This window comes from Chenopodium album, chromosome 10 (genome assembly GCF_948465745.1).
Source record: "Chenopodium album chromosome 10, dcCheAlbu1.1, whole genome shotgun sequence".
Lineage (NCBI taxonomy): Eukaryota > Viridiplantae > Streptophyta > Magnoliopsida > Caryophyllales > Amaranthaceae > Chenopodium > Chenopodium album.
In genome coordinates, this window is record NC_137843.1 from 49,803,799 (window position 1) to 49,947,977 (window position 144,179).

A 144,179-nucleotide genomic window follows, 5' to 3' on the forward strand; every position below is an offset into this window, starting at 1 on the left:
TTATACTAATGTTTTATATATTATTTTATTCTATACTATAGTTAAGGTTGAACATTTTATTCTTTATGTCCTACAAATTAGTTAACATTTTTCTACTTGTCTTTCTATATACATTTTATTCTAAAGGTGCTACAAATTAGCTAACATTTCCTCTCGACATTGCCTTCTCTATCTATATCTTGTTCTCCCTCCGATCCCTTCTCTATCTCACTCCTAGCCCTTTTCTTTATTTCCCAAAATTCTCCTTCTCCTTGCTCTTTTTTTGTGGATTCATAGTTGTAAGCTCTCTCTCTCTTGGAAATACTACAAATTTTACAAATTCAAGTTTCGCAAATTTGAGAATATCTAAGTTAAAAAAAATTATCCTTGCAAAATACTTTGATGGTTTTACAAATTTTAGTCAACACCAGCTTTTTAATGTCAAATCCTCTTCTCCATATGTAGAACAATTGTACAATATTAGACTTTTCAAAATTTAGAAAGTTTTCTTTATATATTCCACAATTACATTGAAGATGATTTCTTGTATATCTTCTTGTTATAAGGATGGTTTCCTCCGTCTTTGTCTAGAATCTCCCCTTTTAATATTTTTCTAACCTCTGTATGTAAATATTGTTGATCTTACAGCAACCACAGTTTAATTATCAATAGAAATTGTAATAACACTAATTCATTTAACAATATGCAAAACAATAACTATCAAAATGTTGGGCATGTATTCTAATAATGCAAGAGTACATATATGCGCCAAGTATAGACAAATTGTTGGAAACTAAGAATCTCATGATATATTGATATCTGTACATACAATGATACAAGTAATGTAATGAACAAAATTGTGTGAAAAAAAAATTTAAAAAAAAAAAAAAAAAAAATAAGAGTACCTAGGAGATGAAAACTCAAAGAAATCAAAAGGACAAAAAAAATTACCAGTAAACCAATGAAACAGAGAGTTCTAAGTTTGTGAGCAGAAAGTGATGAAAACTTGAACTCGTACATGTGATTCAGAGCTGAGTAGCATGGTTGTGAACTTTGAATGGGGCTCATCTTTGGCTCTTTGATGATTGTTTCCTCTCAACTCCATTTGTGTTCAGGTAAATCTTTGATGTACCTCTGTCATTCTCTCTTTGATTATAAATGACACATCAAAGCAATCTAGAGGAGTCAATCCTAAACCCAAACTTAAAATCTTCTTATTATTATCCTGTGACTCCTATCACCATCCTCATCCCTCTATTTTCATTCACAGGTTCTGGATTATCCACACAACCAACAAATTACCATTATAGTGAAGCAGGCAAAGATCAAAATTGAATATAAAATTGAATTATACCTTTCCAGTGAGAAATTCTTCGAAAAAAGCTAAAACCCAGAAGAATATGATAAAGAACAAGTTTGTTCTGCAAGAAAATTGAGGAAATTCGAAGACATTGTAGTAAAAGAAGTAAGAATAAGAGGAAAATGAAGATAAAAAGTGTAGAATATAAATGAAAAATTACAGTTTGTTAATTGTTATTATTAAAAGATAATGAAGCTTTAGCTACATGTGTTTCTCTTTTACAAGCTTGACTTGAAAGGTTAGGCATATATTATTATAAATCAAATTCCGCCAAAGAGATAATGCTTTGGGGAAACAGACTCATACAAACAAGTTGCGAAACATTAAATGTATCCCACCGAGCTACAAGATGGGCTACCGAGTTGCCTACCCTTCTCACATGTGACGAAATAATAACATCAAACATACTTGACATACTCCTACTATTATCATAAATTAGGTAAATTGGAGAGTAGCCTATGAAGCTGTTATCAATCTACTGAAATACCTTAGCAATCCAGATGTTCAAGATGCCCAACTTATGTGCAATTTTCATTTTAAAACGCACCGCTTCAGTTGCCTCCACCTCTGATTACGCAGCCACCCTTCGAACAATAGCCCACAGCAGCTGCCCAAGTTCATCCCGAGCAACCGCACCAAGACCTACATATTGAGCCGTGATGTGTGCATCACCAAGACCTACGTACAATAAATCCAAATATTCCTATTAAAACTGCAGAAATCCATAACCATTACTTTTTTGGCTTTCCTTTCAATAAAATGAATCATTCTAAAAAATTTTAAAAAAATTGCTTTGCACATTCTTAGCCATAAGGCCCATAAACAACTCAAAAGAGGAATTTACAGCTGCAAATCATGAAAGAGTATATTTATGATGAGTAGAGAACCGGGTGACATCGATTTTTAACATAGTATAGGCCATAGTTAAAATCTTAACTAATTAGAGAATTGGATACATCTGACATACTTCCAAAATTAGCTACCGTTTTCTGTATATTTTTTACTATAATCCCTGAAGTATGAAGTTTTGGGTTACTATCTTTCCCAGTTTGTCAAGTTCCTAAACTAAATGGATGAAATAGCAAACATGGAAAATTCTCTATATAAAGACAATTCTTACCTGATGCTGTTCTGAGCTGATTCTTTACTCTGATTCAGTGTTGAGACATAATATATGAGTACCATAAATAGATCACGCTGAAGCTCCATCAGTTGCGTTCTGGAAGACACTCTGCTACCAAAATAGTTCAACTATAGCAGGGTACGTGCTCTCCCAGTTATCAAGGGTGTAAATAAAGATTATATGCAACACATCAGGCATGCCTGTAAAGCTATAAGTCTCAAGAATAAAATGATGAAATTATACCGTCATGACGTCATCAATAAACCCTTCCCCTGTCTCTGGAAAATCTATGAAGATGTCTGACTTCTAGACAAGAACTTGTTCTAACATGCTCAGACAAATCAATAAAGAATAAACACCATAATTTTAGACATGAAATAGCATTTGTAGGCCGGGCATTGAAGTGTGATTTTAAAAAAAAATCTTAAACCACTTTAGTAAACAAAATAATAGTTTACGAAGAAACTGATACAGTGTTTCAGACAGTCAGAATACAAGTAGATGTCTCATTGGTACACAAAAATATTATAAAGATGAATTGTTTATAACAATAACAGAAATTTTAAAAATATGCTATGCTAAATTCCTCCTACATATTTCTTATTAAGCTGAACAATTACAATCGCGAGTCTCTTTATTAGAGATGGCACAACATATATAATATACCAGCTAAATGATTAAAGTAAAAGCAGACCTTATTGCATTACATGAAGAATATGTCTATAACTACGAGACAATTTTCTGTTAGAATTTTGGGGATAATGTTCTGCACAACACCAAAACCCAATTTCTTAAGTTCATTGTAACAAGATAAACCCAATAAATGTATAAAACCTCTGTCCTTATCAAGCTTCTACACGACTAACACGAGCAAGTAACATAATGAGACTGGCCACTTGTGTACGCAGACAACACAACACAAATCAAACATTGTGTGAAGACTACTCGCAAATCAACATTAGTAAGCTTTGTAGGATGGATTGCCAATCTTCGAAATCTCTTGCGTCAAGAAACCATTGCATCAATCAAGTAAGCAGTGAAGTCCAACTAAAAAGTAATTTTCTACCAAAGCACACATATAACACTTTGGATACATTCTAGAGGAGCTACAGATCAAAAGGTTGCTTGACATAAATCCATAAATTCAAAATTGTTAGCATAACAATGCAATCACGAAAGATATCAAGGCTCTATACCCAATAAATTTGCAAAAATTTCGTGAAATATGTTAGAAATAAGAAAGCAAAAATAGTAGGGAACACGTTGAATATGAACTGATGCTTTCTAATTCATTCAATAATCGAAAGTTAGGCCATATAAATAACCTTTACAAGATAAACCAAATAACTAAAATAAAGCAACTAACTAGGAAGTGGGTACTCCATGATATAATCCAACTACTTAGTTAGCAAATCCACTAACATCCACTAACAATAGGTAACACATGACTAACGTACTTAATTTGACTAATTCTAATTAACAAATTTAAACTAAGATATTTATCCTAAAACTAAGAAAGCTAATTAACCACAAACTTGAAGTACTAATTTCAACACACCCCCTTGCTTCAAAGTTTGTGATAATCATGAAGCACGTCTCTTCAATGTTGTGATGCCCTTCTCATCACCTACACAATTCGTTGTTGATGCACATTATCACCAACCATCAATGTTTACTTGTTGATGCACCTCTCACCAACACACTCTTCAAATTTTGGAGTACTTCCCTCCATGGTGCACTTCTCACCCGCAACTCTAAAATAGGTTCTCTTCCACGGCCACTTGTACCATGGTCTCTTGCTCTTCATTTTTGGACTTACAATTTCTTGCCATGTGCCCAAATTTTTGACAATTAAAACACTTAGGTTTCCCCTTATGCCAACAATCTTTTTCCTCGTGACCCATTTTGTGGCAAATGTTGTATTGGAGGGACTTGCCTTTCCCCTTTTGATAAGGAGACCTTGCTAGAAATGCTTTTTCATTCTTGTTTTCACCATCTTCATTTCTCATGGACCACCTTTGATCCACCGCATGTAGTGAATTGATCAACTCCGAAACTGTCAACTTTGAAAAATCTTTAGTATCTTCAATTGAAGAGAGTTTAGTTTCATACCTTTCCGGAAGACTAACAAGGAGTTTGTCCACTACTCTTTGATTGTCAAATTCTCCACCAAGTAATTTGATTTGATTTGCGATGGACATTAGCCGACTCCCGTATTCCTTGACACCTTCACTACCTTTCATCTCCATCATTTCAAACTCTCTTTTTAGGTTCAAAATTTGCATGAGTTTGGTTTGATGGTTTCCTTCATACTCCTCCTTAATTTTTTCCCATGCTTCTTTAGGAGTATCACAACCCATAATAGTTGTGAAGATTTCATCCGACACCGCCGAATGTAGACACGAAAGTGCCTTTGCAATTTTTGCCATATCCTCATCATATTTTTTGGTTTGGGCTACGGTTGGATTTTGTGAAAGAGGAATTGGATACACATCACTCTCAATTGCTTCCCATAAACTCATGGCTTTCAAATATGATTTAATTTTTATAGCCCATGTACTATAATTATCCCCTTTGAATGTGGGAATAGAAAGTGAAAAATTGTTTGGGTTAGACATTAGAACTCTCACGATTTTTTAACCTCACAAGACCTAAGGATCAAATGGCTCTTGATACCAATTTGTTGGAAATAAGAAAGAAAAAATAGTAGGGAACACGTTGAATATGAACTGATGCTTTCTAATTCATTCAATAATCGAAAGTTAGGCCATATAAATAACCTTTACAAGATAAACCAAATAACTAAAATAAAGCAACTAACTAGGAAGTGGGTACTCCATGATATACTCCAACTACTTAGTTAGCAAATCCACTAACATCCACTAACAATAGGTAACACATGACTAACGTACTTAATTTGACTAATTCTAATTAACAAATTTAAACTAAGATATTTATCCTAAAACTAAGAAAGCTAATTAACCACAAACTTGAAGTACTAATTTCAACAAAATAGGGTATGAATGGGCACCTATTCATCAACTCTAGAAAGCCTAACTCAGTCAAAAATCCTTTCCCCAGTTGAAAATATCACAAACACCACTGAACTAAAGATACACAGAAAACCAGGAATAACAAATACCAATCTCCAGCTTTCTGGGATAGAGATATCATAATCAGCACCTTTAGCTGCTTCAAGAAGCTGGCGTGTAAGCTCAACACCAACAATACCAGCTAGTGTACCTGCTATGTTAGAAACTCCCATAACAATTCCAGCATATCTTGGAGCTATATCCATGTGATTCACGGCAAACCCAGCTCTTCCAAGAGCCAAGAAGCCGAGTGCCACAGAAGAACAGAACACAGCCCCGCCAGCAGTTCTAAACATGGGCAGTGCCATCAGTGCCAGAGAAGCCACGATAAATCCTAGGGTATTCAAGAACTTCCTAGTCTTAGTTATAGACATAAGCTTCCTGGTGATAAGATGATCAGCCACCACCCCGCCAATATTTGAGAATAAAAACATGTTGAGGTACGGCATCATTTTAGAAGAACCCGTATCTTGGAGACTAAGCTGTAGGCCTTGCTCAAAATATGTTGGTAGCCAATTCATAAGTATTTAAGGGGTCAAATAAAACAATAGACCAGTTGTCATAGTAATCAAATTAAATAGGAAGCCATCAAAGCAAATACAAAGTACGGAGTAATAATTAAGGTAGAAACATTTAATTAGTATCTTGACAAGAGGGAGTTGATTATAAAGTTTGTCTTATCACCCCTCATCCCTCGAGAGGGAGGGGGAACGTAAGCAACATCAGAAAATCAAGAAGGGGTCAATAAACCACAAATGTGACTAAGCTATTACCCCTATTAAAAAGCTAGAATCTTAGTGTACATAAAACTACTCCTGTAAAACTCCAGGAAGTTTCTTAATTATACAAAATACATCAAATATATGCATATTCAAGTATCAAATCTCAGTCATTTGACCAATATACTATGTTCAGTAACTTAACAAACATCATTAAGCACTTGTTTAGCGATTGTTAGCTCGAATCTCTATTATTTTTCCATATCTCAGTATATAGAGCAGAAAAAATCAAAGAATAAATTCAAAATAACAAATACAAATTAAATGAAATCTTTAATTTAGACAGATCTCCGCAAAATAGAACATCTAAACCCTAAAACCCAAAAAAAAAGACACAAAAAACAAAAACAAAAACCAAAAAAAAAAAAAAAAAAAAAAAAAAAAAAAAAAAAAAAACAAAAATTAAAGAAAACACACAAACCTGAGCAGCTTTGTAAGCATTCAAAGTATCTTCAGCAGCAGTTTTCTCCTCTTTTTTCCTTTCTCAAGTCAAAATCAAAAGGGCGAAATCACCACTCCTTCATCAAGAATAGTTCGATTTTTCAATCGAAATTCAGAAAATTAATTAAGAAGAATTACCTTTTTTTTTTAATCGAAATCCAGATTATTAATTAAGAAGAATCACCCAAAAAAACATTTCAATCGAAATTCAGATTATGAATTAAGAAGAATTACCCAAAAAAAAAACATAGCACAAAAAGGATTCATCAACCCCATTAAAAACGAAACGATTTTGCTCAAATACACCCACAAAGATTCAACCCAAAAAATTCGAAAACATATCGAAATCAATAGGAACAAACATGCAAAAAAACCACGACAATCGAACAAGTAAAGCCCAAAAATTTGAAACTAAATCGAGAAAGAGAAACGAGATCGAACCTGATGAATATGACGATCTGAAAAGTGTCTTCCACAACCTTGAACTCGAAGAATTCGAAGCACCATCATCGGTGGTCTTGAGTTGCGTTTTCTCTCTCTAGGTTTCTCTCTCCTTTTTTTCACCTAAGAAATGCTCTGACCTTTCCTTCTGAGATGAAAACAGAGAGGGAAGTCGGTGAGAAGCAAGGGCAATTACAGCTGTGATACATAATGCAATTGGCTAAGAAAGGGCAATTTCGGCAGTCCCTTAAAATTAAGGGCAACTATGTAATAACACCAAAAAATACTATTCATAAGGAATAGTAGCAACTTTTGCATTTTTATAATGGTTATGGATTCATGTTTTTTTTGGGAAGTTAAAAATTTCCTATTTTTCCTTCTAGGAAAATTCAAATATATTTTCCACCTTTCATTTACAGGTCTTTCTTTTGCGGGGGATAAATTGTACCCTCCACTTATAACAAATAATGAAACAAAAATTTTTGTTTTTTGCATTTTTAAGTTTTTTTTTCTTTTCCTGCCCAAGGACAACACATTGCACACAATCACATTCATGAGTCATACACAAGTAAGTTCAAGTCAAGTCCAGTCTCGCCGAGTCAAGTCAATCAACTCTTGAGTCAATCAAAGTTCATATGAGTCCCTTGGCAAACTTTGTTTTTGTAGGTCTTAGCTAGGTGCAACATTCATTGCTTAGTAGTCAAAACACCTGACTTGAAGGCACGATCATCAAAATCGTCACCACCATCAACATTTCCTTGTCTTTGGAGGTAATCGAATATATCTATTGCTTCAATACGGAGCCAATCAAGAAATACATCGCTTTTGTTCAAAAATAATAATTGAGCAATGCATCGCTTCTATTTTGAGACAATCTATCAATATTATCACTTTGTTTGGATAAAATCGACACTACTAAAATTCGGTCAAATTGCGACCGTTTTTCTACGACCGTCATTAAAACGGTCGCAAAATATGAAATTTGCGACCGTTTTAAACGCGGTCGCTGATTTGCGACCGTTTTAAACGCGGTCGCTAATTTGCGACCGTTCTGCGACCGACATTTAACTACAAAACCGTCGCAATAGTGTTTTAACTTTTTAAAAAAATAAAATAAGCGTGTAAAATAATTCAAAATATAAATAACGCAAAAGTCAATAATTGCGACCGATTATGTGCCGGTCGCAAATTTGCGACCGCTAAAAGCGGTCGTAACAAAACTTTTTTTTTTTTAATAAAATAAGGGTATAAAAGGGTGGTCAACTAACTTAACCCTAATTCTCTCTTCTCACGCCGCTTCTCTCTTTTCTCTCTCCTCTTTCTCTTCTCTCTGTTCTCACGCTGTACTATCTCTTCTCATCTTTCCTTTCTCTCTCTTCTCTTTCCTTCTCTTCTGCTCCTCCTCTTTGAACACTGCTAGCCCGTCTATCCTCCTCACCCTAAATTTCTTCTTTGCTTGTGTTGTTCACCGAGCAACAAACGAATTTTGCGTTATTCATCATGCTACAAATAATTTATGGTGTTAATGGTCAAATTCGACCATAAAAATTCCAGATCTGGAGTTTTCATGGTCAAATTTGACCATATAAACCCAAAGAGGAAGAAATATTGTAAAAGGTATGTTGTTTTTTCTTGAAAATTTGTTTGTTTTTATTTATTTTCAATTTTTGTGGGTTTAATTCGTTTTTTGTTCGATTTTTTGGTCGAATTCGGTGTAATTTATGCCCATTTAATTTTCTTTGCGATTTAATTTATGTGGGTTTTATTTCATTCGATTTTATTTATGTGGTTTTGATACTTGTTCGAATTTGAATGTGGGTATAATATTTGTCCGATATTATTTATGTGGGTTTAATTTTTTGTTTGTTTTTGGTTTTTTTCAATTTATGTGGGTTTTAATTCTTTTTTTGTTCGATTTCTTGGCCGAATTTCTTGGATTTGATTTTTGGTCGATTTTTGTTCTTTATTCTGGGTTTGGTGCTTTTTCGTTAATTTTGGTTTTATTTTTGTTAAACGTATGTTGTTTTTTTTTTTTTTTTGAAATGCAAACGTATGTTGATATTTTAGGTCGAATTGTTCTTCATTGTTATCGGTTTGATTTTTGTTAATTTTCATTTTGAATTTGTGTATGATTTTTGGTAATTTTTTTGATTTTTGGTTTGATATTTGCGGTTTTTTGCCTGTAAATTTGATTTTTAATCTGCTGGGTTTCATTTCATTAATAGATTTTTGTGGATCTGCTTGTAATTTAGATTTTGTGGTTTGTTTTGCTTGAATTTGATTTATTTTTATTTTTTGTTTACATTGCTTTCTGGATTTTGGTTTCGTTTGTTTCAGATTTTTTTTTTTATTTTTTTTGCAAATTTTAGCGACCGCTTTAAGCCGTCGCAAATGAACATTTTTGCGACCGTTACTATACCAGTCGCAAATATTATAAATTACGACCGTCAATGTAACGGTCGTTGAAAATAACGGAAACGGTCGCAAATAAATTGCGACCGTCAACCAGTCGCAATTTTGACTTTTTGCGACCGTTTTTGCTATTTTTACGACCGTTAGAGACGGTCGCAATTTAGCCGAATTTTAGTAGTGCGAGCAACACTTCGCTTTTGTTCAAAGACAATCGAGCAACATCATCACTTCAATTCAGAGACAATCAAGCAACACATCGTTTTTAATATAAGACAATCGAGCATTGCACCGCGTCTCGTTAAAGGCAATTTATTGAAGACATTTATCAACATTTTGTTATATCCAGAAGCAATCGGGTACACATCGTGATTGACTTCCCAAGGTATGGGGGTTTGTCTCACAGCATCTTGTAATATTGCGGTTTACGACAATATAGGTTACCAAAGATAAGGTAACTCTAGGAATATCTTGTACTCTATATATTGGTTTTCCTTGATTAATGAGAATTCAGACGATTTTCACAAAGTTTAGCATGGTATTGGAACTTAAAGCTAAAAATTCTCAAATTTTTTCATTTCTGCTTCTCACCGTGAACAATGGGGGGAAGCAGTGAAACACTGCCACCACAACCCAAAATCGAAATTAATTCTCCCTTCAACCTTGGACCACAAGATCGGCCAGGTGATGATTTCATAACCTCTCAACAATTAAAACTCAACAATTTCAATGACTAGGCTCACGCTATTCGTATCGCCCTTTCTTCTCATCGCAAGTTTTGTTTCTTGGATGGCAGTATCCCAAACTATGTCCCTCCTTGTACGAAAGATGATTAGGTTACCATTCATTATATGCTTGTTTCTTGGTTAATGAATACCATCGATCTAGAGGTAAAATAGATCCTTTCTCATTATGATAATGCTAAAAGGTTATGAGATGATTTACGTGAACGATTTTGCCTTATGAATGCCTTGTGCTAGGCTAGGCTGCTGCCCCCATGCCAGCCATGTTGCGGGTGGGCTGCAGCCTTGGCCCGACATCGAGCAGGCTTGCGCGCCAACCCCGCGAGCTTGCTTGCTGCTTGCTGCTGGGCGTAGCGCACTGTGCCGCAACACACACACGCTAGCCTGCGCGCCAGCACGCACACACGCATAGCTAGCTTGCCCTGCGCACCAGCACGCACACACGCACAGCTAGCTGGCCTGCGCGCCAGTACTCACACACGCATAACAAGCCATGCATGCTATGCGGGCTGCTGTACACTTGTGTGCGGCTGGTGCTACAAGCCTAACTATCCACGCTTCAGCTCCCATGCGCACCTAGCACCCTTGGCTTGGTGCAGTGCGCATGCTAGCCACACTTGCCCCTAGCATTCGGTTTGCTCGGGGCATTCGATGCTAGGGGTATTATAGTAATTGTTGATTAATTATTGATTTTAATGTCTCGTCTTTTATCAATTCGACTCGACTTGCGACGCTTGGTCTCGATGCTCCTAGCTCGATTTCCGACATCTAAATTCATATTACTCAAGCGACTCATTCATTCCTTCCGAATTAATTCGTCGTGTCAGATCGTTAGTTGCTTGGGTGTGACCCGAAGGGTTCAGTCAAGATTAAGTTGTAATATTAATTATACATTAATATTACTGATCGGAAGCGGTCTCCACCTAGGCATTTCAATCACTTGAACTTACTGAATAATTAGCTTTCTAATAGCTCCGAACCCTCTGTCGGAATAACGCACTTGTTCGAAGGACACCATTCCTTTCAATCTCCCACTTGTCCTTCCGGACAAGTGTGCTTTTAGTGTACAGCCTTTTTCCTATGTCACTTAATGTCTCTTCATGAACTATAAGGTAAGATTATTCATCATTCTTATTACGTCCAGAAGTGTTTCTCGAAATCCAAGTTTGACTTTCAATAAACAGATGACTTCTAAAATCCATCCGAGCACGGCCATGCATTTTCACAGTCTCGCTCTTCGAGAGGCCTTGTAAACAACAAAGACATGTTCCCTATTGTTAGTAGGGGGACATTCCTAGTCTTGTAATGTTAGTTTCTCTTACTAAGAGGACCTAGCTGCCCGAGTGTTGTCGTTATAATCTCCATGTACGGCAGACGTTTGACTAACGTCAAAACGGACTAGTACTCAAACAAGAGAACTCACAATACTCGTGGTCGAGGAAAGAGGTTCCGATAGCCATAATGAGAAATATACTTATGACGATTTATAAATCTCTTAAAGTATTCTCATAGGTCGATCCAGTATGGTTTTAAACCAATACCTGTGCAAATGATTTATCATAATCATATCCTAGTAGCACAAGAAACGGTGCTATAAATCAAACTACACACTAATTTCAAGCGGTCATTAATCGTCCATCATTTAAATGACCTCAATTAGGGATAATTTTCGATTATAATATTCAATGTTCACTTAATAGGTGTTTCTTTATCCAAGACTGGTCTTGATACCCTATTTTGAATATTTTCATAATCGAATGGACTCAATATTTAATTCTAAACCACAATTAAATAGAAACGGAGTGATAAAATTGCATGAAATTAAATTACTCCAAAACCTGAATGGTTCATCTTAGTATCTTACATTAAAATGTTCAAAAATTAATTAAAATACTAAATAGGGAAATCAAAGCCAATCTCTAACGTGCTTGATTCCCATTGCCTCAACGTGCTTGTTGTGCTTCACTTGAGGCTGAGGTTTAGTAAGTGGATCGGCTACATTGTCATCCGTTCCAACTTTACAAATTCTGATTTCACCCTCTGATTTCCATTCCCTTATCATGTGAAATCGTCGCTTGACATGTTTGACATTCTGATGTTCCCTTGCCTCTCTAGCCTGAGCAATAGCTCCATTGTTGTCACAATAGAGGGCTATTGGACCCTTGATGGAGGGTACAACATCAAGTTCACCAACGAACTTACGAATCCAAACTGCCTCCTTAGTCGCTTCAGCAGCTGCCAAGTATTCGGTTTCAGTTGTAGAATTTGCAGTTGTGCTCTGCTTCGCACTCTTCCAAATAAACATTCCTCTATTTAGATAGAACACATATCCAAACTGTGATTTTAAATCGTCTCTGTCTGTTTGGAAGCTTGCGTCGGTATAATCTTCAACAACTAATTCTACTGAGCCACCATATACCAGGAATTTATCCTTGTTCCTTTTCAGATACTTTAGGATATTCTTGGCCACATTCCAATGCACCTCTCCTGGGTCTGATTGGTATCGGCTCGTAGCACTCAAGGAATACGATACATCTGGCCTAGTATATATCACGGCATACATGATCGATCCAATTAGCGAAGCATATGGAATCTGATTCATCCTTTCTCGCTTATTAGGTGTCTTTGGACACTACTTCTTTCTTAGGGTTATGCCATGTAATATGGGTAGGTGACCTCTTTTGGCCTCCTGCATACTAAATTGTGCTAGTACCTTATCGATGTAAGTACTTTGGCTCAATCCAATCATCCTCTTAGATTTCTCCCTATAGATCTTGATGCCCAATATGTACTAAGCCTCTCCTAAGTGTTTCATTGAAAAACATTTTCCAAGCCAGGCCTTTACAAACTCTAACATCGGAATGCTATTTCCAATGAGCAATATGTCATCGACATATAAGACTAGGAAGGCGATGTCACTCCCACTGACCTTCTTGTAAACACAAGATTCATTAAGATTCTTAATAAAACTAAACTTACTAATGGCTTCATCGAATCGCTGATTCCAACTTCTGCTAGCTTGCTTTAGCCCATAAATGGACTTTTTAAGCTTACACACTTCCCAGCATTGTTTTCGTCGATAAAACCTTCAGGCTGTGTCATGTACACAGTTTCTTCTAAAATTCCATTGAGGAAGGCGGTTCTGACGTCCATCTGTAATATGCAGCAATCGCTAGGATGATCCGAACGGATTTAAGCATTGCGACTGGAGAAAAGGTTTCATCGTAATCAATACCATGAATTTTCCTATAACCTTTTGCTACCACTCTAGCTTTGTAAATGAATACATTTCCATCTTTGTCGGTTTTCAATTTTAAAATCCACTTACATCTGATAGGTGTGTAACCTTCGGGTAAGTCAACCAAGTTCCAGAATTGATTATCAAACATAGAATCCATTTCAGATCTCATGGCCTCTTGCCATTTAGCAGAGTCGGTGCTCGCCATCGCTTGCTTGTAGGTTTCCGGTTCGTCTCCATCCACTACTAGGATGTCCTAATTCTCGGTTAATACAACACCAAGATACCCATCAGGTTGAGACCTCGGCCTCTACGACCTACGTAGGGTAACGTACTGAGCATTTGCATTGTCGGTTAGACTTTGCACATTTTGACCAGCGTCAACAGATATATGCTATTTGAGCACTTTGACTATCAATTTGATTTTTGTTGCTCGTCCTCTCGAACTTTATCGAGTTCAATTTTCCTCCCACTTGTCATTTTGGAAAGGTGTTCCTTCTCCGAAAAGACACCATCGCGAGTAACAAACACTTTGTTCTTGGATTTATTGTAGAAGCAATACCCTTTGCTTTCTTTTGGGTAGCCCATAAAAAAAACCTTGTCAGATTTGGGGTGAAGTTTGTCAGAAATTAATTTCTTGACATATACTGCGCATCCTCACATCTTGAGAAAAGACAACCTTGGAGGTTTCTTCGTCCATAGCTCGTATGGAGTCTTTTCTACAGCTTTTGATGGAGCACGGTTCAATGTTAGTGTCGCGATTAGAAGTGCGTGTCCCCAAAAAGAGATAGGAAGATTACTAAGACCCATTGTTGATCGTACCATGTCCAACAAGGTTCGACTTCTCCTTTCGGATACTCCGTTCCATTGTGGAGTTCCTGGAGGTGTCAATTCTGAAAGTATACCATTTTCTTTCAGATGGTCATCGAATTCTTGGCTCAAGTATTCACCACCTCGATCCAATTAAAAGGCTTTGATTTTCTTGCTAAGCTGATTTTCAACTTCACTCTGAAATTCTTTGAACTTTTCAAACGATTCAGATTTGTGCGACATAAGGTAGACATATCCATATCTACTATAGTCGTCTGTGAAGGTGATAAAATATTGATGGCTGTTTCTTGTGGTTGTGCTCATTGATCCACATACATTGGTGTGTATTAGGCCCAACAAGTCACCTGCCTTTTCTCCTAACTTGGAGAATGGCTGCTTTATCATCTTCCCTAATAAACATCCTTCGCAATTCTCAAACGATCGTAAATCGAATGAGTCAAGATCACCTTCCGGTACAAGTTTCTTGATGCGTTTGATGTTAATGTGGCCAAGACGACAATGCCACAAGTACTTCTCATTTGACTCGATGGTCTTAGCTTTCTTGGTGGTATTATTAACATTATAAACTTGTTTCTCTAACGAAAGCACACATTTTTAGATAAATGTGTCAAGCCATAAACATATAACCAAGACCTTTGAAACAATAGTCTTGTGATCAAAATGACGTCCAATGTCGGAAGTTCAATGTATGGCTGATAACAAAAAAACTTAAACAAGTTCTATGTCAAGACAAACTATGTGATTACAGGCCTTCCGAAAATATTGTCTTCTTCTTCTGCTTGTATATCCACATCCACTTCATAAGCCCTTTTCACTTGGTTCCTGAAATAGGAGCATATAGTGAGTCATTAATGATATCTAATACCTTACCAGATGCTTGTATTCAAGTGTAAGTTTATAAAGAAGATACTTGAGGTAGAGATTTCTCTTCCCTTTGCCTCATCTTCCAGGTATATAATGCATTCTCTCTTGTAGTGGCCCCGCGGACTACAGTAGAATCATCGCATCTTTGCCTTGTTCTTGAACTCCTTCTTCTTTGCCCTAGAGCAAGCTTGAGCCTATCACTTCCGCAAGAGTCGGCCCATTGAAGCTCATGGACAACCTCCATCAAAGAGAGTTTGTTCCGATTGGCAATTAGCCGCACCTTCAATGCGCATAGCCCGAGTGGAGAAAACTCAATAGCATGTGAGCCGCTTTCTCTTCCTCCACCGGCTTGCCAATGAGCGCCAAGTGAGTGAATAGCCTTGTCATTCGGAGCACGTGGGCTTGATGTGGCATTCCGGGTTTTAGTCTAGTATTGTAGACTTGTGCCCATACCTCTTTCCTCTCCTTGGCAAGGCACCCTTCTTGCGGTGGCTTGATCTTCATGTTGGAGAGTGACCTAGTCACTTCCTCCACGAGACTATCATAGTTGCCTTTGATGCTCTTGGTGACCCTCAAATTGACTATATCCTCTAGAGCTTTGAGGAGCATATTCGGAAAATAGTTGGAGAACTTCCACTTCTATTGTTCCGGGATGGAGTTTTCCATAAGTCATGAGACTCAAATCCAATCCAAACTCCATTCCTCATGAGCCTTAACGCTCATAACCCCTTTTTAGTAAAAACTCGGTATGGGTATGTCGAGAATGTTCTTTAGGTAGCAATTTTGGTAGGTCTTTCAGAGTTCTTCTTCCCACTCCTTAAAGTTCACCATGTTCAAGGAAAATGGTAACTTTTCGGAAAGTTTCGAGCACATTAGGTTGTTGTCGTTGTTAGTTGAAGACATGATTCTACAATTGAAAGAATTTGAAATGAAAAACCATTCATAATATTTAAATAAGATTGAAATCATGCATATATATCAAACTTATTTAAACGTCTTATTCACGCGTTAAATTGTCCCCATTTGGTGAGAATAAGTCGATTCCAAGATCCAAAGAATCAATTAGTAGTTAAGCATGCTTTGGCTTGTCTTAACACTCAATATTCTAAGGTAAGCAACTCTTTGTTAATGGCTTCAAGCCACTCTTGGCTAGATAAATCGTCGAATCTAATGCTCTCTCAACAATTTATCCACTTTTCCACGACATGTTAGGACTCCTTGAGTCTCATTGAGTATAACCAAAACCAACATGCATACCCGGTATGCCTTACGTATCCTAGGAGTAGTAGTGATGCCTCGCTTTGGCGTAGCCCATCACTACTCTCAATAGGTCGGTAAGTGTTGTTTTGGAATGGCAAATTTTTACTCAATATTTTAGGGACATAGGGTTTCTATCTTGGTTGATTTAAGTGAACTTAATTAATCATCGCAACATTCGAAATCCTAAACATGCATCTAACATATTATTCACATATATAATCATAAATATGTATAAAAAAACATAAGTAAATGACGCATTTGGTAATTAGCATGACTCCTTGAGTCTTCAAGTCTTCAAGGGTCTTCTTTTGCAACTTCATGGCTTCGTCTTCCAAGAACCTTTGTGTTTAAGACATGACTAAAATAATGCAAATACTAGTATCTACGATTAGGACTAATCTAAATATTAAGGTAAAAAAATACTCAACGGTTCGCAGACCGTATTTAGATTTATAAAAATACATGACGGAACGCAGTCCGTATTTTCTATCCTAATCGGGCCCACTAGTTGCCATTTTATAAAACCTGTGAGAGAATATACATTTCATTCATCCATTCACTATATGTGAATGGCCCATGCATTTTACAACAATAATCAAGTAACAATGCACAAACACTCGTAAACTAGTAACTAATTTAGGTGGTTAATCCAATTAACGCGCCTAATTAAAACTAGTCAAAGTTGTTTAACCGATTATGTAATTAAGCGCAATTAAAATTGAAGCTCCCACTAAATTCGCATCCATCTTAATTAATCCAATAAATTAAGCCGGTAAACCATAAATTTTGCAAGTGCCGCTTAAAACCGAGGCCTAGCCTCCAAAATTTTAATTAAAATTAATAAACATAATTAAAATAAATAAAATGGCTTAAAACACAAAATATAGCCCAACGCTTTCGTGTGTCTAGCACCAAGCAACAAGGCTTGGTTTGCTAGGCACCAAGCCTCAGCAAGGGGGAGTGCGAGGTTGCCAGTGCTGGCACTAGCCTTGCTGCTGTGCTGGGCTTGTGCTGCCTAGCAGTCACGCCCGCACAGCCCTCGCTCACTATCTTCCCTGATGCACCAAGCAGCGCACACACATACTCACGTTTGCCCAGCCGCACATCGCACAGCCACACACACATGCACAGCAGCACGCATGGCGCGTACAGCATGTAAGCTGCTGCTGCTGTGCCATGCTACTGCTGCTTTGCTGGCCGTGGCGCGCCATGCTGCTGGTCAGCAAGTACCAGCCACGGATGCACACACCAAGCAACGACCACCCTTTGGCAACCACATGTGGGCTGCTGTGCAGCCCGGCTAGCCAAGGGTGGTTCTTGCCTTGGTTTGCGTGCTAAAATTTCGGAATTAATTCCGAATTTTGCGTGACTTATTTAATTAATTCTAAATTAATTTTAGAATTATAACAATTATAACAATTCTAACTTAATAAATTCATTCAAGTGCACAAAACCAAAATTATTTCCAAGAACTATTCTTTAATAAAATTGGTTCAACTTAATGCAATAAAATGAGTAGGGCTATTCTCAACATTAATTTAACCAACATAAATTAATTATTAGATTTGACAAAATTAAAGAGAGAGTTGGAGTTATGAACAAAAAATTCAAATAAAGATTCCAACTTTAACTTGTGAATCCTTGAAAATTATATCTTCCAATATGAAGATAAATTAAAACTCTATCACAAGATTAAAACTTTACGATTCCAATTAACTTAATAAATGATTAAATCAAAAAGTTCAACAAAAAATTCATGGAATTTAGTAACTCAAAGTTCCAACCACTTAAAACAATTAAAGATTGGATCTTTAGTACTTAAAAGCCTCCAATAATAAATTTTTCACACTTAATGCAATGGATTTGCAATTATGTGAAAATTTAACCAATCTTTCAAGCACTAATTACTACAAAGTAACCATGCTTAGAAAGGTCTAAAAATGCAGAAAGATTAAGGAAAGAACCAAACACATAATCACCATAAATATGCCATTAAGATTCAAGGTTAAAAGATTTAAAATTTTTTGCCAAAAACGAAAAACCCTCGAAAAAAGGCATTTCTGGTCGGATTTTGGCTTTTTTCACAGTTCTAAAAGGTTTGAAAACTTTCCAAAATGTTGTTTCCACCCAAAATACACTATTTTTGGGTGAAAATCTAGGTTCGGGGCCAAAAAATCTCATAAAACGGGATTAAAATCAATCAAACCCAGCTACTTATCTAATTAAAAACATAAAAGCAGAAAAATAAAGCCATAAAAACACCTTGAAAATTTTTAGTTATAAAAATAAATGAGCAAGACTCCGATACCGCTGTTGGGTTTCGATAAGTCTAACTCACCGCAGAAATAAAACCCGAGCTCAAGGAAAAACTCACAATTAATACAACCAAAAGATATAAATAACAAGATTAGAGAAAAGACTAAATTACCCTTGATGCGTGCTTCGCTTGACCAACAGAGCACTTACTTGAGAAAGCTAAGCCTCACAAGCACAACGACCTCCAACGATATCCACCCACAACTCGACCCCGACAAGTCTCTTACTTGGAGGTTAACCAAGTCAGACCAAAACATTACTCGAGTAATTAATGAGCTCTTACTCAAGTGACTTTCTCCAAATCCCAAGGTGGGTATTTATACAGAATGTCATCAGAGAATTCCACTCTCCAATCAACGTAGGAGAGTTGGTAAAATCAATTTTCCCTTTTTATTTTTAAATCAAAAATAAAAGAAAATAGCAAACAACTAATTAATCAACAAGTGGCAATTACACAAGGAGAGGTTAGGTGAGGACAACAAGGGGGGGACCAAATCCTTGCTCCCCAACGATCCCCAAAATCGGCACTCTCACAAGCTACAACGCGGAACCCCATCCTTGGGCACCAAGGAACGCCCAGTTGGCGGCCTTGTGCTAGGCTGGGTTGCTGCCCCCGTGCCAGCCATTTTGCGGGTGGGCTGCTGCCTTGGCCCATCAGCGAGCACGCTTGCTTGCTAGCCCAGCAAGCTTGCTTGCTACTTGCTGCTAGGCGTGGCGCGTTGTGCTGCAGCACACACACGTTACACACGTTGGCCTGCACGCCAGCACACACACGCACAGCAAGCCACCCATGCTATGCAAGCTGCTGTGCACTTGTGTGCGGCTGGTGCTGCTAGCCTAGCTAGCCACGCACCCGCTCCCATGCGCACCCAACACCCTTGGCTTGGTGCGGTGCGCATGCTAGCCACACTTGCCCCAAGCATTCAGTTTGCTCGGGGCATTCAATGCTAGGGGTATTATAGTAAATTGTTGATTAATTATTGAATTTACCGTCTCGTCTTTTATTAATTCGACTCGACTTGCGACGCTTGGTCTCAACGCTCCTAGCTCGATTTCCGATATCTAAATTCATATTACTCGAGCGACTCATTTATTCCTTCCAAATTAATTCGTCATGTCGGATCGTTAGTTGCTTGGGTATGACCCGAAGGGTTCAATCAAGATTAAGCTGTAATATTAATTATACATTTATATTACTGATCGGAAGCGGTCTCCACCTAAGGATTCCGATTACTTGAACTTACTGAATAATTAGCCTTCTAATGGCTCCGAACCCTCTATCGGAATAATACACTTGTTCGAAGGACACCATTCCTTTCAAAAAGGCTCTAGGGAGTCAATGGGTGTACAAGACAAATTTTTTGTCGAATGGTGATGTTGAACGTCTCAAGTCTCATTTAGTTGTTTTTGGGAATTATCAGCAAGAAGGTATCAATTACAGTAAAACATTTTCTTCAGTTGCGAAGATGACCACAGTTCGAGCATTTCTTGCAATTGCGGCTTGTAAAAATTAGGAATTTCATCGGATGGATATCCACAATATCTTTCTACACGGTTATCTTGAGGAGGAAGTATGAATGAAATTTCCCTCTGGGTTTGAAAGTTCGAATCCGAATTTGGTGTGTTGTCTTAGAAAGTCGTTGTATAGTTTGAAACAAGCTCTGCGTTGTTAATTGCAGAGTTAGTCACAGCTCTGAAAGGGTACGCTTTTTACAATCTTACTCTAATTATTCTCTTTTCACATATACTAAAGGCAATATTCAGATTAATGTCTTAGTGTATGTTGATGATCTTATTCCGCTGCACTTATTGGTTTCAAAGCTTATCTCAATTACTGTTTCAAAATGAAGGATCTCGGTCCTTTGTAGTATTTTTTTAGGTATAGAGAATGCCCGTAGTTCGACGGACTTGTTTTTATGCCAAAGAAAATATACTCTGGATATTATTTTCGATGCCGGTTTGTTAGGGACAAAGCCAAGTGGCTTTCCTATTGAGCAAAATCATAAATAAGGCCTTGCTACAGGTGACATTCTAGCGGATCTCGAGGCCTATCGGCCGCTTGTAGGACGGTTGATTTATGTTGGGGTCACACAATCAACCTTGGCCTACTCTATTCATCTCTTTTCACAGCTTATGCAAGAGTCGCGCATTGAACATTGGGAGGCGACTCTGCAAGTGGTTCGGTACTTGAAAGGAATCCCAGGTCAAGGAATTTTGTTTCGTGTACATTAGTTGAAAAAATGCTAATAGCAACTGGCAAAAAGTGGCTTTTAGCAACTAGCACGTGGGGCTGCTATTGCGGGGCTGCTAATAAGAATATTATTTGCAACTGGCACTTGTTCCTTGCTAATAGTCATTATTCGCAACTGGCGTAGTGTTAGGCTAGTTGCTAATAGTATTTATTTGCAGCTGGCGTAGTACTAGGCCATCTGCTAATAGAGGTTATTTGCAGCTGGCATAGTACTAGGCCAGCTGCTAATAGTCTTTTTTTTAAAAAAAACTATTAGCAGTTGACCTAGTACTATGCCAGTTGCAAATAGTCTTTTCTTTAAATAAATAAAAAATTGCAATTTTTCCAACATGAAATACAAACTATATTAAATACAATTTTAACAAAATTTATGTTAATTATAAAGTATACATTAATAAAAATTAAAAAATAAATTACAAGGCTTTTAATAGGCTTAGATACTCCACCAAAAAATAACTAATAGTTACACTAAGTTGAATGTTAAAAATTTACACAAGCAACAAAGCTGAAATAAATAAACTGAAATAAATAAACTCAAGAGTAGTTGACATCAAGAGCACTCGGGTGTAGAGGTGCACATTATGACAAGATCAATATCATCAAGCTCAACATTGGCCATCTGAAGAGCATTCCTTGCTGGTTCGATGGCCAAGCCCACCAAGGTATCCTCACCTACAATATAGCAACAAAAACCTAAAAATTGGACAGGCATACAAACTAATAATTCAAGAAATAAATCGTAGGCAGACAACCAGAATCCCTATCTCTCTCAGCTAGTACAACTCCTAATGAAATTAATTGAGGGCAAGTGTCTCCTTGAAGTAAAGAGGGAAACAATCAATTTAAAAATAGCAGGACAAGTTACAATATAATAACAACAATCTAATTATAATCATTTAATTATAGTGTCTGGGACTCTGGTTATAGATACTTATATTAAATTGAGAGCCTAAATATAGGGAGTCATGATTGAGGGTCTAATGTAAGAATTATAGATAATTGTATCATGAAGTCATGATATAAAATGATGAAAAACCGTACCTAAGATCATAAGGCATTATTTGCTTAATAATTCGGACTATTAGTATGGGTCCATGTGTCAATCGAATAAGCATAATGAATGGAGCAACTCACTGGATGCTAACTACTAGGGAAAAGAGACCAATATATTATTTTTTTGGATTAAAATTATGATGCTAGCATTATGCTAAGCAGATGAATAAATCTTCCACCAGGAAACAGCTGCTTCCATATGAGACAAAGAATAAGCAAAACAAATCCCAACTCAAACATAAGATTACCTTGACTTGCAACCTCAAGAATTTCACATAATCCACGATTTCATCAAGCATATATAGCTGCTCTTTCTATCTGCAAAAAAAAATGTAATGATGCAAGGATTACAACCTGACATAAATGAACTCTTTTCAACAGTAAAAATGCAACTATATAGGTAGGACATTGAATTAGTAATGCTTGCAGGCATGGTATTTTGCAATGAAATGCAATATAGTGTAATATGCTTCCATTCAAAATGAAGTGTAATATAGTGTAATTGCACCTAAACCCTTCTGTATTGTGATAATGTCCATGAAGCCACATAAAATAACCTTTAGGACTCAAAAGTGGTGTCATAGTAACAGAACTTGATTCCAATATATAACACAAGATGCTTATCACACGAGGAGTGTATTGTATCAAAGATTTGTAATCCCAAGATTATGTTACAGGTTTAATCAAATCAACCACACTATCTGCCATGTCTAAAATAAAAGCTAAGGCATACTTTGTCTGCATATGACAAGGGGGAGACATCTTAGCACCAAACAATCCGTGTTATTCTGAGGGGGAATAAAAAAAGCAAACTGACCTTGTTGACACTTGGAACAAGATCTTGCAATGCCCTGATTCTTTCAGCAATTCGCTCTCTACGCAACTGTTCAGAAAGAAATTGAGAGTATGTCAGGCATAATTTTCATTTAAAGTGGTTCAAACATACAACACTTGATAACATCCCTGAATGATTTCTCTTATCCAAGACATAATTTGAGCCGGAAGCAAGATGAGCATTATATTCACAAAGCCTGTATATAACTAATTCGCTAGAAACATAAACCGACATATGAAAGTCTAAGCAGATTCACATGAAATTCAAAAACTCAACCTCTTCTCTCCTATTGATGATGGAAGGAAGAGTTGCATTTAGACTCTCAAGTACATCAAAAACTATACCAATGAGATAAATTTGACAGATAGTCATGCTTATAACCAATACTTCTTTTCTAACACCAATAAGTTTACAAGAAGATCAAGGGTCTTGATGACCTAGCACAACTTAGTTAGACATACATAATAACAAGTCCTAACTACAAGAAAAATTAATTAATTAGCATATTACTAAACAAATGGGCATACAGAATATTTTAAAATCCAATACTTTGACATGTTCTTCTTTTGTAGAGAGCATATATCATGTCTACTCAATGTCGCATGGGGTTTGCTATATAAAACTCAATTCAAGAAACAAAATTTGGAGGCAGAAATGACTAAAGGATGAAGCCAAGTAACAAGGAAAAGAATGCATACTATGTACAAGACCTTTGGCTGCAGCTCTTGCTTTTTCAAGATTAATGTGTGTTTGATGTTGGAGGCGCAAGTCATTAGCTGTTGATGCTGTAACCGATGACTGGGCTGTCGACAATTGCCACCTGCATCCAAACCATGACATTGACTATGATCATCTCTATATCATTGCCCTTTGCAATATTCTCTCCATGAAAAACATTGATAAGACCCAACTTCTGTGGCAACGCAGGACAGTGTAAGATACTACTCATTTGATTTATATCATACTACACCTTCAAGATAGAATTTGAAGCCGTATTATACTATAAACATACTATAAAATTGCTTCAATTTCCCTACATATTAAAGTAAAAATAAAAGTAAATGGTTTCACAATTATAGTAATCAGTGGCTAATATTTCCAAAGAAAAGAACTTTATCTAATTAACCTATCCCCCGAATTAGTGGCTAATATTTCCAAAGATAAAAATTAATTTGGGGGTTTGATAAACCCTAGTCCTCAATTTGTTGTCTGCAGCAATATCTTAATAATAACTTACAAATCAGTCACCTAAAATAAATAAAAAAATAAAAATAAAAATAAAGAAAATAAAATTAAAGCAATCCCTATATTGTGAAAATGATAGTCGATGAGGATTTGACAGGAAAAAAAACACACAATCTACCTGAGAAGCTGATTCAATGGAGAACAAAAGGCTTAGAAGCCGTTTCAAGGGAGAATTAAGCTTACGGCTTTAATGGATAATTAAGAGTGCGGCTTCAATAGAGAATTCAAAGTACGACCTCAATAGAGAGGAGAGGATTCAGAGTGATAGAAGATGTGCGAAATTGGAGAGCGAAGGTGTGCGAAATTGGAGGAGAGCGAAGCTGTGAGGAAATGGAGGAGAGCGAAAGTGGAGGAGAGTGAGGCTGTGCGAAAATGGAGGAAAGAGAAAATAGAGGGGCGTGAGGATCTGCGAAATGGAGGAGTGAGAAAATGGAGGGAATCAGGCGAGTTAAACCCTTTAATTTCTTTCTTAAAAAAAAACTTTTAATTTCTTTAGTAGCGGGCACTTTAGGGTCAGTTACAATTATTATGGTCAATTATTATTTGACCTAGTATTTGTAGTTGTCATTAAACGGGCCAGCTGCTAATGAAAATACCAATTTTAAATTACTTGTTATTAGCAACAGGCATTTCTACGCCAGTTGCAAGTGGCATAATATTTGCAACTGGCATTAAATAGGCCAGTTGCAATTAGTGTTTTAGTAACTAACGTATTCAACGTCAGTTGCTAATAGGGTGCTGCTAATAACATTTTTTCCATTAGTGGTAGACAGTGAGTTAACTCTGCATGGTTAGTGTGATCCTAATTAGGCGGCTTGTCCCTTAACTCGTCGTTCATTGACAGGTTGGCTTGTGTTTCTAGGTCAGTGCCCCATCTCTTGGAAGACAAAGAAACAACACAATGTATCAAAGTCTTCGGCGGAGGCCAAATATAAGTTTATGGCCTTAATCACTTGTGAGTTAAAATGGCTCAAAGCATTGTTGTTGAGTTTGGGTGTTAATCATCCGAAGGCGACTAAGTTATTTTGTGATAGTGAGTCAGCTTTGCACATTGCAAAGAACCCTGTTTTCTTGGTGAGGCACATTGAGGTTGATTATCACCTTGTTCGGGATGCTATAAATGAAGGCTTAATTTCCCCATTGTATGTTTCTACTTCTTCTCAATTAGCTGATATCTTCACAAAGGCTCTTAGGAAGTCACAATTTGATTACCTTCTGTCCAACTTGGGCATCTTCGACTCTCGTGCTCCAACTTGATGGGGGTATTGCGGATATATTTTTGAGATATTAGAATATATTTGATAGAGTTTGTTTACGGTAAATATGTATATCTTTGTGATTGTTTCCTAATTTCTATGTTACCAAAGATAAGGTAACTTTAGGATTAGCTTGTACTCTATACATTGGTTTTCCTACAGGCATAGTGAACTACTATTCATCATTTAGTAATGTCTTACGGGGACATCGCTAGCAAATTGTAAGTCATTATTGCAAGCTTCTCGATGCATAGAGGTTTGAAATTCTTCAGTACCTTGCAACGTCCTGCGGGTGTACGGGTGTTGTGAATTGTCAAATAATCTACCAAGTGATGTCCTACTAGTGTAGTGAATCGTCAATGTTACGAGCTTTTCGAGGCGTAGAAGGAAAATGTGAGCTTCATTTCCTTTCAAATCTCTCCAAATGCTTATTAAAGAGAGAAGGAAAATTGATCCCTCCCTCTTCTTCCCCTTCTTTACACCAACCCTTAGTCAAGCAAGAGAATTTTTTCATCACCCTTACTCTTTTCTTCTTTTTCTTCTATTTTCTTCTATCCAAACAAAGTATAACATGAAGTCGTTTTGTAGATGATGCACATTGCACAATACTTATTATGCAAATCCTTTCACCATCTAATTTGCATATATTGAGATGCATTTTTTAGATGAATATTTTCAGCATACTTTTTTCTTGTTTGCATTAGTTTGCATGCTTATTACTTGACATAAATTGAAGTTTGTTTAGCTAGTTTAATACATTAGTCTCTTAGATTCGACCCTTACTTTCCCAACTACATAGTTAGGCAGCCTAACTAGATTAGTTTTGATAGGTATGCAACACGATTATTCGAATACATTATTTGCAATACAGTACTCAATATTTTATAGTATATCAATTATAAACACTAACTTCATTCAGAAGTTACAACCATTTTTTTTTAATCATTCAACTAGAATGCACATGATTAGTCTTCTTCAATGATTTCCAGAATTATGAATTACTACCTATAGGTCACTTTGTGACTAATAAATAACTACAAAAAAAAAATAAAAAATAAAAAATAAAACATAAGAAAATATTCTAATCTCATTCTTCCTTAAAAGAATCACATCATTCACAAGTCAATGATGTATTGATTGTTAGATCAGCAAAAAAGACAAAGACATAGAGCTGTCAAAAACCGACCCGAACTGGTGAATTCGAACTATTTCGAAAGGAACCGAACAGCTAAGAACCTGTTATTTTAAAACCGTAAAACGACCTGACCCGATTTTTTAAAACCTGAAACTGAACCGATTCGAATGTTTGAGAACCGTTAATGAACCGTACCCGTCATCAAACCGAACTGATGCAACTCGAAACCGAGAACAACTCAAACCGAGTACTTCTGAACCCGATAACAATCTGACCCACTATAAACTGAAACCGTTTAAATCCTACAAAAAATCGATAAACCCAAATCGTTTACAACCTGTAAGTGGTTAGGGCCGAATCATTTATAACCCGTAATAAGTTATGACTGAACCGTTTACAACCCGTAACCGTTTATAACCGAACCATTTATAATTCGTAAGCCCGTAACCCGTTATGACCGTAGAGTTTTTTTTTTTCCTTTTTTTGGGTATATTTTATTAATAGTAAAACAAAAGGGTATAATTTGAATTACGAAGTATTTATATTGAAAAGGTTTGGAATTTTGATGTCATTGAAAATCTGATGCTAAAATATTATCGTCCTCTTACGAGTAATGGCTTATGGAACTCTATATTGTATTAAACAAAATCTAAATCAAAAGCTAACTCTAGATTTGCTATTATTATTTGATCGTGAAAATCATTATACAAAAAAGAGACATAAAGCTAAACAACTAATTAATACTCCAAATGATCTACTAGAATAACTAATTAAAGAATGTTGAGGATATACTAAAAGATATACATTAACGGAACCCGTTTAAAATTGGCAAAACCAGTTGTCAATCCGACTGAGTTCAACTCGAACCGATTATGACCTGAACCGATTACAACCCGATATGTTTTGACTCAAAACCCGTTTTAAACTGACAAACTCGGTTTTTAAACCGACCGAATTTAACCCGAACTGATTATGACCCTATCCAATTATAACCCGACCCGATTAAAATCCGACCCGAAAAGAAACTGTAATAAAATTAAAGCAAACCGAACCGACCCGAAATTATTTAAAACCGACCCAAACTGATCTGATAATAATTGCAACCCATTAAAAACCGACCCGTTACAAACCGAAAATTGATAAACCGAACCGCAAACCCGATTGACACCCCTACAAAGACACCATATTGTTTATCAACTGTAGTCAGTAGAAGTCAGATTGATCTTATCACTAAGGAAGATAATCCTAAGCTTAGCATTTTAATATTCCCTTAATACTATTTATTAAACTTATTAATTAAAGGACTGCATGTGAATGCACCATTATAATCTAGCTTAGCAGTTGACTTGCATTATTATTGCTTCCTTGAAGCTGTTAATCCGATTATAATGGCTAATTTTCTGCTACAAATAAGATTTTTTTTTTTCACTCTTATCATAGTCTTACTTTGTCTTATTTGTTTTAACTAAGTATATTCTTGTAGACTTTTAGCATATAATCCTACTTTTTAGCATATAATTCTATCTAATGATTAATACTACATAATTTATACTTCTACAACTATCGGTATGTTCATGTTCTTCCACAATTTTAATTCTTTATTATGTTTATTAGTCTAGACCGTTGCAAGTGGCTGTTTCTTTCCTAAGCTCTCGATCGTGTACTAGATCAAAATACTGTAAACTCGCGTTTACTTTGTATCTATACACTCTTCCGATCTTTGCTGATTCAATTTCCTTCGAATTCCCTCGTTTTGAGCCCAATTCTAACGTACTCTACCATGGAGATGCAGTCAATTCAGTGGGTGCAATTGAATTCAACAAAATTAATTATCTTTACCGTGTTGGCCTAATTACTTATGCCGACAAGGTGCATCTTTCGGATAGAAGTTCAGGCATGATGTCGGACTTCTCAACCCATTTCTCCTTTTTCATTGACACAAACAATGTGTCTTTTGCATATTATGGTCATGGCCTCACATTTTTCATTGCTCCTGTTGGTAAAATAACTGTTGAAATCAATAACAAACAAAAGATTAGAACTTTTCTCGATTGAAGATCTCAATCTCACAGTCGCGCCGCGGAACAATAATCCACTGCCTTAGAAGCAAATACGCCACCACCGGTACAAGTTTTCTAATGACGCACGCCCCCCAAGTTTAACGCAACTCTCTCCGTTATCCGTGCACCCGAACCCGAAGAGTGGAATTGCTCAAGAAATGTTCAGATCTCAAAGGGTAGGTTTTGTGTTTGAGGTTTTTTAAAGTGAATGATGAAGATAAGAAAGGCAATGCTCGTATTTATATGTGTCCCGAAATTAGGAGACAAATAAACCAAACCGACCTAAGGAAAAAGGCAGGCCCGATCGGGCAAGAGATGAAATTTCCCAGACCTAGTGTCGCGCCCGGTCGGGCGATCAGGAAATCTCACCCCGGGCGAGCAATCGGGCAAGAGTCCCCCGATCGGGCTCGTCAAAACTTGACTCCGCCGCCCGGTCGGGCGCGAGAGCCCTCTTTTTCCTTAGCCAATTCCGCCCGGTCGGGCGAACCATCGCCCGATCAGGCGCGAGATTCCTCCGATTACATTACCATTTCCAACAATCCCCCACTAATGCAAACGGATCATTGACATGAAATCTGAACAGTAAATGAAAGTCTTAGTAATTAAATGCTAGTGTTCAAAGGTTTGAACTAACACATTAGTGCACAAGGTTTTCAACACTTCCCTAGTGAGTATCCTAAGATTTGAACTCCTAGGAGCGAGGAAGGGACCTTTTGTACACATACCTTGACTTTAGAGTTTAAGCAACTCCGCCAATCTTGGCCAACACTTGGGCTCTCATGAGTACTTCAGGAAAGCTATACTCCAGTCTTCCCTTGAAGGAGGCCACACCTCGTACTCACGTAGGTGTTCAATCTATGTGTTATATACACACATTCCCAGCAAATTCAAAGGTCTTTCCCAGCAGGCTTAAACACATTCAAGCACCTTGCCAACCAGAGAATTACATGCAATAGAATTAGAACATTAAGGACAAAAGTTCAACCCTCAAATTTCGGTGTCATTATCAATCCTGTTTTAAGAGCCACTGAGCTAAAGATCTTAACTCACTTAAGAACCTTCATCAATCCCTGCTCAGAAAATAACTAGACAAATGATATTAAGAGACAGGCTCATCCTAACAGAATCTAACTAGTAAAATTAACCACTCTTAAAGAGTAATAGATTCAAACACATGATACATAACTAACAAATCCACATGATTCACGATAATGAAACAAATAAACCAAAACAGGTTTCAAATTTATTAAAACCAAAGTATCATGTCACATAGCTTATAGCTACAACTTCAAGTCATTACAACATAGGTCCTAGACCCATACCAGTTGATGACTCCACCACCAGTCTACGATTTAATCCCTTAGTAAAGGGATCTGCCAGGTTCTTCTCCGTTTGAACATAGTCCAACGAAATAACCCCATTCACAATAAACTGCCTCACAGACTCGTGTCTGACTCTTATGTGCCTTTTCTTACCATTGTAAACGCTGTTCTTAACAACACATATAGCAACTTGTGAATCACAACGCATTGACACAGGTGGTGTCGGCATCCCCCACAAGGGAATATCAATTAGCAAATTTCTCAACCAATCTGCCTCTTGAGTAGCAAGATCCAATGCAATGAACTCAACTTCCATTGTCGATCGAGCTATACACGTCTGCTTTCCAGACTTCCATGATATTGCACCCCCACTAAGGGTAAAAACATAGCCACTGGTAGAACTTGTTTCATCGCTATTCGTTACCCAATTTGCATCACAATACCCTTCAAGAACCAAAGGATGACCAACAAAATTTAATCCCCAAGTCATGGTTCCACACAGATATCTAAGCACACGCCTCAAAGCAACCCAATGTTGCTCACTAGGACAATGAGTGTAGCGACTAAGTCTACTTACTGCGAAAGCAATATCAGGGCGAGTGCAATTCATTAAAAACATCAGACTACCAAGCACCTTAGCATATTTAGTTTGAGACACACTATCTCCCACATTTTTCACCAAAGTTCCAGAAGGATCAAAGGGAGTCCTCAATAGAGGCAAATCAAAACAATTAAAGTTCTTCAGAATTTTCTCCACATAATGAGACTGAGACAGAAAATAACCTTTCTTGGTCTTAGTAACTTTAAAACCAAGGGTCACATCTGCCTCCCCCAAGTCCTTCATCTCGAACTTTGAACTCAAATATTTCTTAGTTTCATTTATGACATACATATTTGTGCCAAACAAGAGCATGTCGTCAACATATAGGCATAAAATCACACATTGGGCACCAAACAGTTTTGAGTACACACATGCATCACTACTATTGACGACAAAACCAAAACTAAGAACAGTTTTATGAAATTTTTCATACCATTGCTTCGGAGCTTGTTTCAAACCATACAAGGATTTCTTTAGTCTGCATACCTTATTCTCCATGCCAAGAACTACAAAACCCTGAGGTTTCTCCATGTAGATCTCCTCCTCCAAATCGCCATTCAGAAAGGCTGTCTTAACATCCATCTGATGCACAATTAATTTGTAAGATGAAGCTAAGGAAAATAAAACACAAATAGTTGCAATTTTAGTCACAGGAGAATAAGTATAAAAATAATCAAGGCCAAATTTTTGAGTGAACCCTCTTATCACCAATTTAGCTTTGAACCTTTCCACGGTGCCGTCGGTTCTCATTTTCCTCTTGAAAATCCACTTGCACCCAATAGCTCTACTCCCTTTTGGCAAGTCCACGAGCTCCTAGGTCCCGTTAGACATGATTGAATCAAGCTCACTGTTCAGGGCTTCCTTCTAGAAGGTTGCATCTATTGAGCTTATAGCTTCTTCGAACGTTTTCGGATCTTCATCCACAACCTGTAGACACAGCATGATCTCATCTAGATCATCCTCGAATTCACCAAGATTTCCACACTCTGCTATAAAGGCTGTTAGGAAATCTGGCCCAAAGCTTGTCTCCACTCTCTACCTTTTACTCCTCCTAGGTTGAATCTCACTTTCAATCCTAGAGGAAGCATCTTCTGGCTCTGTAAATGAAGAAACTGAAGAAACATCGTTAGTAACTAAGGTTTTCTTCAACGGAAATACCTGTTCAAAGAACTCTGCATCACGAGATTCACTTATAGAGCGATCGTTAAGACTCATAAACCTGTATGCGGCACTATTCTCAGCATAACCAATGAACACTGTATCATAGGTCCGAGAACCTATCGTTGAGCGCTTGAACGATGGATAACCCACCTTTGCTGGACATCCCCACACTTTCATGTGATTCAAGTTTGGAGCATAACCTTTCCATATCTCATATGGCGTCTTGTCTAACTTCTTGTGAGTCACTCTGTTCTGTACATAATTTGCTGATAAAACCGCTTCACCCCACAGATTGTCTAGCAACCCGAAACTCAAGAGCATTGCATTCATCATCTCCTTCAAAGTCCTATTTTTCCTTTCTGCCATACCATTTTGCTGGGGAGTATACGGGGCAGATACTTCATGAATGATTCACTCACTTTCACATAGATCTTTGAGGAAATCAGAGCCATACTCTCTACCACTATCTGAGTGGACTCTCTTTATTTTCCGATCCAACTGATTTTCTACTTCTGCCTTATACACAAGAAACTTGGACTCGGCTTCATCCTTTGTTCTCAAAAGATACACTCTGCCATATCTCGAACAATCATCAACGAAAGTGATGTAGTAGCATTTCCCGCCTCTACTTTCCAAGTTCTTAAAGTTTGCTAAATCTGAGTGAATTAGCTCAAGTGGTGTGGTCTCTCTCTTTGTGACAGTTTTGTAAGGTTTCTTCACAAATTTAGACTCCGCACACACTTCACATTTTTCAAGTCCATCTAATGACATGTTTGGGAGCAAATTTAAACTCTTCATTTGTTTCAATTTCGTTGCACCAACATGATCCAATCTACTATGCCATAATTCGAAGGACTCAACAATATAAGCAGAAGTAGAAATCTTATTCATTGAAGAAACAGTTACAATCTCAAGGACAAATAGGCCCCCACTAAGGTAACCTTTTCCAACATACTCCCCGTGACGGGTTAACACAAGTTTATTAGCATCAAAAACTAACTTAACTCCTACTTTGTTCAACAAAGCACCAGAAATCAAATTTCTACGAAGAGAAGGAACATACAACACATTGTGAAGAGCCAATGTCTTCCCTGAAGTCAGCATCAGAACCACTTTGCCCTTCCTAAGTACCTCAGAGCTGCTTGAATTTCCCATGTAGCACTAGTATAAAAAACAAATTGGGAAGCGGTTCAAACCCCCCAATGGCAAGCGGTTTTGAACCGCTCCCTAATGGGGGGCTTGCCAATGACCATTTAAATGGCAAGCGGTTCAGAACCGCTTGCCTTTTGATGAGAATGGCAAGCGGTTTGGCGCCAAAACCGCTTGCCATTACACATGACATACTCTTATGTCAATTGTAATGGCAAGCGGTTTTGGCACCAAACCGCTTGCCATTCTCTTCAAATGGGAAGCGGTTCTGAACCTAAACCGCTTGCCATTCTTTTTTTTTTTTTCCAAAATTATTATTAATTTGTAATAATATAATTAGTGACCTGTTTTAATATAAATAGTCATGTCTTAATTATAATAGGGACCTGTCACAATAATATTAATATTATTAATAATAGTAATAATAATATTATTATTATTAATAATATTAATATTAATATTATTAATAATAATACAATAATATAACATGAAATAAAAATTACATATATATATATCATATCAAAAGTAACATCATTGTAATATTGAATTAACAATAATATGTAAGTACAACAAAATGTGTAAAGATATATAACACCATCAATAGCTACGTACTAATCATAATTAATGTTAATATAAAAAAAAAACATATACTAACTAAAATAATGTTCATCATACTAATAACTAAACTCAAGCTCACTAATTAATTTGGTGTGTGTGCACCCACTCCGACAATACTAATAGATGCCATCAAATGTCACGAAATAAGCCCACATGTCGCGAATTTCATCGATTTCTTTGCTTGTTAACGGGCCTTCCCTTTGAATCGCGCAAACCTTTAGGAAAAAAAAAACAAACATTATATATATAACACTTGACTATTATAAAAAAAATTAAAATAATTAGCTAGCTAGGACTAATTGATGCCATTTACAAATCACATCAAAAGAGAATTATGCCATTTACAAATCACATCAAAAGAGCATTACGCATTTTACCCATTGATGCCCCACATAAGTCCTATATGACTTATACTTTTCCCATTTTCTACATTTCATATCATATGCACTAATTCTCTATCAAAACAAGTCAATATTACCTAATCTTAGGTGTCTAAGGCTTGAAATCACATCAAAAGAACATTTTACTAAGTTTTAGGACGCAATTTATACAAGATGCCCCAAAAAAGGCCTATATGACTTATACTTTGTCCATTTTCTACATTTTTTATCAAATGCACTAATTCTTTATCATAACATGTCAATATTACCTAGGATTTGGTGTCTAAGACTTGAAATCACATCAAAAGAACATTTTACTAAGTTTTAGGACACATTTTATCCATGGATGCCCCAAATAAGGCCTATATGACTTCTACTTTGCCCATTTTCTACATTTTTTATCAAATGCACTAACTGTTTATCATAACACGTCAATATTACCTAGTACTTGGTGTCTAAGACTTGAAATCACATCAAAAAAACATTTTACTAAGTTTTAGGGCCTATTTTATCCAAGGATGCCCCAAATAAGGCCTATTGTACTTCTACTTTGCCCATTTTCTACTATTCTAGTCAAATGCACTAATTCTTTCTCATAACATGTCAATATTACCTAGTCTTAGGTGTCTCAGATTTGAAATCACATCAAAAGAACATTTTACTAAGTTTTAGGACGCATTTTATACAAGATGCCCCAAATAAGGCCTATATGACTTCTACTTTGCCCATTTTCTACATTTTTTATCAAATGCACTAATTCTTTATCATAAAATGTCAATATTACCTAGTTTTTGGTGTCTAAGACTTGAAATCACATCAAAAGAACATTTTCCTAAGTTTTAGGACACATTTTATACATGGATGCCCCAAATAAGGCCTATATGACTTCCACTTTGCCCATTTTCTACATTTCTTATAAAATGAATTAATTCTTTCTCATAACATGTCAATATTACCTAGTCTTAGGAGTTTAAGGCTTGGAATCCCACAAAATGCATTTTACTAAGTTTTAGGACGGATTTCATCCAAAATGGCCCAAATAAGGCATATGTGACTACTACTTTGCCCAATTTCTAATTTTTTATCAAATGGACTATTTCTTTCTCATAACATGTCACTATTACCTAGTCTTAGGTGTATAAGGTTTGAAATCACATCAAAATAACAATTTACTAAGTTTTAGGACGCAATTTACCCAAAATGGCCCAAATATGACATGTATGACTTCATTACCAAATTCACTATCAATTATGCAACAAGTTCAAAAAATTTTACCACAATGGCCAAATTCACTTTCATTTACGCACCAAGTTCATAAAATACTACCATATTCCCCGGGCTGCTACCAACGCTGCTGCCATATGGCTGCTGCTGCTAGCCGTGGCTGCTGCAGCTAGCCGTGGCTGCTGCAGCTAGCCGTGGCTGCTGCTGCGGCCTGGGCACCTGCCTAGGCTGCTGCAGCTGCCTGGGCACCTGCCTAGGCTGCTGCAGCTGCCTGGGCTGCTGCCGTGGCTGCTGCAGCTGCCTGGGCACCTGCCTGGGCTGCTGCTGCTGCTTCCAAGGCTACTGCCGTGGCTGCTGCAGCGGCCTGGGCACCTGCCTGGGCTGCTGCAGCTGCCTGGGCTGCTGCCATGGCTGCTGCAGCTGCCTGGGCACCTGCCTGGGCTGCTGCTGCTGCTGCCGTGGCTGCTGTAGCTGCCTGGTTTGCTGCCATGGCTGCAGCAGCTGCCTGGGCTGCTGCTGCTGCTGCCGTGGCTGCTGCAGCTGCCATGGAAGCAATTATTGATCTGGAGAATAAAAAAAAAACCCATACCCCCTCAACGTGTTGAGCTTCCGTGCAACAATTGACTATGGCAAACATAAACCTCATCACGTATAGGGCACAATCAACTCTGTTGTCTTGTTGCGCACACTTACATGACACAAAGGTAATCTAGTCATGCATAGCCATAATCGAAGCCAAGTTTACTAAACAAAGCAGTGTTCAAACCATTACCTTTGCATATTTCCACGTTGGACCCGCAACAGAACGACAATTTAGCTTCTTCATAACACTTTAGGAAAATAAGTTCAAAGTAAGAAACATAAATACTCAATAACTTAGGTGAGGGTATTCAACAACAGGAATCAATATTTACCCATTCAGTAGGTTCTGTACTAGCAACTTCCGTGGTGGCCAAGTACTAGCCGAATCAAAGTAGTAGATTGTGTTATTAGCAACACATACCACCATAAGGCTCCAATGAGAACTGCATATATATTTTCACCAAATAACAATCCATCAGTGTTAGACGTCAACATATATACTTAACAAAGAACTAAATTATGACATATTTAAACGTACTCCTCAAAGCATGGGGCTAATATGAACTTGTCTCCCGCATGCGTTGATTCTTTCAAACTTCGCGCAAGGTAATCTACCATCTCACGAGGGTTATGTAAGCATCTGGTTTCGGAGGTCTGCTCGGGGCATAACCACCCAACTGCAGCCTAAGAATTGGGTTTACTAAGAATGAGCACCTGTAGTGACCTTCATAAGAGTAATGTGGGAAAATTATTAGTATTTGCATTGTTTTCATTCAGAAATATCAAGAAAACAATATCATTAGGAATGGTAGCATTGCATTACCTCATGAATGTTTGAATAATGGAAATGTTAAGCTCTGAACCGGTGAGAAATTCCTTCACATCGACTCTTGAAATAAATGCGATCGCATCCTCATCATAGTGGAACAATGCCTTAGGTAAAAACACTTGAATTTGTTTGTCCATGGGTAACTCACTAACACGGTTGTGAAGAAAATAACAAGCTTTTGAGAGCGACTTAAGGACATCGGCTTCTACGAGTGGATTCGAAGGAGCTCTCGAACTCTTATTCGACAAGTGTTCACCCTTTGACCCTTGTCCTTGTTCCATGATCTTTGGAGGTTGGACATCCTTGGATTTTGGCTTCTCCACCTTCTTCCTTTTAGCGGGCTGATTTTCCTTTGTAACCTAGTAACATAAAAACACATGGTCATATTAGAAGTTATTGTTTATGTAGACATGTTTTAATTAAAAACAAGTAGTGTATACTTACCACTCCTAACAACCTCACCCGATCACGTGGCCATTGCACAAAGCTACCTTTCGCATCAATCAGGTTAAAGAAATCATATTCCTCTCTAGGCACCGGTAGTGGTAAGTCCTCAAACCCGACTGCTATAGAATTGATCCCGACCGAGATATAGTGGGTACTAGTATTAGACTTGAAATGGACCTTGTCAAACGGTTGTGCGCTACCATACCCCACCAAAGGCAACTCTCCATCCTTATTTTCCCCGGGGTGAAGAAGCTCACAAGGCGTCTCTTCCTACACAGTTGATAAGGACATTAGTTGTGAACTAACCGACGAAAGTTTAATAGAAGCACATATGATTAGCTACTGAAGTTTACCTCGCTCTCAACAACTAGATCGTCCACGACGTGGTCTGGGTGAGTACTACATGAGTCCACCGGGGTAATTGAGGGTAACGGCAAGTTTGGCAAGTTCATGTGCTTCAAAATGGCATTGAATTGACTTTGCATTTGTTCTTGCATCTCCGCGCGTATCTCCGCCTTAAGTGATTCCTTTTCCTTGTCATCCAAATGATATGGTGAATTAACACTTGATCTACTTCTTCCCGATCTAGTGTATTCTGAACCCATCACCTTTTCCCACCCTAGTTGTTTCCCTCCTGAACCAATAACTCGCCCAGGGTGGTATGGTTTTCCCAAAGCCAAGGTAAAAGGATCATTCTCGATGCTTGGAGTGAGCTTGCCTTCAATTACTTCCGATGTATGATCAAGCTGTAACAAAACAAGAAGTTACAAATTCCAAGTAAGAAGTAGTTTATATGAAAATATTTAATAATAAGGGTGTAATAATAGCAAAAGTAGCTTAGGTTGCTTACAAGTGCATCTGCTACTGCTTTTGTATCCGGATGCATGACATACTTGCCTGTGTTCTTGTCAATCCCATGCATAGCACACCACCAGTCAATTGCACGACATACCAAAGTGGAGACCGTGGAAGAAAGCGGTTTATCAGATTTTGAAAATTTGTCTATGGGGTATAGACCCTCTTTGATCCACTTTGGTCTAGATTCCGCAAATGTCTTACAACCCATATGATGGCTATACAATTTCTTCTGAGCATTGGTTCTAGCTTTTTCACTTTTTTCCTACATATCAAGAAATGTTAGCATCCATATTTGTAGTAAACCAAAATCACATCAAACAACTGCCCAAACTGATATATATATATATATATATATATATATATATATATATAAGTGCAGCCGCGGTAACTGATTTCGCCACAAACTTGTTCCAGTCATCCGGAAGTATTTGTGGATATAGCTCCCACGGTTTGATATCAGGTTTCTCCTCTCCTTCAGTAGCTTGTTTATTTTTCTTCGGTCTTTTCCTTTTTTTCTTATGGATCCATCTAGTTCTCAAGTAACTTTTGAAATTCTTGAATCTCTCTTGTACAAAAGCTTCAAATGATTTTCTCTTGGCTGGCTCATCAGGAATGTTAAACACACTCTGTAAGAATGACAACTATCAACGTTAATAGTTTTTTATAAAAAAAAAAACAAAAAAAAGGAGAAGCAGGCCCAGCAGCCCAGGCAACTACCCAGGCAGCAGCAGCAGCCCAGGCAACTGCCAAGGCAGCAGCAGCAGCCCAGGCAGCAGCAGCAGCCCAGGCAACTGCCAAGGCAGCAGCAGCAGCCCTGGTAGCAGCCAGGCAGCAGCAGCAGCCCTGGCAGCAGCAGCAGCCCAGGTAACTGCCAAGGCAGCAGCAGCAGCCAGGCAGCAGCAGCAGCCCTGGCAGGCCCAGGCAGCTGCAGCAGGCCCAGGCAACTGCCCAGGCAGCTGCAGCAGGCCCAGGCAACTGCCCAGGTAGCTGCAGAAGCCAAGGCAGCTTTTAGGCAGAAGCAACAGGCCATGGAAATTGCCGAGGGGTATTGCGGGTTTTGCCTCTTTCATGTACTACATGATTTGTAAGCCAAAATAAAACAGCAAATTCAAAACACTTACCATTGTATCGTCCCAAGCCGTTTGAAGCAACCCGGGTGGTACCTCGGCCCAATCAAGTGTAATGGGTATTTTACGAGTTAGTATGCCAACGTGTTGGGAATATTTGTCGCGCCATTGGCCAGCAGGTTGACCGAACTCGTCATACTCAAGAACCATGGGTACCCCGGGTTTCTTAAAAGCTTTTGTTGCACCCCTAGCTTTTCTCTTCACCGGTTCCTTTACCCGCCCTCCACCACCGGTGGTTTTCACTTGACTTTGCATGTGACTTTGTCCTTGTGAATCACATACAAACTCGGATACAACATTATCATTAATAGGGGGGCACATTCAGCTGATATCTCATACTCCACAAGCCTACGTTGCAACTCGTCATGAGCTTGGTCTTCCTCTTCACCTAAATCTGTCTCCTTATTAACATCATACTCCGGGTCATCAGAGTGAGAACTTTTACGGTCTTCATCATCCACATCCTCATCCAAATGAAGGTTCTCATCACTACCCATGATGTATACACACCTACGATCACAAGCAAAGCAAATTGTTAGTCATAACTAAAAGTAATCAAAGGTGCTTCACCAAAATATCAAACACTTACCCAACTTCTTTGTTTTCACAACAAATTCACATGTTATCCTCTTTACAATTCATATTTAGTGTATATTACATGTATATAAGTTGAAAATGCTTAAAAGTCGTTGATTTTATGCAAAAACAAGGCGCTAAGAGCGAAAGATATTTGTTATATATAACATGTTCTAACTTTCCCAACTTCTTTCTTATCATTCCACCTTTACATCTAATCTTTCTAACTATATATATTTGGTGTACATAACATGTTTATAAGTAGAAAATGCTTAAAAGTCATTGATTTCATGCAAAAACAAGGTTTTAGGAGCGATATAAGCTCAAAATGACATAAATGAGGTTCTAATTTTCCCAACATCTTTATTTTCATGAATTTATAGTTCACATCTAATCAAGCTAGAGATTTTTATAATCATGCATCAATAAAAGTACCTCATTCGAGTATTCCCTCGTTGTGGTCTGATCGAATATAAGTAGTGTCATTGTCTACATCATTTGCTACATCAACTCTAGGAGCAGTGAAAGGGGGTGAATCATCAAATGCATCATATTCTTCCTCGTCTTCAACATCTCCAACCCCTAAAATTCTTCTTTTCCAGCAAGGACAATGGACCATTTAGGATCGGCTGGGTCAGTTACATAGAACACTTGCTTAGCTTGAGATGCAAGGATGAATGGTTCCAAACTATCCCGCAAGTGGCCAAGGTCTACAAGAGTGAAGTCGTCATGTCTGACGTTGTGCCTGTTATTATCGACCCATTTACACTTGAATAGACCTACCTTGAACTCACGGTAATCTAGTTCCCATATTTCTTGAATTCGTCCATAGTAGGATAATAGTGCCTCAACTGGTGATGTATCCTTTGCACTTGCAAATTCTGTTGATGAAGCCACAAGAGTGACACCACTGTTTTGAGTCGATGAGGATTTCTGATCCCGACGCTCAGTCCAAAATGTGTATCCATTTATGTCATATCCCTCAAATGAATGAACATCTTCCTTTGGACCATAAGCTAGCCATTTTATTGTACTAGAGACACCCTCATCCAATTCCAATTGATGCATCACACGATCATGGAACCACTTCACAAACATCTTATTATGCAACTGCATTAGTGCCCTTTCCCCTTTAGATGGAAATTCGACACGCAAACTATCCATATGCTCTTCTAAATAAGGGTGAACCTCAACAACATGATGAAGCACAAATAGGTGAGCTTGCAAGAACTGATCTCGAGTAGGTGAGATCCGTTTCGACCCGATTGTGCCATGACCATCAAGTCTCCCTTCATGTCGGGAAGTGGGAAGCCCAATAGGTTCGGCAACGGCAACATACTCTGCCACGAAATTACCAATCTCCTCAGCCACTATTCCTTGTACCATACTACCTTTCGGATGGGTTGGATTTCTGACTTTATCTTGCAATGTACCCATGTGTCTTTCAAAAGGATAGCACCACCTCATAAAGACTGGACCGCACAACTTAATCTCACGAACCAAATGAAGAATCAAATGCACCATTATGTCAAAAAGTGACGGTGGAAAATACATCTCAAATTTGCACATAGTTACAACAACATTCGCCTGGAGAGCATCAAGTGTAAAGGGATCAAGCACTTTGCTGCATATAGTATTGAAAAACGAACAAAGGCTTGTAATAACTTCTCTCACGTGCTTCGGTAAAATACCACGAATTGCAATCGGTAGGAATACTTGCATCATCATGTGACAATCATGGGATTTCATACTTGTCAACTTCAATTCTCCATTTAAGGACACAAATCTTTTCATGTTTGACGAGAACCCAGATGGAACTTTAATGTCATACAAACAAGCACAAAACTTTCGTTTTTCTTCCTTTGACAATGTGTAGCAAGCTGGAGGTAAATAAACCTTTTTATTCTTGCCTTTTCCATCAACTTTCTTCTTTGAGCTACCCGTGGCCTTGTCCTTGCGCTTCCCCTTACGTTTTTGTCCACCATCTTCGCTTCCCTTTTCCTTTACCATTGTCATCACTACCTTTGTGTTAACCCACAATTCCGGACGAACCCCCCAAGCTTGCAAATCTAATCGCGCACTCTTTCCATCCTTTGTTTTTCCAGAAATGTTCATAATTGTCCCAACAATTGCATCACAAACATTCTTCTCTATATGCATCACATCGAGACAATGTCTAACATCGTGTTCTTTCCAGTACTCAAGCTTCCAAAAGATTGATTCCTTTTTAAAAAGAGCATGTGGGTCTATTGGTTTCGTTGTTTTACCAAAAACACATGGTATACCCTTCACTCTAGCATAAACCTCTTTTCCACTCAATGCCCTAGGTGCAACCCCCTCTTCCACTTTCCCATTGAAGGCCTTTTTCTGCCTACGATATGGGTGATCGCGCCTAAGCAATCTTCGGGTCCTCACGTACACATCTTTGCCCCAGTTGTGAAGGTACACGCTTGGTGTGTCATCGATACATATGGGACATGCTTTCTTCCCTTTGTTCTTGTACCCGGACAAGTTGCCATATGTGGGAAAATCATTGATGGTCCACATAAGGGCAGCACGCAATATGAACATCTCGTTCTTATGGGCATCAAAAACGGAAACTCCTTCATCCCACATCTTTCTCAAATCATCAACAAGGGGCTCAAGGTAAACATCTATGTCGTTTCCAGGTTGCCTTGGCCCCGTTATCAAAAGTGAAAGCATTATGTACTTCCGTTTCATGCACAACCACGGAGGCAAGTTGTAGATCACTAAAAGTACCGGCCATGTGCTATGTTTGGTACTAAGAGTGCCAAATGGATTCATACCGTCCGTGCACAACCCAAGCCTTAAATTTCTAACTTAATCACCAAATTCCCTAAACTTCATATCCATGTTCTTCCATTGTGGAGAATCAGCCGGATGCTTCAACAAACCATTTTTCTTTCTCCCCTCTGCATGCCATCTCAAGTTCTTAGCATCTTTTGGTATTGAAAATAGACGCTTTAACCTTGGAATAATGGGAAGATACCACAACACCTTGGCAGGAGGTCCATTCATACCAACATTGCAGCTTGTTTGCTTGTAGCGCGACTCACCGCAACGTGGACACTCCTCCAATTCTTCATATTCATTTCGATACAGAACACAATCATTAGGACATGCATGTATCTTCTTATATTCCAAACCAAATGGACACATGAGTTTCTTTGCATAATAGTAGGAACTAGGAAGTTCATTCCCATCAGGCAACATGTCACATGACGCAGTCAACAAAGAAGTAAAACTACTGTCGCTCCAGTTATGCTTCGACTTAATATTAAAAAGTGTTAGCACGGCTGAGAGTTTTGTGTATTTTTTGGACCCAGGATACAAAGGCTTTTTGGCAGCCTCTGATAATGAGTCAAATACATCAGATCGGTCACCAAATTCACCTTCAACATCACGCATCATCTCATCCAAGTGATCATAACCAACATCTTCGATCTCATCCCCATCCTCATCCCCATCTCCATCATCATCACTCCCATATTCCTCTTCCACACGAATCTCGGCACTTTTACAATGCGTCTCATTCCCAACAACATTCTCTCTATACGATCCCTTTTCACCGTGCCAAACCCACACATGATATTGAGGCCTAAACCCATGACATTGTACATGAGCCATGATGGTATCAACACTATCGACCCTTGTGACATTATTACAATTGATACAAGGACAATAAAGGTAATTTTCACCCGTACTGAGCTGATACTCTGAAGCACTCTTGCAAAACTCTTGAAGCCCATTAAAGAATTCGAATGTATCACGTCTACCATACATCCAACCGCGATCCATTGTCGTTTTAAATTGCCTTTAAATATACCGACACATTTCAAATAATGTATAAATGTAACATGAATTATGTTAATCAAAGTACATATATCATATAATTCATCCATATCGCGTAAAAATGAATGCTCCCAAAAGGTCCTTATCACTCCAACCTAACCCATCCTTGAACGTCTAATCTCACTAGTGAAGGTATGTCAACTTTTCAATTTTAAGGAAAATCCGGCAGCATTTCCCCCCAGTTCTCCAAGTACACAATGTAGGTAATTACTTACCTACATATGCACCCAGAGAACATGGTGAGAAAATGATAAGCCGAGATTTCCTTAAAATCGAAAAAGAGACATACATTCACTACCGAACTGAGATTAAACGTCCAAGAACAGTCCCAACCGGGGACTATTCAAGACTTTCTCCTAATGAGAAAGACTCGAACGGGTATCTAGGCAAATGATGATGCAAGCATTCAATAATTTGCTTTTATATGACATTCAACTAACAATACACAAGTTCATTCATTCATATATTGCTAATTAAATTACCTAAAATCAAACTAAGGTTAACATTCCATTCATTCATTCATAGCAATCCATTCAAACATTATAATTTACTAACCAAATTTAACAAACTAACATGTTAACTAATAACTATTCTCTTTAAAAAATTAACTTTAAAGCTACTCATATTCAAACAACATATATATATATAACATTTAAACAATTAAAGTAACAATTAACATTATGGAATAAACAAACAATTAATAAAACAATTAAGATAAATGTGTTCACTAAATTTGAAACCTAATGTTAAAGTTTGGAATAAACAAACAATTAATACATATTTAAGTAAAGTTTAGCAAGAGCTCACCCTAATTTTAGAGTGTGAAAGAGAAGGATTGATATTGTGGGGTGAGAGTTAGACTTGTGGTGGCTTTGAAAGAAGTAGTAGCTTCAATTAGGGCAGGGAGAGAGAGAGGTGTGGTGGTGGGGCGAAAAATCAGAACACACACCACCAGCCACCCATAAATTGGCAGCCGCACCCCCACGAAAACAGCAGCATGTAGCCACGAACACCACCAGCGACCTTGAGCAACAAATCCCCACGAACGCTGCAAATTTTCGCACAGGAGCAGCTACAAACAAACCCACGAAAATTAAAAAAAAAAAAAAAGAGAAAAGGGAGTGAAAGGAGTGATGGTGGCGGCGGCGGCGGTGGTGGAGTATGCTTGAGAGTGGAGTTGGAAGCAAGGAGTGAGAAAGAGAGGGGATGTGAATTAGAGAGTACTGTATGTTCGAATTTTTGGGGAAAATTCAACTAAGTGCCGCTGACGACTGCTGAGTTTCAATTCCCGCAATTTTTTTTTTTGAATTGGCAAGCGGTTCGGGGTTGAACCGCTTACCATTATACCAAATGGCAAGCGGTTCAACCCCGAACCGCTTGCCAATACATGTAATGGGAAGCGGTTCGCGCCAAAACCGCTTGCCATTCTAAAAAAAGAGTTTTTTTTTTTTAAAATAGGGTCTTTCGAAGCGGATTTGAAAAACCGCTTGCCAATTGGGGCTTCCCATTTAGTTTTTTCTACTAGTGTAGATTTGTTCACCTTGCTTTGCCTCTTCCATACTGACAAACAGATCCTTGTTAGCACAGAAGTGTCTAGATGCACTAGTGTCCACAATCCATTCAGAGTTGTTCTCAACCAAGTTGACTTCAGAGACAACTGCAGCGATGACATCTTCATCCTCATTCTCAACCAGATGAGCCTGAACTTTGTTCCCTCCACTCGTCTTCAGATTTTTCTTCTTCTTGTTCTTGCACTGTGAAGCAAAGTGCCCCACTTCACTACATGACCAACACTTGACAGTGTTCTTCTTCTCAATCTTGCCCTTAGCTTGGAGACTTCCCTTCTTCTCAAAATTCCCCTTCTTGGCACGATTGTCACCTGATTTCCTGTCAGAGTCAGCATTAAATTCAACAAGGTTAGCTTTAACTGCTAACACATTATTTGGCTTAGAGAAAACATCCTTAAGCCTATTGGCTTCCTCAATCTTCATGTGGCTCACAAGTTCTTCTAGGGTTAAATCCCTCTTTTTATGCTTGAGGTGATTTCGATAATCAGACCAGGAATCTGGTAATTTCTCAATTAAAACATTAGCCTGAAGGATTTCACACATCTTCATACCTTGAGCAAGAATCTCAGCAACATAATTTTCATACACATGGACTTGGTCCATGATAGGCTTTGAATCAACCAATTTGAAGTTCAACCAATTTCCAGTCACATACTTCTTTTTCCTGGCATCATCAGCACCATATTTCTTTTCTAAAGACTCCCACATCTCCTTAGCAGATTTCATATTGATATACAAATCAAATATGTTATTTTTCATGTGGTTCAAAAGATGACCCTTAACAAACTTATTATCACGATCAAATTTCTTGATTTCAGATTCATTAACAATAACAGTAGTGGTCCTCTGGCTAGGGTCGGATTCTTTATTCCCAGGAACAGGAGTACTAGGAATTTCAATCATAGCATTGGTTTGTTCAATAGGTTTTGGGGCATCCTTAAACAAAACATAATCAACCTCTACTTGTTCAAAAGCAATCAACACCCTTTGTGACCATCTCTTATAATTAATTCCATCAAGAGACTCAACCTTAGACAGATCTAGGTATAAACGAGTTTAAGAATTGCTAGTCATGATATCAACAGAACAAATAAAATATTTCTCTTCTAAATTGTCGGTAAAATAACTATTGCAATCAATAACAAACAAAAGATTAGAACTTTCCTGGATTGAAGATCTCAAACTCACAGTCGCGCCGCGGAACAATAATCCACTGCCTTAGAAGCGAAATACGCCACCACCGGTACAAGTTTCCTAGTGACGCACGCCCCCCAAGTTTAACGCAACTCTCTCCGTAATCCGTGCACCCGAACCCAAATAGTGGAATTGCTCAAGAACTATTCAGATCTCAAAGGGTAGATTTTGTGTTTGAGGTTTTTTAAAGTGAATGATGAAGATAGGATAGGCAATGCTCATATTTATATGTGTCCCGAAATTAGGAGACAAATAAACCAAACCGACCTAAGGAAAAAGGCGGGCCCGATCGGGCAACCAGCCGCCCGATCGGGAGCGAGATGAAATTTCCCAGACCTGGTGTCGCGCTCGGTCAGGCCACACCCGCCCGGTCGGGCGATTTGGAAATCTCACCCCGGGCGAGCAATCGGGCAAGAGTCGCCCGATCGGGCTCGTCAAAACTCGACTCCGCCGCCCGGTCGGGCGAACCACCGCCAAGTCGGGCGCGAGAGCCCTCTTTTTCCTTAGCCAATTCCGCCCGGTCGGGCAAACCATCGCCCGATCGAGCGCGAGATTCCTCCGATTGCATTACCATTTCCAACAGCTCCTCCTGGTTTCGAGATACCACCCAATTCGGATGGTGGATTTCTCGGCCTCCTTAACACCACAACATCATTCCCCTCCAGTAACCAAATTGTCTTTGTTGAATTTGATTCGTTTTCAAATGCAGAAGGGGATCCTCCCTACGAACATGTTGGGATCAACAACGGTAATATAGCATCCGCCAAGTATACTCATTGGAATGCTAATGAACATAGTGGAGAAATTGTTAATGTTTGGGTGACTTATAATGCTACTACTAAGAATCTCACTATTCTTTGGTCATATGGAAATCTCTTAAGTGCTAGTGAGAATTCGAGTCTCTCTTTGCAAATTGATCTAATGACCGCCTTACCCGAGTGGGTTTCTATTGGTTTTTCTGCTGCCACTGGCCAATATGTGGAGCGACATAATCTTCAATCATGGGCATTTAGCTCAAACTTGGAGGAAAAAGTGAAGAGTGGTGGAAATAACAAGGCCAAGTTAATGGCTGGATTGATTACACCATTCGGGTTTATTTTGCTGGGGAGCTTAATTATGTTCTTTATGTACCAGAGAAAAATACACGTATGAGAACGAAACAGGCAAGGGCAGCCTCATTCCATGATGAATTTGAGAGAGGAGCCGGGCCTAGAATGTTCTCTTACTTAGAGCTTGTCTCAGCTACTTATAAATTTTCTAGTGATCGAAAGTTGGGAGAAGGAGGTTTTGGTAGTGTTTACAAAGGATATCTGGTAGACTTGGATATGCCAATTGCTGTGAAAAAGTTCTCCAAGGGGTCAAAACAGGGGAAAAAAGAGTATAGTACCGAGATTAAGATTATTAGCAGGCTAAGACATCGGAACTTAGTTCAACTTATTGGATGGTGCCATGATGAAGATGAGTTTTTGCTTGTATATGAATTCATGCCAAATGGTAGTCTTAACTCTCATCTATTTGGAAAAAAGGCTCCTTTGTCATGGTCATCGAGATACAAAATAGCTCTTGGGCTCGCTTCAGGGCTGGTTTACTTGTACTAGGAGTTGGAGCAATGTGTGTTGCACCGCGACATAAAGTCCAGCAACATAATGCTGGATTCCAATTTTAATGTTAAGCTAGGTGACTTTGGTCTTGCAAGAGTAATGGACCATGAACTTGTTGCACAAACAACAAGTTTAGCAGGAACTCTAGGATACATGGCCCCAGAGTATATGAATACAGGGAAGGCTAGTAAAGAATCGGATGTATATAGCTTTGGTGTTGTCGTACTTGAGATAGCCACCGGACACAAATCAAGGGATCTTGGGGACATTAGTATCGAAAAGGGATTAATTGAGTGGGTGTGGGATCTCTATGGCAAAGGTGACTTATTTTCTGCTGTGGATCAGAGACTAGGGACTGATTATGATGCTAAGCAGGCCGAGTGTTTGATAATGGCCGGTCTATGGTGTGCTCATCCTGATCATACTATGAGGCCGTCTGTAAGACAAGTCATTCAAGTTCTAAATTTTGAGACCACTCTGCCTAGCCTTCCACCCAAAATGCCCATTGCTATGTACCATGTGCCTGTACATTCAGCTAGTTCTAGTGTCCCTTCAATAACTTCTACGAGCATTGAAGTGGGTCGTTAGAGTTCATCTTCTATGCCTTGATCAGTTAGTTAGAAATGGTTATGTTTAATGTCAAATGTATGTACTTTTTCCACAAGACCTTTGTTTTTTCTTTTATTTTTTAATGGCAGGGAATCAAGTTAAAGGGCTCATCCTAAAAGATTACATCAAGGAACCAAAATGAGTCTGATGAGCATCTCGAACTCTCTGAGTGTGACAGAGAAACCAACTTCTTCTCCAACTTACTTTACTATTTTACTTGTAAGGCATTTGAATTTTGAATAATGGGTTTTCTAAAACATGTGTTTTGATCTCGTATGTTTTTGCTATGGCTATTAATGTATTGCAAGTACATTTGTGCTGGAAAAATTGATCCGTGTTAAGTTTTGCATTGTGTTGGTCAGACTAGATTGATTATCATATTATTTAAAAATTTCAATGTTCCTTCATATATTTTTCTTTCGTATACAGATTATTTAAGCTAACTCTATGTATGTTTTACATACAACTAATGTTTACTATATGTTTATTACTCGTATCAAGTACTTACTTGATCTATTGGTAAGGATTGTACTTTTTGACATTCAATCCCCACTAGAAATATTTTGTAGCAGAAATTCCCTTACCTTCTTCGATCCCTTCCCTACCCCCCCCCCCCCCCCACCTCTCCCCAATTAATCTAAAGGGGTCTTGCCTGCTAAGTCGACCTCAGTTGACCTGTGAGAAGTTCCGATTATAAGGATATATGTTCTATGTGACCAACGATATCACCTTCTGAATGGTACTTGTCATTACCCTTAATGTAGAACAATTACTGACAGAGAGTTTTTCCAATTCCGTGTACTTGGAAAGCATTCCAAAAGCTCTAAAGATGTATAAATCTTGACTGGCCACCATAATGGATTTAAATGATTAGCCAATTGATCAGATTTGGTTTCTAGCAATGTACTATGACCATCTAAGATAACTAATTGTAAAATATTGTTACTATAGCTAGTCCTAATTAATTGGCATCTTGATCGACAGATAATTCCTTCATCCACTGCCTCAACATTAATTGTTACTATCTTAGAACAGGGGAGCCAAATTCTTCCTCTCCACAACCTAAATTATAACTTCATGATTTAGTTCAATATTAACAATATTAAAAAAAACACAGACCAAAACACCCTATATTAAAAGTAGCCTTTATTATTCATATCGATAGGGTTATCACACCTCATGGTGCTTACACTTCTCACGGTCTCACCTATTGCGAGGTTCTGGTCAAAAACCTCGTTTGAGAACTTAAGGCAACCAATCTAGCTAGAATAGCCAACATGATGGTTTTGTTGAACACAATAACAAAATGCATGATGCTCCAAAAAAAAAGAAGAGTTTAAGGCATCATTATTCCAAGCAAGCCTAGCTTCGCCTCCTTCCTCTGTAACCGCCTTCTCTTTGACAAGTGAAGTATGTTGCAGCCACAGGCGAGCCAAGATTGTAAACTTCAGCAAATTTCCTAATGAAGAAATTCGGACGCCACCCTGGTGCACCGATTATTTGACTCCCTGAGTGACAAAATACAGCAAATACAAGTCGATGTATGCCCAACGACGGCCTTGGATTTTCGTATGCCACGATTTCTTGCCCTGTTTTACAGTAACATATATAGTATATCAAAGTTGATACATTAACGGTTACTAACTATATTAAGGGCTTGTTCTCTTTAACTTATTTTCAATTCATTTCAATTCAGCTCTAATAATTTAAGTTCAGTTTAGTTCTTATCTTAATTTTCTTCTCTCATAAAATATGTTGAATTATTTAGAGAATTGTAGACTATTTTCATGTTATTTAATTAATTTACTTAGGTTAAGGTGTTGTATTATTAATTAAATAAATAGGTAGTTAAAGCAAATGACTATAATTAACTGTTGTCTTTGGATTTATTCGTATGATTTGGCTATATAATGCTTTGTATCATTTGGCACAAATGGCCAAATAATACTAAGTGACGGTTGAAACCAAGTAATACCAAGTGACAGTTGTGGACTTGTGATACTAAATTATATTGCATCATTTGGCTTAAATGGAAGTTAAGATTCTTGAGAATGGTTGTCATTATCCACTCATACAAGACATCACAAAGTATCTGACATTTACCAAACGGTGCTAGCAGATTATTTGCTTTGCTATATATATGTTCTAGTAACATATGATGAAAAAGACAGTAACTTTATTTTTATTCTTTTGTATTGCATTCGTTTTTCTTGTATTATCATCATCATAAATTATTAAAAGTTTTGTTTACATTAGACCACAAATAAACTACACACTATTGTGGTTGTCTTCGTTGTATCTCCAAGTAAATTTTGTGATACCCGGTGTGTTTAATTAGGGTCGAAATATTACTTTGGGAAAGTGATATCGTTCACGCCTCGAAGGTTTTAGATTGTTGTTAATTTCCTTCATCTTTGTGACCCTTGTTTTAGTGAAATCCTCAACAATCCAAAGTAATATTCTTACAAAGATGGCCACCATTAAGGAATTGACATCAAATTTCCAAAAATTGGATAAGTTCGAGGGCGTGGGTTTTCGAAGATGGCAAAAGAAAATGCACTTCCTATTGACATCTCTTGGTGTGGCCTATGTCCTCACTACCCCGAAGCCTTTAGAGGAAGAAAATGAGGCAATAGAAAACACTAGAAAGAGGAACAAATGGGAAAACGATGATTACATATGCCGAGGACACATTCTCAATGGTATGTCTGATGACTTGTTTGATGTCTATCAATTTTATGAGTCTGCTAAAATTCTTTGGGATGATTTAGAATCAAAATATATGGCCGAAGATGCTTCGAGTAAGAAATTTCTTGTTAGTAATTTTAATAATTATAAGATGGTTGATAGTAGGCCAATCATGGAACAATTTCATGAATTACAAAGAATTTTAGGAAGTTTTAAACAACATGACATTAGTATGGATGAGACTTTTGTTGTGTCTTCTATCATTGATAAATTACCACCTTCATGGAAAGACTTTAGAAACACTTTAAAGCATAAGAAGGATGAAATAAATGTTGATGAATTGGCTTCCCATATTCGGATTGAAGAGGGAATTCGATTTCATGATGGTCAAAAGGATGCAAATCCGACTTCTACCATTAATGTGGTGGAGGACTCAAAGTCAAATGACAAAAAGAGGGGTAAAGACTCAAACAAAGGCAAAGGTAAGAAGCCTAAGGTTGATGGTGATGCACCAAAGCCTCGTGCTTGTTGGGTGTGTGGAAAGCCCAGTCATTTCAAAAAAGATTGCACAATTTGGAAGAAAAAGATGAGCAAAAGGAAAGCTCAAGGTGGGAAAGGTGAGTCAAGCCAACCCCATGACAAGCAAGGTAATTCTTGTACACAAGTTTCATTTAATTCTTTAGTGAGTTATTTGTATGTGATTTCTGAAATTCTTTGTGTACAGGGTGATACATCATGGTACATCGATTCAGGAGCATCGAGACATGTTTGCAAGGATCGTTCTTTGTTCAAATCTTTCGTTGAAGTTACCACTGAGGAGATTCTTTACATGGGGAATGATTCAACCGCAAAGGTCTTAGGCAAGGGACAAGTAGAATTAATATTTAGCTCGGGCAAATCTCTAATTCTTAGGGATGTGTTGTATGCTCCCGAACTTAGGAGAAATCTTGTATCCGGTGCTACCTTGAATCGTTTAGGTTTTAAGATGGTATTTGAGTCGGACAAATTTATTTTATCTAAAGGTGGTATGTTTGTAGGACTTGGTTATTTGTATGATGGAATGTTTAAATTAAGTATTTGTAATAATGTTAGGGACAATGTGTATGTTGTAAATGATAATTCTTCTCTATGGCATGTTAGACTTGAACATGTTAATTATAAGAAACTTTACTTTATGTCTAAGCATGATTTAATTCCATTGTTTGATCCAAGGATAGAGAAGTGTAGAACATGCATGCTAACAAAAATTACAAGGAAACCATTTCCTAACAATGTAGAAAAGAATACTTCATTGCTTGAATTAGTGCATAGTGATTTATGTGATTTTCATAACACTCCTTCCTTAGGAAATAAAAAATATTTAGCAACTTTTATTGATGATTTTTCAAGATTTTGCTATGTTTACTTATTGTTTTCTAAGGATGAAGCCCTTGACAAATTTAAAATCTACAAGAATGAAGTAGAATTGCAAACAAATGAAAAGATTAAAAGGTTAAGAACTGATAAAGGTGGCGAATACTATAATCCAAGTTATTTTCAATCTATAGGATTAGTACATGAAACAACCGCGGCATATACACCACAACAAAATGGTGTAGCGGAAAGGAAGAATAGGACTTTAGAAGAAATGGTTAATTCCATGTTATCCTATTCGGGTTTGAGTGATGGATTTTGGGGAGAAGCAGTATTAATCGCTTGTTACATTTTAAACCGAGTTCCAATGAAAAGGAATGAGGTAACCCCATATGAGCTATGGTATAAAAGGAAACCAAATTTGAGTCATCTCAAAGTTTGGGGTTGTAGGGCAATAGTAAAAGTGCCAGAACCTAAACGTAAAAAATTAGGTGAAAGAGGAGTGGAATGCATTTTTATAGGATATGCGGAACATAGCAAATCCTATAGGTTCTATGTGATAGAACAAAATGACTATTGGTCGGTTCATACCACCATTGAGTCTAGAGATGCATTGTTTGATGAAAATAGATATTCATCAATTCCTAGACCAAAGGATGTAACTCCAAATAACGTTGCTCAAAATTTTGACCAAATTGAATTTGATCAAGTAATAGATGACCAAGATCATTTTGATGAGGCATCTACATCATCATCTCAACCTAGGAGAAATAAGAGGGCTAGGAAAGAAAAATCTTTTGGCCCGGACTTTCATGTGTACTTAGTTGAGGGATCAAGGAATTTTGTTACAACACAATTTCCATACATTTTTATTGTGGAAGATGATCCTTTGACCTATGATGAGGCTATGAGGTCTCGTGATGCTCCATTTTGGAAAGAAGCTATTCATGATGAGATGGAATCCATCATGGGAAATAATACTTAGGTGTTAGCTAATTTACCACCAAAATGTAAACCAATAGGGTGCAAATGGATCTTCAAAAAGAAATTGAGGATTGATGGAGCGGTTGAAAAGTTCAAAGCTCGATTAGTGGCACAAGGTTTTACGCAAAAGCCTGGTATCGATTATTTTGATACATATGCACCGGTTGCTAGAATTTCAACTATTAGATTGTTGATAGCACTTGCGGCTATCAATAATCTTGTGATCCATCAAATGGATGTCAAGACAGCATTCTTGAATGGAGATCTAGAAGAAGAGGTTTACATGCGACAACCGGAAGGGTTTGTTGTAGAAGGTCAAGAAGGAAAAGTTTGCAAGTTGATTAAATCTTTGTATGGGCTTAATCAAGCACCTAAGCAATGGCATCAAAAATTTGATGAGGTTGTGTTGTCTAATGGATTCAAGCTAAACAATTCAGACAAGTGTATGTATAGCAAATTTGATGACAACGGTCAAGGTGTCATAATTTGTCTATATGTAGATGACATGTTGATCTTTGGAACGGATTTGTCACAAGTTGAAATGACAAAATCCTTCCTTAGTTCACAGTTTTCCATGAAAGACATGGGAGAAGCAGATGTCATCTTGGGCATAAGAATAAAGAGAGAAAAAGGAAAGTTAATCTTATCACAATCTCATTACATTGAGAAAGTGCTTAAGAAATTCAATGTTAATGATGTTTCGACTTCTCTTTATTCAACACCTATGGATCCTAGCATAAAGTTGATACCTAATGAAGGTAATGCAGTTTCACAACAAGAATATGCAAGAGTAATAGGTTGTTTGATGTATGCCATGACAAGTACTAGACCGGATATTGCTTATGCAGTTGGTCAACTAAGTCGATATACTAGTAATCCTAGTATGCTACATTGGCAAGCAATTCGACGTTTGTTGAAGTACTTGAAGAAAACCATGGATTATGGTTTGTCTTATAGTGGATATCCCTCGGTCATAGAAGGATATTCGGATGCAAGTTGGATCTCTAATAAAGATCACTCCTCCACAAGTGGATGGGTTTTCCTATATGGTGGAGGTGCTATTTCATGGGCTTCTAAGAAACAAACTTGCATTGCGGACTCCACAATGGCATCGGAGTTCATTGCATTACATTCGGATGGTAAAGAAGCTGAATGGTTGAAGGATCTCATGTATGAGATACCTTTGTTGCCAAAACCAATATCACCAATAGTGATACATTGTGATAACAATGCAACTTTGGCTAAGGCATATAGCCAAGTGTATAATGGTAAGTCACGGCACATTGGTGTAAGGCATAGTTACATCCAAGGACTTATCAAAGATAGTGTGATCACTATTGACTATGTTCGAACGAGGTTTAATCTAGCCGATTGTTTCACAAAAGCATTGGCACGAGATGTTAATAAAAGGATGGCAATCAATTTGGGATTGGAGCCTTATAATAATCACGAATAAGGAAATCTTAACTTAACGCCCGATAAGACGTTGGGTCTTAAGTTCAATAAGATTAATTTCCTTATTTGATGATTGGGAACTTGATATTCATCCTAGGTAAGTTCCAGTTTTACTGTGATGAAAAGAGGTTGTTTATCTTAATAGATTTTTTGACATTGTGCTTTGTCACAGGAGCATGTTAATGAAAGATCTACCTATATAAGTACGAGGTTTGGCCGCTTCAAGAAGTTATTTGGGCATAGCTTTGATGTACTTATGAATAGATATGGACATATGGCTACAAAGTGTCAAGTATAAAATATATTCAAGTTATTTGATCTAGTGTGTGTAATATCTTCAAGTTTCTAATATGTATTGCTATTGGTTCAAACGTTTAACGATACCAATTGGATACCGATTCTTGAATTGTATATTATACTAAGTGGAAGTTCAAGTCTTTGTACACTTTCATTTATGCAAAAGATTGTTAATTATGATGATGATGTTTATGCAATGAGTCTAGATTAATTCTCTAAATGGGGGAGGATTGTTGAATTATTTAGAGAATTGTAGACTACTTTCATGTTATTTAATTAATTTACTTAGGTTAAGGTGTTGTATTATTAATTAAATAAATAGGTAGTTAAAGCAAATGACTATAATTAACTGTTGTCTTTGGATTTAATCGTATGATTTGGCTATATAATGCTTTGTATCATTTGGCACAAATGGCCAAATAATGCTAAGTGACGGTTGAAACCAAGTAATACCAAGTGACAGTTATGGACTTGTGATACTAAATTATATTGCATCATTTGGCTTAAATGGAAGTTAAGATTCTTGAGAATGGTTGTCATTATCCACTCATACAAGACATCACAAAGTATCTGACATTTACCAAACGGTGCTAGCAGATTATTTGCTTTGCTATATATATGTTCTAGTAACATATGATGAAAAAGACAGTAACTTTATTTTTATTCTTTTGTATTGCATTCGTTTTTCTTGTATTATCATCATCATAAATTATTAAAAGTTTTGTTTACATTAGACCACAAATAAACTACACACTATTGTGGTTGTCTTCGTTGTATCTCCAAGTAAATTTTGTGATACCCGGTGTGTTTAATTAGGGTCGAAATATTACTTTGGGAAAGTGATATCGTTCACGCCTCGAAGGTTTTAGATTGTTGTTAATTTCCTTCATCTTTGTGACCCTTGTTTTAGTGTAATCCTCAACAAAATATTCGGTTCAGATCAGTTTAGTTCTTATCTTAATTTCCTTCTCTCATAAAATAATCGGTTCAGGTCAGTTTAGTTCAGCTCCAATAAAGTCTATTCAGTTCATTTCAGCTCAATTCAGTTCATTTCAACTCAGTTCAGTCAATCAGAACATGCCCTAAATTACTCATCTACTCTTAAGTTTAAGCAAAAATTGGAAATTGAGACCTTTTTATTTGATGCATAATACACTTTTCGGTATAAAGAGAGCACATCAATAGCAACAGTGAAAATTCTACAGTAGATGTAGAATAGATATACCTGTTGAGACATCATCTTCTAATACTATCATAGATTCATAGACACATAAGGCTAAATTCAAAAAAAAAAAAAAAAAAAAAAAAAAAAAGGGTTTTTTATTCACACTTTACTTATTTACGGTTTAAATTATTTTTATTAATTCAAATAATATAAATAGTTTGAATAATATTAGACTCTATCTATTAATCATTATACTTCCTCTTTTAGTTGACAAGTTTCTTTTACCACCCCTGTCAAGTTATCAATATACCATATGTAATTATCAATAAATACAAATTATTAAAAAAAAAAATGATATTTTGAAAATATACATTAAAATCAATCAATATATCATCATCTCGCGTTCATGCTTATAATTTACTACCTCCGTTTCATAATTTTTTGCACTTTGGATATTATTTGTGAAATATAAAATATTGCAAAATTGCAAAAAATATAAAATGGAGGTAGTACTACTTATCAAAATAGTCAATAGTAATAAATTATTAATTATCAAAATAAAGTTTGTAAATAAAGTCAAAAGTCAAAATTAAAACTGAATAAATTAAGTGTAAACTTATTAAATTTAACTTGAACTGTACTTACTAGTAGGGAATAATATTTTCCTTTAGAATTCGACCTAGTCTTGAATAAGGTGAATGGGACATGACTAAATTTTTAAGTATTTCATGAAATTTCTTAAAGGAACATCTCTTTCAAAAAAACGGACCAACACACTTTAAAAAATAAAATAAAAAAATAAAAAATAAAACTAGCTAGTTGCATGCATGCGTTTCAAATATGTCCGATGAGAAGGTTTTGCGTAGAACGGACTCACGTGAGTCCAGTTTATAACCTTTAAGCACACCACCTCCATTTTCTCTCTCCTCCATTTTTACAATCTTTCATTCATCACCATTTTTTCACATTTTCTCTCTTCTCCTTATTCGGATCCTTACCTCATCAATTGAAGAAACCTCTTCTCTAATCGAAACCAGGACCCTCCAGGAGGCCCACCAATGAGAGGATGATGAAAACCTCAGTTATCGCCAGCAGGGGGTAATTGCCGAGGAGGGCTTTTGAACCCACGGCGAGTACAGCGAAGCTGCCGCCGCGGTAATTCTCAGGACTACGGTTGTGGTCCACTGGAGAACCATCGAAAAATCGAGAAGGCCAGCATTGTTGGTGACTTGGTGGTGCAAATTGTGGTCTCACCATTTTTATGGAGGAGAGAGAAAATATGAGTTGCAGAAAAAGAGGAAAGAGAAAGAGAGGAAGAAATGAGGGGTTTTAATACCTGACCATTATAATGTAATTTCTGATATATTTAACCTATTTTCTGATATTTATAACTATTTTCTGACAATTATAATATAGTATCTGATATTTATAATCTAATATCTAACTAGTATAATCTAATTTCTGACCATTATAATCTAATATTTGACTATTATTATCCTATTTCTTACCATTAAGATTTTTTTTCCTCAATTTTTTTTCTTCTGTTTGTATGACCGGACTCACGTGAGTTCGTTCTACACAAAACTTTTACATGTCGGATTTATTTGACACATTCAAAATCGGTATCAAATTGACTTACCCAAACTTATGCCTCCAGTAGCCGGTATGTTAGTTACTAACCTGAATATTAAAAAAAAAAAAAAAAAAAAAAAAAAAAAAAAAAAAAAAAAAAAAAAATTAACTACATTAGTATATTGCATTATATATCAGTGACCAAAAGAGCAAATTACAGTTAGGTGGTAGTGAAAAAAAAAAAAATACGGAGTATAAATATATGAAACCTAAAATGTAATGTGTAACAATGAAGTTTTATTAACGTTCCTTCCAAAAAAAAAACAAAAAAAAAAAGTTTTATTAATGTATGCCAAAGCTACAGTACTACCCTAAAAAACTTATAAACTATATTTCCTCCGGTTCTTTTTATTGCAATATATTAAGAGCATAATGCTCCTGTTGTTCTTCTCTGGCTAGGAAGTCACTTATATATATGGCCATCTTTCTTAATGGTTGGGGTGTTTTTTGATTGGAAACGGATTCAAATAAATTATTATCATTACCAAGTGTTTGATTAGAAGGTTTGGGTAACGATACTCAATTACCATTACTAAAGGATAATGGTTTCCACCCATTTGTTACCTCTCTAAAATCTAAGGTGACAATTACACTTAGGGATGTATAAACAAAAACCCGGACTGTAAACCGGACCGGTTTTGACCGAATCGAACAAGGACCATAAAATTCAGGTCTGTTGCCGGTCCGTGCAAACCGGTCCAATCCGGTGACCGGTGTACACCCCTAATTGCACTTACTCTCCTCAAACAAAAATAAAGGAAGATAGGTTTAAGTGATTATTTCTTTTCATGATTAAATCAAACAAATAGAAATGTAAGAGTTAAATAATTTCTTTCCTCCCATTTAGGTGTTTCCTTTCCGCTCCATTTTCATTAGTCATACCAAACGCCCCTTAAGATCATATGAAGTTTTAAAAAGCTCTTTGTTAATGTGTGATACATTGGGAGGAATTTTTTTGTATAGAAAAGTACTACAGTATTTGTTTATTAGAATTAGAGATAATTCATAAACAAAATTTTGAAAAATATTAGCGTTGAGATGAAAATTTATGCTAGTAATCATATACTTTACTGTAGAAAATATTTTTGTATTAAAAGAAGTTTTTTTTTTTTTTTTTGAAAGAATTTAAAGAAGTAATTAATGCAAGCATGTTGAGTAATGCATGATCTGTGCACCATGTGCATGATGCACCCGGTTAAATAAAAAAGGCGGAAAGAATATACAGTAGTTTGAAAAAAAACATTAAGGTTTTTGAAAAATAACATGCATTACAAAAGAACAGGAAGACATTACAAAAATAATATGATAAAAACTTTATTAAAATTTCATGAAAAATTACACATTAACGGAAAAATCTTTACCAAAGATAAAATTTCACCAAAAATAGTTTTATTTTCTCCAAAAATTCAACTTTCCATAATAATTTTAGTTTTCTCTCTCTAAAATTATTTTCAACTAAAAATAATTTAAGATTTCATTTTCAAATTAAATTTCAAAATTCAAAATAACTAGCACTGTCAAACGGTTTGACAGTTCGGGTTCGGTTCAGTTTGAAATCAGTTCGGTATTAAATCGGGTCGGTTTGAAATCGGTTTAAGTGTCTCGCAGGTCGGTTTCAGTTCGGTTTAAATAGTTATCAGTTCAATTCGGTTTCGGTTATTTCTTGAGCGGTTTTAATTCGGTTCGGCTTGTAAATAGTCCGGGTTGTAAACGGTTCAGTGTAGACGGGTTGTGGTTTGTTAATGGTTCGGTGTAAACGGTTTCTATCCCGGTTCAAACAGTTTTGGGTTGGAAACGGTTTTAGGTTAGAAACAGTTCGGTTTTTTTTCGGTTCAGTTTATAACTAGTTCGGTTCTTTTTCGGTTTAGTTTATAACTGGTTCGGTTCTTTTTCGGTTCAATTTATAACTAGTTTGGTTCTTTTTCGGTTCAGTTTATAACTAGTTTGATTCTTTTTCGGTTCAGTTTATAATAATGCTCGATCGGTAGTATACATGTGTGCATAATTAAATTTCATTTAAAACACATTTTAACTTGATTTTGATATTCTCTTTATAGTAAGCAGTTTGTAGCCGATTCGTTTATAAGCGATCCGGTTCATAAACGATTCGGTTTGCGGGCGGTACGGTTTATAAACGTTTCGGTTTATATACAATTTGGTGCAAATGGGTCGCGGGTTGTTAACGGTTCGGTGTAAACGGTTTTTATCTCGGTTTAAACGATTTCGGGTTGAAAGCGGTTTCGGGTTAGAAACAGTTCGGTTCTTTTCGGTTCGGTTTGATTTCAGTTCGGTTTAGAATTGGTTCGGTTCATTAACGGGTTCGGTTCTTATACGGTGTAACGTTATTCGGATCGGTTTGGTTTCGGGTTCATTCACATATGGTTCTGGTCGTTTTACGGTTTCAAAAAAACGGTTTTTAATCGGTTCGGTTCTCATTTGGGTCGGTTTGTTTCGGGCAGTTAAACGGTTTCGGTTTGAAATTTGACAGCACTAAAAATAACATATGTTAAAAGAACATAAGTTATAATGTAAAGAACATATCAAACATATATATATAGGTATGTTTTTTGTCAAACATAAGTATGCGCTTTGTCAAACATTAGTATGTTCTTTCTGCCTTTCGGGTGCACCCTGATGTACTATCCTATTTTCACATGTTGAGTATGAAATATCAATATTTTTGGGTTTATTGATCTATTTATTTTTGAGATTTTTCTTACATGATTTCATAATAATTTTTTTTAATTTGGCATGGCGCTTTTTTTTGTTTTTTTTGAAGGACTAGCATGGTGTTAAATAATTATTATTTGTATTATGTTCCCATTTATATTTATTTAGAAAGGAAGCCTTCCAATCAATATTGATAACCTCTTGCAAAAACTCTAGCTTCCTCTCTCTCCTAAACTCTAGCCTTCATTGTCTATTTTGAAGGGGCTTTCATCGGATTTCACTAGTAGATAGCCCCAATCTTTATTTTCTTTTAAACTTTTTGTTTCTTAGGTTACAATAATGTCTCTCTCGAAAGAAAGGGTTTATCTCCTTTGAGAGACAAGGTTTTTTCGATCTAGTTCAAAAGACAAGGTTTTTCGCACTCCTTCGAAAGACAAGGTTTTATTTGGTCTCCGGTTGTGCGGGGCTACGATTGATTATGACTTAGATTCGGGTTACGAAATCAGCACAAAAATTAACTTTCTCACAAAATTGGAAAGCGGCGACGGATCCACTCAAAAAGTTGTATAAGACAACAAATCGAGAATGTGCCGAATTATTATATTTATGTATTTGGATTCTTAGCCTTTCCCCGATTAATTCTTATTTGCTTTTGTTAAATTCGTTTTCATTATAATTAATTGTCAATTGTAGATGCCGTATGACTTTAATTATTGAAATTTAATGTCATTTAGGACTTGTTAAAAAAAAAAAAAAAAAAAAAAAAAAAAAAAAAAAAAAAAAAAAAAAAAAAAAAAAAATTGGAAAATATTCTTTGAAATTTGTTGAATTAAAAATCTCAAGAAAACGGGGTACAGGATACTACGTAACTTCACTTGATTGAGTGAGAGTGGGTGGATCGGATCGGAATTGCTTAACGCATGTTGGATTGGGAAGTTGATGGCATCAGGTACAAGTTCTTCGGTTTTTTTTTTTTTTTTTTAACTAACTTTTTTAGTTGCTTTTTCACTTTAAATTTCCCCTTTTTCAACTTTCATTTCAACTATTTGCATATCACTTTTTCCAAATCTATTACTCGCAGGATACATTGTTATCCTTTTAATTTGCCCAATTTATTTACAACTAGATGTAAGCCCGTACGGTTCTATTAAATCATTTTATTTAATTTAAAATTTTATAAATTTATGAAGATTATTCATTAAATATATGGATAAAATTCCTAATATCATAAGATAATTTTTTAATTTTAACCATAAAGTTATCTTTCGTTGTTTTATTTATTTTATGTGATGCTTGAATTTAAAATCCCAAACCTTATTCACTAATTTTGCTTATGTGACAATTTAAATTTTTAATTTAAAAAAGAAGACAAATCTTTTTTTTTTTTTTATCAAAATAAGTCTTTTGCCTATGCGTTTATTTAATATACTCGTTCTGTTTAAAGTATTAGTCTCATTTGTAATCGTTTAACTATTAAAAATTATGGAGAATTAGTCATATGAGATATAGTTTTATTCATCTCGATGAATACATTATTAAAATTAAACTTTTACAATATTTTTTAGGGAGAGATAAAAGATATTTGCGATCAAAAATTTGCATCCATATATGTAAAAAAGATAATTATTACTTTTTTTTTTTGAGAAGATAATTATTGGTTTTTAAAAATAATTTAAATTTTAATTATTCTCTATTCGTTGTTTTTACCTATGTGTCAAAATTCTTAAATCTTATTCATCACTTTTGCTTAGGTGGCGAGTAAATTTTTTAATTCTAAAATAAATTATTAATCTAATTTTTCATTGGACAAAATAATATATTTTCTTATGTGGCGCGCCAAATGCTCCCGAAAAATGTCTACTTTATTTATATATATATATATATATATATATATATATATATATATATATATATATATATATATATATATATATATATATATATATTAGGGTATGGATTAAAGGTGAATGAAATCAGTTTTTGTAATAGCCACTCCATGAATTTTGTTTCAGCAACATGCTTAGATTTTAGAACATAAATTCAAATCCCCCTTAAATACACAAGTATAATAAATTCGAACACTTCAAATTTTGTTGAAGAATTTGGTTAAATTATTTGTAAAAAAAATAAAAAAAAATAAAAAAATAAAAGTATCATTGAATTTAAAGAATTCTATTTCATTTATGCTTTAACCTTCAGCGGGGTTTCTTTTACTGGAAAGAAAGACTATCTTTTAGCAGTATAATTGGTCTCCTAAAAAAGTTAGAAACAGCTTTGAACTTTAATTTTGGAATTTAACTCGGTCAAAATAATTTATTACTCCGTATTTTTTATTGATGAAGTAAAGAACTTGGTTGAATTTGAGATCCACTCATTAATAAGGAGCTTTCAAAAGAATATTTTTTTAATTTAATGCACACGCGCACGATATATATATATATATATATATATATATATATATATATATATATATATATATATATATATATATATATATATATATATATATATATATATATATATATATATTTATTTATTGAGGAGTATGTTTTATAAAATAAATCATGTAGGAGTTGTTATATAAAATAAATCATGTAAGAGTCGTTATATAACACATATATTTATTGAGGGGTATGTTTTACATAAATATAATATGATTTCCTAACAAGACCTTCTTACATGTATTGGTTTTAAAAACATATGTTTCATTCAACAAATTAATTGATACAAGTTGTTAAAAAAATTTAATTCATACAGATTAAATATTTTTTTTATCTTTATTATATATTTCATTTCTATAAAGTTAGTATTTTTTTTTAACTAACCACAACTTTGGTCTAATGACCGTATGTAATAGCCCCAACTACAAAATAACTAAATTAATTTAATAAATTAGCTACACGATGAATTTAATGTGACAACGTTTCACTCCACAACTTCTTATACATGATTTGTGACTACATGTAGGTAAAATTGTCGTCTTTTAACGAAATATACTATATATGCATGTCCAAGTTTACATATATGGTGCTACCAAAATTAAGCATATAGAATAGTAAGTACTTCAACACTAGACAAGCCACCATAACACATACCTCTTGTTACGGTTCATGAAGTGGGTACATAGCATGCATTCACTTACCAATGCAAGTATTCTCTTTCGGATGGATTTCCGGGGCTTGGAGCATCAGGATCCACCATAACCTTCATATATTTTGATAAAATTCAATGAGATATGGTAGTAGATGACATAAACCTAAGGTATGTCGCATGTTATACCAACTACCAAGGTACAAAAAATAGCAATTATTTTTTTATATATAAATATATATGAATTGGGAGTTGAACTTACCAAAGTATAGAATGACATAGGATCATTACCCTGAATTTCAATCATTGGTGGATTGACAACTTGAGAAGGCCTAAATTCACTAGCATTTATGACTTCTCTATTGTCATAGACAACTCTGAGATCTACCGACCTTGTAAAGGGATCCAAAACATCCCCAATCACTTGTCCTACAACAAGTGAATCTCTTCCACTAGGCATAGAGTTGTATTACATATGTACGTTTATAGGCAATTTAACAAAATTTGAACCTACACTTTTTTTTTTCTCTCTCTCTCTTTTTTGGTTCACTTATGTTCTACAGTGAGTATGGTAATGAGTTCTATTTATAGGGTTTATAAAGATATCAAACTTATTCCCTCTGTTCCTAAATAAATGATATTTCAGTATATGTGAGAAAACGAACAAGTGAATATGTTACATATATCTCTATTATAAAAAGCCAAGTGGAGGAGGGGCTGATATCCACTATAAATATCCAATATGTTTTATATAACATAAAATGCTATAAATAATTATATAACAAATTAAAGTTTGGGCATAAGTTAATGATTAGTTACACAAATTTAGTGGAAAATACTCCCGTAATTATTCTCTCTTATTTCGGTGCACTAACCCTTTCTTACCCTAAAAAAATTTTAAAAATTAGTTTCACATAAAAAGTTGCGACATCATTTTCCTATTGAGCTAGGTATGTGATATATCTTGTGCATTAGCACATATGGATGCATCCTAGTATAGAAAGAAAAAAAATTAGGAAAAGAAAGTAGGAAAATCGTCATCGAAACAAAAAGAGATTGTAGATTTGTAACCTTTTTATTTCATACTTCTTTTTCTTCTATTTTTGGCGTAATATCTTTACCATCATACCCCATAACATTACATGCAGCTTTCCACAATAGATCTTTCTTCTATCTTACACTACTCAATCACCCTTATTTCTTAATTAACTAAAGTCTCGTGCAATGCACGAATTTTAATAAATTATAAAGCAAACTACTGCGTTAATTTAGCAATTATATACTAAAAAAGAATCGTATTTATAAACTAAATTAAAATTTAAAATTTAAAATTGAATATCTTTATTTCTTAATTAGCTAAAGACATCAAGGTTTATTTATTTATTTATTTATTTATTTATTTACTTCTTACAATGATGTATAGGTTGTTGATGCGTTACAATTCATTAATGTAAAGAAAATAAGTGACTGTTGATTATTTAGAACCAATGCTATGTACACTATCATGTCCCTATTTGGTCGACACAATTTGATATACACCACACATTGGTTTATGAAAACTTAATTAACTTTTATTCAATTTCTATACATAGAATCAAATTTGTAAATATGAGTGAATAGTAGGTTTTAATAATAATAATTTAGAAGTAAGGGGAGTATAATAATAATAATAATAATAATAATAATAATAACTTTGAATAATTTGTAAGTCCAAACAACCTTGGTACTTACTCTGCGGAACCATAGTCGAACACATTAGCGGATGTACTTGGCTCCCAAGGGGAGCACTTGCATCCCCATTTTGCAAATATTTAATGAAATTCATGGGTAAGATATAATCAGTAACTAGTGTGTGGCCCGAGCGATGCCCCGGGTTGCTAGTTTGTACTTGATTAATCTGCTAATCAAATTCGATTGTATAGATAGTAAGACTTGTTGGTTTTGAGTTTAAGTCTTGCTATAAATATTTTTTAGTTGTTGAACTAAATCATTACATAATTGAAACAAATAGTATAATAAGACACAAATTAACTTATCTAAGTTAACTATAATTTTGTTGGATAAAAAAATACAATTAATAAATGGCTAAGATGGTAAGACTCTTAACTTAAGACTTGTTGGTCTTGAGTTCAAATCTTGTTATAAGCATTTTTTAGATGCAAACCTAATACATGTGAAAGTGACATGTCATATTTATAATCACACGTGGCGCATATTGCTGACATGTCGAACTTGAAAAAGGTGACACGTGGAACATATTCTATTTTAGGAACACTTTTTAATATATAAGTATAGATTTTGTTCTAATAGTTTTTGCTCTCCCATTTTCATAATTTGATCTTCTAAAAGACAAAACCAAACAATAAAAATACATTCTTAATATTTAGGCCCTATTATTTTCAATTTTTATCTTATTTTTGCTGAGCTTAAATTATTCTTATTGAACTAAAAGTAACATGACCTTTGCAATTTTTACAAAAATCAACATTTTATAAATATTTTATCTATATTAAATTAATTACTCAATATATTATCTCTATTTTATAAATATTACAATGTTTAAACTTTTGACACTATTTACATCGCCTTTTGTAACCACAAATTGTGATTTATAAGTAAAGGAAAATGTAGTCATTTGTTTTTTTTTTTAATTTTAGATTCGTATTAACACAAAAGGAACGGAAGATGTATGTAGATGAAATGAAGAACTAACAAGTAAAAACATTTCACATTATTCCCTTTTTTTTTGCGTTATAAAGTTAAAAAATTTTGCACTCTCAGCCTATTTTGAAATTTCTAGATCCGCCACTGGTCGAACAGATGGCTTGCCTATGCTTCTTCCTAGCACAAGCAACGCAACCCTTAGAAGGCTCAAATATATAGACCACTTCAACAAATAGTGTAAAAGCCACCTTGTCTTCCTGACCATGCCTTTGGGGAGAGTTCCCAAAACTTACATGCAAACTAAGAGACAAATTATGTGACTCGAATTCGACGACAAAGACTACGATGCTTCAGATTCTGACTCAAATTGTGAGCGTTGACTGATCTTTCCCGGACAGGGACCACCACCCCTACCTAGAGTGACTCTATGCTCCACCTGTTTCTCAACACTACCATAAATTAGTGATGCGACAACACCAGACTCGAAACCAAATAACGTAGACCTTTGCAACACATACAATGTCTCTCATTTTACATCCACTACAAGAAAACAGTTAATTTCTGACAGACAGGTTCCTACGGACATGTAATTCCGTCGAAAAAATAAAAATTTCCAATGAATTTACATTCCATCGGATATTTCCGACAAATTCAAACAATCCATCAGAAATCCGACGGAAAATAAATCTGTCGGAATGTATACTGAATATTCCATCGTAAATAAAAATTTTTGGCGTATTTAATTTATGTCGGAAATTTCCGTCAGAATACACATTAAAAAAAACCTCTATAAACTACTCCAGAACCTTAATCATGTTCCGCCTCTTTCTCTCCCTATTCTTCTTTTTCCTCTTTCTCTCTCCTCGTGTTCTCCTTCTCGTTCTTTCTCCTCCTCTTCTCTTTCTCCTCCTTTTCTCCTTCTCATTCTCTCTCCTTCTCATCTTCTTCCTCTCTCTTTCTTCTCTATTCTCTTCTCGATCTTTTCTTAACTCTTTCTTCTCTCCTCTTCAACAACAACCACCACCAACATCAACTGCAACAACACCGCTGTAACAACAATCACCACCAACATCAACCACCACCAACATCAACCGCAACAACAACAACAACAACAACGCAACTATCTCAATATCAACAGCCACCGTCGCGAGCCACCCATTGTCAAGGTTTTTTATTTTATAGATCTTAATTTAATTTAGGTTAGATTGTAGATCTAGTTAATTTTTTATGTAATTGTAATGTTAGTTTATAAATTTTATTAGATAATTGTATATTTCTCATAATTGTTTTTGGTTGATTATCGTTTTATGTGTTTTTTTAATGAAAATCTGATTAAACATGTAGATCTAATTTTTGATTTTTTTTTTTTTTTTTGTGTTTTTTTCAATCTTAATGTTTGTTAATTTTTGTTTTATTTTTTGGTTTTATCGGTTAATTTTTGAGTTTTTTTTTGTTTATTTTTGGGTTTTTTGGGTGAACTTTCGTTTTTTGTTTTGGCTAATTTCTGGAATTTTGGTGCTGTGAGGTGGTGTCGGTGATGGTGTCTGGTGGTGGGGTAAGGGCTGATGTGAGTGTGGTGGTGGGTGGTTTGGTGGTCGGGGTCGGTGTGTAATGGGGTTTGGCTGGGTGGGTTGGTGGTTTTGAGGTCTGTGTATGGGCTGGTAATGTGTGGTGTGGGGTTGTGGTGGTGCCAAGTTTTTTTTTTTTTGGATTTTCCGACGAAAATTTCAAAAATTTTCGGCGAAAAACACTCCTTCAGAATGTTCTGACAGACTTTCCGAGCCCGAGAATCTTGTCTAGTGACTGAAAATCCGTCGATAATTCCATTAGAAAACTTGTTCCGACAAAAATTTCGTCAGAAAAGGTCGTTTTCCAACAAATACGTTTCCGATGACCATTTTTCAACGGAATTCCTTCGAAAACGCGTTTTCGACAGAATAATTATGTCGAAAATGGCCTGTTTTCTAGTAGTGACCCTTTAAAACTACCTTTGAATCCTGTATACATACAATCCTCCACCTTCACCTTTGAAATTGAACCTTATTATGTCAAGAATACTATGTGAAATCAGATTCCTTATGATTAGTGGAACATGCCTGACATTGTTTAACAAGAGAATTTACCATCATGTGTTCTAACTCTACAGGACCCTATACTAAATGTTTTGCACACATCATTGTCGGCCATAGCTATACCTCCATCAACCTGCTTGTAGTTAGTAAACCACTCCCTAAATGAACACATATGATAAAAGGCCCCCGAAGCTAGATTCCGCACATCAGAGTGATGCGCATGTTCATCAGTAATCAGGGCATAATCTTCTTCTAAATTAGTGTCTCCATCTACAATATCTATAGACTCAAAAATTTTCGATTGTCTTATCTTCTCGGGACATTCAGATTTCCAATGTCCCTTCTCCTTACAGTGCTTACAAATATCATTAAATTTAGGACCCCTAAAAGACGATTTCCTGGATTTTCTCCCCGAATTTCCTTGTCCAATACCTTCACTGACTGCTAATATGACATCCTGATCATCTTTAACTGTACCAAATGCCTTTTGACACAACTCTCTAGTATGAAAAGCATATCTAACCTCCTCTAAAGACAGTATCTCTTTACCAATAATACAAGAATGCACAAAATTCTCATATGACAATGGCAAAGACAATAATAGAATTAAGGTAACATCCTCATCCTCAACTCTAACATCAATTTTACGCAATTCTAACAAAATAGCATTCAATCGATCTCGGTGTTCTCTAAGGGATATACTTTCAAACATTCGCTGACCGACACTACTAGAAAATAGGCCATTTCCGATAGAAATATTCCGTCGGAAACACCCTGTTTTCCGTCGAAAATCGTGTTTCTGACAGAATTCCGTTAGAAAGGGGCGTTGTAACAGTGTTTGTAGGAAAATCGACCTTTTCCGACTGAATTTCCGTCGAAAACACTTTTCCAACGAATTTCATGCGAATAGACGTTGCTTCAATAACAACTTGTTGGTTAAAGACTTCGTCATGTACAGACTCTCCAACTTCAACTACACACCCGATGCAGTTTGCTCCTCCACGAACTTGGTGATAATATCGTCTGCTAGACACAGCATGATTGTCGAGCGCGCTTTCTCCTCCAAGACAACTATCTCAGCGGTATTCGAACCCGGTGACTTCTTCATCAATGGCGCCCATAACCCTTGTTGCCTCAACAGCGCCCGCATCTTGATCTACCACGGACTAAAACTATTCCTTCCATTAAATTTGTCGATTTTCACATCAAAGCAGCTATCTTTCTCACCAGAATTAAAACCCTAGGCTCTGAACCAAAGCTCTGATACCAATTTTTTTATGTAAGAAAGAATAAATATTTAATGTAAAATTAACAAAAAAATAGACACATATTTACATGGTTCACCAACAACGCGTTGGATAAGTCTACGAGCAGGAGAGAGTAATAGTTTTATTAATGCTTGGGGAAAAACAAATTCTGAATTGATTTAAGACTAATCACTTAAAATAGATTCTGAAGAGATTTGAGACGAATCACTGAAAACAAATTGATTGTCTCTCGGATTTGTAATGTTATCTCTCTCAAATTTTACAGATAAGAAATGCACAAACGACTATTAGATTTCTAAAAAATCACTCTATGACTCGATCACTATTATTATACATGGCTAAGAAATAACCTAGGGGTATTTATAATAACCCGTAAACTAAAAAGATAGACTTTATTTAAGGAAATAAAGTTCATGAACGAAATCTTAAAAATCAGCCAAAACTGCTGAGGCACGGATGTGGCTCCCTTGGGCACAAATGTCTTGGTCAAATGTCTGGTGAAGCACAGACGTGCCTTACCGAATACCTTTGAAGCCTCAATGAGGCACCGACGTGCTGTCTAGTCAATCTTCAATACTCCTTCGTCGAGGCACGTCCATGCCTCCCCAAGGCATGGATGTGTCTTCCCCCAATTCTTCATTCCTAGTTCACGACTCCTAGCTTAGCTCACGAGTCAAGGCTATAGATTCTAGGAATATTCCTTACAAACTTTTTATAACTTTTTCTTTAATAATTAGAGTTATTAATTGTTGAATTTGTGTGTTTTCAAACGTGATAAAAGAAGTGCGCCAACTAGATATAAAAAAATTTTAAAAATAAATAAATAAATAAATAAATGAAGAAAGTAAAATGAAAGGGATTGTTATTAAAAGGTATAAGCTTAAGAAACTCAATCAAGTTAGGATCAATCTCGAGTTTAAATTTTGCCAGACCACTTTTTTAATCACATTACCTAGACATCTTATACTCTTTTTGTCCAATAATATAGTGCTTATATATGTATATACTACCTCCGTCTTTTTTTAATTGACATATTTTAACTTTAGCACTATTCACACACTCCCTTTTGACCGTGTTTTGTGCTTTATACATAATGAAAAATATAATCATGTGCGATCTTGTTAGATTCGTCACGATAAATATTTTCAAAATATCAGTCTTTTATAATTTTTGCTTATCGGTGATTAAAGATATGAATGATAAAATTTTTATATTGGCAAACGTGACTAAAGAAACATGTCAACTAAAAAGAAATAGAGGAAGCATATATATGTCTTTGATGGTTAGACGCATTTTGAAGGTCAAAGCCGCATTTGTACTGTAAAAGACACATTTTGGAGAACATATATCCATGTGAGATATATGTAGTTAAAACTATTGGTTGTTAAAAACTTATCTTGAAGACCATGTAAATTATAATAAGCACGATATTATTAGAGGGAGAGTATATTCTTTTCTTCTTTAAGGAATCTTTTAAAGAATTCGTAAATCGAAGTGAAATGGGTGCAAGGTGCATAGTTAATTCAATACAAAGTAGAGTGATGAACCTTTTTTTTTTTTTTCATTTAAGTATCCAAATTATTATATTTTAAAAAAAAACTTCTTATATAATTGCAATATTTTAAAAGTTAAAATGATTGAAAATAACCGAATTAACAAGAGTGTATCCAACGGGGGTTCAAGGGGATCCGGAAATAAATAGGAATTATATAATTGCAATATTTTAAAAGTTAAAATGATTGAAAATAACCGAATTAACAGGAGCGTATCCAACGGGGGTTCAAAGGGATCCGGAAAAAAATAGGAATTATATATATATATAAAACAGATAAACTATATAAATAATATTTGAAACAAACATATACAATATTAGGCTTGTAGCTTAGTTGGATAGCTTAGAGTTGGTAGCAGGTCCCGAGTTCGAGTCACCAGGACATAATTTTTTTTAAAATTTTCTTTTTAATTTTCTCCTTTTTTCCACTATCTTTACACTCTATCTGTAACTTTCGTTCTCTTTCTTTTCTCAATTCTCAGACAAAACTAAAACCCTAACTTTCTTTTCTTTCTTTTCTCAATTCTTTGGTCGTCGCACCGACGACCCTGCTGGTTGCTGGACGACTAACGACCGATGACCTGCTGCGGTGCTGCCAGGTAACTTTCTCTCTCTCTCTTTTTTTTTTTTTTTTTCAATTTCTTAAATATTTTAATATGTTTTGTAATTTGTACTTGTATAAATTGTAGATTGTTAATATTTTTTTCTATTAAGTGTTAATCTATTTTTTTTCAATCTGTTTTTGAGTTTTTTGAGTTCTTCAACTTCTTAATTGTTAATATGTATGTTGAATGTTTTGTAACTTTTGTTGTATTGTTAACTGTTAACTGTTAAATGAATAAATGGGAAATAGATGTAGTATTGATTAGTTTTTTTTAATTATTGTAGAGTGTGTGACCATGAAAAGTTTGGACTCCAAACCTATTAGTGAAGACATAGAGGATGAAGAAGACATCGAGTCACCTAATGTCAATTTTGTAATTTTGTAATTTTATTGAAATTTGGACTTATTTTGTTGTGTACTTGTGTATTAGTATTTATTTTAACAATCTATTATATTTCATACTTGAATACCCGATTTATATCCGTGCATTCGGATATCGGATGTTTGATGAAGTTCCCCTACATACAATTCTTGGATCCGCCACTGCGAATCAATAATTCTATAATAATACTCCATAATAAATGTGCAAATGATTAACAAATGATAATACTAATCATCAAATGTAACGTTATGCACTGAAAAATAAACTTGAAAATAGAAGCAATAAATTAAAATGAAAGAAGCATTTCACTCATTAATATATATTGCTTATTTTTTATAATCCTATTTAAAATCTTTATATATTGCAATCGAAATAAAATACAATACTCTGTCTATATATACATATAAGGATAAATATAATTCTTTATTTTTTTTATTCGTCTAAATTTTTAATTTCTTGCTATATAAACTACTTTATATTAATATTTTATTATACCTATTTGAAAGATGTAATTGTGAGCTTTGTAAAATGTGAAACAAGACAATAAGTAAAATAAAAATAACCACTAAAAATGAAGCTAATCTTTAAAACATAACACTTGAATTTACCAAAAATCATAATATTCTAACAATTTTGTTTTATGTAGCTCTTAAAAAAGTTGTAATTGCCAACTTCACTTTTGCAAAAGGTTGTAGACTTGTAGGTGACAAATATTATAAGAGATATCATGTACAATATCTAACAACCGATTGGGTGCGTGTCACACTTAAAAAAGTATGCGGTCCATTAAAGAAATATGGAGTAATCTTTTGTTCATTTTATGTAGTTTACAAGCATACATAACGTGAAGTTCTGCACCACATAATACCAAAATAGCACCAACAAGACTTGGTTCACGTGGTAGGTCGTTTAAGGAAGGTGTCGGGTTCAAGTCTCATCATATGCAAAAACTCCTGTTAGAATATTCATCCATTATAAATTAGATGTGTAACCCAAATCAGATCCAAACGTAATTAAAGCTAAATTTCGATGAACCAAATAAGCATCCTAAAAAAAAAACACCAAAATAGCAATGTAATCACTAAAATGGCGTTTGGCTATTTTTTTGGACCAAATATCAACAAATTATAATATGTTGGACCAATTCCTTCACTAGGTTATTCTAGATGTTCTTTCTTTGATTGCGAAATAAGAACATTACAAGTACTCCACATAGTTTTAGAGCTTTTTTTTTTTTTTTTTTTTTTTTTAAAAAAAAAAAAAAATCTTATTGTAATATAAGTAATTTTTTAAGTGTGCCAAAATGGTTAAGATGAAAAAACAAAAAGGTTAATCAATTTGCATTTTACAATATACAGTATTTCTATTACCAAGCAAAGCTTGGTGTAATTGTGTGAAATTCACCTTGTAATTTTAAAATTACAATGCCAAATCCATCTAGATGCAGTACTTGAGGGTGAGAAACTCTTACTCTTCTCCTTCCCTGTCACATACAAGGTTCTAGCCTACAAACATGACCAAGGTCCTTATTAAATATTCTCTCTGTTTCTTTTAATGATAGTCTCATTTTAACTCTGTACAGTCTTTAAGATGATTCTTTGACCATTACTATTTTTTAATATATATTATCAAAAATTATAAAGGCTTTATGTTATCAAACTAGAGACGAATCTAACAATATATCACATGACTATATTTTTTATAAATTAATGTGAAACTTTGGTTAAATTTTAAAAAGTTTGACTATAAGAAGTCAAAATGGGACTACCAAAAAGAAACGGAGACATGCAATCCTGCCCTAATCTTGCCATTACTTCTACTTGGCATTGATGTTTGGTCCAATGACCATATGTTCAATATGATTCTACTTTTACCATCACTCTAAGGGCATGTTCAGTTCAGCTTAATTTTAGTTCAATTTAATTCAGTTCTAATCAGTTCAGTTCAGTTCAGCTCCTAAAGTCCTTCTCTCATAAAATATTCATTTCAGCTCTATTTAGTTTAGTTCAGTTCAGTTCAGCTTCAATCAGTTAAGTTCAGCTTCAATCAGTTCAGTTTAGTTCATTAAATGTGAACACGCCTTAAATCTCTAATGAGTAATGACACATTTCATAATAACATTGTTATATTAAAAGAGTTAATTATGTTCATAAATTTCAAAATGTAATAATATATATAATTTATTTTTCATATATTACAAAGGAGAAATTGTCAAAAATAATAAAAACTTTGAGCAATCCGTCAAAAACAAGTCAAACTTTTAATTATTTTTGAATAATACAAACTTTGAGGATTATCCGCTTTAAACAAGTTAAAACCGATTAGTTACCTCATGAATAGGTTATATAGAACACGTGATATTGTATTATTTTTTAAAACTATTAAACAACTTTATAAGATAAATAAAAAAAATTATCCGGCTAAATAAGTTGTAGGTAAAATAACTTGTTTAAATCGGATATCCCTCAAAGTTTGTATTATTTAGAAATAATTAAAAATTTGACTTTTTTTAGCGGACCGCTCAAAGTTTGTATTATTTTTGACAATTTCTCCTATTACAAATAATCTATAATAACATAATTGATCTCTAACTCTTTCGCTTGCTCATACATAAAACCCTATAACTATATGACATATGTAACCCAAAAATTTATTGCGGTTCTTATGCTATTTTTTCAACAAATATGCTAATTTCAAGGTATTTCTTATAACAGTTGAAGGACAAAATAAACTTATAATATTTAGGATACTCATATTTGATAATGAATTTTTAAATTTTCATCATACATACAGGTTTACCATGAGCATGGTACACTCGGTCAAACTAAAAAGATTACTAAAAAAATGTGAAAAGAACATTGTATAAAAAAAATTCAAAACAATTTGCTCCTTAATTTAAGGGATAGATACATTATTTATACTCCTTTATTTATGAAATTGATTTATTATATGTATATTTCATATTAATAGAATATTTTCAGCTAATATATATAATTCCATTTTTTTTATTAAGAGAGAGAATGATATTGAATTTATATAGATAGAGAAACCGTGGAAATTTTTGAATTTCGAAGTGATTCATTGTTATTATGGAGTTGATTTTAAATAGTATCTTAATGATTTATATAGATAGAGAAACCATGGTAATTTTTGAATTTCAAAGTGATTCATTGTTATTATGGAGTTGATTTTATCGTTACAAATAATATCTTAATGATGTAATTGTTTAATTCTTTGTTGAGAGAAAAGATATTATTTAATATTGTATATTATTTTTCCTATTTTTGTAGTATTTTCTGATGTTGAAGATGATATTTTTCGTATGATAATAAATATTCTTTTATCATTTCTTGGATCCATATTTTTTTTTTCTTATTGGAATGGAATATGTTCTTTGAGTGTAATCAATATTGTAGACACCTAAAAATGTCTCCCCAAAACCAAACCCGATGATGAACAACCTTTCACCGCCATTATTGGTCGGGTTGAATATTTAATATTTGGGGTGCATAAATCCATATTCAATCCCAATACATTTCATAAACCAACCCAATTCCTAGCACATTGTGCTAAACTATAACTTACTTTCCACTTTTCGTGTTAACATCACAAAACCGAGAAACTGACTTTGTGGCCCAATAATTTTGTTCCAATTATTATTTGGTTCCAATTCCAATTCAAAACGGAAAAGATATGAGCAAAACACTAAACTCGGCCCAAAGACGACACCCTTTCACTAAAACGGTCATATCTTAAAATCTACAAATGATTTTTACCTGATTCTAATTGGGTTAGAAAGTATACTTGATATGCTTTCCAACGAGATATTATATGCCTTATTCCAAGTTATGAATCAAAAGTTATCATAGTTTAAAAATGGGTAATAATTGGATTTAACGCGTCACGGCATTAATGCCGCACCACGGTGTTTTGTGACGTTATCACGGTACTTTGTACCATTTCACGGTATTTTTCACCATGATACGATATTTTTCTAGGGTTTTTTCTTCACGGTGCTCCACTTCTAGGGTTCCGTGCTTCACCCTACGTATTTTCTCTATAAATACGAACCAGATTTCTTTAGTTTCGGGGACCAAAAAATCATTCTCTCTTCCTCTCTTATACATCAAATCATTCTCTTTTTTCTCTTCTATGCTCTAGCCTAAATACTAGCCTCCCTATTCTTACATCATACATCCCTTACGCACTCCAAGGAGTCCATACAATACCCGAAGTTCTGTACTTATTAAACAAAGGCGTGAAAGGTAGAATTTACTGAGTGAGGGTTTGGACCAAATCAACTTTAATTTTTATTTAATTTAATAGTTTTAATTTGATTTATTATTTATTGCAGTTACTAACAATTTATTCATGATGTAGCAATTCAAGGAAATGCGAAAAAGTGAGTAATTAATCACTTCATTACTCTTATTTTTTTTTATATTGCTAGTATCATGATTAGGGTTATTATTATAATTTGATTTGACTAACGATATTATTGTTGAATTGCTTCCAATATTAATGTTGATCGTTGATTTTATTATGTTTTTTATCATCACCATATTGCATGTTTAAAGGGAATATGTAATTGAATATGACGCCTAATAGGATAATTTGGACAACCGGTTTAGGATCCTTTTTAATCTTGTTATTTAATCGAACTGAAAACAATATTTTAGGATTATGTATTGCATTAATATTCAACCAATTTAGCCTAATATTAGTTTGGAGCAAATTGAATCTTTGTTTGTATGCCTTTGAGATCGCTGGGAATACTTTTCATAATAAGAATCGAATAGAGGCCAATACGGGAGAATGTGACTCCATGGCTCACTTTGTACCATCATCCCCGATCCTCCTTTCGTGGTTATGAACCATATAGAATTAGTAATCTCATGGATTATGAATGGGGTGTAATCTTCACGGGTCAATCATTGTTGCCTATCGGTGTCCCTTATCGTGGTTGCCTTAAGTGATCCGTGAACGGTTTACATGTTCCTTAAAAAATTATTGGCGACTCTCTACTTTCCTTGTCCCTAATCGTATAAGGTCCATTCCCACTTCCTATGAGGGCCAAGCATATTCACACATTCTTAACGTAGGTGCACTTCGTATGACGCCTACAAATATGTTCTTTGTATACGAATTATATGTTCTTTACATTACAAAAAAATGTACTTTAATGTATGTAGATTATAAATATTCTTTGGGTTTCAATAATACAAATCATGTTCTTTAAACTTAGATAATATGTTTTTTATTTAAATATTCATTTTCTTTATCATTGTGTACTTTTAGTTTATCCCTTATGTTTTTAATAACGGTCTGATTAATTAAAAATTGAAATATAGTATTTTGAAAACTAAAATTTTAAATTTTGAAGGATTTTTTGTCAGAAACTACCTAATACAACCTAAAATTTGTGAGAAACTACCTAATAAAAAAAATGTTGTAAGAAACTACCTTATAAAAGGTAAAATATTGTAAGGTACTACCTTTGGCCGAATTTTCACCGTTAATCTAGTTTTAACGCGTTAACCTACCTCAAAACACCCCTGAACCACCACAGAGGTTGCTTTTCAAGGTGGTAAGGTTATTTTTGGGTGGTTAGAAGATATTCTGAGTTGGTGAGGGTGGTTTAATATCGTGATTCGGGATGTTGATTTTTGGGGTTAGAGGTGGTGGTTTTGGGATTGGAGGGTGGTTTCGGCTTGGTGAAGGCAATTTCAAGTAGATAGTGTTGGTTTTAGGGGTGTTTTGAGGTGGGTCAATGGTGGATTTCCGGCGAAGGTAGTATTTTATAACAATTAACATTTTGTTATACAACATTTTACCTTTTATTAGGTAGTTTTTTACAGCATTTTTTTTATTAGGTAGTTTCTCACAAAATCTGGGCTTTATTTAGTAGTTTTAATTTTGACAAAAAGTCCAATTTGAATTTTTAAATTTGAAAAGTAAACCTTGAATTATTTTTTGTAGAAAATAATCTTAGATAGGGGATTTTTGAAAAGCCAAATATTTTGAAATGATTTAACATTAATGTATGATATAAATTAATTAACAATTATCTATTACCTTTTTTTTAAAATCAGTTTCTCAGAAGTTACTTGGAATGTCAGTGGGGCGGGTCTCCGCTGGTCAAGTAGGAGACCCGCCCCATCTCTATCCCGGTGGATAGGGGGAATGCGGTTGGGTTTGGCGAGTGGTAGGGCCGGGATGGGGATAAAAACAATACATACCATGGGTGTGGGACGTGGGTGGATTTTAGATTATTCACGACCTATCTACACCTGCCCCACTTCGTACCCGCCCCATCACCACATCTACATATTTAAAATATAAACCTGTATACTTTAATACTATTTTATATTAAAAAACAATTACTTAAAATAAAGTACGTAGTAAATATAATACATTGTTTTATACTAATATTTTAAAAAATAAAATAAAAATAAAAAAAGTGCAACATTAACAGTGAATTTTTTTATTTTATTATTATTTTTTTCATATATGGGTTAATATAGGAATTGAAGTGGTAAGGGAGGAACAACTTAGCCGGGTCATGGCACAAGAGAACGGAAATGCATGCTTAGGGTGGGCTTATTTCGTGGATGATTTAAAGTACCTGGATGGTGGAGGACATTATTGTAAGGCAACTTCAGCCTTACAAGCGGAAGGCTTAGCTTGCTTAAAAGTAGGGGTGAAAGTTTAGTTTTTAGTTTGATTATTGCCTAAATCGAAACCGAACCATAATATTTCAGTTTTTGGATTTTGCAAACCACATTGCACCACTTTAGCTTTGAAACCGAACCAAACCAAACAACCTAAATTTCGGTTTTCTTAAAAAAAAACAAACCGCATCGAATTTTACTTGGTCAGTCTCGTGTTCGATTTGAGGCTCGTAGGAACACCTCCTACATTGGTTGATATTGGTCTAGGACATATAAAAAAAAAATACAAATCAATACAGCAACTCAGCAAAGAAGACAAAGCAATAACATATAGCAAAGGAGTAGTAGCAACAGTGTGCAACACAATATCATAATCGCAAATTCGCAAGAAAACATTCATGCAATTGATGGACAATTAAGCTTAGCAAATAGACAAAATTGCAATTGAATCGCAATTAAAAAGATTAATAGCATACCTTTGGACGGTGGAAGGTGGTCGGTCACCAGTGGAGTGAGGAACTGAGTGGAGCATGAGAGATTGAGAGTCAAAGAGTGAGAGGCTAAGAGGAGGAACTTAGATTAGTTTTTTTTTTTTTTTTTTTTTTTTTTTTTTTTTTTTTTTTTGCTTTATATACTTTGGCTAAAACTAGAGTTGGGCTAGGGTTTATTTTGGGTTTGGGCCGAAAATTGGTTCGGTTTCAGTTTTTCAATTCCTCAAACCGAAAGCGAACCATAATATTTCGGTTTCTGGATTTTGCAAATCGCACCGAACCACTTAAGGAAAAAAATCGAACCATATTTCTAATTCGGTTCGATTTTCAGTTTGATTTGGTTTTAAACAGAATTAGTTTCACCCTACTTAAAAGCAATGCAATGGGCAAAGGGGAGGAATTATCAGAAAATAAAAATCTATACAGACTCGAAGGCCTTAGTTTTATTGCTCCAAACACCGGTTAGAGGATACATCACTCTGCATTGTACGGTGTGGGAAATCTTGAAGATGTTTGAAGGAATGCACCATATGGAATGTGGGGAGAGAGCAAATTTCTAGGGCACACGAGCTAGCTAATAGTTGTACAATTAATTTTACTTGCTTAAATAGTTGATTTAGTTGAGTTTGCTATTGTATTTTTAGTTGTAATCTATGTTATGTAAGGAGGCGGAAATTGGGTGGGGGTTAGGTGGGGATAGATATTTAAGTGGGGGGTGGGGTGGAGATGAGTTGGAATTGTACCCGTCGGAGCGGGGACAAGAATGAATCTTGAAACCGCTGTGGGATGGGGATGAAAATTTTAGGTGAGGATGAGAAAGCCAACATATGTCCCGTCTTGCCCCATTGACATCCGTAGAAGTTACCATATTCTTTATATTTCAATGGTTTTTAATTTTATTTTTATTTTTTATTTTTATTATTATTTTTTTATTAAATGAGTGATGTTCTTTAAATTATAACCTATGTTCTTTCCGCTTTAGTTGGGTGTATTATGGGCATGGTACACTCGAGAATACGAATCGGTAATTAATGAATTTTGATGTTCAATTATGTTTGGAAAAAAAGTACAAGTACTTTTCTAATAAAAAAATTAATTTTAAAAATAAAAGTGTAAGTAATATATATATATATATATATATATATATATATATATATATATATATATATATATATATATAATATGATTCGGGGTATCGTTGGAGTTAAAAACTAGTTACCATTTCAAATTTTGAAATACTCCGTGTTACTTCTTCTTTTATAATTATATACAATTGGCATATCTACATCATAAAGAAAAGAACAACCTAAAGATATTTGAAGTATATTTAAGAGTAAATTTAATATTCCATGATTTGCAAGTTGTAATAATGGGGCAAAAAGTGTATAATGCCCTCCAAAATTTGGAACAACAGCAGTATTTTTGAGCAGGTGGGCCAATGGGAATAATGCATCTTCTTCTCACCACCCCCCTCGTCCTCCATCTTCCAATCCCGTACAGTCGCCCCACGTGAAATCCCTAACACCTTTTCTGCTTAGCTCAATTTGTAGGTTTTTTTTTTTTTCATTAAAGAAAGATTCACAAAAAGTCAAGCTATTCTTACTTAAATAATAAGTATATTTTCAGATAACAAGTACAGGAAAATTTACACTATATATAAATAAATTTGTTTTGGTATAGTAAGTAGAGAGACTTTACACAATTGAAAGTTATTATAAGTCAATCAAAATGCGGCATACATTAGCAAGTTAGGGCCTTAGGGAGTCCGAGAAAAGGATAAAGGAATTTCCCACACTAAAGTGTGTTAAGAAACATTTGATCCCACAAGATCATAATTGTGAGATGCAAATTGTTCCGCTAGATCAAGCCTTACTTCGTCTTTAAGAAAATTTCTATGAAGAGGTCTCTAAACTTGTTAACCTATTGTTGGAGCATAATACGGAGTATGGAACATGATTATTTTCCTATTTCACAGGGTGAGACGCAAAATTTGAAAGGGGGCTAAAAATTACTCGTCTTCATCCATTATTAACTAACATCTTGGACATTGATGTTAACATTAGTTTTGGTTTAAATCAACTTATGTATTTGGGAAATGCTATATTAAACTTGGCTTAAAATCAAATTAAGGTATATTATCTTAATTTATTTTATATAGTTCATATAATTTGTGACAAACGACCTTTTAATCACTTTTAGAGATTTAAATTTTTTTTTTTTTTGACAAGACGAACTAAAAAACAAAAAAACAAACAACAAACAACTAGAAAAAAATCAAAAGGACCAAAACAAAATTCGTCGCTGACGAGCCTGAGTTGCCAACCAATGTGCCGGTTTAATCCGCTGTCGAGGAACGTTCTGGATAGCACAGGAAGAAAACCAAGAAAGTTGGTCCTTGATGTCCTGAAGCAACCAAAAGCCAGAAATATCCCGATATCCTTTACCATGAAGAAGCAAGGCTAAGGTTGAGCAGTCCGTATAAATAATCAGATTCCTGTACTCACGACGTCTAGCCATTCTGAGAGCGAAAAGACAAGTTTGTAACTCTGACTGAAGAGCCGAGGAAGCCAAAAAAGCTCTAGATCCACCTCCTAAAACCCTGTCTGAACTGGAGGATCTGAAAATCCATCCTGCACCTGCAGCATAGTCATGAGAGTCAAAAGCTCCATCAAAAACCAAACAAATATCAGTCGACGTCCGAGAACTTCCTCGAAGGAAATGAAGCGCCGAAGCAGGAGATGAGACAAATCTAGATCTAGACCCAGATCTAGAAGAGTGGACCGAATCTTTATAAGAACATGCCTCAGAATGACGCGAAATCCAACCCTGCATGAGATGCAGAACAAAGGCTGGAGAGATGACAGCTTGGCGAAACATCCTGTGATTGCGAGCTAGCCAGATAGACCAAAGAAAGGAGAATAAAGTAACCAAAGTCTCCCACGACTTCGAATGACGTAAATCTGTCACTAGACCAGTAAACCAAGATGTAAATGAGATATCCATGTTGATTGCTAGGGAGGAAATATTAGGAGCCGACAACCAGAGATTATAAACAAAGGGACAATCACTACAAGAAAAAGGTGAATTAACAACTGATTTTTGCAACTACCATAATAATTAGTTGCAAAAATAATTTTAGCGACTAAATAAGATGAGTAGTCGCAAATTTTGCAACCGAATTTGCAGTAGTTGCTATGCGGTCGTTAATTAGCAACTGATTTTTGCAACTACAATAATAATCAGTTGCAAAAAATATTTTTGCGACAGAAAAAAAACGAGTAGTCGCAAAATTTGCAACCGAATTTATAATAGTTGCTATGCGGTTGCTAATCTGCGACGCTGTTATAATAATTTGCAACTAACACGGTAGTCGCTACTATTATTTTTAATATTTATTAAAAAGAAATAATAAAAAACCCTTAGTATTATAAAAAAAACCCTTAGTATAATTAAAAAACCCTTATTCCTCCAAAAAAAAAATAAAAAAACAAGTTATTGCCGCCAAAAAAACCAGAATTATCATAGTATTCACCGTCAAAACAAGAGTATCATACTCTTCCTCAAAAAAAGAAAAAAGAAAAAAAATCAGAACCTCAAAGCAAGCCAGCCATCCCCGTCGTCTTCCTCTGCTGCCGTTGCGCCATCACCACTTTACCCAGGTTAGTACACGTTCTTCTTCTTCCTACCTTCCATTCAATCTTTCTCTTACTGTATTATGTCAATTGCGAATTTTCGGTTTATCTTTGAGTTTTTTGTCCAATTTTTGATTTTATTTTTTTTTCTATTGCGAATTGATATTAATCTGATTATTGATTGAATTGCAAATTGGTTTTAATATGGTAATTTCACAGTTTCGAGAATAATTCTTGAAAGTTTGGTCGAATTAAGTAACTAGAATTAGGAATTAGTATTTCTCAATTATGTCTATGGGTTATTAGGTGTTATTCTTGATAATTATACAAAATAAGTTAGTAGAATTAGGAATTGCGAATTTTAGGGTTTATTGAGTTTTTTTGTTCAATTTTTTATTTTAATTTGGTTTCTATTGCAAATTGTGAATCCAGAAATATTGTTTTTTTTTTTTTTTTCGTACATACTGTCTTCACATTAGATTTACAATTAAGCTTAGAGATTCATCAGTGTTCTCACCTCTTTCTCAAAACTTCAAGGAAAACAACCCTTACTACTTTACTAGCATACTGTCTTTTTCTATGGGGTCATGAATCAAAATCTGTCACATTGTTATCAGCATTCCTAGTTGTTATCTTCCATACTTTAGTGGCTGGTATTGGTTGAAGCTTTACTGAAATGGAAGGAATGGGCATTTGGGAATCAATTTATTGCTCGGTCTTAGCATTTTTGCCGTTGCAGTCTTTGTATTTGTCTGTTCTTCAGTAGCTTCAGTGGTCTAATTCAGTTCAGCTCTCCTCCTCTCAATGGCTTGTGTACATTAGGAACAATGAAGATATTGGTTCACAGATGTAGCAGTTAGATACTATAGATAACATAGCACCTGCTACTTCAAATAAAAATCCAAATGTCTGCATAAATTAGTTTTAATACATATAATAACTTATGTTTCAGAATTTAGGCCTTTAAATAGGCTACAATTGGTTTTAGTATTGGTAAAGATTTAGGAGCTGGAACCTTGTACTTTTTCTGGAGTGTTCCTCTTGCCTCTTTTAAAGAGAATGCTTTCATGCCTTTTAATCTTACAATAGCATGGATGAGCCCTTTCCTTCACAGTCTCACCTCCATAATTTTCACTCTCTTAAGTTTCTGCGTGTCTTTTATCTACTAGATATTTTTAGATTATTTTTCTTATATTTTTCCTTAACACTAGATATCCTATTCTCATATATATGATGCTTCATATTTTGATGTATGTAGTTTCCGCTGTTCTGAAATTTTGTTCCCTGATTTGGTAAAATAAATTGATTTGTACCTATCATTGTTTTGTTCTGCTTGTTTCACTATAAGCATATGCGAATCGTGGATACATACACTGATGCATTAAGTTTCTTTTTTTTTTTGTTCCTATTAAGTTTCTTTTTTTGGTTTCTCTATTTTTTGGTTTCTCTATATTTATGTTTTCCCATCAAAGGAATATTGAGCACTTCTTTTTACATTGATTCAAAAATAAAGAAAAAGGATTGTGTATACACTTTATGACTTACCTGCTGCACCTTTTCTTGCTTATCTTTCTCTTGTTTTCTAAGTAATTGCCTAAATAACTAAGTAACGTATATAATAAGAATAAATTACATATATAAGAAGACTATATTACATATATGTGTATGATTAACAATGTCGTTTAGCAGTTAGGATCATGGAGAAATTGAATCGAAAATGGATGTATGAGAGATTAGAAGGTCGGCTACTAAAAAAAGAGTTCACAATTGGCGTGCGAGAGTTTATTGAGTTTGCTAAACAACACCGTGATTTTCAAGAATCTTCAAAGATCAGATGCCCTTGTTCAAAGTGTAAAAATGTTCCTTTTTTAGATGTTGAAAGTGTAAGAGAGCATTTGTATAAAAAAGGATTTCTTAATGACTACTATGAATGGGTTTGTCATGGAGAGGATTTTGATTCTTTAAAAGCATCAGATGAGTCGTCGGATCCGTATGTTGACATGATTATTGATGCATTTGGTCAAGTTGATGGTGATCCAATGCATGAAGATATTCAGAATGTTGAAGAAGAACCTAATCCTCAAGTTAAGAAGTTTTTTGAGATGTTAGCGGCCGCACAAAAACCATTGTATGAAGGAAGTCGATTATCTGTTTTAGAGATGGCTTCAAGGATTACGAGCTTGAAGTGTGAATACAACTTGCCCCATAGATGTGTTGATAGTATTTCATCGCTCATTAGTGACGTAATTCCTGATGAGAATTCAATGTCCAAGACGTACTATGACACTAAAAAGGTGGTAAAGGGCCTTGAACTTCCTCATGAGAAGATACATGCATGCCCTAAAGGATGCATGTTATTTTGGAAGGATAAAGCTCACCTTGAAAAGTGTTCGAAATGCGGGGGGGCGGGGGGGGGGGGGGAGCGTTATAAGAAGACTTCTCGTGGAAAATGTGTGCCGGCCAAAGTGTTATTCTACTTCCCGATCGCGCCAAGGTTGCAAAGGCTCTATGCGACTAAAGACCTTGCACATGAAATGCAGTGGCATTCACAAAATCCTAGGGTAAGTGGAACACTCGCCCATCCAAGTGATAGTGAAGCATGGAAACATCTTGATAACACATACAAGGATTTTGCAAGTGAGCCCCGTAATGTTAGATTGGGTCTATGCACAGATGGTTTCTCAGCACATGGAAAATTTGGAAGGCAATATTCTTGTTGGCCAGTAATTGTTACCCCATATAACTTGCCTCCATGGTTATGTATGAAGAAGTCGTTTATGTTTTTATCCTTGCTCATTCCGGGTCCTAAAAACCCAAAAGGGAACTTGGATGTGTACATGCAACCCTTGATTGACGAACTGATATCTTTATGGGAAGTAGGTACAATGACATATGATGTATCCACAAAGCAAAATTTCAAGTTACGAGCTGCCCTTTTATGGACGGTTAGTGACTTTCCTGCGTTTGGGATGTTATCTGGTTGGACTACATCGGGAAAGATGGCTTGTCCATACTGCATGGACAAGCATAGATCTTTTTGGCTAGACAACGGCTCTAAAGTATCATGGTTTGATAGTCACCGTCAATTTCTCCCACCTACACATCCTTATAGAAAAAACCGCACTGCTTTTTTCAAAAAAAGAGCAGAAACTCGATTGCCTCCTCCAATATTGAAGGGCCATCAACTATGGGAGCAGGTTAAGGAGATTCCAAAGTCCATTGATCCAAAATCCGTTCGACAAAATCAAAAAAGGTTAAGACAGGGTGGCATAAGCAAAGCATCTTTTGGGAGCTTCCTTATTGGAAAGATTTGTTGATTCGACATAATTTAGATGTTATGCACATTGAAAAGAATTTTTTTGATCAACTCATCCACACAATAATGAATGTGAAAGATACCGCAGTTGATACAGATAAGGCTCGCCTAGATGTTCAGCGATATTGTAAGCGGAGTAGCTTAGAGCCTATTGAATCTGATGATGGGAGCTTGATCTTCCCAAAAGCACCATACACTCTTGATAAAGCACAACGTAGAGTGTTGTGTGAATGGATAAAAGATCTTAAGTTTCCAGATGGATATGCTTCTGATTTTGGTAGATGTGTGGATTTGCAAGCCTGTAAGATACATGGAATGAAAAGCCATGATTGTCATGTGTTCATGGAAAGGTTGTTGCCCGTTGCAATGAGAGAACTTCTTCCTGATAATGTTTGGAAAGCAGTCACTGAAATCAGCCAATTTTTTCGCGATCTATGCTCTTACACTATTAAAGTTGATGATGTGACTCGTTTAGAAAAAAACATTCCAGAAATCTTATGCAAGTTGGAGAAAATATTCCCGCCTGCATTTTTCAATTCAATGGAGCATTTACCCGTTCATTTGCCACATGAAGTAAAAGTGGGTGGTCCTGTGCAATACAGATGGATGTATCCATTTGAGAGGTAATATACATTTTCCTAATCCACTCCATTGTTTTCAAGTTTCTGCTATATGATTTATAATTTTACATGTGAATGAGTCAATTTAACTTATTTTGTAGATTTCTTAATCATCTGAAGAAGAAAATTGGTAATAAGGCACGAGTGGAAGGCTCGATTTGCAAGGCTTATCTTGCAGAAGAGATTTCTAACTTTTGTTCTTATTACTTTCAACCTCATGTTGATACGAAATCTAGAGATCTAGGACGCAATGTTGTTGATGATGATGATTTAGATTCAACTATACCAGAATTATTCCAATTTAGCAAAGGTCGTGGCAAAGGTGTCCAAACAAGGTTTTTAGATTCGAAAGAAGTCAAGCATGCACACCACTATGTTCTTTCCAATTGTGGGGTGTTAGGAGGATATGAAAGGTACAAATTTCTATAATTGGTAGTTATTTTATGCAATTTGCTAGATAATTAACGTTTTAAGGTTTATAGGAAGTTTGAAGAGTCGATGATGCAAAAATATCCTGGTATTGACCTACATGATATTTGGAGCAAGTTTTCACATGAATTTTCCAAATGGTTTCGGGATTTTGTAAGTTTTTACAATCAAGTTTCGATATATCATTCGCTAAATATGACTAAGGTTATATATTTTATTAATTAATGGCTTGAATTGAAATTAGGTTATCGAATCTAATGAGACTTATGAAGTGATTCGAGCACTTGCCATGGGTCCGTCTAGACAAGTCAAAACATGGAGGCAATTTGACATCAATGGCTTTAAGTTTCACACTTTTGATTATGGAAAGCACAAGGCAACTATGAATTATGGTGTGGGTGTAATAAGTGAGGAGGAAATTGATTACTTCGGCATTTTAGAAGAAGTCATTGAGTTGGTCTACTTGGGGACCGTAAATGTCTTCAAAACCGTTTTAAATGTAATTAGATGGATTCAGTGAATGGCATGAATATTCATGAGCAGTATAGATTAGTTGATGTAAACCACTCTAAGAAATACCCTGCATATGATCCTTTTGTTCTAGCACATCAGGTTTATCAAGTGTATTTTTCCTCTTATCCAAGCTTAAAGAAAGATAAGAGTCAATGGTGGGCTGTTTTTAAGACTAAAGCTAGGTCAAGTGTGGATGCCCCAATCGATGAGTCAATTTTCCAAGTAGACATTGCTGAGACCCCAACCCTTTGTTCGTCGGATGATGATGATGGTGTTATGTACGAGGATATGGATGAAATGGAGGAGGACGGCTCAGGTGGTGAAGAGGAAGAACAACATGAAGAAGATGAATGGGATGATACTGAATCTGAATCTGAAGAAGAGGTTGATGGAGAGTTAGGATATACTGACAGCGATGACGAGGATGATGATGATGATGATGTGGATGAAGAATAATTTCTAAGCTTGTAGTTTTCAATGTGTTTTCTTTGTTATGGGCTTATTTGTTTGATAGACAATGTGTTTATCTTATTTGTTTGATATGTGATAAATGTTTTAAAATTTGTTGATCATATTTGTGAGCTTACTTTTATAATTTTTTTTTTATTATGGGTTATTATGTATAAATTAATTATTGTGCTTTTGATCTTTCTAGTTCTTTGGAAATGAAATCCTTCATGAAAAATTCAAAATTTAGCCGGGGAGGTAATCAAGGCGGTGTCCGAGCCAATAATCAATCGGTTGATCAAGAAAATCCTGTGGTCACACGATCGACACCACCACCTTCTAATGAACAAGTACAAGTAAATTCTAATGCTGATGTTGCTGTTGAGAATGATGTGGCACCACAAAATTTGAATGGAGTGGAACAAGGAAAGATTGAGCTCTCACCAGATGGGCTATGGTCAGTTATATTTATCTATGTATTATATTTTTTTATCTTAGTAGCTTATTATCATTATTTATGCTTGTGCTTAATCTTTCTTGCATCAGGTTTGATGACCATACCGTTAGTGGAAATGTCACAAAATCTTGGAAGGCACACTACAACCACCCATACATGAATTTTACTGAGGTGCCACTTATGGTTAGGGATCGTTGGTTCACTGAGTTTAAGGTATGTTTAGAATTTAGTTGTCATCTTAGATATTTTTATAGTGTTAGTTATATTACACCCTCTGACAGCCTAACTCAGTAGCCAAAACCACCCCCATTCGTGCTGCGAAAGCCTCTGCAATAGCCACACGGACCTGAGCACTCACATGACGAACTATCACAGCCATAATGCTGCCATCAGAGTCGCTAATCACAGCCCCCAAGCTCACACCCCACTCTTCCAACACCGCTACATCAGCGTTGATGCGCACAGTGCCAGCAGCAAGGCACCTCCAACAGCCACAACCCACAGCAGCAGCACTTCTAACCCCACCAGAGACAACATTCGCGTATTCCAACAGCCATGCCAGGTTTGTTTTAAGAAATTTTAAGTACCAATCTGCAATGTACTAGCTACTCTCAAATATTGTAACATCAATGTAATAGTAATAAAAATAGAGTCTTGTTTAGAGGAAAGCTTGGAACTTGATTTAATTGAATGTTAACGGCTACAAAAAGGCACTACTATACTACTACTGAAATTCTACTTACTACAATACTTCTCTCAACATGCCTCTACTGTTTCATTACTATCACTATATATACCAAGCTCCTAATCCAAACAAACCAACCCTAGCATTAAAAAACTTTGTCCTGTTCTGCCACAAAGGAGGCCTTCACTGCAGCAGTCCTTTCACCACATTCTATAGTGGAGTATTAATTTGTTTTGTCCTGTTCTGGAGTACCCTGCTGCTGCTACTGATCTCGTGCCTTGATTTTGCGCCTTCTCTCATATACCCTTATGGGCTGTTGGGTAGGCTCGACCCAATCCATGACACAATCCAAATGTGTAACCTCTAAATTTTATGGTAGGGCACGCTCTTTCGAATTTCGTTGTAGGATCTTGCTGAAAATCTGTCTTTCTTGCTCCTATTTGCTGCATCATTGCTAGCTGTTTGAAAACTCTGGTGGTTGTGTTCTAGGGTTCGCTTGATTTTCTGAAATTGCTGTAGGGCAAGCGGGGGTTGCCTATACACTAGAAGTGTTTTGGATTTTCTGACTGTATAAGAAGTGTTCATTGTTTTGCTCTGAATGTAATATGGGTTGTTGCTGATTTAATCTGTTATGTGAGGAGAATGCTTCAATTTTATGTCTTGATTAGGTTACTTATTTATTTGCAGTGAATAAGAAGCATTACGTACTCTAGTTTTTCTAGCTATTTATGAGTGCAGTGTTGTGAATTTGACATAAAATTCTGAAGAATATTTTGCTTCTTGGTTGTAGTTCAGTTTGGAGTCATAGTGAATGATCTAGGATGGCTCATTCGTCTTCCTATTCTAAGTTTATGATAAATTGTGAAAACAGGTGAGAAAGAATAGATCGAGTAGTGGGTAACTCAACAAAATATGTTTTAGCCAAAGAGAAACCTTTTCCTAGTTACTTTCTTCTGGCTTTTGTTTCAAACTAATTGTCATGCAAGCAAACGCTTCAAATTTTCATTTTCATACTAATATTAATCTGCTATAGCTTCAGGGTTTCGTTAATTAGTTGCATTGGATAAGCTTTCCTGACACCAATGGAACCATCGTGAGCTAATATTTGCTGTAATTTCCTTGTTGCTCACATTAAAACCCCATGTTATACTGAAATTCACTTATAATACTGTTTATCAGAATTTTCTTATCACACAAGAGACCTAATGACTGCAGTGTAAATGTATGATCGTATTGCTAATATTTTTGCAAGACTAAAGAGTAGCTTTCATAGTTTTACATGTTAATTATGTGCAGCGTACATATACTTGGAGAACTGAGTTCGATGCTAAGGCTAGGAGAGAATTTGACAAAAAAGCTGGGGACCGACTTAGGGGCACATTGAACCAAGTTTACAAAATGCCTCTCCATAAGGAAGTTAGTTTCATGACTGACAATGTTCGAGCTGAATTCATAAATAAGCGTAAGCATCCTGATTTTCTGAAACGTTCTAACCAAGCAAGAGATAATCGGTTATCTGGCCAAACATTAGAGAAGTTTGACCCTGGCCATCGCCAAGGTAGCGTATCTACTCCTCAAGTGGTTAAAAAAATGGTAAGTGTATGATTTTAACAGCTAACTTGTGATTTTATATAAGATTGAAGCAAGTAGAAAATTTTTAGCCACTAAGAGATAACAATAACTAGTCTTTATTACAATTGCTCTGTAGTCTATGTCCCCAATTTTTTGTTGTATTTTTTTTGTGCTAACAACTTCTTCTAATACAAGGCAAAGAAAAAGGATGGAATTTTACCAACTGCTGCTGAAGTTTATGAGAGCACTCATTCTGTTTGTGTGGGCAATGATGAAGTTGAATTGATGGGTGACAAGTCTCAAAAAGTCATGGTATGAGTATACTTCTATATTTTGCTAAGATTACAAAAAAAAAAAAAAATGTGTGGTACTTAATGTTTGGAGATATTATAGATTGTTTATTTGTTTGTGTGATTGAGTTGGAGGATGAGAATGATTTGCCGGCATTAATCATATGATTAATGTGGTATGGCACAATGTGAATTGAGAAAGGTTTATTTTGAAGCCATACCCTATAGGAGGGGATTCTTCAATTTACAAAGGAGACTCTGCCGAAATTTTTACTAATAACTCCTTACATAAATTATTTTGCTATAAGTGTTACCTTTTTTATTAAAAAAAAACAACTATAATAAAAATACCCATGATCCTCTGTTCCCAATAGTTGTACCTTTGTAGTCTGGAACATCTATTAAGAGGTAACTCTGAGTGTACTTGTATTCATGTTCTTGCATCCTTGATGGGTAATACTCTATTAGCTGCTCTAAAGCAATTAAATTAAATTGTGTTTTAGAAGTCCAAACAAGGTTTTATCCCGGACGACGTCCCGAGTCATTGCTTGTATTTTTATTATAGTTGTTTTTTTTTAAATGTATTTAGTTTATTTAAGTTTTAACATTTGAGATCATAGTTACTAATACATATCTTAATGCAGGGAGAATATATGGAAAAACTTGAGGAATATAAGAACAAAGGAATTGAGATAAACCCCGACAAAGTCTACTTGGAGGTTGTAGGTAGGAAAAAGAAAGGAAAAGTCTACGGTTTAGGGAGTGCTTCACAAATGTATTACAAGAGTGATCCTACTTCTCAATCTACTGCATCATCTTCCACTCCTTCCATGATTTCTCAATTAAGTTCTCAAGTTGAAGAACTAAAGAAGATGGCGGAAGAAAACCATAACAAGGTAGAAGAAAGCCAAAAAATAGCGGCAGAGAGCTTAAAATGTGCTAAGGAATTCGTCGAAAATCATGAGATCGAAAAAGCTACATGGAAGAAGGAAAAATTAGCTATGCAAAAATCATTGCAGGAAATGGCATCACTTGTAAAACAAGTTTACCGTCCTTATAAGCCTCCTACGCCTGCAGTCACCCGCTCTCGTGATACAACTAAGTGATTTTTATTTTCTTGGTGGTAATTTTATGAACTGGTCTTTTACATTGTCATTAATTCTTGTTTGAAGTAGCTTTTTTTTATATGGGAGGTGACTTTTGGAACAATTAGTCTTATAAGTTAAATATTGTTTTTTAATACATTGATACAAAATTGATTAATATTTTGGATATTTGAATAAAATTAACATTTTGGTTATTTGAATTTATGCGTGGGTACCTTTTTTGCTTTGTGATTAATATTGGTTGTCGCTTAATTATGGTCTCAAATATTGATAGTTAGTCGCAAATATTTAGCGACTGCAAATTTGGTTTAGAGACTAATTGGTTAGTTGCAAAATCATTAGTCTCAGTAGTCGCTAATCTGTCACAAATAATTAGTTTTGTAGTCGCAAAAATTTGGTCTCGTATGTAGTTGCTAATCCGTCGCAAAAAACATTAGTCTCAATAGTCGCAAATCCGTCGCAATTAAACTAGTCTCCGTAGTCGCAAAAGTTTAGTCTCGTAGTCGCAAAATTTTAGTCTTATAGTCGCTAATCCGTCGCAAAAGTAGTGTTAAAACATTGGTCTAAGTAGTTGCTAATCCGTCGCAAATATTTTACGACGGATAATAATTTAGTTGCTAAAATTTGAAAGTTAGTCGCTAAATGGTAGTTGCAAAGGCGTTGCAAATCCGTCGCTAAATTTGCGACTGTCCAAATATTAGTCGCAAAAATGGATTTGCGACGAGGTCTTTGGCAACGAACCAAAGTAGTTGCAAATCCGTCGCAAATCCATTTTTGCGACGGATTTGCGACTGCTTTGGCCGTCGCTAATTACCCTTTTTCTTGTAGTGAATCTCGAAAAAGGTGACCTGTAGTCTCATAATCCTCATGACAAAAGAGACAGGTAGACGTGGCTGGGATGCCATGACGTTGCAAAATACTTCCAATAGGTAGAGCATCATAGATGAGCTTCCAGCCAAAACAAAGCAATTTAGGCAAAAGGGGTAAACCCCAGCACCGCTTCCACCACGAGGGATGAACTAATGAAGTACCACTAGAATAGTTGAGATGATCCAACATCATGGCATATGCTGATTTTGTAGAAAAAGTCCCATATTTAGAAAACTTCCAGTAAACGAAGTCATCCATAGGCTTGCTTGGCCGATCCAAAGCAAGAATACGACAAGCTGTTGCCGAGTCAAACAGCTGGTGGACCAAAGAAGAGTCCCACGCGTAAGAACGCGGATTAATGATAGAAGAAACATGAGACGGAAGAGGTGCCTCACAATTTTGACGAAAAAAAATCGGATCTCCAGGCATCCATGAATCACGAAGGATACTAACTTGAGATCCCGAACCAACCTTCCATGCGATACCCTGAGATAAGACTGACATCCCATGCAATAACCCTTTGCTACCCCACGAAGAACCCGGAGGCCTGCGAAACTGCGAGTAACGAGTAGACGAGTATTTAGCTAACAAAACCCTGGACAGAAGCAACTGTGGATGCTGATTAATCCGCCAACATTGGCGAGCCAGCAAAGCAGAATTAAAAGCTTCGAGTCGACGAATACCCAGACCTCCCATACCTTTAGGTATATGTAAAAGAGACTTTGAGCGCAAAGCCAGACCCTTAGAATGACAATCAGTCTTCCACCAGAAACGGGCCAAAAGATTATCCACCTTGGAACAAATCGAAGGAGGAACTTTAAAGACAGATAAAATGTGATTAAAAGAGGCTACCATGACTGAGTTGATGATGACCAATTTCGCTGCCGAAGAAAGACCAAGAGAAGCAAAAGTCGAAAGACGTTGAACAACTTTATCAACCAGAAAGCTAAAATCTGCAACCTTGCTTCGTCCAAACTCCACCGGAAGACCCAAATATGAACCCATAGTAGACTTACATTGCAGCTGAAGACTTTTGGCCAGAAAATCCTTATAGTCCGAAGGGATGTTAGGACTAAACTTGACAAAAGATTTCTGAATATTAATTGCCTGGCCTGACAAAGAACAAAACTCCGACAAAAGAGCAGTAAGATTTGTGCAGGCCTCAGGAGTAACTTGTAAGAATAACAGAGAATCATCAGCAAAGAATAAATTAGAGATCGGAGGAGCTCCACGAGAAATACAAATGCCTTTAATAAGGGATTCCCTCTCGGCTTTCCGAAGCATGGCCGAGAAGATCTCCATATAGAGAACAAACAGATAGGAAGACAATGGATCGCCTTGGCGTAGACCACACTTAGGCTGAAACGCTGGAAGAGGACTCCCATTGACCAAAACTTGATAAGAGACAGTAGAAACACATTGGCTAATAATATGAATCCAGTATGGAGGAAATCCATAAGCCTGAAGAAGCCGATAGAGAAAGGCCCACCTAACCCTGTCGTAAGCCTTATTCATATCCAGCTTAATCGCCGCATGGAAATTCTTCTTTGCCTTAGACCTATTCATGTAAGACGGAACTTCATGTGCAATTAATGCATTATCTGATAAAAGCCTCCCAGGAACAAAAGCATTCTGATAATCCGCCACCAAACTAGGCAGAACTTGTCGTAACCGACCAGTCAGGCACTTTGCGACGCACTTGTAGATGACATTACAAAGACCAATTGGCCGGAACTGGGAGATGAATTCCGGATTATCCACCTTTCGGAGCAGAGTTAAAAAGGTGCGATTCCAATCCTTCAACATATAACCACGAGCAAAAAAATGTTGAACCGCAGTCACCACTGAAGGCCCAACAGAAGACCACAGGGTTTTGAAAAAAGCAGAGGGGAATCCATCAGGACCAGGCGACTTGTTATCATCAATACTGAAGATAGCAAGACGAATTTCTTCTACAGAAAAAGGTGCCATAAGAAATTGTCGTTGAGAGGGAGAAAGACAAGGCAGTTGTAGACTTTCCCACCAATCAGAACTGAAACTTGAAGCATCAGGAGACGCGGAGTATAAACCCAAATAAAATTCCTGAATTATTTTGGCAATGGAATCAGAATCACGTTGCCAGCAATCAGCTGAATCCCGAAGACCAAGAATTTTATTTTTGCGCTTCCTTGATTGAACAGAGGAGAACAACAGACGAGAGTGCGAATCTCCCAAAGCATCCCATTTAACCTTAGCTCGTTGTTGCCAAAAGGAATAAGCTGTCTGTGCTTCAGCTATCCTTTCATTCTTAGTGGAAATGAATAAACATCGGTCCATTCTAGAACAAAGAGATTGAGCGGCTTGCTCAACATCACAGACCAACTGTTTCCAATTGATACCCCACATCTTTTTATGGGAAATACACCAAGAAAGAAGTCGATCCCGAGAAAGAGATAACTTCCGGGAGAGAACAAACATAGGAGATCTAGGGAGGAAAGAAGAGAAAATAGAAACAATGATGTCATGAACTGCCTGAGCAGAAAGACACCAATTTTCAACCTTATAAGGACGCTTAACAGAATCTACAGAAACTACATCAGAAAGGATGATAGCAGCATGATCAGAAAAAAGAATAGGTTGATGGACAAGCCTAGTATCTGGGTAATTAGAAAACCAAGTAGAAGATGCGTAAGCTCGATCAAGGTGCTCCAAAATAGGATCGGTATCTAGTCTATTATTTGTCCAAGTAAAATGTGGTCCAGAAAAAGGAACATCAAGTAGATCCAATCCTACGCGCCAATTCATAAAATTCAATTACCCTGGAATAGAAAAATTTCCTCCTATTTTATCTGAGCTATACTCTACTTGGTTAAAATCACCAATGATTACTACATTTGAAATTGACTCTAATAAATTTCTAATCAAGTACCAAATCTCCAAACGATTAGTAATATGAGGCGAGCCATACACAAACATGACAAACTTTATTTCATCACCATGCACCAATTTACAAAGATTTACATTCTGAGAACTATAAACAGGAGTGACACCCATAGGAGAAAACCAACAAACAAACATACCACCACTAAGGCCTACGGCATCAATGCCACAACAACCCAAAAAGGACAAAGATGCTAACCTACGAGCTATGTTATCTACAGAGGACATCGTCTCTAAAAGACAAACCATATCTAAACCTTGAGAGCGGACTAATGTACTAACATAAGGAATTTTAGGGGAGTCCGCTTGTCCTAAACCCCTACAATTCCAAAGAGCTATCTTCATCCCGAATTAGGTGACTTTTCCCGGGAAGTCACCAAACCGTCAGAGGAAACATGAGAAGAAGAATCAACTATAGCCTTGCGTTTTTTATACGGAGTGAAGCACGGAAGACAAGAAGATTCATGAGAATCTTGCTGCAAGTCAGATGGCCAAGGAGGAGCTGAAGGAGAGATCGCCCCCCCTGTCTCTTTCGAGGACCTCTCTGTTTGACCCATTCCCACATTTTTTCACCACTCTTGCGAAGCTTCAAGCTAGAATAAGTCCTTAATTTGCTCCCCATTTTGCGCAAAGGAGAACAGGAGTGAGGTGAATGAGCTTTGGGCGGAGAAGACACCGCAACTTCCAATGAGGGTGGCGAATAAGGAGGCGAGCACTCCATAGGGACAGCAGAATCCGACGACCCATTATCAAGATTAGGGCCCATCGAATCCGATTCACTTGGGGCATAAACTGCAGGCAAATGGTGCTGAGAGTCCGAAGCCGAAGGAAATTCAAATGCTCCGGAAGAGGAATCAGCGACATAGCCGGAAAATTCAGAACTGTCAACCGGAAAAGACGAGGACAAGGTTGGAGATGGCGACGCTGCTGCAGGCTCGCCGTTCCAGTTGCTCGGACCCGCCCCAAACGGGTCTTCGAAAGCTGGGCCAGACGACCCCATTGGTGGAGGAGAGAAAATCGGAATAGATGGAGCAGGGTCGGGTACGACTTGATCCGAATCCGGAATAAAATGATACCTCCGAAAATATGGGTCTTCATTGAAATTGGGCCAGCCCATATTCGAATTTAAATCAGTCCGATTCCACTCATGCCCATTGTGCACAGGTGAACTGATTTCAGAAGAAATGATACGAGAACTCAAGGCTCAATCTGAAATGCGGCCCACATGGTATTGTGATGGAGAAAGTGGGTCAGAGCCCATAGATGAAGAAAGAGATAAACCATGAAGATCAGAGTAATCCAAAAATCGCCTCCAATTATCACGTGAGTATGATAAAGATGGATTGCCATCTGTAGAACCTGATCTCCAATTAGCCCCGTGCTGCCAGCAAGATCTTTCATCAGACTCATGCGAGAAACGTGGAGGGCTTGCATGAACCTGGTCATGAGTCTCCAGCTGTTCACGGAGAAAGCGATTACCGCCTAAACATTGACGGCGAACTTCATGATCACGGTTGCGATAAACACCAGGAGCCGACGGTGGAGATAAACCTGGAAAAGAGTCATCCATTGCATGATCTTGTAAGGTAGAACCCGAGCGAGTATCATCCGAAGCTAACGGAAGTCCCAAACCTCCACTATCATAGTCCGAAGGATGAGAATCAGCCGAATTCTCCATCGGATCCTCTGGATCATAGTTATTAAAATAAAGAACTATGGTCCAATTCGAAGGATTTGGGCGAATTCCACGAACCGCATTAGAATATAAATTAGAATCAGTAGGACCATATAGCACACGAACACCGCTGTCGTGGAGCTGACGGAAGCGGGCTTCTAGATGATAGTTGATCGAGGACTGTCCCGACACACAAAATTCTTTCCCATGCCCGACAAAACCACACTTTTTGCAGAATCTAAATATACCCTCATATTTAAATCGCACCCACGTGACTTGATTATTAATAGTTGGAAAATAACAGCCAGGAATCAAGGGTAACGATAAGTCAACAAGAATTTTAACACGAGGATTCGGAATAGGAAATTGACCAAGAGTGTCATCCACCATAGATACTTCACCGACATGAGATAAAACAGTGGAAGCCACCGCCGGAGTTGAATAACGAACTGGAAGTCCGATCACTTGAACCCATAAATCCACGAGATGCAAATTAAGATTAAGAGGAACCGAGTGAGCCCGGAGTCTCTGAAGGACAAACATACCTCCACGAAAGTGCACCCAACCCCTAGAGTCAAGCTCTGCAGCGTCTTCCTGAGTACCACAACAGAAAATATAATCCTTACCATAAGGATAGACTCGAACCGGAGCTCTTAAGTGCCAAAACCTCGAGACAAGACGCTGAATCATAATAGAAGTCCAATCATCTCTATCGTCCCAACAACGTCCAATGACACAGCAATTCCAATCCAAGTCTATTTCATCTTCTAAGAGAGGTGGAGGAATGAAATCCTCCCCAATAATATGAGGATAGACGAAAGTTGTGGGAATATAATGAGGCATCTTAAAAAAAACTAACAAGTACGAGCTGTAGTAAAGACTAAAAAGTGAAGATTAAGAGTATAAAGCTTGAGAAATTTTGTCTTCGTGCGTTCTTTGCTCTTTTTTTTTTGAAGAAACACTAAACTTTGAACAGTAACTAGGACGAAGAAACCTAGGGAAGGAAATAAAGAAAAGTTAAAACTATGAGAAAGACTAAGAACAGTAAGATGAAATAAAGGAGAGGAGTTAGAAACGAAAATAGAACAGGATTAGCCAAGGTAAAAGACGGAATGTGTGAGGATATTCTCACTCTAAAACTTTCTCTCTCTAGAGAGCGTATACTTTTAGATTTAAATATTTTATCTTAATTTGAACTATATAAATGTTTGTTGCTAGGTTTCTAGCATTGGCGGCCCCAATTCTTTGACGCTCGCTCTCATGTATATTGCACGTGACTTTGAAAATTCCCAAACCTACTATTTGTCTATTTCTTCCAATTTTCTTATTTTACATTTCCATCCTTGTCTTTAATGCAGTACATTAACCACTTGGTGCATGAGCTAAGATTCGACATAACACAAATGAAAATAGGCTGCCATGAAAATAACCATATGTTAAACTCAAGGAAACCTGAGAAAACGGCTTGACCTTTGCATTGATACAAAACACACACACACACAGACACACACAGACACACACACACACACACACACACATATATATATATATATACACACACAATATATAATAGATAACCTAGCTTGCCTAAAACTCCTAACAAGATAAACTTAACATAAATACAATATTGACAAATATAACCAAACCAACTCTAATACTCCCTGTAGACACCCAAATGTGTCTCCCCAAAACCAAACCCAGTGATGAATATGTTTTGCGTCGAATGATAATCGAATGAGGTGAAAGTATGAAAGGTCTAGTGTTGTGGTTGGTTTTTATTAAAATTCTTTCTTTCTGTTTTCGAAAACAACTCTCTTTTATGAAAACAGCAAATCTAGTTTAATTTGGTCCATGACAAGGGTCAAATAATAGTGTAGTTGGATGGGGCTTGCAAAGAGCTTTCCAACGATATATTATAAGCCCAATTCCGATGAATAATGAGGAAGTTATGGCCAAAATACTAAACTAGGCCCGGTTTAATCTTTCCATGCGGCCCAATGATCTAGGGGAGGGCCCAATGTTAATTATTATTCCTAAAGTTATTAGAATGAATTATAGTCTTCTAGAATTCTCTAGAAGGTTCTCTTTAATCCTAATAAAAATTAGAATTAATAATTAGATTTTGATAAGTTTTATTTGGAATAAAATATTATTTTATGAAAAATACGATTTCAGTTTTCATACGGACTTTACAAATTGATTTTGATTGATAAGTGGACTCCTTGTTTGAAAGCGCGTAGGAATCCAGGCTGTCGCCAAACGACAGGCCTGTCGCCACGCAACAGTGCTTGTCGCCAAACGACAGGATTGTCGCCACGCGACAGAGCGTGTCGCCAAGCGACAAGGTCGGTTTTGCAGCGACAGCGTGGAGTTTTATTTCTTATCAAATTCTACCTATTTTCGGATTGTTTTCTTATAATTAGGGTCCTGAACCTCCGTTTTTAAGAATCGGCAATCAACAATCATCTACAATAATCTACAATCATCAATTCTCAATCATCTCTCTCTTTCTCTCTCTAAACTCTCTCTAGCTTTTCACAAACAAAATTCCGCATTCACGAGATCTAGAAACACCTAGCCAAGTTCGAAGTTGCCTTCGCCCTAGACGTGAAAGGTTATAATTTCTGAGGGTTTGGTCCCTAATCTCTATTTCAATTATTTGATTTGATTGTTTGATTTTATATTTTCCTTGAAGTTACTAATGCGTTTATTTTGTTATTAGAAAGAGGTACGAGGCATCAAAGTATGTAATCTTATTGCTCTATTCTTGCAGAAAGCATGTTTAAATTTGTTTAATTCCTAGTATCATGTTAGGATGTTATTATTGCTTTCTAGTATCATGTTTAGGGAAAAGGTTACAATATCAAATATGCTTATTATGATTCCTGCGATGCTTCCTATTCTCTTTTCTAATATCATGTTAGTATCATGTTAGGGCTAAAGCTTTGATCTTTAATGCTTAGTGAAATGCTAGGGTTTGTTATTAATCATGTTAGTATCATGCCTAGGATCTTGCTATTATTATGCTTTAGCGTTGACGTGATTATTTTAATTATGATTGATTATAATGATGATTATGATGATCATTATGTTGCTTGATGATTATTATTGTTATTGCTTGATCACGCCTTTTATGCATGTTTAAAGGGAATTGGTACCTGTAATCACGCTTAATAAGATAATTAATAATCGTGTTTAGGGCTAATATGATTATAATTCAAGTGATCTCCAATAATAGTTTATTTGTGCATTAAATTCAACCAACATAGATTAAACAGGTTAGGGTTAACCTATTGATTGCATGTTAGTCAGAAAGCGCACATGAATACGAGAAGAATAAAGTAGAGGCCTTATTAGGGCAGGTTCAGTCTCTTTTAGGTTGGATTTGTACCTTCATCCCCGAACTCTATTTGGTTCAAGATCTTTTGGAGTTGAAGATCTCATGGATCGTTAAGGGGTGTAATCTTTACCTTGTGAACGGTTTACAAGTTCCTAAAACTTGTTGGCGACTCTTTTGCTCTAGCTTCCTTCCCTTTGGACGCCACCATGCTTAAGTGTTTGATCACAGTGGGGTTCAAGCTTGGGGTTAATGGCCTGAAATATTCCCTACAATTTTTGGCGACTCCTCTGGGGAGGATTTCTATTTTAATTCCTGAAATTTATTTCGGCAATGATTTAGAATGAGTGGATGAGACTCGAAAAGTTTTAAGTATTTCATGTGCGTAATTTTGATTAGCATTATTGTCATATGCATAAAAAAAGTCCTCATTTGATAGACCATCCGAAATGAGTCAAAAACATAGGATTTTTACACGTAGGAAATTTGAGAAATATTTTCACAACTAGAATTGAAATAACGCTGCGAAATCTTGAAAATTCTAAGAACGTAGATACCTGCTGAGGCATGTAGGAACTAGCGTCTAGAAAACAGGGCTTGTCGCCTGTAAAGTGTTTCTGTCGCCTGGCGACAGTTCTGTCGCTTGGCGACAGGGGTATTTTTGCGGCGACAGTCCCTGTAGTCTGGCGCCAAGTTCTTCCAATACCGAGCCAGAACTCTGCCTTCTTGTTTTGACCATTTCTAGCACTGTTGGCTCGATTTTACTTCCTGATTGAGTTTTTCTCACTTTTCTGAAACCCATATGTGTTCTACATATGGACATAACCCTCTGGGGGTTCACGCTCCATCTACCCAATCGAACGCTCCTGGCAACGACGGGTACATCCGAGTTTGTGAATCCAACAAACCGTGGAAGCAAGTTTTTTAACTTGCGGGGTCCCATCCACTCGCGCCAACCCTTCCAAATGTAAGGCTTCCACGCTGTGCATCCGGACTCATAACCATGGACCTTCTTTGACTAACCCATATCCTAAACTTTAAAGAACTAGAGCCATGGTTAGGTTGCAAACTCATTGCATCATATTGTGACTATTTGAACTATTTGTGCATTCTTTGCTTGTGCATATCATATATGTGCTAACCGTTTGTTTGACTTGTGTTTAAGTCTAAATAAACCAATTAATGACTAAGAAGGAATTTGTCTAATTAATTAATTAATTAATTTGACTAATTAAAGACTAATAAAGTAATTAATCTGACTTAGTACGACTTTAGGCATGTCCCCTTAAAGTAAGCTTATTGGAAACAGTCCCAGATTAATGTTCCAGCAATGGTGCAGGAGTTTGGGCTGTTGCACTGCATTTTAATGTTTGTCGCCTGGCGACAAATTTGTCGTTTGGCAACAAGCTTCAAACTGTGGCGACAGTTCTGTTGTTTCAGCGACAGTCCAGATTCTTACTCGAGTCATCACGACGAGTCTAATTAAACAGTTTACTAATCAGTTCGATTATTTTATTAATATACAGTACCTTTGTTAAGTCCTTAATTGAGTCTAGTCACATAGTCTAGCCGCATGGTCCTACACAAGAGCCTTAACATGTCACATACACTCACTAGCGTTAGCACACACTTTACATATGTCACCATGACCATGTCTTAGGTTCATGCATGAGTCGGTTTTTTCCGTCATTTGAGTTAGGGGTACATTCTATTCCTAATAATTTTTTCATATCTCTCCATCCACATCATCTTTCCATTCTCTACATGCTTTCCCCATATCACAATATTCATTCTTCCTACCTTATTCCATCTATTGCATGTTGAATAGAGTTGAGTCAAATAATTAACAACGAATATCCCTTAATTTCCCTTTCCACAGTACTTGGTCAAAGAGAGAAGAGCACTTAACCAAGACAACACTTTTGATAAAGCATCACTTTTTTATAAAACAAAAGGGTTGTAGTAATGGCCGGCGAAAAAGAAATTTCCTTAAGTAATATTAGTGAAAGCTCGTCAAGCTTGGAAGAGGATGTTCAGGAACTACGAAATACCGTTGTCACGCTTCTGGGTGCAATAGAAGGACTAAGAGATTGGATAATGGTTATCGAACAACGTTCTCATTATCAACACCATAGGGGCCATGATCACACTACCGAAGGACGCTTCATCCTCAAAGATCGCGTTCAAGGCCTCATTGATTCAAGTCTCCTTCATGTTCCTCCGCGCAACAAGAAGGCCCGGATTAGTAACAATAACAACAATGGCTGCAAAGGAAAGAAGAATGACTATCCTTCTTCTTCCAAAAGCACCTACTCTAGCAACAATGTTGATACTTCCGACCTTAATGAAATCTTAGCCATGGATAATCGAGGATTTAGAAAGCAACTAAGAAAGGATTTCACCCCTATTGGAATTAGCTACGATGATGCTTTTGATCGACTCCATGCAAAGAAACTCATTACTCCTATTGGACCCATTCAAGATCCCCCACTTGAGAAGAGATTGCCTAGTTGGAAACCAAATGTACGCTGCAAGTACCACCAAGGTAGGGGTTATACTACCAAGAGCTGTTGGAAGCTAAAGGAAGCAATCCAATATTTGATTGACAATAACAAGCTTCCTATGCCTCCAGTCGGCAAGAAGACCGAGTGATGATAAGGCACAAGACAAGAGGCGAGCTTCAACGACAAGATTTCGTGACCTCTTTTTCTATTTCTTTTTTATTCCTTTCCCCAATAAGTCTAGCATAGGCACCGTTTTATTCTCCTTTGATTTATTTTGTAGGATCATTATTTCTTCCCCTTTTAAAATGAGCATTTGTTTCCTTTCATGTGATCATTACATCGCATTGCATTAAAAAAAAAGTCGAACTAAGCATAAGGTATACCAATGATTTGAGGCACCCCTTGTAGCCACATCATATCCCCTTTCACCCTTTAAAAAATATGCAATCCTTTTTCGATAAACCACTTTGAGCCTCGTCTAACGATAGACCTGTCATTTTTCAACCCACATCTACTTAACCTTGGGATGGGATGGTGTGCAACTTATGCAATTTTCAAAGAACGAAAGCTTGAGTGATTTTACGTAAAACTAAAAAATTCAAAAAGCAAAAATGATAAAAGTGTAGAAAAGGGAAAGTGTTCCAATGTCTTTGATATGAAAATGTCTTTGATATGAACACGTCTCAGATTGCGTTTCTTATCGAGTGCTCGGTACCGTGCTTGAGAAACATGAATGCCAAGTGAGTGATAGACCGCATGATCGGGATTTCCCACGCTTATAAAAAAAGAGATTTGAATTTGAAAAAATGATAAAGCAAAAAGAAAGAACTCAAAAATGAAAAACCTCAAGCATAAAAATACAAAGATTCAAAAGCAAAGTTGCACACCTTGGGGGCTTACCTAGGGTGTTGAGCCTTTATCCCTTTCTTCTTCAAACCTTTAGCCTAACCACATTACAACCCTTAAAAAACCTTTTTGAGGTATACACACTTGTGCGAGGTTCGGCTAGAGCTACGTTCGGCCTGATTCCTAACGGATACGTAGGCAACCTCACATTGAGGTGCAGCCGTAATAAAAATGCATTCATATTTACATTGATCATATCACGGGATTTCCAATGCTCATCCCTAACCATGTAGAGCTAGACTTGGGGGCTTGATCCTTACATTATTAGTCTACCCAGCCTAAGAGTCACCACCATTTGACTCTTTTCAATATATTTTTTCCACACACTTAGCCCTTGCGGCCTAACTTTAGTGTCACTTTCACACACTACACAGATACATAACCAAATATACTTCCCTTAGGAACCCTTTGTCATGAAATCTTAACACAACGCTGAAGCATGCCTTGTCATGTCAAAATCAAGATCACTCATCATTGCATCACAAAGTATGAAGTACTTAGCCTCCGCGCCTAAGTTACCTAAATACTTTCATCTTCAAGTCAACCAGGATAGTCTAAGATGTTACAATCCTTGTACTGTGAGAGACAATATTAACGGATTAAGCTCATTCAACATGCACCTTCAAAAACTTCACTTCGATTCCTTTTCGTGTCTTTCTTTTTCGGGAGAAAGTCGGTACCCTCCACAAAAAAATGACGGAAAATTTTTGCTTTTTTGCATTTTTTCGAGTCGCACAATCACATTATAATGCACACACGAGTCATGTACGTTGAGTCATGTCACCTCAAATTGAGTCTAACGCATGTGTCAAAACACATTAAGTCACATAAGAGTCACACATGTGTCAAAACACATTGAGTCAACCTCAAGCCAGTCAATCACCTTAGGTCAACCCTAAGAAAATCACCAGCAAAGTCTTTTGGCAATCTTTTAATTTTCACAGGATACAACCATTCAACAAAGCTCTTGTTCGCAGCCAACCGAACGATCGCAACAAACATTCAAGTATCAAAGCTCTTTTGCTCAGAGACGCATGGGCATATCATTCAAAACTCTTTTGCTCAGAGACGCGTGGGCATATCATTCAAAGCTCTTTTGCTCAGAGACGCGTGGGCATATAATTCAAAGCTTTTTTGTTCAGAGACGCATGGACATATCAAAAAGCTCCATTGTTCAGAGACAAGTGAACATCCCCCTAAAAGCTCCATTGTTCAGAGATGAGTGAACATTCCTCAAAAAGAAGCTCTTTTGTTCAAAAAACGAGTGAACATCAACGGCGACAAAGCCTGTCGCTTGGCAACAAGAATAAATAGCGGCGACAAGCAGTTCCGGTTAGCGCTCTAGCGGCGCCAGAGTACAGGGCTCCATTATATGGTTATGTGAACCTCGTGCAACAATTTTGGGTTCCTTGGTACGCCAGTTAGCCCCTATAAGCAACTTGACATGATTTAATGATCGGCTGGATCACGATTAAATCAAGTGATCGACCTGGTTAAAAGATCGTCTCACTTAGCTTAAAGCGCCTAAACATTGGCTCAAAGGCACTGACACAATGGTTCACAAGCAGCAGAAGCGCCGACGTACTGGCATAGTGGAAGCAAAGTTCAAGCGTACTTTAAAGGATCAACAGGCATTGGTCTTCGGTGATATTCTTCGGAATATTGTCGCAAAAACTGAAGATGGCTACAAGCAGAGTTGTCTTCGATCATGTTCCCTAGGATGTGGAAGATGGTCACAAAAAACTGAAGATGGCTACAGGCAGAGTTATCTTCGATCGTGTTCCCTAGGATGTGGAAGATGGTCACAAACAACTGAAGATGGCTACAAGCAGAGTTGTCTTCGATCGTGTTCCCTAGGATGTGGAAGATGGTCACAAAAAATTGAAGATGGCTACAAGCAGAGTTATCTTTGATCGTGTTCCCTAGGATGTGGAAGATGGTCACAAACAACTGAATTAAGATGGCTACAAGCAGAGTTGTCTTCGATCGTGTTCCCTAGGATGTGGAAGATGGTCACAAAAAACTGAAGATGGCTACAAGTAGAGTTATCTTCTATCGTGTTCCCTAGGATGTGGAAGATGGTCACAAAAAACTGAAGATGGCTACAAGCAGAGTTGTCTTCGATCGTGTTCCCTAGGATGCGGAAGATGGTCACAAGCAGCGGAGAATGACTACAAGCAGAGTCATCTTCGATAAGATAGGAGGCAGCTACAAGCAGAGCGGTCTTCAACAAATGCAACAAATCGGTTACCTTAAGAGACGTGTGCTCGATGGTGGAAGATACGTGTTTCTTAACTCTCTTATCTGTTTAACTAACGCTAGTTTGCAGGTATTGGTGTTACGAGTGTGATTTAGGATCGCAGAACGTTCTGAATCATTCTCCGTCCCTATCGCTACTTTGACTTTCGTTTTCGAAACTTGCGTTTCTCCAAACTCAGTTAAAGTGGGGGTTTCTGTAGACACCCAAATGTGTCTCCCTAAAACCAAACCCAGTGATGAATACGTTTTGCGTCGAATGATAATCAAATGAGGTGAAAGTGTGAAAGGTCTAGTGTTGCGGTTGGTTTTCATTAAAATTCTTTCTTTCTGTTTTCGAAAAACAACTTTATTTTATGAAAACAGCCAATCTAGTTTAGTTTGGTCCAAGACAAGGGTCCAATAATAGTGTAGTTGGATGGGGCTTGAAAAGAGCTTTCCAACGATAATATTATAAGCCCAATTTCGATGAATAATGAGGAAGTTATGGCCAAAATACTAAACTAGGCCCGGTTTAATCTTTACATGCTGCCCAATGATCTAGGGGAGGGCCCAATGTTAATTATTATTCCTAAAGTTATTAGAATTAATTATAGTCTTCTAGAATGCTCTAGAAGGTTCTCTTTAATCCTAATAAAAATTAGAATTAATAATTAGATTTTGATAAGTTTTATTTGGAATAAAATATTATTTTATGAAAAATACGATTTCAGTTTTCATACGGACTTTACAAATTGATTTTGATTGATAAGTGGACTCCGTGTTTGAAAACGCGTAAGAATCCAGGCTGTCGCCAAACGACAGGCCTGTCGCCACGCGACAGAGCTTGTCGCCAAACGACAGGATTGTCGCCACGCGACAGAGCTTCTCGCCAAGCGACAAGGTCGGTTTTGCAGCGACAGCATGGAGTTTTATTCCTTATCAAATTCTACCTATCGACAATCAACAATCATCTATAATAATCTAAAATCATCAATTCTCAATCATCTCTCTCTTTCTCTCTCTAAACTCTCTCTAGCTTTTCACAAACAAAATTCCACATTCACGAGATCTAGAAACACCTAGCCAAGTTCGAAGTTGCCTTCGCCCTAGACGTGAAAGGTTATAATTTCTGAGGGTTTGGTCCCTAATCTCTATTTCAATTATTTGATTTGATTGTTTGATTTTATATTTTCCTTGAAGTTACTAATGCGTGTATTTTGTTATTAGAAAGAGGTACGAGGCATCAAAGTATGTAATCTTATTGCTCTATTCTTGCAGAAAGCATGTTTAAATTTGTTTAATTCCTAGTATCATGTTAGGATGTTATTTTTGCTTTCTAGTATCATGTTTAGGGAAAAGGTTATAATATCAAATATGCTTATTATGATTCCTGCTATGCTTCCTATTCTCTTTTCTAATATCATGTTAGTATCATGTTAGGGCTAAAGCTTTGATCTTTAATGCTTAGTGAAATGCTAGGATTTTTTATTAATCATGTTAGTATCATGCCTAGGATCTTGCTATTATTATGCTTTAGCGTTGACGTGATTATTTTAATTATGATTGATTATAATGATGATTATGATGATCATTATGTTGCTTGATGATTATTATTGTTATTGCTTGATCACGCCTTTTATGCATGTTTAAAGGGAATTGGTACCTGTAATCACGCTTAATAAGATAATTAATAATCTTGTTTAGGGTTAATATGATTTTAATTCAAGTGATCGCCAATAGTAGTTTATTTGTGCATTAAATTCTACCAACATAGATTAAACAGGTTAGGGTTAACCTATTGATTGCATGTTAGTCAGAAAGCGCACATGAATACGAGAAGAATAAAGTAGAGGCCTTATTAGGGCAGGTTCAGTCTCTTTTAGGTTGGATTTGTACCTTCATCCCCGAACCCTATTTGGTTTAAGACCTTTTGGAGTTGACGATCTCATGGATCGTTAAGGGGTGTAATCTTCACCTTGTGAACAGTTTACAAGTTCCTAAAACTTGTTGGCGACTCTTTTGCTCTAGCTTCCTTCCATTTGGACGCCACCATGCTTAAGTGTATGATCACAATGGGGTTAAAGCTTGGGGTTAATGGCCTGAAATATTCCCTACACTCCCCCTCAAGTTGGAGCATGCAAATCGTGAATTCCTAACTTGCGTAGCTGAAAACCAAACTGCTAACTTCCAAGAGCCTTGGTGAGAATATCTGCCAACTGATGACCTGTCGAATCATATGACGTAGTAATATTACCGTTTAACAACTCATCACGAACAAAATGACAACCTACCTCAATATGCTTCGTACTTTCATGAAACACCAGATTCTTAGCTATATGCAAGGCCAAATGACTGTCACAAAACAACTGCATAGGCTTTGAATGATTGACACCAAGAACAAACAACAATTGCTTCAACCATTTCAAATCACGAGTAGTGAAAGCCATAGACCGGTATTCGACTTTTGCTGAGGATATGGATACAGTAGGCTGTTTTTTAGTCTTCCAAGAAACAGGGGACGACCTAAGAACACAAAATAACCTAACAAGAAATGCCGAGTCAACGGGCACGCCGCCCAATCACTGTCATAAAACGCCGTCAAGCGTAAATCCTTCATAGGTCGCAACAAAATAACTTGTCCCGGACTACCCTTAAGGTAGCGCAAGACACGAATGGCCGCATCCCAATGAGAAACCTGTGGAACACTCAAAAACTTTGCCAAAACATGCACTGAATAACTCAACTCTGGTCGAGTGACCGACAAATATACCAACCTTCCAACCAAACAACGATCCTGTTCCGGTTGAGCGAACGGCTCACCGGAAGCATGTGCAAGAAGATGATTATGCTCCATCGGAGTGTCAATTGGTTTACAACCCAACATTCATGCCTCAGTCAAAATATCTAGAGCACACTTTCATTGAGAAAGAATGATGCCCTCCGGACTCCAAGCAACCTCAATGCCAAAGAAATACTTAAAAAGACCCAAATCCTTCATATAGAAGCATTTGCACAAATAGGCTTTTAAACCAAACAATGGCATCATGAGAGGAGCTTGCAATAATCAAGTCATCGACATATACAAGAACATGCAAAGAAACACTGCCTTGTACATAGCTAAATAAAGAGTAATCAGTGTAAGAGTTTTTAAATCCAAAACCTTGCAGAGCACTAGACAACTTTGAAAACCACTGTCTCGGGGCTTGTTTCATGCCAAATAAAGATTTCCGCAACCTGCAAACTTTGCCAGGTGTCAAAGTTCCGTACCCTGGAGGAAACTGCATATATACTTCTTCATCCAAATCACTATGAAGAAATGCATTATGAACATCCATCTGATGTAACTCCCAATTCAAAGACACATCAACAACTAATAGAATATGTACCGTGCCCATTTTTACAACAGGAGCAAACGTCTCATTATAACCAACACCTTTAACCTGTCGGTTGCCATGAACAACCAAAGAAGCCTTGAGACGCTCCACCTTCGACTTATCAGTGAACTTGATTTTGTACACCCAACCACTACCAATCGCTCTTTTGCCGGGAGGAAGATCCTTAACGGTCCATGTTCCATTACGTTCTAGAGCATCAATCTCATCTTGCATAGCCTTACGCCAACCGACGTCTTTAACCGCCTCTTTGAATGAAGGCGGTTCCTTTCCCTTGGTGATCGTCTCCAAAAAAACACCTGTGTCTCATAGGAAAACGATTATATTCAACATGACAAGCTTTAGGATAAGGTTTACCTAAGGATTGTGATTGAGGAGGGTCGACAATTGATGTAGCGGGGGTCTATATTTTTAGTGATGATGATATGAGAAACATAATTCCGATACCACGAAGGAGGTTGTTTTTCACGATGACCACGACCCAAATTATCCGACGAACTCCCCCTCAAATATTCCGGGGAAATAAAAATATTTTCACCGTCTAATTCTTGCTCTAAAACAACTCCTGAGCTAAAATCATGATCACCGACCTCACCGGAGCTCACCGGAATTTTCTCCGGCGAGGTAGGCGATTGTTCCGGCGAGGCAGCCACCTGTGGTGACTGTGTAGGTGGCGGTACAGTGGCCTATCGCAACTGCAGCTAGGCAAGGGGTGGTGTGAGGCCTCGTTGCTGCTGGCCAGCGGGCGCTGGCATCCCAGCGGCCTGACTAGTAGCTCGAGCTGCGATGCCAGCCCCAGCCTGCTCGGGCAAATGGATGGGCAGTGTGCTCTACAACCCGATTGTGGCGTGGCTGCTATTGTCGCAGCCGGGTTATGGGGTGGGCTGTTTCGGGTGTCTCACCCCCCACATACGCCCTATTATTACAAAAATCAACATCTTCAATATCATCCTACAACGACGGAGTCGAAAAATACTTTTCCTACAACAACCTTCTATCATTGGGAAGAGATTCAAGGTATGGAAATTTATCCTCAAAAAATTGAACATCACGACTCACGAAAAACTCGTTACTATCCAATTTATAAAGATGCCACCCCTTCTTTCCATGAGGATACCCAACAAAAATGCATTTGCGACTCCGAGAATCAAACTTGTCCTTAACACGAGGACGATTAGCAGTATAAGCAAGACAACCAAAAACGCGCAAAGTATCCAATGACGGTGTTTGACCAAACAAACACTCATGAGGAGTTTTACCTTTCAAAACCGGAGTAGGAGTGCGATTAATAAGATGCAGCGCAGTCATAACACACTTACCCCAAAAATACTTGGGCAACTTTGCTTGAAACCAAAGAGCTCGAGCCACATTTAAAATGTGACGATGTTTACGTTCAACTCTACCATTCTGCGTTTGATGCACAATGCCCTTTTTCGCAAAGAAAGACCCCAAACTCTGAAACTCTTGACTATTATCACAACGAACCACCTTTACTTTCCGGCCAAATTGAGTCTTAGCCATAGCACAGAACTCACGAACCAACTGAGAATCCTGATATTTACAAACCATCAAAAACACCCAAGTAACACGTGAAAAATCATCAACAATGGTTAGGAAATAACGAGCATCACAACTTGAAACAATCTTATTCGGACCTCAAATATCACAATGAACTAAATAAAAATTTCCAGATGCTTTATTCATACTTAACGGAAAAGAGTTTCGAGGTTGCTTCGTCATAAAACAAATGTCACAATTGAAAGAACAAACAGAGTTACTACTATGAGAACTACGACTACTATAAACTCCCGGAAGAGAGCTCACAACTTGCATTGACGGATGCCCGAGACGTTTATGCCACAACAAACTTGCATCTGAAATAACTACTTTGTTCGCCTGCAGATTCCGAGCACGAACTGGACGAAAAATATAGACCCCATCATATTGTACCCCCGCTCTAATCAGGTTCCTCGATCAAACTGCGGTCCTGAATAATGCATAGCTTGTCAGTGAACATAATAAAATAACCTTGTTTTTCTAACAATTGAGACACAGATAACAAGTTGCATTTAAGAGCAGGAACATATATAACATTATCAAGAGTTAAATTATCAGACAAAATAACTCTTGCTTCCTTAGTAGCTGTCGTACTCTTCCCATTGGGTAACTAACAGGCAAGGAAATGTCATGTAAATCAATGAAAAGATCAATATTACCAGGCATATGATTGGAAGCTCCAGTGTCAATGAGCCACTCAATAGAATTATACGTACCAAGTTTTGTGCCATCTAACGAAGAACCAGACTTAGCACCCTTTACAACAGACATGATTTCCTTCCATTGGGCATCAGAAATCATAGGAACACTCCCATGATCAGAATCAGAAACTGACTCATTATTCCCACGAGAGCTACCAGCAGCACCAACAAACTCACCCTTGCCTTCACCAGACGATCGATCACCACGACCTCCACGACCCCCACTCGGAAAGCCATGAAGCTCAAAACAATGGTCCTTATCATGACCAAAATTCTTACAATAAGTACACTCCTTCCGTTCGGAAGTCTGATCATAAGCCATACTTGTTGCATTAAAACCAAGAAGAGGTCTCATGTGCCTCATACATAGATTGCTTATGCTCATCAGCAATAACCTTAGCATAAGCAACATTCATAGTAGGCAAAGGATCACTCATTAACAAAGTAGAGACAACAAAATCAAACTTCTAAACTGATGCAACAACTCATTCTCATGTAACCTAGCATATTTTTTCGCAGCGGAATAAGTACAAGCAGGCAATTTCACATAACTAGACAACAAATTCTGCAATTTATTCAATTCACCATAATAAATTGCAACAGAACGACCTCTTTGCTTACAATCATCAAGATCATGTTTAAGTTTAAAAATACAAGGACCGTTACCAAGAGAATAACGATCACGTAAATCATCCCAGAATGTTTTAGCATCATCAGGAATAATAATAGCAGAACGAATACTGGCATCAAGAGTATTATAAATCCAAGAAACAACAGTAGAATTAACAATACCCCACTGACGATAATGTGGATGCTTGACATCGGGCATGACAATGGAACCATCCACAAACCCGAGTTTGCTCTTGGACCGAAGATTATTGCGGATTAACCTCGACCACTCTTCATAGTTGTCGATGGTAAGCAAAATAGGACAAATCACCAATTGAGACCCTTCGCTCGGATGAAGGTAATAATTTGTGAACGGCTCGTACTTTGGAGGAGGAGGAGGAGTGTTATCATCGCCAGCCATCGCACCAAATCATGAGCAACAACACAACCAATAAAAAAACGCACCACACACACCACTCGGGCACAACAAACAGCAGCAACAACACACCGCCACACCAAAACAATACGCCACACACTGCCAGACCAACTCACAGCAGCACACAGCAACAACACGCAACACCACACACTACCACACCAACGCACAGCAGCACACAGCAACAACACGCAAGCACACACTACACACCATGCCTACCTTGCGCACCACGCACTCGCACAGCGCGCAGAACCAATGCACAACAACACCACGCACCACTAGCGCACAGCCACACCACACCAATCGTAGCACTCAATCACGAGCACCATCACAATACAGCATGCAACAATGGAGTGCGCGCCAAAACTTAAAATAAATTAGGGTTTGAATTCCCTAATTTCGAGAAAGAAAAACAAAATAAATAATTTGTGTATGTGGAAAAAAAAAATCGAAGCCTTAATCTCACAATCAAACAACAAATTGCGGAATTAAATCAAGAACAAACCAAGATCGATTAAACTCTCTAAAAATTAGAGAGGCTATGATACCATGTTAAACTCAAGGAAATCTTGGAGAAAACATCTTGACCTTTGCATTGATATTAAACACATATATATACACACACAATATAATAGGTAACCTAACTTGCCTAAACTCCTAATAAGATAAACTTAACATAAATACAATATTGACAAATATAACCAAACCAACTCTAATAGCATAGATCCCACTAACACAAGGTTCAAATAACAACGCAAATATGAACATGGTGAGAGAGAAAAGAGAGACATAAGGGATTATCTGATGCCATTGTTGACGATGACAATAAGGCGATAGGAAGAAGAATCCACGAGAGAGAGAGAAATAGAAAATTGAAAGCGATGAACATGAATTAAATCTAGGAAAAATGAAAACTAATGGTCCCACTTTTAGTGTGTCTTCTAGAAACAATCCCACCGTTGACCCCATCTTCCATAAACAATTGTGACTTTGGTAACCGGTTTTCTTAGGTTATAAGACACATATGTTGGATTTTAATAGGTTTATTATAATTTTTAATAACTAAAAAAACAAAACCCCCAGCCCAGCCCCGCCCCGCCATTAGCCTAGTCCTGTCACTGTACTGCCCTCCCCATCCCTGCCCTTGCTTTCACCGGCAACCCAACCTATCCGTCCAAGATGCCGGAACCCAACCCCTAAGGGTGGCCCTGGCAGGGCTGCAGTTCAGATGGTGTTATGGTGGTGAATTTTTGGCCCAAGGAGAGATTTTTTAAAAAAAAACACTAATGTGTTTAACAGGTTGTAGGTAAAAGGAATTGTTAATGGAAGATAGGGGTCAAAGGTGAAATTGTTTTTGGAATTTCAAAAGGTGGGATTGTTATGGAAGACATAATAAAGGTGGGATTATTAGTTTCCATATTTCCTTAAATCTATAGTTGATATTCGAGTAAATGGTGATTGAAGGCAAGTGATAGTGGTCATTTGAATGTACCTCAAAAAGATGAAGCAACGGAACCTGTCCTATCATTTCAATTGTTTTTTCATTCCCTAATTGCTTGAAAAACAAGGGTTTGACTTTAATTTATTTTAACTCTCTAATTTTTTCAAATGTTTTATCTTTCCTTGGTTGACTTATTAACAAGGGTTTGACATTATTAGATTCATAAATTTTAAATTTTATTAATTGTTATTTATACCATGATTGAATTCTTATTTAATTGGCAATTTGAAAGTTTGCAGGATCTTAAGAGAAACTTGTATCACAACGAATCTCTATCTAATTCTTTCTTCCCTCCTTTCTTTTTCTCGCCATGTCATATTTTTCTTTCTCTAATTGGTTTGTGAGATTGTGTTTTGCATATTAATAAGGTGGGATGCATCTATGAGCGTGAAAGAAAGAGAAGAAAAGGAGAAAAATATTGAAAAAAAATGCATGTTCAAATATAATTGAACATTGGATTGGGAAAATTTGGTCAATGTAAATAATCACTCAAGCTAATTCCTCACACTAAGGGTCTGTTCTATTCAAAATATTTTCATTTCAGTTCAGCTCCAATAAGTTCGGTTCAGTCCAGTTTAGTTCCGTTCATTTCACTTCAATTCAGTTTTTAATTTCTTCTCTCATAAAATATTCAGTTCAATTCAGTTCAGTTCAGTTCCAATAAGTTCAGTTTATTTCAGTTCACTTCAATTCAGTTCAGTTCAGTTAATCTTAACAGACCCTAAAAAGGCATAAAAATTCATTTATTGTCTTTTTTAAAGATATTATTTCTCACATAATGTCTAATTAAATTGGTCATTTTTTATAAGTATTTCATTAGTTTATTAGACTAAATAAATAAACTTTTGTCATCCATTTTACAAAGTGATCACTTTGAGTTAGTTATTTATCATCACGTCTTTGATGAAATTTAATTCATTCAAACAAAATAAAAGATACGAGTTGAATTAATCTTCATACCAATAAACGAATCGGAAAAATAAAAAAAAAGACTTTAGACTATCTTAGTGGGACAGAAAAGTTTGTTTCAGCCCCACGTCAGCAAAAGTTGAAGTCATAAACATTTACACGACATTACATGATAACTTACCCTGCTATAAGTGTTATCCCAATTAGACTTTTCTTGATTCTTTTGTGTTATATTTTTGTCAATTAGTCCATTTGTTCTATATAATTGCAACACTTATTTTAGTGATTCAAATCATTTCATGGTTTTGAAAGAACAAGTGAATAATATATAGAAAGGGAAATTTCATTGTGCAAATTCAGTTGAAGAAAAATTATAAATGACCATCCTTAAAACATCAAATTTTTATTTAATACTTAACTTGTTCAATGGAGTAGTTAATTTGAACGGTTAATCTAAAATTGGGTAAATTTGGTTTCATGTTAGTGAAATTGGAGTTTTATTTATTTTTTTTTTTTTTATGGTTGAATAATTTTTGCAAATTAATAAAGTTTTTCAGCTTTATCATCATCATCATCACCATCCTAATAACCAGTCAGTTGCATAATCACCATATAACCGATGATAGAAATTTGGGGCGGTGCTACGACAACAGTTGTGGCAGAGGTGGTTCATCAGCAATGCACGACGCAAAACAAGGGAGTTCGTCTTGATCGTTTGAAAAATCGTTGCGCGCAGTTCAATTATTAGGTTAATTGTTGATGAATATGTAGTGAATTGCTCATGTAATTGCTTTGTGAAGTTGTCAATTTGAGTGGTAGGCGAAATTAGGGTTCATACAAATGAAATTGGGGATTTTTTTTGAAGTTGAACGATTATGTCAAACTAATCATATTTGTTAGGTTTTACATGTTTAATCACGCTTAGTTAGTCATTTTAATTTGCTGTCAAAAATCGGGAAAAACAAGGAAAATGGGGAGGGGAATTTAAAAAGGGGCCCACAGTCAGAAGAATGACCGGACTTCGGTAAAGAGTGGTGATCTAACTTTGTTTAATTTCAGGGGTGCTAATTTAAAAAAAAAAAAAAAAAAAAACCAAATATGTGGTAAAATTAAATTTTGGCGTTTTGAGAGGTTGTTATTTATACACCGTGTGGCCAGCTGACATAGACCAAGTAACCTTAACCAACAAGCAACCCTTAACCGACCAAGTAACCCCTGATTGACTTAGTAACCCTTGACCGAGTTAGTAACCCCTAACCGAGTGAGTAACCCCTACCCGACTGAGTAACCCCTGACCGAGTGAGTACTCCCTATAGCATTAACAAAGTAACACCCGACCGACATAGTAACCCCAGATCAAGTGAGTAACCCCTATAGCACTAACAAATAACCTTCATCACGTTTATCTCCACGGGGGAGGCATCCACTGTTAGATCACCCCCATACGTATCCTAAATCCAAGCGTTAGGGTCATACTTGGAAATGTCTTGAGCGTCTGGGGGCACGTTTCTGCGATGGGGGAGCCTCAATGTAATACCTATATTTTTATACGTATTTTATTTTAAATAAGTATTTTGTGGGGTATTTAAATAATTTAAAATGAATTGTTTATGACATTTCAACTATTTATTTTAAATAAGTTTTGAAAATATTTTATAAAAGGAAAGTTTTACTTAATTAATTATTTTATTAAGTTGGGATTTAATTTAGGCAAGTTTTATTTTAGTAAAATTTTATTAGGAAAGGGATAAGGAAAGATTAAAAAGGGAAAGTCTAGGTAAGAAGGGTTTCTAGAGAAAGGGGGTACAAATATTCAATACTTGGGCAAATTAAATTTTGCCCAGAGTGGAGAATACCCAAAGTAAACTTTTTTTCCATTCTCCTTTATTTCTTTTTCTTTTTCTTTCTTTTTCCCCTTTCCCTTTTTCGGCACTCACCACCGCCGGCCACCACCACCAGCAGCCGTCGGCGCCACCAGCAGCTCGGCAGCAGCCGACTGTGGTGTCGTGGTTGTTGTCCGGCCACCCCCTTTTCGAAAAAAAAAATTATTTTCTTTTGTTTAATCCTAGATCTAATTATAAATTATGAGTTTTGTGATGGTTTTATGATGATTGATATTAAGTAAGATGTGAATTAATTTTCAGATTTTAAATTTAATTAATAAGCCCCAATTTTTGAAACCCTAGATTTATAAATAATTGATTATTGAAGGAATATGATTTAGGGTGATTTAAACCTTTAATTTAAAGTATAATTACAGCAAGTTTTCATTAATTAATATTGTTGGAATTTTTGTTAGTATGCTAAAAATTAAGTTTCTTTTAGGAATTTTGACTACCCATTAATTGGGATTAAAGTATGAAATTTTAAACTAATTTTCATCTTGTTTTAATTAAATTATGAGTGGTTTAATAAGAGTATATATTGCTGGAAATTTGTGTGGAGTAGATTTTAATGTCATAATATGATTTTGGTTTGTAGGAGACTTTTAAGTAAGCGATTTCTATTAGTTGTGGCGATTTTAAGATCGTATACGAGGTACGTTCGCGTACTTAGCATATTTTTGATGATGTAGTAACATGCTAGGCTTGACTATTTAATCCTAAGTAGCATCATGCTAGATTATGATTGGAAATTGTGAATTGGTTGATATTGGTGATTGAATTATGAAGCATGATTTATTTGTGATGGATTATTGAATGGAAGTAATTATTTTGGGCATGTTATATATGAAGCACACTTTTATTATTGGCACGATAGAGAGCATGTTTAATTAAACTACATGTTTAATTTGGTTTGGAATATTAAAAAGGAATTTTATTATGGTTCATATAATTTTTATTGATGCTATAAGCATGACAAAAGAGCTATGTAAGTGTCTATGTACATGAGGAATAAATTATATGTTGGTGCCTTACTTAAGGTGTTTCTAACACCGAGAGATAGGAATTGTGGCGCATTACGTGTTTAAGGTGTCTTTGACACAGAGGTAGATTTAAAAAGGGTTCAACAATAAATATTATGTGGTCACTAATTATTCAAGAATTAAATTGGAATATGTTTAATTGTTTGGATAATTATAATGTTTGATTTTGTTATGGTTTGAGAGTCATAATCAAGTTTAATAATATGTAAATAACGTAAAGTGAAAGAGATTATGCACCAAAACTCTTGGAACGTATATACCTTGAGTATGAACATATGGGGGGAGTTATGGGGTTTTATATTTAATCATAACTTCTAATGGGAGTACTCGATGCTGTATTTTCTCTTTATTATTATGCGCAGGAATTCCGCCACTTACGAGTGGTTATTTTATACTGGCACGGTTAGCTCCCGTGTTAGTACCCCTTTATTGGGGCAGGTTAGGGGGGGAAACCTATTCGATGCGTAATCAATTCTAACTAAATTATTTAGTTACTTAGCTGAGAAGTCTTGTTTTATGTTGTGTGCTTGTAAACAGGTGCAACGAGGTAAGTTGTGTGTTGATAGGTGAAAGCATGTTAGTGTGTTTAATTACGCTTATGTATAACGGTTCCAAGTTGTAGGTTGACTTTATTTTACTTTGGTTTGACTTTACTTTCGTTTGTTGACTTTTAAGTTGAGTTGTTTTGAATGTTTTTAAAGATAGTCTTCCGCTGTGTGTCTTTGATAGTTGCCTTAGCCGTTTTCACGGTGGCGGTAATGTCTTAGATTTTCCTATTTTGAGTTTTAAACAGAGCAAAATAGGCATTTTAAAAGAAAGGAATTTCTAGGGTGTTACACTCATCTTCTTACTTGGGTGTTTATACACAGCCTGTTGGATACAATAACTCACATGTTTAAGTACAAATGTTGTCTTGTTTACAAACTGCCTTGGAAAAAATAACCAAAAAAAACTTGTTTAATTTGTACCTCAAACTTAACACCAACAAGTTATGATCTCATAGTCTGCAACATGCTCGTATAGAAGATTCACTTGAAATTTGTCCCAAAGCAGCACTACACCACCAGACCTAGGGCTAGGGTATCCGAATTCTCACAATCGTATGGGCCAGGGAAAGAGTCACGGAGTTGGTATAGACTTCGGTAGTCTATCCAGGCCTCACAAACGAACACGATTCTCGGGGCATGTGCAGCAATCAGCAGTGAAAAATTAGCCATGAAGGATTCTCTTTTCATCCCCCGTTCTAAAAAGAAATTTTGGAACCATTTTCAAAGGGGTAAGCATCTGGTGGATAGCAAGTGTTGGAAGAGCTTAGGTGAAACTCATAGTACCGAGTTTGCTTAAATTGGGTGGCCTGCTGGAACACATCCACATAGATGTTGTGGGTTAGATTATTAGTTGCGGGTTGATGACAGGGGTGGGTTTAAGCTATTGATGTTGGGTTTCGAAAAGTCCAACTTTTCGTGGAACAAAACCCGACCCCAAGACCCGCTCACAATTAATATAACTAAAAGACATAAACAACAAGATAAAGTGAAAAGACCATCTTACCGTTATTGCGTGCTTCGCTCGTTCCAACGAGCTCTTACTTCGAAATCCGAGTCTAGCAAGGGCGTAAACCTCCAACGATAGTCCACCCCCAACAACGACCCGAACGGTCTCTAACTCGGAGTTTAGCCGAGTTCGGACAAAAACAACTACTCGAGTTTTATGTGAATTTAAAGGTTTTCTCACTATTATGGAGATGCCTTTTTGAGTTCCAACTTAAGTGGATTTCTCAAGTCCCAATACATGGGTATTTATAGAGAATTCCAAGAAAACATTCCACTCTCCCATCAATGTGGGAGAGTAGGTAAAAATCATTTTTCCATTTTATTTTTAATTCAAAACAAAAGAAAAATAGCAAAGCAATAACTAATCAACAAGTGGAAACAAGGAGGGAGAGATTAGGTGAGGACCTTCCTTCCTCCCCAATCCTCCCACAAACCGCCCCTCACACACTCTCTCATCCTCAATCACGCAGCACCATGTGGCGCCCAACCTTGGGCACCAAGGCGCGCCCAACTGGCGGCCTGGTGTGCGGCTAGGCTTGCCCGTGCGCATTGTGCGTGTGCGGGCTGCTGGCCGCAAGGCCTTCCAGCCTGCCCAGCAAGCCACGCCCTTTGAGCAGGCTGCTAGGTGAGACCGTGCGCTCTTGCGCGCCTCGCCGTTCTGGCCAATGCACCAGCCCGCACATGCGCATAGCAAGCCACACACATGGTGCAGGTTGCTGGTGCACCTTTGTGCAGCTGGTGCTGCTAGCAATGCTAGCTTGCTAGCATACCATGCCCCTAGCATTCGGTTTGCTCGGGGTATTTTGGTAATTTTGTTGATTAATTGATTTTTACCGTCTCGTCATATTATTAATTCGATTGGACTTGCAACGCTCAGTCTCGACCCTCCTAGCTCGATTTTCGACGTCAATGTTTATAATACTCGAGCGACTCATTAATTCCTTTCGGATTAATTTGTCTTGTCGGATTGTTAGTTTCTTGGGTGTGACCCGAAGGGTTTAGTCGGGATTAAGCTGCAGTATTAATTATACATTAATATTACTGATAGGAAGCGGCCTCCAACTAGGCATTTCGATCACTTGACCTCACTGAATAATTAGCTTTTTAATATTTACGAACCCTTTATCGGAATAATACACTTATTCAAAGGACACCATTCCTATCAATATCCCTCTTGTCCTTCTGGACAAGTACGCTTTTGCTCATCAAAATAATCTCATCAAAACATAATAATATTAGCAAGATCCTAGGCATGATACTAACAAGATTAATAACAAATCGTAGCATGTCACTAAACAAAAATCAAAGCTTTAGCCCTAACATGATACTTGCATGATAGAAGAAAATAGAAAGCAACCTTATCATGATACTAGAAACATACATGATATTAGAAATATTAGTTAATACCCTAAACATGATACTAGGAATCAAACCAATCTAAGCACGCTTCTTAAAGATACATAACAATAAAACTACTTACTTTGTTGCCTCGTATCTCCTTCTATCAAAACAATACACAATTTAGTAACTTCAATAAAAGTATTAAATCAAACAACTAATTTAAATAATTGAAATAGGGATTTGGGACCAAACCCTAAAAAATTATCAACCTTTCACGTCTAGGGCGAAGGCAACTTCGAGGTTTGCTAGGTGTGTCTAAGTCTCGTGATGGAGGAATGTTGTATTTGAAAAGGACAAGGCTTAGAAAGAGGGAGAAATAACAAGATTCTAGCTTTGAGAGAGAGAGAGAATAGAAAGATGGTTGTTGATGATTAAAAACGGGGAAATACGACCCTATTTATAGAGAAAAACATCCAGAAACGATCAGAAAAGATCGAATTCCAATCGAAATAAAACTGCCCCCATCGCGACACGACAAGGCTATCGCGACGCGATAGGCTTATCGCGGCGCGATGGACCTTTCACAGTGCGATGGTGCTGCGTGATAAAATTTGCTGTAAGGAGTCTTTTTTCTAATATAATTGGGTAATTGGAGTCCGTACTTTATCATTAAAATCACATTAAATTTCTTTAAAACACTTGTTTTATTTCAACTAAAACTCTTTATCTTTTCTAAAATTAAAATATAATTATTAATCCTAATCTCTTTAGAACTTAAAATAACCTTCTAGACTATTCTAGAAAATTGAAGTAACTCCTAATGACTTTAGGAATGATAATGAATGGACCCTCCACTTGATCATTGGGTCGCCCATGAAACTCATTTAAGGTTCAATTTAGTATTTGGGCCATAACTTCCTCATTTTTCATCGAAACTGGGCTTATAATATATCGTTGGAAAGCTCTCTTTGAGTCCTATCCAACTACACAATTATTGGACCCATATCATGGACCAAATTATATTGTATTGGACATTTTTCATAAAAAGAGTACAAAAAGAAAGATTTTCGAAAACAGAAAGAAGTATTTTTATTAAAACTAGGGAATCACGAGATTTTTTCACATTTCACTTCGTTCGATAATCAAATGACGTGAAAAGTACTCATCACTGGATTTGGTTTTTAGGGAGACACAATTTGGTGTCTGCAGAAGCCCCCACTTTGATGAGTTTGGAGACACGTAAGTTTCGAAAGCAAAAGTCAAAGTAGCGATAGGGACGGAGAATGATTCAGAATGTTAAGCGATTCTAAATCATTCTTATAGCGTCGATACATGTAAACTAGCCTTAGTTAAATAGATAAAAGAGTTAGAAATGCGTATCTTGTATCGTCGAGTACACGCCTCTGAAGTAACCAATTTTATTGCTGCATTTTGTAGTGACGACCTTCCATAAGCTAGGGAATATCGCTGAAGACCGGTGCTTGTAGCCATCTTCAGTTTTGCGGTGCCAATCTTCCACCAGCTAGGGAACATCATCGAAGATTGCTTCTTGTAGCTATTTTCAGTTGTTGTTGTGACAATCTTCCACAAGCTAGGGAACATGGTCGAAGATTGCTGCTTGTAGCTATCTTCATTTGTTGTGGTCGTACCTCGCCACGATAGTACCTCGCCGCTGAAGATAATCTCCTCCTTACTTTGGGATATTGTCGAAGACCGTTGCTTGTAGCTGTCTCCAAAATCTCGTCTATACCTTGACTTGATCATTTAGATTGACAACTTTTATACCTTAGTGAAAGTCATTGAAGATCCTGCTGCCTTGTGATCCTCAGTTTGCTGATGCTTTACTTTGTTGTAATTTTGTTATGCCAGTACCTCGGCGTATTTGTAGATGTAACGAGCCGTTACTTTTGCGCTTTCTCTTGCTCGTGAACCAATACCTCGGTGCTTGTGATGAGCCAATGCTTAGGCGCTTAAGTAAAGTGAGATGATCGTCGTCAGGCCGATCACTTATTGCGATTGTAATCGAGCCGACTACTAATCATGTCAATTCGCGTATAGGGGCTAACTAGTGTACCAAGAACCCATAATGTTGATTAAAGTCCACATAAGCTACTTATGGGACCCAGGAATTGCATCGCTGAAGAAAGGAGAGCCAATGCGTTTTGCAATGCACCATCGCGATGCGTCAGTCCTAACGCGGCGCGACAGCTCTGTCGCGGCGTGCGAGTTTTGTTGTGGCGTGAGAGAATCGAGATTCCTGGGTTAAAAACCCCTTCTTCTTCCTCATTTCGTCACTGCTCATTTTTTTGCTCAGTTTCGCTCGAAACTTCACTCCGCTTGTTCTTGGCCGTTTCTCAACCAAATTTTCTCAAATCTTTTGCAAATCGAAGCTCTCAATCTCTAGTTAGCCGATATATGTAAGTTTTACTCAAACTCACCTTATTTTTTATGAATTTCGTGCGTTTTTATTCACGAGTTTTTGAAAAATCCGAAAATGTTCTTGCTTATTTTGCTTTGTTTGTCAAATTTCTTGCCATGAAATTGTTTGTATATGCTAGAATATCACCATGGGAGTGTTTTGAGATTTGTTTGACTCAATTTAGTGAAGAAACGAACAATTTGCCATTGTTGAGCACCTTGAGTTCGTGAACAAAATGTGGTTTGTTCTTCATGTTTTTGCTTACTCTTTGTGCTTAATTTGTCACAATTCTTGCTATAATATTGTAAGAAATTGTTTGATTGCTCAGAATTGTTACTATTTCTTGAACCAAAAACATGCTCTGTTTTAGTATTACGTACTCTAGTTTTTATGAACATAGTATCATGCGGCTAGGTGAACCTTAGATACTATAGAACCCTTTAATTAACTATTTTTATGTTTAGAACATAATTAATACGGCTCGACATCGTGGTTCCGGCTCACGCTCTCGTGGGGTGCACGAGAAGACGAGCCTGTCGACGTAGGCGAAGGTACGTCCACCAGTCTTGGGCAGTTCTCTGTGTGGGACAGACGTACTCTGTACTTTGCGCCCACTTTTCAGATTTCATAGCGCGTTCGGCGTGGCATTATCGACGACCGAGTTCGTTGCTATGGCTCAAGCAACAACGTTATTGGGCATCTGTACGATACCTATTTTCGCAACAAGATGGAGCTTCTCACGCTTTAGAAGTCATGCGGCTTGACTCCTCTATTCCAGACTACGCAAGTGCTTTTCTCCTTGCAATCGAGCCATTTCCTAGTTTGAGCTTTGGTGGAGTTCTTTTGGGACATTACCAACACGTTCCATTTTCCTTGGGGTGAGATGACTATCACTCCCCTCAACTTTTCTGTTATAACCGGATTGGAATTCCGGTCGATTGTTGTTCCCCTCGGTAGGGACCTCACTCTTTCTTCACCAGAGGTGTATGAGATGCTAGGTCTTATCGTTATCCAGGCTCATACTAAGTCTAGGTCGGTACAGATAAGCGGCTAATCCATTCGCCGATCTCTGCTAGTGGAGGCCTTTCGAGATGTCGCGACCACCCTGGAGCAACGGGTGCGCATCTTTGTTTTGATTCTTTTGTCAGGGACTTTCTCCCCTAATAAGGGTAGCCGAGCGTTGCTCTATTACATCCCTGCTCTTCGCGACCTTAGACGGGTCGGGACTTTTGACTAGGCAAGCTTGGCCTATGCTGACTTCCTACTTGGATTGCAACTTGCTTGTCGTCATCAGAGCTACAATGAGGAGGTTACTCTTTCCAGTTTCTGGAGGATCATAGAGGTATACTCATATTTTTCTGAATAGAGTTGACTGATCCGTGCTAGGTTTTGCTGATCCTTCCCTGTTATTACAGGTTTAGTTCTACGAGTACTTTCCAACCTTATCTTCGGCTAGGTTTTTGCCTCGAGGGCTCCCCATTGCTGCTAGTTGGGGAGGCCGTTATCCTGGCGTGGTTGATACCGGACTCGTGTGAGAGTCACTTTTGGCGATACAGATCACTATCGTTATTTCTGTTTACCCTTCCTTATAGGACTCAGTCTTATAGATATCTCTTTTTAGAGGATCCTTAGCCTGTTTTCCTTCCATGGGTCATATTGGACGTTCTTGTGTAGGCTGTTCAGTATACAGCTTAACGACGCTGTGGTGTACTTGGGCCAGAGAGTTACGATTCAGCACTCCTCCGAGTTTTTCATCATTCTGATTCGTTCTCCATCGCATATGATGGACCAGGCGGGTCTTAGGACTCATATGGATTCGTCGCCAGCTGGCGTTGAGTGGTAGAGGTTCAGCCACCCGAACTAGTATTATGCTGAGAGACTTTTACCGCGGTTGGTTCCACCACCTTGCATATCGAAGGATGCGGAGGTGTGTTTTGCATATTTTGATTTATCCTTTGGTAGCCCTCAACAATGTTTAATTATTGGAATTTTATTTTCGCAGGCTGTAGTAGAGGCTGCGGAGTTTGTACCTCCGACCATGTCCATCACTTATTAGAGGTCTTATGGGCCGGTTGTGGAGATGATACCCTCGGCTCCTGAGGAATGGCGTCTAGTGGAGAGATCGATCCCTCAACGTCAGACCTTAATGGGTTTATCTCTTGTTCTCGTCTGTATGTATATTTTGATTGTTTCTAATCCTTTACTTTTGCAGTTTACTTGCGATGTGGTGACTAGGATGGCGAGAGCTATGGACGCCTTTCGTTATCGGCTGGTGAGGTTGAGCCATCAGGCATCATGCCGTCGGGATGGTAGTGTGATAGAAGTATGTCTCTCGTCTGGTATTATTTTTGTCTTTCTGGTTTCTTTTATTTGACTTGGCTTACTGTTTGATTTCAGCCTATTCGTCCGACTCGTACTCGTTCAAGGCTAGAGGGTAGGAGGGAGAGATCTAGATTGAGGCGCCGTCGTACCTCGATTGAGACCCAAGACGGGCGAGAAAGGTCGGATCACACTGTTGTCTTGGACAACTCAGGCTCTTCTTCCGAGGGTGTGGCGACGAGACCACCTGGTCATGATACGCCGATACTTGCTCCTTTCACGGCCGGTGGTACGTACGAGGTTGGTTCGTCGTCGCAGCAGCCACAGTGGCAGGAGCCTCAGCAGGGTGAGCCGGGATGGGTTGGCCCTACTCTTTCGATTCCTACAACTAGAGAGGCTGATGCTGGATAGGAAGTGACTCTGCAGACCTTGCAGTTTTACGATACTTTTGGCATTCGTCCTCCGGCGCCACAGTTGTACCTGTGCTTATTTATTTTTTAGCTATATAGGACTTTGCTTTTTTTTTTTATGTATATTATTGACTCTTATGCGATGTATATACATACTAGTATTTCTATGTAGTTTTTACCTTTGCATTTTATTTTTTATTTTATGTGTATGTGAGTGTGTGAAAAACTTGTGATAAATTTTTGAGCAAAAAATTTCCGTTATTATTTTTATTATTTTGGAGGGTATCCGACTTTATCCCCTAAAAAGAAAAAATGAAAAAAATAAAATGATGTTTCACTAAAATAAGCTTAATTAAACTTAAAATAATCAATATAGGAAAAGTGTTTGAAAAAAAATGCCAAAAATAAGATTGGATAAGGCTTGAGCGGTTAAGAAACCGTATATCCAAAGTACGAATCCGAGCCAAAGTAAAAAAAAAATGCAGTTAGTATAGCGCGTTTCTTTGTCGCAGAGGCCGCGACAGCCTTGTCGCAACGCGATAATCTTGAATTTTCCGAATTCGATTGGAATTCGATTTGCGTCGATTTATGTTTATAAATAGCCCCCAATTCTAGCACAATTCAAACCAAAAAAAATATTAGCTTTTTAATTCCTAATGAAGTTGTTATGGCTAGGAATTTTTGTGATACAACCTGTGAGTGGTGTCGTTCTCTGACTACCAAAGAGAGAAAAGAACTTGACTTTTTCCATTTAGAAGGTTTATATGGTATTAAGGGGATAGATCTTGACATAGATTTTATTCATACCGCCTTGGAATATTGGGATCTCGATACCCATTGCTTTAGACTAGGAGATTATGAGATTTCCCCTATGCCGGCAGAATTTGGTGCCATTCTTGGTTTCCCTTTTCTAGATCTTGCGGTAATTCCTAGGTTAAATGAATATTACTACAAATATTTTGGGCGGTTTCTTAACCTTAAGGGTAATGATTTTAAATTCATAGTTGATGGCACTAAAGTTGATCTTAATAAGTTTGTATCCTTTTATTTTAATAGACCAAAGTCGGAGTCTTTCCATGTTTACAAGAGAAGAGCCTTTTTGAATGTTTAGCTAATATCTGCTCACCAATGGTAGTATGCATAAAGGTCAAGCTATTTTAGCTTGTGTCATGGAACAAGTGGATGCCGGGAGGAATCCCATGCCATTAATCGTTGGAGAAACAATGCTTAGCTTAGATAAACTAAAAAAGAATCCAAGCACCTATTCGAGGTTCTCCAATTTTATTACAGGTAGAAAATCAATATTTTTAAGTACAAAAATCGAAAATATATAACTTTGTATAGTAATAATAATTTATTGCATTGAATTTTTGCGGATTTGGCTAATGGAAAGGCTAGGGCTAATTAGCCCTCCTGACAATATTGAAAAGTATACTACTAATTGTCTCGTAAGAAGGAAGAAGCACTTCTCCATAAAAATGGGGCGTCGGGAGTAGAGTAGAATCTTTGAAACTCGCGACTTTTCCATTAAGTGGATTGTTCCTTGGTGGAGAATTGAGAAGATGATCAGTGTCACTGCTCAACCCTTCTGTCGTATTCTAAGCTTATCAAAGATGACTTTTTATTGCCCTTTTAGGGTAAAGAGACAATATGATCTTACTCAAACCACTCCGTCAGGAGATCTTCGCCGCCCTTATGAATTTCCAGTTTCTCAGGATGTGAAAAGATTTGATGAGTATTGGTGCGCTAGGCCTTTATGGGAAGTTGTGTCCCACAAAGTTCCTCCTCCTTTGTCTAGAGATGTGAAGTAGTGGTTACTTGGTAGATCTCAAAAGGACAAGAACAATGTTCGGAACACGAACAAGGATAAAACAAGTATTAAAAACCATCTAGGGGACAAGAAAATTCCTCCTAAAGATCGCTTAGGTTCAAGAGTTTAATTCAAGACTCCTATGATGCCTAAAAAGTAAACTGTTGTTAAAGGAAAAGAAAAAAGAAAAGCTGACTCTACCGAAAAGAAAGTGTGGGTTGAGAAAAATATTGGTGTAATAGCCAAGGGAGAAACTATTTCTACTAAAATTGTAAGCAGATCATCTAGGGGGTCCCTATTGGTGAAGGAAATGGATGATGAAGATGACGCATACAATTATTGGAAAAGGGATAGAAAAGAGAAGACCGATTAGAGCATTGCTTTACTTAGATGATTTTTTATTTCAAGTTAATTTATTTTTTTAAGCTTTCTTTAATTCCATCAATAATATAATTTTTTTTTACTTTATTTATTAATGCAATTTTTAGCTTTAAAAATTAAATCAACTTTTATATTGTTTAAGTAATGGAAAACAACTTGAAATAATTTCGAACAAATAATTCGAGTACGGAAATTGAAATTTCCCGAAATTCACCAAAACTTGCCTAGATCGACAAAGATTTTTTGATGCCGGAAATCCAGATCCATCGTGGCGTGATGTTTCTGTTGTGGCGCGAGAGTTCTGTCGCGGCGTGAATGTCTTTATCGTGGCGCGATGGCTTGAATTCTTATACGATGCTAATTTTGGTTCAACATTCTGATGTAAACATGCGATATTTGTAAAATTTAAAGTGGCCGTGCCCCGTAAAGGGTTGCCTACGTATCCTTTTCTTAGGAATCAGGCCAAACTTAGCTCTTTTGAGTATAAAACTCAGGTAATCATGGGTAGAATTTCTTAAGTTGGTCAATATTTGTCATATTTGAGAACTCATTACCATCCATATCAGTTAGTTTTGCAGCACCTCCTAATAGAATGGTTTTGACGATGTATGGTCCAGACTAATTAGGTCTAAATTTGCCTCTTGGGTCTAGAAAATTTCTCAACACAAAGTCTCCTACTTTGATGTTTCTTGTCTTGAACTTCTTGTTAAAGTGTCTAGCCATGCGGGTTTGATAGCATTGAGTATGATGTAGAGCTTCTAGTCGCTTTTCGTCGAGTAGAATTAGCTCTTCATATCTTACTCTTGTCCATTCAACCTTATCGATTTTACTTTCTAATGCAATGCATAAAGATGGTATTTCTAATTCTACAAGTTGTACGGCATCCATTCCATATACTAAGGAGAATGGCGTATTTCCTGTGGATGAGCAAATTGACGTGCGATAACCCCAAAGAGCAAAATAGAGTTTGTCAGGCCAATCCTTGTAGTTTTCTGTCATCTTTTCGATGATAGTCTTTAAATTCTTATTGGTTGTTCTACTGCGTCGTTTGCTTGAGGCCTGTATGGAGAAGAGTGATAATGTTGAATGCCATATTTTTGAAGCAATTCTTCACATTCCGCTTGAAAGTGAGTTCCATTGTCACTTATCATTTCATGGGGGACTCCTTATCGGCATATGATGTTTCTTTAGATAAAGAATGCCACCTGCTCTTCGGTGAGTTTCGCATATGATGCTGCTTCAACCCATTTTGTGAAGTATTCAATTACAACAAGGATGTATTCATGGCCTCCTGTCCCAAGAGGGCTGGTTTTCCGAATGATATCTATTCCCCATGTTGAGAATGGCCATAGAGATGTATAGGTCTAAAGTAGTGACGGTGGAACATGTTGTAAGTTAGCGTATGTTTGACATTTTGGGCATTTCTTTAAGTATTGATGGCAATCCCTGTTTATGGTAGTCTAATAATACCCTTGGCGCATTATCTTTTTGACCAGCATTTTGCTGTTCATATGAGTTCCACATGCTCCTTCGTGGATTATTCTCATCACTCGTCAAGCTTCCATTTTACCTACACATAAAAGAGCTCTTCCTTTAGATACCCTTTTGTGTAGCTCATCATTTATGAGCACGAGTTGGGAAGCCAAAAGTCTTAGAGCGCGTTTTGCTCTCTTGTAAGCATGAAGTGGATATTCTCCTTTTGTGACATAGTTAAGGATGTCAGTGTACCAGGGTTCCTCTTCCACTTCTTCTTCTTCTTTAACAATTTAATCGTCTTCTATGGCTAGGATGTAAGTTGGCTTGTGCCTTTTTTCTATTGTTAAAGGCATTTGCTCAATTTCCTTAGGAATTCTAACCATTGAGGCTAGTCTTGCCAAGGCATCAGCAAATTGATTTTCCTCTCTTGGTAGATATGTATATTCTACCTTCTCGAGTTGGTCAGTAAGGGTTTCTAAGTATGTTTGGTAAAGGGCCAAACTTTCACTCCTTACTTTCCATCTTTTGGAGATCTAATTGATGATGAGGGAAGAGTCTCCGAATATGCGTAGCTTCTTTACTCCCAATGCCAAAGCAGTTTCAAGGCTTACCACACATCCTTCGTATTCAGCAGCATTGTTGGTAACGTTGGAATCTAATTTTATTGAGATTGGGATGTGTTCTTCTTTTGGTGATACTAATAGTACTCCTATGCCACATCCTTTCTGGTTTGAGGCTCTATCGAAGTATAATGTCCAAGTATCATCTTCCGTGACCATCAAGTCTTCGTCTGGAAAGTCGTTTTTGTGCATTGGTGTCTGTAGACACCCAAATGTGTCTCCCTAAAACCAAACCCAGTGATGAATACTTTTCATTTCATTTGATTATCGAATGAAATGAAAGTGTGAAAAGTCTAGTGATGTGGTTGTTTTTATTAAAATATCTCTCTTTCTGTTTTTGAAAATATTTCTTCTTATACTCTATTTATGAAAACATCCAATCCAATTTAGTTTGGTCCATGATAAGGGTCCAATAATAGAGTAGTTGGATGGGGCTTGAAAATACCTTTCCAACGATATATTATAAGCCCAATTCCGATGAATAATGAGGAAGTTATGGCCAAAATACTAAACCGAGCTCAAACCGGATTTTACCTACGGCCCAATGATCATGTGGAGGGTCCAAAGGTTTAATCCTATTCCTAAACTACTTAGGATTAATTAGAAGCTTCTATGAGTTTCTAAAAGATCTTAATTATCCTTTTTGAAAAGATAAAATCAAAGTGTTTGAAATTGAATAAAAACTTTCCTTTTTTAAGTCCTAATTCTATTCGAATTTAATGATGTTCAAAGACAGTCAGATATTATTTTCATCCCTCATAATCTTTATCCAAATATTATATGGTTGGATAGATCTTGAAATTATCTTTCTAATGATATATTATATTATTAATTCCGAGGTATAACGAAAAAGATATGAATGGAATACGAAACTCTATCCAAAACTGACACCGTCCCATTATTTCGGCCATATGTTTTTATCTACCAAAGATTTTAATCTTATTTTAATTGGGTTGGAAAGTAGACTTCAAGAGCTTTACAACGACATATTATATGACTTATTTGGACTTCTGGATCAAAATTTATGTTAAAAACAAAATTCGCAAAAATTGTTGACCGACGATTTTTATTTCGATTCGAATTCGGATTCTTTTCTTATTCTTCGACTCTCTTTTTTCCTATACATAGAGGTCATATATCCCTTTTTTTCAATAATCTACAATCAACAATCATCATCTCTCCCTTTCTCTCTCTAAATCTAGAAGCTTTCCTTCTCTCTCTATTCTTTTGCAAAACCTTCCCTCTTACAAAATTCCTCATACATTAGTTCTAGACACACCTAGCCAAGTTCGAAGTTTCCTTCGCCCTAGACGTGAAAGGTTATAATTTCATAGGGTTTGGTCCCAAATCTCTATTTCAATTATTTAATTTAATTGTTCTGATTATTATACTTTTCCTTGAAGTTACTAACGCGTGTATTTTGTTATTACAAAGATGCACGAGGCATCAAAGTATGTAGTCTTATTTCTCTATTCTTGTAGAAAGCATGTTTATTATTTATTAATTCCTAGCATCATGTTAGGATGTTATTATTGCTTTCTAGTATCATGTTTAGGGTGCTTCCTATGCTTTCTAATATCATATCAATATCATGTATCATGTTAGGGATAAAGCTTTGATTTTTATTGCTCAGTGACATGCTAGGGTTTGTTATTAATCATGTTAGTATCATGCCTAGGATCTTGCTATTATTATGATTTAACATGATTGTGATTATTATTATTATGTTACTTGATATATATTGTCATTGCTTGATCACGCCCTCTCTTGCAGGATTAAAGGGAATTTGTACTTGTAATCACGCTTAATAAGATAATTAATAATCTTGTTTAGGATAATATGATTATAATTCAAGTGATCGCCAATAATAGTTTTGTTTGTGCATTAATATTCAACCAACATAGATAAACATGTTTAGGGTTAACCTAATGGTTGCATGTTAGTCAGAAAGCGCACATGAATATGAGAAGAATAAAGTAGAGGCCTATTTATAGGGCGAGTTCTTTCTCTTTTAGATTGGATTCGTACCTTCATCCCCGAATACCAGTCATGGTTCCAAACCTATTGGAGTTGACGATCTCATGGATCGTTAAGGGGTGTAACCTTCACCCTGTGAACGGTTTACAAGTTCCTAAAACTTGTTGGCGACTCTTTTGCTCTAGCTTCCTTCCCTTTGGACACCACCATTCTTAAGTGTATGATCACAGTGGGGCTCAAGTTTGTGGTAATGCTTGAAATATTCCCTACAGTGTCGAATCTTCATTTGGGAAATCCTCTAAGAAGTCCGAAACCACTTATCCTTTGATTGCTTTTTGAGGCATGAATCTCACGTCAAATTGGGCTAAGTTGACTATCCATCTAGATATTCGCCCATTGAACGTAGATTTCTCAAAGAGGTATTTAAGAAGATCCATTCGGGATACTACGTACACTGTATGGACAAGCATGTAGTGTCTTAACTTGGTTGTGGCTTACACTAATGCGAGACACAAATTTTCAAGCAGTGTGTAGCGAATTTCATACTCGAGCATCCTTTTGCTTAAGTAGTAGTTGGCGTTTTCTTTATTTTCTACTTCTTGTGCTAGCATAGCTCCCATTGTTTCTTTGCTAACTATTAGGTATAACCGAAGAGGGATTCCCGGAAGCGTAGGTGCTAATATAGGAGGATTAGCGAGATAGGCTTTGATCTTATCAAAGGCTTTTTGACACTCGTCTTCCCATATCATTGGTACATTCTTTTTGAGATTCTTGAATATTGGTTCACATATCGTAGTGAGTTTAGATATGAACCTACTTATATATTGCAACCTACCAATAAATCCTCGAATTTGTTTCTCGATTTTTTGTGATGGCATTGACATGATTGCCTTGATCTTGGTTGGATCTATCTCTATTCCACTAGAGCTAATGACATAGCCTAAGAGTTTTTTTGAGGTGACTCCAAATGCACACTTGGCTGGGTTTAGCCTCATGTTATATTTTCTTAATCTCTCAAAGAATTTCCTTAAGGATATTTGGTGTCCTGAACGGTCTTTTGATTTTACAATCATATCGTCCACATATACTTCAACCTCTTTATGCATCATGTCATGGAGTAAAGCAGTCGCTGCTATTTGGTAAGTGGCACCCTTGTTTTTCAACCCGAATGGCATCACCGTGTAACAGTAAGTGCCCCATGGTGTTATGAAGGTAGTCTTTTACATGTCTTCCTCAGCCATGAGAATCTGCTTAAATCTTGCTTATTCATCCATAAATGAGAGAAGCTTGTGATTCGCTGTATTATCTACTAGAATGTCGATGTGTGGTAAAGGGAAGTCGTCCTTTGGACTTGACTTGTTTTGATCTCTATAGTCGACACACATTCTTACCCTACCAACCTTCTTAGGAATTGGTACCACATTTGCGACCCATTCGGGGTATTTGGATACCTTAATAAAACCTGCAGCTATTTGTTTTTGCACTTCTTCTTTTATCTTAAGAGTTACATCGGGTTTCATTGTCGTAACTTTTGTTTTACAGGTTTCATTCCCAGAATTAGTGGTATAGTGTGTTGAGCAATTTCTTTGTTTATTCCTGACATATCTTCATATGACCAAGCGAAAACATCGATGAATTCTTTCATTAGATTTATTAAATCGGTTCTTTCCTCTTGATTAAGGGTTAAACCAATTTTAACTTATCTTTTAATAGTTGGATCTTTTGATATATTAACTGTTTCGGTGTCTTCAATTATTGGTGTTTAATTTTCAAGTGTTTCCACTTCTTTAATTATTTCTTTGTCGTTTTCATTGTTAGTAAAGCAATGCTCATCATCTTGGGTGAGAGAATGACACGAGAAGTAAGCGGAAGAAGACATGTTATTAAATTCCGAAACCATTACATCGAAAAGAGATACGTCCATTGGGACTTGACTAATGACTATCCTAGGAGTAGGTTTTAAACAAGAAGAGATAAAAGGAGACACAACTATTGAAGATTTAGAAGACTCGAGTACATAAGACTTGAATTCAGACTCAGACTTAGACTTACACGACTCAGACTCATCGAACATTGGTCCTTGTCCTGTGGTGATGGAGATTCTTCTTCCACTTGGTGTAGTCACCTTCACAATCTTTTTCCATCCCTAAACTAATCCTTCCGTTGTAGAAATAAGCTTTGTTGGATCGCAGTCTTCACTTTGTAATATCGTTTGGATAAGCGTAGAATTGTCGTCGACACGCTTAGGCTCATTTTTCTCGTACCCAAAGAGGAGACTCATAACATTGAAATCAAAGCATGGAGGTACTTGCTCCTTGTAGATGGGAGTTGGGATCTCATCTAAGAAATTATAGGCCAAGAATATCTCGAACCCTGTTTGTCTTATACCATCTTTGACAAACGGTTCGAGAAATTCGGGGCATAGATAATCTTCACCCTCTTTTATGAATTGTCCATTTAGAGTGAGGGGGTAATGATCCATTGGTATATCTTTTTTCTGGGTACGAGCACTTCTCCGTGCGTTGAAATTTTCCCGGGCACGCTTATAGTCTTCCAGAGTCGGTTCAAAACTAAGTCCAAAAGTATTTAATTTAGGGAGGCCAGGCAGTCCCATTTGCTTCGCTATTCCTTTCTTTTTTCCTAGAGTCATTCCAGGAAAGTGTCCTTGTTTCCTAAGAATAGAATTGACTATCATGTTTGAATGGAGGTCGTAGCGAAGATGGGTCTTTTCATCTTCCTTAATAAAAGAGCTCTTTGGCATTAAAGTCCCATAAGTCTTCATCATTCTCATTGTGCTCTACATTTATGATTGGTTTATCAATTGCTTTGATTCTTAAGGGGAAGCGTCGATCATGACAGGAACTCCGCCAACTATACCCTTGACTTGTTGGCGGAGGGATAAAGGGATGGCCTTAAGGTCATGAAGCTAAGGGCGTCCCAACAATAGGTTGAAAGAAGCTTTAATATCTACTACTTGAAAAGTAGTAGCATGCTCAATGACTCTCGTCGTGACATTCATAGTGATAGTCCCAAGAGCTTGGCGACGAGTGTTATCGTAAGCTCTTCTGCCTTGTGTTGATGAGGATAAATCCTCATCTCTTATCCCTAACATCCTCGCGGTTCGGAGTGGGCAAACATTAATTGCCGACCCATTATCTACGAGGGTCATTGGAACGTTCATCCTTTTGCAAACTATTGTGAAGTTCAAGGCTTTATTATGATTATCACCTTTAAGAGGTAAATCCTTGTCAGAAAAGGTGATCAAGTTGATGGGTCTGGGAAGATCACAGGAAAAGAAGTTAGCCAAACCTTCAGGTGAGGTTTCTGAATCTATGCCTACTTTTGCCAATTCATCCATTACTGCGAGCTTATGCCTCGTGGGATGTGGATAGGAGTTTCCATATATACGTTCATCTCTACCTTAGTTTTTTTTAATTGTTTAACAATATCGTTGTCTTCTGTAATTGGAGTTGGGACCTGTTGAGTGGTAAGAATGGGTTGATTTGTGATGGGAGGTTGCATTCTCCCTGATCTTGTGAGGAAGTCGATAGAGGAATCTCCTTCATCCCAAATATCATCAACCGGATAAATCGTGGAGAGTGGAGTTTCCTCTATGTCTTTGGGGTAGACATCCTCATCATCGCTTTCCCAAACTCCATTGATGCTAACATCCTTTTCTGGCCGAATTTGAAACAACTTTTTACTGTCAATTAATCCTTGGACTAGATTCTTGAATTTGAAATAGTGTTCTATGGTATGTCCTCTAGATTGATCATATGGATAGTAGAGCCTATCTGTCCTTTTCAATGATTCAAATAGTATAAGCTCGAGAGGTTTGATCTTCCCGTCCTCGAAGAGCATTTTAAACATGTTTTCATACGAATTCCCAATAGGTGTATATGCCTTATTATTCGTTTTAGGTGGTTCGACTACTTTGAGAGGAAAAGGTTTTCTTTCAATAGTCTTAGTGGGCATCATCTTCTCAGCGATCCGTCTTTCCTCCATCTTCTTTGCTTCCTTGATAGAATAATGAAGTTGGGTCATTGCCTTAACTTAAAATGATATACTTGATATATATTTTTTAAACCAAAGTATAGTCAAATTTTTTATATAAAGAATGAGATAGTTTAATTAAAAAAAATTAAAAATAGGGATGTTGTAGGGAAAGTAACAGCACCAAAAAGTGATAAGTGTCATTCATGAGGTCTGTTTTAATATTATATTATTGAATTATTGATTTCAAAAATCTAACTTCAAAAGTAATACCATTTAGTGGAGCATACAATTATGACAGAAGAAAGAAAAAAGAAAAGAGAGAAGTGAACTAATACAGTGAATGGAGGCTAAGGGTGCGTTCTATTCACCTGATTTTTACTTATTTGAACTTATCTGATCTTAACTTAACTTATCTGAAGTTATTAGTCCTTATTAAAACTTATTTTAGTTATAAATTAAACTTGGGTAGGCTTGATTAATCCTTATCACAACTTATCTAAACTTATTTTTCCTGAACTTATCTTATCTGAACTTATTAACTCTTATCTGAACTTATTAACCCTGAAATAAGTGGATTTAAGGTGAATAGAACAGGGCGGAGCGGCTGCAAGACTCTAAAGAGGAGAATAAGAGAAAACCCTTCTTTTTCTCTTCAGTTCCCAGGTAATCAGTAAAGTACAAATTTTTAAATTGACGTGATTCGCACTAATTTGTTGTGGACCACCAACATTAGAGATAATATGATTATTTTTTTTTAATTTTAAAAAAAACAAAAAAAAAAAAAAGTCTCTATGAAATAAAGGTTATTATGTTGAAATAAAAGTTAATTAGTGTAACATTAAAAGGTATAAGAGGTTAATTTTTTTAATGAAATTTTAATATAATGGTCAAATGAATAATAAAGATCACTATGTTAAAATTAGGTCACTATTCAACATAACGTTTTACTTTAAGTTCACAATAACATTACAGGTCACACAATATTAAAGAAAATGTTACTATGTTAAAAATAAGGTGACTATGTTAAAATTAGGGGTCACTATGGTCTATATAATGTCAGTTACATGTATATAAAACTTAGGTCCATCATATTGCAGGTTCACGCATGATTTTCTAAAGTAAAAGACCTTATGTATAAAAATTAAAAAATAGATGTTAACGGGTTAGTGGGTACCCTATTCAACAATTACTTGGCCCATGACCCGTTAACGTGTTTTAAATCGGGCCAGGTTCCCGGCCCGTCAATTTAAGATTATTCTTAGCTACACACTAATGCAACTAAGATAGCTCCAACAACCACAAATATGAACATATAGTACATAAAAATGAACACATGTTTTTCTTCTCTTTCTTATATCTTAACTCTCTCTCTTCTTCTTTCTTAGCTCCATTAATTCTCTCTCTCTTTTGTTTTCTTCTCAATTCAAAATTTTCTGTCTCCTCTTTTTTTTTCCCCTTATAAGTTTACTCACTTCCCTTCAATCTTTAAATTTCTTTGTCCTACTTCGGATATTCTCCAACTCGTCGCTACTGTAGCATTCTCCATCGTCATCATCTTCGTCGCAATCATGAATCTTGCGCTATTTTTTTTTTATATAAATAAGTGAATTTTGTTAAATTGTTGATTTCTATCAATTTTGCATTTGTGATTCCAAATCTATCATGTTATAGATCGATAATTATTCTCTCTATAAAGGACCAAGATTAGATTTAAGGCGGATTTTTAAATTTTTAGCGTTAAAATAATTACAATCGAACTTGTGTATAATTTCTAAAAAAAAAATGAACATGAAGTACTTAAAAATTGAATAATTTTTTACAAAATAAACATTTAGTACATAAAAAATATAATGAACACATTTTAACATTTTATTTTAGCTTTATTTTTTATGAATTATTATATAACAATGAATTTGAATCTATATGAATATATGAAAATCATGTTCATTTTTAACATACTAAATGTTCATAATTTTTTTTGACGTGTTTATTTTTTTTACGTGATTTTTTTTTCTTATAATAAATGTTAGTTTATTTAAAGTGTTCATATATTTTTATGAAATGTTCATTTTAAGTTGTATGGTCTAGCTATTTTATGGTTGTATGATAAACATTCATTTCTTTTGTTGACGTGTTCATTTTTTATTGCTGAATTTTTTTTTTTTAACGCATTCATTTTGTTTTACTAAATGCTCATTTTTTAAGGTCGTGGTCTAGCAAATACGTGTATATGATTACGTGATAATCATGTTCATTTTTAATAAATGATCATTTTTTTTTATAACATGTTCACTTTATAGTATCAAATGTTGAATTTTTTTTTTTATGTGATCATTTTTTATTATCAATTGTTCATTTTTTTTCATGTTCAAATTTTTTAACTAAATATTCATTTTATAGAGCATGGTGTTGATTTGAGCGGATATATTGTCTGGGTTATTTGACTTGGACCGCGCGTTTTGAGCCTCCCCTTGTTGCAGCTAGAATAGCCGCATAAATATGCAACTAAGTTCTATTGAAAGTTTGAAACTACCTAACACTTTTGAAGCAAGTTATCGAGTCATCGAGTCAGGTATTTCATGTCGGGTATTTTTGAACACTCTTAACTAACATGATATTTAAAAGTACCAACATACACTTATTATTGTTGTTAATAATAAGAGTAATTATTGACTTAAAATACTTTTGCATTTGTAAATGCATATCATATGCCCATATACATTAGTACTTCCACCCTCATCGATCTCCATCTTTTACTTTATTTTATTATTTTTTTGTAAAATTTTTTTTCAATGATGCCTCTTGACATTAATACTCTACAAACTTTTTTTTTTCTCTCTCTCTTCATGAATTTTCAACCACTTTTTCTTTTTCTATGGCTCTCTTTATATCTCTCTTCAATCCGCACAATTGTACTTGCAATCATGGGATTCAAACCCAAATACATTATATACCATCATGTTATACTAAGTAAATTATTGTACATACCAATTACCAAGTATGTATTATGATTTCCTTCCAACAAGAGTTGACTCAAGTAATGGTAAGCAACTTGATGTCGCTTAAAGAGGTTTCAGGGTCAAGCCTCATCGTATGCAAAAACTCTTGTTGGTAGACTCACTCACCATAAGCCAGGTGTGCTATCCGAGTCGAATTCGGATGTAGTCGAAGCTAAGCTCTGGTAAACCGAATGGGCATCCTAAAACAAAAGTATTATGATTTCCTTATTTAAGAAGACCATCATATAGTTGTCCGGAAATGATCAATTGAAACCGTGCAATCGTTTCGTTAGTCCAACATTTTAGTTGGAGAGCCTGTAAATAATTGTTTTAAGAAACGTTCAGTTTTCATATGCTCCCGTTGCTATAATTATTACACAATCCTCTTCGAATAATTGTCCACATTATATTTCGATATGACATGTAAAACACTATACAGTATTATGATTTCTCAAATGCAATGTTAAATGATAGGGTTAATTTAGAGTGAATATGACATGAGTTCCTAAGAAAATAAAATTTTCAAAATGTAAAGGTTTAATTTAAAGGGTCGCGGAAACACATAAAAGCATTCAAAATTTTCTTGTGACATTGAAACTAATCTAACATAATTCTTCGCACACCCTTGGAACTAAACCAAAAAGCAATAATTATTGATGCATATAGCTAGTTCGTTCGCTACATTAAGGACCAAAAGTACGGTCTTTTAAAAGAGCTAATTAATAACCAAGTATCGCCAAGTCATCAACTTCGCAGATTTGATGCATAATGTATGCTACCTGTTCTTCCGTTCATTCATAGAGTGGAAAGGAAAGCATCTAACGTCTTCTACCTCTATAATTACTCTCTCTTTGACATGTGAAATACATGGCCGAAATCGGCATACGAAGTTCATAGCGTTGAGCAAATTCTCTGGTGAAGAAGTTTTGTCGCCATCCAGGATGACTGATTGTTTTGGTTTCATAATGACGAAATACCACAAATACAAATCTATGTATTCCCAATGAAGGTCTTGGGCTTTCGTAAGAAACGATTTCTTGCCCTGCATGAATATAGTATACCTTCAAGATGAATCATATACTTCCTCCGTTTCTTTTTAGTTGACACGTTTCTTTAGTCATATTTGTCAATGCATAACTTCAACCATTCATATCTTCAATTATCGATAAGCAAAAATTATGAAAATTTGAAATTTTGAAAATATATATCACAACAAATCTAACAAGATCACACATGACAATATTTTTCATTATGTATAAACCATAAAACACGGTCAAAGAGGAGTGTGTAAATATTGCTAAAGTCAAAACGTGTCAACTAAAAAAAAACGGAGGTAATATATAATATGAGGAAGAGGAACTAGCATAATGTGTAATGACAATATTTGCAAAAATCCATATATGTCTATGATCAATGTAACCACGTTACACCCTTGTGTTCACAAGATGGCGTGGTTTTAAAATCATAACTGAATTCAGAGTGGTATGAGATTAGAAATTGATTACTAATACTTTATTTTTTATTCAGTGGTTGTTAGAGTGATTTTTTTTTTTAATTGATAACTAGAGATTTGGTTCGAGTCCTACCCATTTTTTCCCATAAGATTTCTTACTATCTTCATACCCTAATTGGGAGTTAAATGTTTGGGTTTCACAAAAGAAATTGTCTTAAGTAAACACTGGGTATATATGGGTAACTAGGTTTTATCTATTTCAAAATCATATCTCATAACTAGCTAGAATCTACAAAAATAATACGGAGTGCTATCATTTTTTGTCAAATGGTTTAATCAGTTCAATACATGGCTTAAAATCTCGAAAGTGATCATGAGATCACAAAGGGGATAGTCGTGAAACTTTTTTTTTTTTTTTTTTTTTTTTTGGATATTGAAACAACCCAATGACCTAATTTGAGTGATTGGAGATCAGACCTTCACATTTATGGCAATACGGAGTAAATAAACAAGGTTTAAATAATCCAAAGGTGCCTCACATTAGGTGGAAAAAAAATCCTTCTTTTGCCAATTGATCGATCAAAAAAGCCAGAGATAATTAAAATATAGCATCTGATTAACCGGGTAATATAGACAAAGTATAAAATTATTTCCTAATTGATCTATTGTAGGTGTTGATTGATTATTTAACGCAGTTAATAAATACAAATTTTCATATGGGGTTGGCCTCACCGTATGGCTGGGGTTACTTATTCAGGGATTTATTATTTTGGGGTTACTTATTTAGGGGTTACTCAGTTATGGATTACTTATTCAGGGGTTATCCGACAGGTTAAGGGTTTCTTGGTCAACAATTACTCGGTTGGTCAGGGGTTACTCTCACACAAAAAATGCGCTAACCGACTAAGTAACCCTAGAATAAGTAACTCATGAGCGATTGAGTAACCCCGGTGAAAACATGCTAATCGAATGAGTAACCCCAGAATAAATAATTCTTTACCGAATAAATAACCCTAAAATCCTAAATAATTAACCCCTGAATAAGTAACCTCGCCCATATAATATTTGGTGTGGCTAGCCACAGAAAAAGCCTGCTTAATAAAATCTTCCTTAGGTGGTATGATTGTAGGTATATTAATAGGGGTGAGCATAACAGGGTACCCTGTAAAAATTTCAGGAACCGGAACCGGAACCTGTTGCAACAGGTTCCTCAAAATGGGAACCGGAACCGGAACCTGTTGAACAGGTTCCTAGAAATTGGGAACCGGAACCGGAACCTACAGGTTCCGGTTCCGATTCAGGATACCCTGTATTATAAGATACTCACTAACTTTTTGTAGATTTTTTAATAAAAAACCGGTTAGTCACTAATTTATAATGTTTACAGCTCGCAAATAAGACAAACTAATAGTAGTTATCTTACAAATTTAATATATATATTTTTATAATTTCAATTTTGATATATATTATTTAAAAATTGAGTACAAATTAGTGTATAATTAAAAATTAAGTGATATTTTTATCAGGTACAGGGTACCCTACAGGTTCTGGTTCCAAAAAATTGAGAACCTGATCCGGAACCTGTTACAACAGGTTCTCCAATTTGCTACCCGGAACCGGAACCTCTAGTACAGGTTCCGGTTCCGGAACCTGCGGTTCCTAACAGGTTCCGGTTCCGATTCAGGGTACCCTGATTTTTTGCTCACCCCTATATATTAAGGTAACGAGTACAGAACATCCAAACAAAATAAATAAATTAAAAAAAAAAAAAAAAAAAAAAAAAAAAAAAAAAAAAAAAACCCAAATAAGCACTAGTATTCATCCCTTGTTCGTAGGATTATAATTGATGTACAAATGGTCCATTGTGGATAGGGATGGCAACGGGTCGGACTCGGAGCGGATTATGCTAAATTCGACTCTGACTCGACAGGAAGTTGGAGGCTAAATTCGACTCCGACTCCGACTTCATTATCCGACCTCCGTCTCCGATCTGACCCGACTCCGAGTTTTTTTTTTGTTATTCAATATATTTTGAGAAATTGAGCTATTTGGGCCTTTACAACCCACATCCAAGGCCACCATGACCCATACAAAAATCCACTATCTATTGGAGTCGGATTCGGATAATCCATCAGAGTCGGACATTTGTCGGAGTCGGATTTTTTTCTCGGATTTTTTGTAGGATCCGACTTCGACCCTCCTCCGACTCGGAGTCGGATAATTTTAACGAAGTCGAACTCGGATTACTTTTTTCTTGGATTCGGAGCGGATTTTTTTTACCTCAAATCGGGGCTGAATAAGGTCAGATCCAGACTAGATTGCTATCCCTAGTTGTGGAGGACACAATTTACTTCATTGAAGTCATGAGAACCACCAAGAAAATATTGTTGATGGTTTGACAGAAAAAGAAAAT

The 144,179-nt window shown here is 36.5% G+C and overlaps 7 protein-coding genes and 1 pseudogene across 8 annotated transcripts in view; 3 read left to right on the plus strand and 5 right to left on the minus strand.

Moving 5' to 3' along the window:
• The first annotated feature begins 25,708 nt into the window (after positions 1-25,708).
• On the plus strand, positions 25,709-48,409 carry LOC145565320 (L-type lectin-domain containing receptor kinase IX.1 pseudogene; annotated as a pseudogene).
• Positions 48,410-49,792: 1,383 nt separating this feature from the next.
• Positions 49,793-64,224, minus strand: LOC145564033 (protein FLOWERING LOCUS T 1-like). Its single transcript, XM_081624394.1, has 4 exons — positions 64,027-64,224; positions 63,817-63,878; positions 58,012-58,052; positions 49,793-50,019 (listed from the first exon to the last, which is right to left on the minus strand). Exons 1-4 carry the CDS (start codon positions 64,222-64,224, stop codon positions 49,793-49,795), a joined length of 528 nt encoding a protein of 175 aa, XP_081480520.1.
• Positions 64,225-81,742: 17,518 nt separating this feature from the next.
• Positions 81,743-82,471, minus strand: LOC145565321 (uncharacterized). The gene has a single exon (XM_081625364.1). The coding sequence runs from the start codon at positions 82,469-82,471 to the stop codon at positions 81,743-81,745; it is 729 nt and encodes a 242-aa protein (XP_081481490.1).
• Positions 82,472-84,797: 2,326 nt separating this feature from the next.
• On the plus strand, positions 84,798-86,417 carry LOC145565322 (uncharacterized). The gene has a single exon (XM_081625365.1). It carries the CDS (start codon positions 84,798-84,800, stop codon positions 86,415-86,417), a length of 1,620 nt encoding a protein of 539 aa, XP_081481491.1.
• A 1,850-nt stretch (positions 86,418-88,267) lies between these two features.
• Positions 88,268-92,623, plus strand: LOC145564034 (uncharacterized). 2 transcript variants are annotated; one of them, XM_081624396.1, is made up of 6 exons: positions 88,269-88,882; positions 88,972-88,989; positions 89,038-89,095; positions 90,864-91,160; positions 91,335-91,451; positions 92,074-92,623. In XM_081624396.1, exons 1-6 carry the CDS (start codon positions 88,644-88,646, stop codon positions 92,533-92,535), a joined length of 1,191 nt encoding a protein of 396 aa, XP_081480522.1. In that variant the 5' UTR covers positions 88,269-88,643; the 3' UTR covers positions 92,536-92,623. The 2 variants fall into 2 exon arrangements, with proteins under 2 accessions (XP_081480521.1, XP_081480522.1); XM_081624395.1 differs by having other exon boundaries at positions 88,268-88,882; positions 88,972-89,095.
• An 18,734-nt stretch (positions 92,624-111,357) lies between these two features.
• LOC145565324 (uncharacterized) lies at positions 111,358-112,956 on the minus strand. The gene is made up of 4 exons (XM_081625366.1): positions 112,528-112,956; positions 112,405-112,413; positions 112,147-112,272; positions 111,358-111,927 (listed from the first exon to the last, which is right to left on the minus strand). Exons 1-4 carry the CDS (start codon positions 112,954-112,956, stop codon positions 111,358-111,360), a joined length of 1,134 nt encoding a protein of 377 aa, XP_081481492.1.
• Positions 112,957-113,070: 114 nt separating this feature from the next.
• LOC145565325 (uncharacterized) lies at positions 113,071-113,664 on the minus strand. The gene has a single exon (XM_081625367.1). It carries the CDS (start codon positions 113,662-113,664, stop codon positions 113,071-113,073), a length of 594 nt encoding a protein of 197 aa, XP_081481493.1.
• Positions 113,665-141,131: 27,467 nt separating this feature from the next.
• Positions 141,132-144,179, minus strand: part of LOC145564035 (protein FLOWERING LOCUS T 1-like) — a 7,516-nt gene continuing 4,468 nt past the window's right edge. The window contains exon 4 of the mRNA XM_081624397.1: positions 141,132-141,355. Within this exon, the coding sequence (XP_081480523.1) occupies positions 141,132-141,355 (224 nt within the window). The remainder of the gene's footprint in view (positions 141,356-144,179) is intronic.

Excerpts from the sequence above, each read along its gene's own strand:
- LOC145564033 (XM_081624394.1), bottom strand. The coding sequence starts at position 64,224 with ATGCCTAGTGGAAGAGATTCACTTGTTGTAGGACAAGTGATTGGGGAT. Across the intron at positions 63,879-64,026 it reads CTATGTCATTCTATACTTTG|GTTATGGTGGATCCTGATGC; the intron begins GTAAGTTCAACT and ends AAATATATGAAG. Across the intron at positions 58,053-63,816 it reads GAAAGAGAATACTTGCATTG|GTTAGTAACTAACATACCGG; the intron begins GTAAGTGAATGC and ends TTTAATATTCAG.
- LOC145565321 (XM_081625364.1), bottom strand. The coding sequence starts at position 82,471 with ATGGATATCTCATTTACATCTTGGTTTACTGGTCTAGTGACAGATTTA.
- LOC145565322 (XM_081625365.1), top strand. The coding sequence starts at position 84,798 with ATGGAGAAATTGAATCGAAAATGGATGTATGAGAGATTAGAAGGTCGG.
- LOC145564034 (XM_081624395.1), top strand. The coding sequence starts at position 88,644 with ATGAAATCCTTCATGAAAAATTCAAAATTTAGCCGGGGAGGTAATCAA. Across the intron at positions 91,161-91,334 it reads CTCAAGTGGTTAAAAAAATG|GCAAAGAAAAAGGATGGAAT; the intron begins GTAAGTGTATGA and ends TTCTAATACAAG. Across the intron at positions 91,452-92,073 it reads ACAAGTCTCAAAAAGTCATG|GGAGAATATATGGAAAAACT; the intron begins GTATGAGTATAC and ends ATCTTAATGCAG.
- LOC145565324 (XM_081625366.1), bottom strand. The coding sequence starts at position 112,956 with ATGGCTTATGATCAGACTTCCGAACGGAAGGAGTGTACTTATTGTAAG. Across the intron at positions 111,928-112,146 it reads GTTCTCATAGTAGTAACTCT|GATTCTCAGTTGGTTCGTGA; the intron begins GTTTGTTCTTTC and ends TGTAAATATCAG.
- LOC145565325 (XM_081625367.1), bottom strand. The coding sequence starts at position 113,664 with ATGGCTGGCGATGATAACACTCCTCCTCCTCCTCCAAAGTACGAGCCG.